The 144,179-nt window shown below is 34.1% G+C and overlaps 2 protein-coding genes across 6 annotated transcripts; both read right to left on the bottom strand.

Moving 5' to 3' along the window:
* Positions 1-8,111: 8,111 nt before the first annotated feature.
* phactr4a (phosphatase and actin regulator 4a) lies at positions 8,112-82,672 on the bottom strand. Of its 5 annotated transcripts, XM_056480495.1 has the most exons (15): positions 82,337-82,672; positions 66,432-66,479; positions 39,847-40,011; positions 39,589-39,669; positions 35,364-36,272; positions 31,673-32,236; positions 22,451-22,582; positions 20,157-20,667; positions 18,980-19,227; positions 16,665-16,821; positions 16,532-16,587; positions 16,352-16,413; positions 12,297-12,434; positions 11,916-11,992; positions 8,112-10,092 (listed from the first exon to the last, which is right to left on the bottom strand). In XM_056480495.1, the coding sequence occupies exons 2-15, from the start codon at positions 66,442-66,444 to the stop codon at positions 10,077-10,079; spliced, it is 3,129 nt and encodes a 1,042-aa protein (XP_056336470.1). In that variant the 5' UTR covers positions 66,445-66,479; positions 82,337-82,672; the 3' UTR covers positions 8,112-10,076. The 5 variants fall into 5 exon arrangements, with proteins under 5 accessions (XP_056336470.1, XP_056336469.1, XP_056336468.1 ...); XM_056480494.1 differs by lacking the exons at positions 66,432-66,479; positions 82,337-82,672 and adding an exon at positions 65,308-65,397; XM_056480493.1 differs by lacking the exons at positions 66,432-66,479; positions 82,337-82,672 and adding an exon at positions 53,011-53,481.
* A 43,395-nt stretch (positions 82,673-126,067) lies between these two features.
* On the bottom strand, positions 126,068-130,584 carry edn2 (endothelin 2). Its single transcript, XM_056480123.1, is given in 6 exon segments — positions 126,068-126,912; positions 127,835-127,927; positions 128,645-128,758; positions 129,206-129,338; positions 129,341-129,358; positions 130,455-130,584. Coding segments are annotated over 6 exon segments (492 nt in total). The 5' UTR covers positions 130,516-130,584; the 3' UTR covers positions 126,068-126,839.
* Between the last annotated feature and the right edge of the window lie 13,595 nt (positions 130,585-144,179).

Raw genomic sequence — 144,179 nt, forward strand, 5'->3', positions numbered from 1 at the left:
TGCAAACTCTAAATAGCAAAATCTTATTAGCAGCCAATGACTATCAAAGTACAACATTGTTCACAGTCAAATAAACAGTGTTAATGTTGTTTTTAAGTCACACTTGCAGGTTATTTCAGACCTAATATTCAAAGTGTCATGGTAAACAATATAGGGAGTGTGTCACAAGTTGTCACTGAATGAATGTGTGAATATAAAAACAAGTTTACCTTAATAACTTACACTTTCACGTTTCATTCTTAGCATTCAGTGTCGGCAGTTTAATTAACCATATGTAACTGTTTTTGCAGAAATCATTTCTGCAATCAAAAATGAGTAATGTGTATGATTCAGCATAGTGTGAACTTACCTGATATAACATGAGAACTGCAGAGTCCAGCATTTCTAATTATGTGGTCACTTCATTCAGCTCCCTTTTAGCCAAAGATGTCTACAGTTGGCATTAAAGCAGTGTGGTGTATGGTAAAAGTTCAGTTTTCTATTTTTGGACTTTCAAATCTGGCATCCTACCACACAACATGACATATTTACTATTGCAGCCTTTTTTTTTTTTGCAACAGGGGACCCGTGTGACGTAGGTTGGTAATTGGTCTATTTGTACAAGTCAGCATTCGGACTCGGGCTATTTGCAGCACAGTTACTGTGTGCACATGCACAGTTCACTAGGCTACAGTAGATAGAGATGTTTTTTCTGACCCCGTCAGTCAAAACCAGATTCGCCAGGTCTCGAGAAGCTTCTGAAATGCCTGATGCCTGACTGTAGTCACGTGACCTGGTGTTTCGAAACACTTTAGTCATGTGACATGGCTGTTTCGGATCATGCTTCGGTGCAGTGTTTTGAAACGCTTGCGCTTCGGGATCTCGACACTGTGTCAAAACTCAGTTTCACCTCAGCCATCCCTATCCAGAGGTACAATACATTTTAGGGGATATTTTTGAGCTTGAAGTTGACCTCATCTGCACTTTTATCAAGTTTTGCTTTGCCTGAGAAAACATGAAAAGTAGTTATTCCAGAGCATCATGTAATAATAGTGTTCAGACAGGGTGAATTTATCTGCATTTTACAAGCGGCTCATTGGATTTTGAGTCCATTTCCTTTTTGAAAGTATATAAATATTTATATAGACTTGCACAAAACTGATTGCAATTTTATCTTGAATAATAAGAAGAAACTTTTCCATTGTGTCTATAGTCAAATCAACTTCTGAATATTTATGGATGCTGCCAGACGGTTGGAAATGGAACCCAAAAAGGGGCCGCCCAATTCCACTGCTCAAATCAATCCAAAGACGCACTGATTTACTCACTCTCCTTCCACTTGCTCCCTTCTCCCATCTTGCATCACACACTGATTCTATAAATCCAATTCCCATGTTAGGAATGTCATATTCAAAGACAAAATTTTCTGTTTCCTACAATCCTCCATTTTATGCTTCATCTTTTCTATGTTCCTTTGCACTCCAACATCATCTCTGTATTTCACATAAGAATTGAATCAGATGGCAGTCAAGCTTCTCCTGGTACGGAGGTTACACTTAGTTTAATAGAGCACAGAAGAGGTTTTATCACTTTGAGGATTCTTTTAAAAGTCATCGCTCTTAATCAATCCTGTGTAAATAGCAGAGCTTGTGAAATCAGTACAGGAGCAAAGAAAGGTGAGGATATTTCGCCATTACAACTGTGATTACACAAATAACCTGTAAACCCCTTTACATTCATTCATTCATGGTGTACAAATATTTCCATGTTTCATTGGTCTTCACTGCTCTTTTTAAAGGTCAAGTTCACTCAAAAATGAACAATCTGTAATCATTTGCTCATCATCACGTTAGTTCAAACCTGCATGCATTTGTTTCTACTGAACACATGGAGACGATATTTTCAGGAATGTTGATAACTTTTGACCTATCGAATTAGTTCCTATTTTGTTGCTTATAGGTTACTGGCTAAAACTTAAATTTGATTATGAAATTTGGTTGTAGCATACTTTTATTTCAAACATCAAACATGTAACATTACAAGATCTGAAAATCATGATGCGTACAGTAAACATCAGTACAACTTGCTATTAAAATCAGTACCTCATGATCTAATAGAGAAGTTTAACAGCGAGAAGATACTGCAACACATCATCTAGCATCATCATAGATCAGATGCAGCCTCTCAGCCAATCATATCAGCCTTTGGTCTCCTTACTTGCAGATCAACAAATCCGCAGTATTAGCATTAGCTGTTATGCTTCCTTTTTTTGCTTTCCATCTCTAAAATCCAGTGGATCCATGTGGTAGGTTTTACACACTGTGGTGAAAGCTGTAAAATGCGTAGGAAAGCAAGTCTGTATACAAATTCTGCTCCACTTCGTGTCTCTTGAGATACCTTCTTTTGATTAAATTTCAAAGGCATCCTTCGCTATCTTTGATATGCTACAATCCTGTGAAATCCATTTCTGATAGTTGAGCTAAAAAAAAGCGTCTCAAAGCACTTTAAAGGGTCACGAAACACCAAAACATTTTTGAGATGTTGACAGTTATACACACCCATATATATATATATATATATATATATATATATATATATATATATATATATATATATATATATATATATATATATATATATATATATATATGTCCCACATTGCTAAAAACACTATTAGGACACATATATTTAGCTAACAAGTTGGTCATTTATTAAATTGGTTGTTTTTGCATTCTATAGAGCAAATTCGTTCTAGAGAAGAAATTTTGAAGCTACGTCACAGCAATGAGATCATTGTGTAAATTCTAGCGTTGAGATTTGCTGTCTGTACCGGCCAGTACAAAGTGACATCATTGAGTTTAAGCACATCTGTTTATGAATTAATAAGAAAGACTTATAAAGAACCAATCTGCGTACTCTATTGTGAACGAGATGCAACTCCATTAATGTTGTTCATGGCTTTTAATTTATTAAATTTTTTTTGACCAACAATATTCACTTTTGATGGCATAGCAATAAGTTAGTACTGTTGTAAACAAATATTCTCTTATTTATCAGCAAAGCTCTCTCTATTTTGTTGTACATAATTAAATCATTGTGTTGTCTTATAAGTCTATCTGAAATCTGCTTTTCAAGGTGTCTTCATGAGGTAATGCTGCCTCCTGAGTTACTGCCCAAGCTTTCTGACACAGTTGCTATTTCAAAACTCTCGTCTCTACTTCTAGGTTTCATGTTAAGTTGCATTCTTTGTGTATATCACCAACTCTTTTAGGATTAGGGAAAAGGGATGAGCACTTCTGAATGAAAGACAGCACAAAGGATCATGAGGCCACAAGTGTCTATTAGAGGTACTTTTTCGAAAACCTTCACTCCAAAAGGGCAGTTCGAAGTGGCCAGTTTTTAAGCACTTTGGTTTGTTTTGACACTTCATGCCATGCTTGTTTTCCTGCTTATATCCCATTGGGAATGCACCATTAAACTGGATCCCCTCTTTTAATTATTTTAGTATTCACCTCATTTTTATCTCATCCAGATGTCTTCCCTTCAAATCTAAATTCCATACTGTTAACCTATATTTCCACAAAAAAAGTGGATGAGAGAAAGGCTAAGTTTACAAGTACTCTATAGTTAAAGTCCACATGAACCAGAAACTGCGATTGTTATTTTTTTTTCATATTTTGACGCAGTTCCCAGAGAAATTGAATTTTAAATGACCAAACAGTGGGTGTGGCTATTTGATAATTTAACTAAAAACAAAAGATTCAGTTAAAGATTAGAAGGGCAAATCATTTTTTTTTAACACCACAAAACTGGCAATGTGAGCTAACAAAATCATATGGTTAGTTTTGATTTCTTGGGGACTTTAAACAGTTTTATCATATTTTAATCCATTCAGCCGATATCCAGTACTTTTATCTTAGATTTGCATTTATATTTAAATTGGATTAGACCATTAGCATCTCTCGCTCAAAAAATTGTTTCCATAATTTTACTATTTAGAGTTTGACTTTACCTTTGACCATGGCTGCAGTGATATTATGCATTTTAAAAAATAGTCCCCAGCTAGATACCTAATGGTACATTGCGCCTGTTACAGCCATGTTATGACAGCAATATCCACTTTTTAAGTGTGACGTCACGCAAAGCAGCTTCCGGGTCCAAGCACTCCATCAAACTGTATGGGGATACTTAACAAATGGTAATAATAAACGTTTACAAAGCGATGTAATACTTTCGAAAATCACAATCGCAATATATACTGTACACATCCAAGCGTAATATCCATTGGCCAGAAAGTGATTCATTTTTTTTTTTATAAATTGTTAAAATAGTAATGTCTGTGAGGTCCAGAGACTGTTTTGTGCACCATGATTTTATATAGTTTACTTTAATGTGTGATTTGACTAAAAAGTGGTCAAAAAGGATTTTTTTTTTAGTACAAATGAGTAGCGGCTTGGACCCAGAAACAGTACTCCATATGGCACGACCTAGCAAGCAAATTCCTTGATTATTACAACAGAATAAGGTATATGCAGATCTAGTGTTTCTTCCCATATTTAAATTGTATACACTTCCTTTTACAGCATCGATGTTGTAATGTAATTAAAATATAATTAGTTAAATAGACTTCAACATTCATTTAGTTGTTGAAGCGTAAAATGAGATGTAAAGCAGTTTACATGCTTGCGTCCATTAGGATCAGCAGGCGAGTGCAGAAACGCCATTGGAAACATTGGAGTAAAATAAATTGAAATGTTTTAAAGACATGGCCCGAAACAATGTCTTTTAATGCAGTGCTTCTTGTACATTTTGAGATCCACTTTATAGCGTATATCATTTAGGCAGGTAAGACAAATTAAAAGTTCTTCTGCATGCTTCTGCATATACCCTATAAGAGTGTAGAGCCATATCGTCCTAGAACAGGGGTTCCCAAACTTTTCAGCCCGCGACCCCCAAAATAACAATGCCAGTGACTAGCGACCCCCTATATCCTCTGAGGTGGTTATACATATAGAACCCTTGCATGTAATGGCGCACACACACAAATACAAGTCTAATCTTCGTTTAATTTGTTTAAATGCATGCGAGTGCTGTAAGTGTGCCAGAAAGTTTAACCTGCTGCTATAAAATCAATCTGCTGCATCTGACGCCATTGTTGTGTCTTTAATATAATGTAATCACCCCAAGGGTCACAATCCAATAGAAAATAAAATAAATAAATAAATAAAATACAAATCGAAAGGCTGTACCTATAAACCCCTATTTTTATCTTAAGTAGGTTATGGATAAAATATGGTAATTCTAAAGATTTAATAAAATTTATTTTATTTTTGGAAATCACCAAGCAACCCCCCTTCATTGTTCCATGACCCCCTCACCTCACCCCCACCCCCGGGGTGTGCTGACACCCACTTTGGAAACCACTGACCTACAATACCTAAATAACATTTCATTTTATGTTCGTCTTAGTAAACAATGTAACTACAATTGTTTTTTTAGATGCTAATGGTCTAATTCAATTCAATGATTTATGCTAAGCTAAAAGTGCTCCCACCAGCCCTATATATCAGCTAAAAGTATATATAAAAAAAAAAAAAAAAAAAAAAACTTGATAATTTTTTTCACATATTTTTTTTTTTTAAACAGTTAGTAACAAATACTAATTTGATCAATACTGAAGTAGTGGATCATGTTATCTTAAGGTTTGTTTTTAATGATCAAGTTGAATTAATCAATAATCACTTTGCTCACTTGAATTCTCACCTAAAATGTCTGTGCACGACCTTGATAAACGACCATTAAACCTTCTACCATTGGTGTGAAAGGGCCATAGCAGTGGGAACTGAGTGAAAAAGGCAGATAAAAGCTGAAAGAGACGCAGGCTGCAGTGCTGGAGGTGAAGAGGCTTGGAGAGCTGCGGAAAACCATGAAAAATTCATGAAACAGAAAAACTTCAAAATGTCATGATAGGTGGGCTGGTCATAAACATATCAATAAGACAGCCACAATGACATTTCCCCTCGCAAGCTTATTAATTAACATTTCAAAAGCTTTTGAGAGCTCATACTGTAAAAAAAAAGATAGATTTAACTCCACATGAAACCACAGCTGATATTTTATGATTTCAACACAAAATGCTACAAAAAACAGGGTAAAGAGAGTTGAGTGAACACAACTGGATGGCTAAAGCATACAAGTTTAAATGTCATAATTAATTATAAGCAAGTCTTGATTAAGTAAGGAAGGATAAAGAAAACAGAGGATGTATATATATTTTAAACAAGTCTATAGTGCCCTCTAAAGGCCTCAAGTAAATACTGCATAACTAACCCTATAGAATAGCGTAAAAATAAAGTGGCATATGCTGGGTGAGGTCTTAGATATAGCAATTCCATGCTGCATGATTTAAAACAGTATTTATCTCCATGACTAAAAATATTATTACAATTATTATTACTTAGACATGTTTCTTAATTGGCTCACAAATACACTACCGGTCAAAAGTTTGGGGTCAGTAGGATTTTTAAATGTTTTAAAATATGCTTATCCTGCTCACCAAAGCTGCATTTATTTCAATAAAAACACAGCATAAATTGTAAAATTGTGAAATGTTATTGCACTATACAATAATTGCTCAAAATATAAAAAACTGACCCCAAACATTTGACCAGTAGTGTAAATGTATACAGTATTGCAATTGAAAATTTATCAAAAATCTAATGACAACCGATTAGGAACAAGCATAAACAATGATTGTTCTGCCTGTAACTATTGCTGCCAGGAAGAACATTTTGATATCACGGATCAGTGATAAACCCCCTTCCATGAAAGGATGGCATTCAACTATTTGAGACTTCCAATGGAACATCTAACATGTCTTAGACCAGGGGTTGGGAACCTTTTTTCAACAAAGAGCCATTGGGATGTATATTATATCTTTTCTTCATTTATGTCCCTGCACAACTCAAAAATAAACAAATATAAAGCATCACGTTGAGCAAGTTCATAAAGGAAGAAAGGACAATTTATATCAGTTTTTTTTTTCTTTAATTTAATAATTTGAATTTAAGTGCATAAAAACATAAGTTGCTTGCCCTTTATTGGTGTCGTGATTCAAGTTTATCCATAGTGGTTAATTTTGCAGTAAAAATACATTAAAATGGGAATTACAATTGTATTTTCAACAGATAACTGATTTCTAGTGACAGTTATAGGTATTAAACTTTAAAATATTATAAGAGAGAGAGCTGATATTTTTGGTCAAAGAGCTACATACGGCTCCCGAGCCATAGGTTACCTACCCCTGTCTTAGACACTCCACAACTGATACATTTATTTGACCTTGGTCACCATATTTGGACAACATAAATCTTGCTTTATGTGACATTTTGAGATTCGGAATGATATAATGTAATTATGGACATTCATTCATGCGTGTTTGTTTTCACTAAACTTCTTACTGGCCCTGCCATATTGTGTGGTTTGTTGCACAATGGTTTAAGGCTTTTGCCATATGTATTATTTCTGTATATGCAGTTTTGTTTTGTGTTTGTTCACAAAGGAAAAAAAATAAATAAACAAAAACATTTATTTATTCATTTTCTTTTTGGCTTAGTCCCTTTATTCATAAGGGGTCGCCACAGCAGATTGAACCGGCAACTTATCCAGCATTTGTTTTACATAGCGGATGCCCTTCCAGCTGTAACCCAGTACTGGGAAACACCAATACACTCTCATCACAGACATACACTATGGACAATAAAGCTTACCCAATTCACCTATAGCGCACCTATAGTCTTTGGATGTGTGGGGGAAACTGGAGCACCTGATGGGGACAACATGCAAACTCCACACAGAACTGCCAACTACCATCTTGCTGTGAGGTGACAGCGCTACCCACTGCGCCACCACCTAAACAAAAACAAATTCTAAAAAAAAAAACCAAGTAAAAAAATCTAATGACATCAGCATTGCTCCTAAACATGGTGTTAATGAACACTTTAATTTGTTAAACATTATATGAGGCATCCATTAAATATTTCCATGCATAATACCACAGGCTGTCTGAAACATGTATATAAGGTAGGAGCAAACAATACTCACAGGTTTAAATTAATGGTCAAGTACATGTATTACTTGAAAGCCCTTTTTATTATATCTTTACATAAAAAAGTATCATCTATACAGCTGTTCTGTACCGAATCATTGTCTCATCTGTAGTCATACTGTTTGCATTTCATAAAACAGCATACATAGTGTACTATACTATAATACTATAATTACAATTAAAACCAATTTCTGGTGTCAGGAAGACAAGATATACAATATAATGAATCTACAGCATGTCTCTATACAGTGCACAGGCCCTCTTGTGGCCCACTAAATAAAGTGTACCATAAAACCAGCAGTGATGTGGAAATGAGTTTGTGGTTATAATACCACTTAAAAAAAATGCACCAAGATTTTTTTTTACAATGACTCCATGATGTAACATCAACCATTTTGTTTATGATCGTTCAATGTACAGTCGACTATATCACACAGAGCAGAATCTCATGAAGTATGTCATCATTTCCCTCCCTCCCTCTAAAATAAAAATTTTAAAAACGTATTTGTCTGAAGAAAATGAAGCATTCGGATCATTAAAAAAGTTTGGCATTGTGGAAAAAACAATATTAGAAATATGAAAAAAATAAGAATTCCAGTAATATGATAAAAAGTCACTTTATTTATGGTCATATGTGAAAACTATTTTTTTATTTTGCTTTTAATGCATGTTTATCTAGGAAAATGTTTCTATTACAGCATTTTTACTGTAATAAAGTAAATAAAATATATAGAAACAACTATTTAGAATGATTCACACTAAAGTTAAACATCCCACATTATAATAAGAACTAAGGGGGAATCACATTTTAATATTATGAATATATTGCCACAATGCTGAAAATAAATCTTAGTAGTTTAGAGCAGGGGTGTCCAAACTCAGTCCTGGAGGGCCAGTGTCCTGCAAAGTTTAGTTCCAACCCAAATTACGCCTACCTTTCTAGAATAAGTCTCAAACTCCGCCGCAGCTCTGCTCAGTTTAGTTCCAACCCCCTGCAACTCACACCTGCTTAATAGTCTCTAGTAGTCATGAACATCTTGATTAGTTGGATGAGCTGTGTTTGATTAGGGTTGGAGCAAAACTGTGCAGAGTTGTAGCCCTCCAGGAATTGAGTTTGAGACCTATGTTCTACAAACATCTATGCAGGTGTGTTGAAGTAAGTTGGAGCTAAAATCTGTAGGACACCGGCCCTCCAGGACTGAGTTTGGGCACCCCTGGGTTAGAGGCTTAATTTTCTTCATGCCAAACCCTTTTTCGTCTGCTTTTTTAAAATTATTATTTTTAATTTGCATAAAATATGTTGTGTTTTTGTAGGATTCACCTTGCAATATCTAATGTGAAGTGCTACGTTGTTAAAAAAATAGGAAATTATTTAAGAAGGTGATTAATCTATGTGAAACAGTAAAAATGACAGTCGTTTACAGTAAAATGCACATATAGAAAAAGTGACACCGTGTGCTGTCGTCCTGAGAATGTCAAAAGGTGTGCTTACAGAGTAACACACATTCAAAGTGAGAAACAGTGTTTTTATGCATCTTCTCTATTACTCTAAGGTCAAGGTAAAAAAAAAAAAAGTACCAGTGTTAAGGCATAAATGGACAGCACATCATTAAACACACATTATTATTATTATTTTAAAAAAATTATTGTTGGTACACAAGCCATTTCTTGATCACAGAAATGTGTGTACCATGAAGACTATTAAAACACCCCAATCCACAGTCTCGTGTCCCTCTTTCCCTGCAATACTCCACCAACAATGTGATCTGGCTGTGGGCATGATGGAAAGTAGCACTCCAAACCTGCTCCCCAAAAGTGTCTGAAGACTGAAGTGTGAAGTACCAGGATCCTTTACAAACCCTCATCATCACTTCTTCTTCCTTCTGCTCTTCAGTATTTGCTGGAGGATCATGAGAAACAGGATGCTTTTAGCTGCAGTTATAGGGGCAGTTTTTAAATCAGTCCAGAGCTTCCTCTTTGGAAATGATGGTTATGGCCGATGAAACCTGCAAGAGAAGTGAAAGATGATTTATTGTTATAAATATATAGATGAATCAAGTTAAAGTAAATGATCATGAACATTGTTTCATAAACTAACTAACTAACTAACTAAATAAATGAATGAATCTAATAAATGAATGAGGAATGAATTATTTAATGATTAACAGAATGAATGAATGAATGAATGAATGAATGAATGAATGAATGAAATAATAAATACAATTAAAAAACATTCTTCTGACTTGGTATTAAACGGCCACCTTTTAAACAAATACATGAATATTCAAGAAAATTATTACTTTTATTGAGCAAGGATGCATTAATTAATAAAATGTATTAAAAGAGATTAACATAAAATCAGCATATCAGAATTATTTCTGTAAGAATTTGTTCACTCTATTACATATTACATTTGTACTTAACCTATTAGTGAGCTCTTAATTATTAATATGTTTAAATCATCTGTTTAACACGACTAACTACTTTGGTTTCTTGAAAATGCTATTTCCAGTGTTCCGTTAAAAATTATGCAAAATAATTTGAGTCGTCAAAGTATTCATACAATTATGAAAACAAACTAAATATGTTTTTGACTTTGTTTTTAGCCAAGTGCATCTTGAATCTTCTGTTTACTGACACTCCTATGCAATTTGCACAGATCCCGTAGTACTACATTCTTGTTTCTATTTGTAGACTTGTTTATTCTGTTTATTAAATGTACAAATTGTTTCACTTCAATTTTTTATCTCTGTTTTATTAAAAACAATGTAAAAATGTCATTGCACGGAAATGTGCATACGATGGATGCTTTGTATTTGAACCAGCATTTTTAATTTCTGACAATTTAATTTCTGACATATATATATATATATATATATATATATATATATATATATATATATATATATATTTTTTTTTTTTTTTTTTTTTAATTATTATAATTATTTTTTTTTAATTTTTCACTTCAGCACATTTCATTAATAATAATAATAATAATAATAATAATAATAATAATAATAATAATAATGTGAATATAAAATAAAATAACATTAAAAAACAGAATGGAGTTACACTAGTCCGGCTGCACCTGTTTTTTTTGCCTTGATTTGCTTGCCAATGTCTTCTGCATTGTCCTTTATCCATTGAGTGACAATATTTATATTCAATTCAATTCATGTTTATTTCTATAGCACTTTTACAATGTAGATTGTGTCAAAGCAGCTTAACATAGAAGTTCTAGTAAAGTCCAGATTATATATATATATATATATATATATATATATATATATATATATATATATATATTAGGTCTTTTATACATTTATATACTATTATAAAATATCAGATTAATTTACAGCAGTTCATTTGAAACATTTATTTTCAGTTTGCTTTTTTTTGTAGCTCGGAAATAAAACAAACAAACAACAAAAATTATGTTAAATTTAAAAATTATGATCTTTGTTCAAGACATTTGCCCCAACCCTCCCTACTATTCCACTATTCTATAATGTGGGATGGTGGGCCAAATCAAAGGTTACCACGGGCCAACTTTGGCCCGTGGGCCCTAGTTTGGACATCTCTGCTGTAGATAATCCATATAAGGTGTAAAAGATCCAAAATTTTAATTAATACAGGCATATGTCTTCTTAGTCAGTTTATCAGATTAGTAATGGTTACATTTACTGGAGATTTGGTTTTGGCAACTGGATAAAGGAGTTTAGAAAATAATGATGACAAATCTGACAAGATTACAGTTAATAACTCAACATACTTATGAGTGTAAGAAAAGGGATTTATAATAATTAAGAAAGCTTTGAAAGTCTCAGACCTGGTGAATATCCTGCTTTCCTCGTGAACTTCCATTTCTGAGCTTTTGAACTCATTCAGCTCTTTTCTTATGGCCGCCTGGAGGAGAACAGAGAACAAAAGATGAAATATAAAGAATAACCCTGACATCTCAGAGCATCTGCTGGTGTTGAGTTCAACTGTACGATAATATCAAGTCTAATCAACAAATAAAACTTCAGAAACTCTCTTGTTAGCCTATTTAAATAAAATTTGCTTGGTCTTTTCTGTACTAAAGTACAGACATGTTCAATTACGTGCAAATATTTTTATGTAACTCTCTTCAGTTTACATAAGAGAGCATTTGAATGACAGTATATCGGTCACCACTAGGGGTCAGATGAGACCAGTGATTGGCTCACACCTTGTCAGCAGGTGTGAGTTTGGTCCAGGGTTTGTCTGCGCGCCGGTCATAGTCTTGAGCATGAGTGGACTCCACATATTCATGAAAACGCAGAATCTTTCTGGCCTCCAGGTCAGCTATTGTGGGCCTCTGGGACAACTGTGGACAAAAATACACAACAACAGCTTTCACGTTTTACAGGATTAAAACCACAAATTACACATTTTGAAGCTTGAATGCAGCGTGAATATCATGAGGCTTGGTGGGTTGTATTTGTTGGCCACTATTACATTGATAGTTCAGAAGTGAGCAAGCTACAAATGTCAATAATATGTTTAGATATTTCAGTTTGGATTAAATTTCAGATCTATAACTGAAGGATAATGGGATTTTTGGATGCATGTTTGGAAACAAACAAAATGATTTAAAGAGCCCATATTATGGGTTTTTGAAAATGCCCTTCCATGTAGTGTGTAACACAGCTCTAAGTGAAGTGAAATATCCAGCTAAGGCTTAAATCTGTAAGTGTACAGTGTTTAAAACTATTGATTCATCTATAAAAGAGTCGACTCATAGTGCTTCAAACGAGTCGCCTTGATAACGAGTCATTAGGTGTTTCGCGATGACGCAGCCACGAAACACAAGCCTCGCCAGTAGTTACGCGCGCAAACCAGGGAGATTTGAAACCTGCGGCCCCGCCCACTAACACAGAAAAAACACTAGACACACACACACACAGACGCCGCCGGTCCAATGAAGTCACGCTGTGCTCAGATGGATAATATTGACAGTCTCTACCCAAAGATGAGTTGTTAACCTGGTACAGTACACGCGGTTACTCTTTATATTGTCTTATCACATGTAAGCCACGTTAAAAACGCGACGCGTGCCGCTTTGTTTACGGATTTAACGTTAAAGGCTTTTGTGAGCTCGCGTTCCACTGCCGTTTGTCGTTGCTATGGCGATCGATCGTAAGCTAGGAGACAGGAGACTCGTGTCACGTTCCCTAGTTCTTCTGAGGAGCGTTGTGTGTGTGTGTGTGTGTGTGTGAGAGAGAGAGAGAGAGAGAGAGAGAGAGAGAGACTCGCGTCGCTTTCCCTAGTTCTTCTGAGGAGCGTTGTGTGTGTGTGTGAGAGAGAGAGAGAGACTCGCGTCGCTTTCCCTAGTTCTTCTGAGGAGCGTTGTGTGTGTGTGTGTGTGTGTGTGTGTGTGAGAGAGAGAGAGAGAGAGAGAGAGACTCGCGTCGCTTTCCCTAGTTCTTCTGAGGAGCGTTGTGTGTGTGTGTGTGAGAGAGAGAGAGAGACACTCGCGTCGCTTTCCCTAGTTTTTCTGAGGAGCGTTGTGTGTGTGTGTGTGTGTGAGTGAGAGAGAGAGAGAGAGAGAGAGAGACTCGCGTCGCTTTCCCTAGTTCTTCTGAGGAGCGTTGTGTGTGTGTGTGAGAGAGAGAGAGAGAGAGAGAGGGAGAGACTCGCGTCGCTTTCCCTAGTTCTTCTGAGGAGGGTTGTGTGTGTGTGTGAAAAAAGCCTTACACTATGAAGCGCGTGTGCACTGTGACTACTTTTATATAGTTGATTACCAGCTGGGCATTTCACTCTGTCTCGTGCTGAAGCCTGTCACTGTCGACCAATCGCAGCAGGCTGTCATCGGTCCACTCAGCGCAGATTAGCTTCGCGCTGAGGAGGGGGTTGGGAACAAATGAATCGCTGAACGATTCATATGGGAGTCGTTGGGATAATTAGGTAAAAATAAATGCAGATTATAAGACCATCAAAGTGTTTTATGACCTTGCATGTATATTAGACTGTTGTTGGAGACCCTTACAACCTAAATATGACCCTATTTCATGTATAATATGGGCTCTTTAACTTACTCAAGTTAAACTTATAGTTTTATGTTATGCCGATTACCAGTTCTGTTACCAAACATGGAAGATTTTTAAATTACCATTCAAATGATTGGGATTAGTATTATTTTTGTGTGGACCTAAGTAGAACTACTTGTCAAACATTCATTAATCATAGTTAAGTTAATATTAACATATACTGTACTGCTACTAAATGGATCTGTTTATTGTATAATGGCGTGTGAGCTTACATACAATGAACACTTGTATTTTTACTAACAACAAATACAAAAAAATAAAATGTATTGTTTGTACATTATTGTATACATTTGTATAGTTTGTTAATGCTAGTTCATACAATATCAAAAATGAAAAATAGAATCCTGTTGTAAAGTGTTCCCATCTTTGTTTTGAAAGAAACTGTCAGCGAGGACACAGTAACTAGTTGAAAAAAGAAAGTAAAGGCACTTAGTGTTTTGTATTCAAAGTAGAATTTGAAGTCAATTTTTTTAATCAATTTAAATTAATCACTCAGCTAAATTTTGAGTAACACATAAAGTGAATCTGACTTCAAGCAAGTTGTCATTTCACTGTCTCCCACTACCTTGTCACTGCTCAAGAAAATGGGTTTCTTATCCTTTCTAAATGTCTTACAGTATATTTCCTTGATTAAATTTGACACTGATTTAGGAGCAAGAATTATAATAATATTTGGAGAGAGTGCGAGTCAATTTCTGAAACTGTATTTAACCAGCTTTAGTTAGGCTGCAGGCAGGCATGGGTACCAAAACCGTAAACATATGCACTGTAAACATAAGCTCTGATGTTATTACTTCTGATTCTGTCCTGGAAAATTTCTCCCCTACAGATCTGCATGTGAAATTGTGGCAGTGCTTATATCAGTGGATTTTATATCATTGTTTATCAGTATTGTAAGTTCTGTGCTGGATCCTAATCAGTGTTTGAAGATTTTAGCTGTTTTGATTACACATACTGTAAGCCAAGCTCATTTCCATCAAGCGGCATGAAATTTGACAGTTGCAAAGTTAGGGACCAGAAACAGTTACAACATTGATATAAATGTAAAAGCTTAATGTCATTTTAAGGGTTTTGCTTCCAGTAAAAAAAAAAAAGTGTTAATTTATGTGTGTCAGCTATTATGCACTCATTTTAGTTTTTTATTGCTATTTATTAAATTCAACTATCAATATCAGTAAAAATGGCTAAAGTAAAAAAAGAAAAAAAAAATTATATAAAGTTGAATTCAGATTTATTAGCCCCCTGTTTATTTTTTTCCTCAATATCTGTTTAACAGAGAGAAGATTTTTTGCAACACATTTCTATACATAATAGTTTTAATAACTAATTTCTAATAACTGATTTATTTTATCTTTGCCATGATGACAGTAAGTAATATTTGACTAGACATTTTCCAAGACACTTCTATACAGCTTAAAATGACATTTAAAAGCTTAATTGGGTTGATAAGGTTAACTAGGAAAGTTAGACTATCAGAAAAAATATATAGCTTAATGGGGCTAATAATTTTGACCTTACAATGTTTTTTAAAAACTAAAAACTGCTTTTATTCTAGCCGAAATAAAACAAATAAGACTTTCTCCAGAAGAAAAAATATTATCAGACATACTATGAAAATTTCTTTGCTCTGTTAAACATAATTTAGGAAATATTTAAAAAGGAAATTCAAAGGGGGGCTAATAATTCTGACTTCAACTGTATATATTAATGCCATTAAATATATGCCATTTTTACCTGGCATTTAGAAATGATTAGTTATATTTAATAAATGTAAAAAATCTAAAAGTTTTTGACAGGCTGATTGGGCAGGCTTTTGTTTTTTCAATAAACGTTTAATGTAAGAAATGTTGTGTATCATGTTTAAATTAACTGTAAAATTTTATTTGATGAAGATAGAGAAAAGAATATCAGCTAAACATATTGTCCAAAAAAAATAAACCATCAAAATATCAACCATTGGCTGCCCTGAATTTTAAATATTGCCATCAGCCAAAAAAAAAAAACACCATTGGTCGATCTCTAATTTTAAGGCATGCTGTTTTTAACTTTCTATTAATCAAAAACACTTGCAATTTCTGCAACTCATTAGGTATAGTGACCAAGGAGTATCAAGAAATACAGCAAAAGCCAAAAACAAGTGCTCAATTTACTCATTACAGAAAAAAATAAAAGTGATGAATGTGTGCCTTCAAACCTTTCTGGTCAGCCTGCGCTTGATTTCGCTCCTTTCCGCCCGCCGGGCTTCTTCATTCTTAGCTAAAACCGAAGAACATTTAGAAAGATATTCAGCAATTTATTTATTTGGAAGCATCAGTAAATTGAGACCACACATATGTTGAGTGGAGAACTAGTGAAAAGGAATTGCAACACTGACCAAGTAGGATGTTTCTTTGCTCCAGTTCTTGAGCGGTGGGCCTCTGACTCAACCTCCTAAAAGAGCAAAACACAAGCAGTGTCAGTGCTGAAAGGACAAAGAACTCCTAAAAGCCCTCTGAACACACACAGACCTTGTGAGGGTGGTGCCGATCTTGTTTCTGACAGCTTCCCACTGCTCTTTGTTGTTCCAGGTGCTGCTGTCCTCCTCCTGTGATTTCTCTTTCTCCTGCTGACGCTCCAACTTCAGTGCCAGAGTGTCCTTCCGCTTCACACGACTCGCAAGACCACCTGACAAGACCCATTCAGAATTCTCATTTGATGTTTTTACAAACTTTCTATAGATTCTAGCACATGGAAGGTTTAAGTCTTGCACTAATATTCTGAAGTATATCTATGTGAAACAAATAAAAAAATATTGTAGATTTCATTCATTTATTCATTCATTTTCTTTTTGGCTTAGTCCCTTTATTTATCTGGGGGATTAATTAAACAGTGGAATGAACCGCCAACTAATACAGCATATGTTTTACGCAGCGGATGCCCTTCCAGCTGCAACCCATCACTGGGAAACATCCATACACACTCATTCACACACATACACTAAGGACAATTTTAGCTAACCTAATTCACCTGTACCACATGTCTTTGGACTTGTGGAGGAAACCGGAGCATTTAGAGGAAACCCAAGTGAACGCGGGGAGAACATGCAAACTCCACACAGAAATGCCACCTGAGGCCCGAATCAGCAACCATCTTGCTATCTAATGCGCCACCGCATTGCCTATGTAGATTTACATTTATCAAATTTGGTTGGTTAAAGGTACATTACTATTCTAAAGTTTGTGGACAGTAAAATTTGAAATTTGTAATGCTTTTTAAAGTATTTCTTTCATAAAACTGCATTTGATCAAAAACAGTATTGTTGTGAAATATGCAATAATATGCAATAATTCATATATAGTATATATATAGTCCCCGTTTATTTTTTCCCCAATTTCTGTTTAAAAGAGAGATGATTTTTTTCAACACATTTCTAAACATAATAGTTTAATAACTCATCTCTAATAACTGATTTATTCTATCTTTGCCATCATGACAGTAAATTTTCAAGACACTTCTATACAGCTTAAAGTGACATTTAAAGGCTTAACTAGGTTAATTAGGTTAACTAGGCAGGTTAGGGTTATTAGGCAAGTTATTGTATAACAGTGGTTTGCTCTGTAGACTATCAAAAAATTAGCTTAAAGGGGCTAATAATTTTGACCTTAAAATGTTTTTAAAAAATTAAAAACTGCTTTTATCCTAGCCGAAATTAAACGAATAAGACTTTCTCCAGAAGAAAAAATATTATCAGACATACTGTGAAAATTTCCTTGCTCTGTTAAACATCATTTAGGAAATATTTAAAAAAGGAAAAAAAGATTCAAAGGGGGCTAATAAATCTGACTTTATTAGCCCCCTTTGAATCTTTTTTAAATATTTCCTAAATGATGTTTAACAGAGCAAGGAAATTTTCACAGTATGTCTGATAATATTTTTTCTTCTAGAGAAAGTCTTATTCGTTTAATTTCGGCTAGGATAAAAGCAGTTTTTAATTTTTTAAAAACATTTTAAGGTCAAAATTATTAGCCCCTTTAAGCTAATTTATATATATATATATATATATATATATATATATATATATATATATATATATATATATATATATATATATATATATGAAAGTACATTTACGACTTTTAAATTCCTTTTTATGATGAAGAAAACCACATTCAGGAAATGAATTAAATAAACTAAAAGAAACTCAATATGTCAGCATTAATTGTACAAGTCTAGTGTGAAGATATGTTGCATTAAAAACACTACCAAATTTGGAAATTCAACATCCAATGCATGTACATTATATATGAATTAATAGATGAATGACTAAAAAAAAGAATTAACTAAATATTTCATAAATTATCTTCCTTAATTTTGACTAGTCTTTCAGTCTAAAGATTCCTAAATGAGTGTACATTAACTGATGACAAATAACAAAATGACAATGCATGTAAAACTGAATGACTATTTAAAAATAAATAAAAATATCTTGGAAAAAATCAACTTAATTTAAAGTGAAAATTGAAGTGAAGTGAAGTGAAGTGAAGATTTTCAGCTTCATTACTCCAGTCCTTCAGAAATCATTATAATATAAATTTTTATTATTGTTATTATTACTATTATTAATGATAATAGTAATAAAAGCATAATAAGTTTATTTGAAACTACATACAATTTTAATAAATATTTAACAATTTGGCTTTTTTTTTTTTTTTTACATTTAATAAATGCTGCCTTGATAAACGGAATCATTAAAAAAAAAAACTGACCCCAAACTTTTGACTGGTAGTGTGTGTGTGTGTATGTATATATACATAAACTGCTGTTCAGAGTTAAATCATCATACTTTTGGGAACATCCTCTTCATCATCATCTTCCTCATTGTCATCTCTATATTGGATAGATCCATCTGAATCACTCTCTTCCTCCTCTTCACTTGATCCAGATCCTGCATCCTCAGGAATGACAGTGACTCGTGGGTCTCCAATAAGGCCACGACGGCTGCGTGGTTCCAGCTCTGGCTTTTGTGTCGGGCGAGGGACTGCCCGCAGCTTCTGCAGCTCTTCTTCCATGTCAAAATCATCATCCTCAGGACTGAATAACATACAATTACAGTAAACATGTGAATGATATGGGGTTGTGTCTATAAAGCTTTACCACAACACATAGCAAGCATGAAACCTGATAGTGTTGTATATATGTAATTTAGGACAGTTGAAATCTGCTGTCAGTATTCTCAACCAAAAGCTATGTTTGAATGCACAGCAAAGCCTACAGCCAACAACCAACTAGTTCACTTGTATTAGTAAAATAATTTTCATTATCAACAGGTGGCGCTATGGTCTATCTACATCATCATAAAAGGGAAAACCTGAAACTAGAGATGCTTTCAGAAGAACTTAGCTCTTGGAAATTGAGACAGATTTCTTAAACAATCTACAACAAATTAGTTTTTGATAAATATGTGAATTTTTTTAAATGCCACAATAAAAAAATTCTTGTTAAATGACATCAGAAGTGGGGAAAAAGATGGTCAAACAAAACCCTTTACATACAAAATCACTTTGGCTGTTTTCAAAATCAACACCTACACCCTAATTCATGATCATTTACATTAGTTAACTATTATAGTCCACTTAAAGGAGTGAATAAAATCGAGTGAGTGAATTCGAGCAAGGAATGCCATTTTGTTTGTGATTTATTGGTTGATAAAAAAAAAAAAAAAAAAATATATATATATATATATATATATATATATATATATATATATATATATATATATATATATATATATATATATATATATATATATATATATATATATATATATATACATCAGGGGTAGACAAGTTTGATCTTGAAGGGCCACAGTGACTCTTCAGCACCAAACTAGGACACCTCAGCCTATATAAAAAGCTTAGCATAACATTAACTTACACTCTTTCCTGGGGTAGAAATCAGTTACAAGCAATAAAAGTTCAAGGGCAAAGGACATTTTAAGATAAACAAATATAAACACTCACAGTCGCAGAGGTTCGATAGTGACTGGAAGCGAGTATCTCCCTCCTCCTGGGGCCTCATTGAGAAAGTCTGGAGGTGTTTCAAAAAGAAGCGAGTGTGCTCGCTGGGAACCTTCCGGGTTGGGATGGACAGGGCCTGGACTGTTCAAAGCTCTCTGGATGCGTATATGTAAAGGTAGAGGTGGTGGCTGAGAAGGTGGTTCTGTGGTGGGACTGGGTGGGTCTACACGGACGACATCAGGGGGCTGGTGGGCACGAGGGGGGGATGGTGGGATATGGGGTGGTGGAGGAGAGAATCCTCCAGAGTTTGAGTTTTTGCTGTCATCTAATTGGGCAGAGGGTGGAGCAGATATTGGTGCAGCGGCTGGGATTGGAACAGAGGTGGGGGCAGGGGGCGGAGGCTCAGGCTGATTGGCTGAAGAGACGTCTGAGTTGCGTTTGGTCACAGGAGTATTCCTCTTTGGGGGAATGGGAGGAGACCGCTTGACTGGGACCGGGACTTGAGAGGGATCCACTGTGGGGAAAAAAGAGCAAAATCAGCTTTCCAGATAAAACGGTTCAAGCACACATGGCAATAACTATTTAATCTATATTAAGGCAACAAGCTATGATGTTATCAGCCAAGACATTGATTTGCATGCCATGAAATTAATCAAACTGGTATTAGTACATGATGGGATGGGATAATATATTAGGGATTGGGAGGGGAGATAAAAAGTTTCTACAATAATACAGTTGAAAACATGCCATTCTATGCAAGTTTATGACCACAAATGTTCCCAGCTAGAAAACTTTTTTAACAAGAAGTGATTCAGAACTCTTTCTGAATACTGCCACAGGGTTCTAGTTAGCGTCAAAGCAAAGGCCAATTCACACCAAATAAAAACTGTAATGACAGCTATGATTAGGTCTAATAATAAATAATCATTCACAAGAAAACAAAGAAATCCACAACACTGCCAGAAAGAATTGATCATTGGAATCCAGAATTTATTTCAAAAATTTTCAGCTAATAAACAATATATCAATGCCAATTAGAATCCACTGACTTTACAGAGCTCAACCATGTATAGTGAAAGATGAAAAACTGGAATACAAGATATAGTCTATTGGTGGTTGTACTAATCTAGTTATTCTTGGTGTAAACAGCTTTAAACATTCGACTTCAATGGTTTATTTTCTCTAACAGGACGACTACAGTCAATGATGGAGTAACAGCTTTGAAGAAAAGCTTTCTGTGCACATGAAATTTAAGCTGACCCTACTTAGCTTCTTACTGTTCATGTTCTTTGCTCATAACTAGGGCCAGACGGAATCTGCGGACATTTTTTGCTAGTTCTGCTGAGAATTTTGGTAAAAATCTGCGGATTTCTGTGGAATTATTTTGGGAGTATCATAACTAAAACCTTAATATATGAAAAAAAAAATCATATCTTTTTAACTTTTATTTAATGTGTAAAATGCAAATCCAATTAGATTCACTTTATTTGGTAAACAAAGCAAGTCTGTCATTTAATATCTCTACAAAAAGACAGAAAATGTTGCTTTACAAACTGCATTGTACATAAATCAGTCTTTACAAACTGCATTGTACATAAATCACATTTTTATATTAGTCAATAAAATTACTGTAATTAATTAAAAAAACTGAATAAATATAGATTTACACACATTATTCAAGTAAATAAATAGAATTAATGATGGGTTAAAAATCTGTGGAAATCTGCAGAATTCTGCGCGCGCAGATTCCATGTGGGCCTACTCATAACTCACCAACATACTGTAAAGGCTAATAGCAGAGACATGTGAAGAGAATAACCACCCTCTTCAGTTCCGAGACAGTTCTGTGCATTTTAACTATGCACTTCCTAGGCAGCTTGTCAACTTGCCTAAACTGTGTTTCTGGGCTAAATCTCAATTATCTTGACCTATTGTGGCTCAGTTTCATACTGAGTTCCAAAAACAACAAACACTTGACACTGCCACTCCCTCCAACCTCAGTATTCGCTGACGAGTGATCTTCATAGACATTTTACAAGAGGGTGAAACATTAGGATAAAAGTGCATATGCACCGTCTACCAGATTAATCCTGAACTAAATCTAAAAAAAACAACGACACATCTTTTGCACAGAATGAAGGGAATACAATTGATTTGTTCTCAGTAATCACAGTGATTTGGAGCAAAATTGCGGAGATATTGAATATGGGTGTGAAAACAAGCATGACTCTGTGAGGATATTAGAAAATTAGGACATGCATGCCAGCTGTTGATGGATTGGACGGCACCAGGGCTACCTGGGCGGAGCTGAGCGCCCCTTTGGCTGAGGTAGGTGGGCAGGGAGAGATAGACTCCAGACCCTGCCTGCTGTCTCCAGCTTGTCCAGTACTGGGGAGGTGGAGATTTGGGATATCTTTGCAACGTTGAAGCTTTGGAGTGGATGAAGGGAAATATGTCTTTAGCATCTCACACAACACTTACAAACACTTTTGGACTATGATTTAGCTCAACAGGTGATCCTCTGAGTGCTTAAAGAAATAGTTTTTTTTTTTCTCATCCAAAACATAAAACTTGTTGAAGACAAATGAATACACTTTTAATTGAGTCTTATATTCACATATTAACACTGTAAACACATACGCAAACATTAATAGTACTTTAAATATGGTAAGCATTTGCTCAAATTTGCGTATTAGTTGTTCAAAAAATACAAGTTTGCCAGGTTTAAATATTTTTTGTGGAACTGACTTCATATGATGGAGGTGGAGACAGTTTTAGGAATAAGATCAATAATATAGAACAGTATTAGTTTTTTTTGGCATGAGCCAAGCAAATGTGAGCAGCCCCACGTCAACCTGTGACTCAAACAATTGCAAAACAGGATTGTGTAAGATTGTTTGCATTTCTTTTCTTTTCAACTCTTCATTTTGTGTTACTAGTACTCCAGAAAGTCACACTTCAGATTTTAAGATGTTCGATATTGTGTAACTTTAAGTGTGTTTTCTGGCTTTCTGGAATGCTTGATTTTTATTGGCCAATCATGCCATTCAGTGGTTTGTATTCCATAGAAGCAACCAGTAAGTTCAAATGCTCATTCTGACCACTAAAGTCAGTGTAGTGTGCTTGCAAAGATCTTTATATTTTTTTATTTATTATTATTATCTTGTATTTTTTTTGTGAACTAATTAAAAACAAAACAATAGCGCTCAATTAAATAATGATATCATCGGGGCATTACAAACTCGCTAATTCCAGACAAATACAGCCACTTGCTTCTCGTTTATAGTTATTTATTACATGAAAAATAAAGTTGCATGTAATGTAATGATCTTTGTACACTGCAAAGGAATATCAGATCACAAACAGTTAAAGAAATGTAACCTCAAATCAATCTCTCTTGTACTCATACATATTTATCTGGTGAATGTAAGTATTCATCTGGGTTAAACTGCTAGAAACTGTTTTCATTGTATAAGCATTGTACTCAGTGAGCTTATAAAATATTTTTAACTGAAATTAATACTTTTCTACCAATTATTTACTTATGTGCAGGTTGACAAAACAAAATCATGGTATTTTCGGTGATAATAACAAATAAATAAATAAATGAGCAGAACTTCCAAAATGAAGCTACTAAAAACCAGTACATGATAAACATTCAGACAAGCTGGTTGTATGCTATAATACCTCAACCCAGATTAATAAATAATAGGGGTGTAACGGATCACAGTTGATCCGTACGCATCACAACCCACAGATTAATAACTTTTTTGAACTTGTAGGTTAATCCAACATTTATAACCACGGCAAAGAGATCGCCTCCAGTGTCTTTAAAATCACATGTATAAAAATCATTGTGGCTTCCCTGTAAAATATAATGATGACAGAAAAAGTTGTGGTGAGACCTACCTAAATGCTTTCTTGGGTTAGTGTTAGTGTCTTAGGTAGTGTTTTCTGTCACTGTTTGTTTAGCCTGCATTAATGCATTCAGTGTAAAGCTGCACAATTAAACATTAAAAGGTCGTGATCACAATTCAAACCAATAATAATGATTTGCAAATGTTTATTAATTTAAACTTATGATTTGCTTTCAAATCTATGTTTGATGGAGAGAGATTAAGTTTTTACACTTTCTCAGTTAGTTACAAACAATTAAATAACACATAAGAACTGGGAGAATAGTTTAAAGTTCAGATATAAACACTGATGTTTATGGTAAAGATTAAAATCACAGTTTAATGGAACTTGACGATGGTGAATGTTGTAGCAATTACATTGTGTAACCAATGGGTGGCGACAAACAACCATAAAAATGATGTCACTGAATAGGTTTGCAAAAATGATACACCTATAATCAAACATGAAGTTTTATGTGTGAATTGTTGAATCATTAATTGAAAAAATATGATGATCTGTTGTACAAGATGTTAGATTTCTATATTTAACATTATCAGCAACAGTAGCAAAGAGTCTAAGTTCTGTTTGTTAAAACCAATGGTTTTTGCAGCAATATTTTTGCAAATGGATAGCAAATGACATTTGTCTCCTACCTTTTTTGCTGATCTGATAAATGGTCCAATCCGTGACTCAAAAACCGCAGTGTGATCTGAACCGTGAGATTTGTGATCCAGTACCCCAGGGGTGTCCAAACTTGGTCCTGGAGGGCCGGTGCCCTCAGAGTTTAGCTCCAACTTGTCTCAACACATCTGCCAGGAAGTTTCTAGTATATCTATTTAGAACTTGATTAGCTGGTTCAGGTGTTTTTGATTAGGGTTGAAGCTAAACTCTCCATGACACCACCTCTCCAGGACCGAGTTTGGACACCCCTGCATTACACCACTAATAAATAACAAAATAAAAACTAAATAAATTAATTAATAATCCAATTCTAATTTAGATTTGACAAAAAAACCTGCATTACAGTAAATGGCTTCTACTAGTTTTAATAATTTCCATAGTCTCTCAATGGTTTCAAACTGAAATGGGATTGTCCTGGTACAGTACATGTATCTGGACTAGCAACATCTATAAATAAATCCTGCTGGACAGGGTTGGTGTGTGCTGTGTTCCTGACACTTGGGCAGCTGCTGCTGGCCTTTCATACCACTGGGCCATGACATGTCTAAAGTTATCTTTCCTCAGTGACACTCTTAGCCATCAGTAGTGTCTCTCTTCTTTTTTTAAAATTCAGCCTGCAAAATCTACTTAAATAAACTAAAGAAAATCTACTGCAAATGAATGAACAATTACAATAAATCAATGTAAGACTAGATTTTTTTTTCTGGTTGTGGAATTCAAAATGTTTCTTTTATATTGGTAGTCAACATAAAAAAAATAAATTAATAAAAGAAAATCTTATTTTGTTTTCTGCAGAAGAAATAAACTCATACGTGTTTAGAAAAAGTGTAGGGTGACTAGAAATTGACTAGCCGAAATTACACCACAAATTTAATTTATTTGTTCTAAAGAAGTTACATTTTATTTTTAACACAACAAACTGTTATTTTTTTAAGAATGTTGGAAATCTGTAAACGTTGACATCCATAGTATTTGTTTGACCTACTATGGAAGTCAATGGTTACAGGTTTCCAGCTTCAATATATCCTCTATTGTGTTCATCAGAACAAAAAAACAAAATCATTCTAACTGATATGAAGCAAGTAAAGGATGAGTATATGATGACAGGAAAGGACCTTTAACGGACAAAAGCTCTAATGTTGCAAGCCAAATTAACATGTGAATTATTTATTTATTTTTAATCACTCAAGTCTTCAAGCAATACGTGCTGTGGTGAACAACCACTGCCAATACACAAAATTCTGAATATTTTTAAAAGGCACTCTGAAAGTTTAAATAATAAATAACTGTTGAATATCAAGTGAAGGATTTTATGAAATGTCAATGGAGAAAATGCATTGGGACAATATATTTGGAACCAAGGTGGCTAAAAAAAGTAGTAGTCACCCACTGTTCTCTATTGTAGTGATAACAAAAAATGCAGAGGACAAAAGTACAGGGAGTTCTCTTGTCTGTGAGAGCAGACAGAGCATCAGCTGCCACAGAGAACAAACAGACACATTACACACACAAACACACTCACATACAGGCGCACACACACACACCATCGGTTTTTTTTTCTCCCAACCCCTGCTCAAGTTCAATAACTTGATTTATATGATTAGATGTGAAACGACACATTTAAAACCTGTCAGACAAGATTACCCGTGTTCCAGTGTAAGCTGTTTGAATTACCTTAGAATCCCTGTATAATTTTACAGACACGTGTTATTATGCGGAGCCAGACAGAATCTGTTGACGGTTTTTGCTATTTTTGTGCATAACTTTGAACAAAATCTGTGAATTTATCTGCATAATGATTTTGAGAGTAAAATAACTTAAAACTAAACACATGGAATATGTATATATACATATACTTTTGTTTAACTTAAGGTTTACAATGCAAATCCAAACAATGCAAATACAAATATAACAAATAATGTCTTATAAATTTTATCTACAAAAAGAAAATATTATTTTACAAACTGCATTGTACATAAATCATATAAACATTTGCATATTATTCAATATTACATTAAAGTATATAAATAAATACATAAATAGTAATTAATAGTAATTAAAAAACATTAATAAATAGTAATAAATAGTAATACAAAATAAAAAAAATGTATTAACCAATTAATTAATGGATTAATTATTTGCAGATTTCTGCCTGTGCAGAATCTGTGTGAGCCTATACGAAGCTGCTCAATGAAACGTGTAGAAGAGCAGCAGCACAAACAGCACAGAAACATGTCTATGCCTGCCAGTCTCGCTGGAACACTCATCTGTCTCTGTGCTTCAGAGATTTTTTACACACCTGATTCACTACACACATTTAGGCCTTTTCGCTTAATTCTGATCACTGGGCAGACAACAAATTGTCTTCTACTAGTTCCAATTTCTGTTTCATGCACTATACATTACACATACACGAAGTCCATAGATTACATACATATATATATATATATATATATATATATATATATATATATATATATATATATATATATATATATATATATATATATATATATATATATATATTTATTGTTTTAATTATATTATATATATATATAAATAAAAAAATGAACTAAAAAGTAATAAAAAAGATACAAAATGTAAGCAGTACCTACTATAAAGTAAATGACAAATATCGTGTGTTGATAGCTTTTGCCCGTTATGTTACCATAATGACACCTGTCAGTTCATGTTCTTTGAATTTATCTTTTTAACACCAGACAACACTTTTGTTACTGCCATGATACATATTATGCTAAGCTGCAGCCATTTTTAAACAGATAACCTACATAACAGCTTAATGTACATTATGGCATTACATTGTACATTATTGCCAACATTTAAAAACAAAAAACAAAAAGACATCAAATTAAATCAATCAATACTAAAGATTTTCTTTTTCTATTATCAAGAATAAAAAAAAAAAGAACAAAAGTACTGGTGGACTTATATTAACTAAAACAGCAACAGTTCACCAGATTTTCTACAGCTTAACAAGTTTAAGGATACGTGAAACTAAGATTTAAAGTAATTTATGGACATTAAATAAATAGCATCATGTCAACGTAATATACTATACAGTTGAAATCAGAATTATTAAAGCCTCTTTGAATTTTATTTTCATTTTTAAATATTTCCCAAATTATTTACTGTCATCATGGCAAAGAAAAAATAAATTAGTTTTTAGAAATCAGTTATTAAAACTATTATGTTTCGAAATGTGTTGAAAAAAATCTTCTCTCCATCAAACTAAGTGCAATTGAATTGAATTGTGTGTGTGTGTGTGTATATATATATATATATATATATATATATATATATATATATATATATATATACTGTATATATATATATATATATATATATATATATATATATATATATATATATATATATATATATATATATATATATATATATATATATATATATATATATATAAATTTGTTATAAAATTGGCCAACATGAACTACTAAACTACAATGTTTTTACAGTATGTGTATACACACATACACACACACATACATAAATACATACATTTTATATATTTCTATATATATATATATAATGTATGTATTTATGTATGTATGTGTGTATACAGTATGTGTTTATACAGTACATACACATATACAGTATACACATTGTAGTTTAGTAGTTCATGTTGCCCAATATCATGTTGCCCAATTTATAACAAATTTAACATTAAATGTAAAATGTTAGCAATATGCTTTTTTAAAAAAAGGAATCATGTATATAAGACCTATAACATGCAGGTCTTTGTCATGAAAATGATGCTCGTGTCAGTAGCAAAATAAAGCTCAGTTGATTGAAAATTAATTAAACATGAATCAGAAGTCTAAACAATACAACGCAGGGAACAATACAGTCAGTCAGGTGGAACATGGAAAACCACCTACAGAAAGTTCATCCATTTGGAATCTGATGTTTAAGTCAGGGACATGTATACTATATATGGTGATAGTTCAGGTGCAGATTCTGAAATGCTGCATGACTGAACAGAACAGACTAGTGGCCAAGTTCGTAAAAATGTACTGATGCATTATTAAAATCAAAAGTTGTACTTGTTACAATTAATGTACTGTGAGTTAACGTGAACTAACAACGAATAACTTTACTGTCATCAAACAACTATAACACAGATAAATAAATGCAACAGATATATTGTTCATGTTAGCAAATGCATCAGCATTAACTAATTAAACCTTATTGTTTTATCGGATAAATAACATTTTGGATATTTTTTAAACAGCTGACCTTTTAATTAAAAAAATCGGCAACAACTCTATAGATGTGACCTTGTTTTTAATTTTTATAATTACAACATATTATGTGGAAGCACCTATGAGAGCGCAGTCACTCTAGTAGCACTCACTCACACACAAATACAGGAAACATTTACTATAGAGAGTGCAAAAAGGACAGACAGCAAATGAGTGCAAAAAAACCCTTTTACATCCTGAGATAACAAAGCCTTTTTTTCTAAGTTTCTAAGAAGATATTTGAGAATATTGTTTTCTTTTTATTATTAAATAGTTCCACTTCATTTCCCAGTGATGGGTTGCAGCAGGAAGGGCAGCCGCAGTGTAAAACATATGATAGATAAGTTGGCGATTCATTCAGCTGTGGCGAAACCCGATTAATAAAGGGACTAAGATGAAAACAAAATGAATGAATGAATGAGTTCCACTTCAGCACTGTAGCATTCTTAAGAATTTAACTGTGCCTGAAAGCTATAATATCTTTAAGCTTTCCAGCTCTAGAAGCAAATGAATAAAACTGCATGCTTCTTTAGGAAAAATGTGGTAAACACAACTACTGCAACAAATAACAACTCCGCAACCAACCCTAAAGATCAAAAATAGTCAGCATGTAAATACTTGATAAAGGTGTATTAAGTGATTCAGGATAAACCATGGCATGGACGATGAATTTATGATATACACCCACACATTAAATAAAAAAAAAAGTAAACTTTAAACTTATTTAAAAGATTTTCATGAAATGAGCCCTAGATGCTCTAGACCAGTGATTCTCAACCACGTTCCTGGAGGACCACCAGCTCTGCACATTTTCCATGTCTCCTTAACCAACACCTGTTTCAGATCATCAGCTCATTAGCAGAGACTGAAAGACCTGAGCTGCGTCCCAAATGGCACACTATACACTATGCACTTATGCACTTACTCAACAGCATAGTATATATGTGTAGTGTCATCCCAAATGGAAAACTAACATTTTTTTTACTGAGCTGTAATTCAAACAGTTTCCCTGATGATGTATGATGGTTGCCAAACTAGTGAAACAAATGACCAAATGACCAATTATACCTGCCATGAGTATAACCGCATTCACCATCGGGAGGCGCTATAATCACTCTCGAAGTAGAAAACTGCTTTCACAATCCAAAATAAGTTAAGTAATCCAACATAAGCGCCTGAAAGCTCTGCCCTTTCTGCTACGTGAGCAAAGCTGCGGTTGTTGAGTGCGTGAAGTGTCCATCATTCCACACTTCATTTTACCGATTTAAAAAGTGCATCAACCGGGTATTTAAAGTGCACTTGTTATTTTTACACTATTTATCCTGTAAAATGTTATAGAATTGGCAATTTGGGATGCACCTCTGTAATGGGTGTGACAAAGATAAGAGACATCCAAAACATGTAGTCTTGGTGGTCCTCCAGGAACACGGTTGAGAAACACTGTTCTAGACAAGGTTTGCACACCTTCGAAAAATAATTATTTTCATGATGGGAATTGCCACACGAGAGTGCCCTCTGACCGTCGAAGGAGTTTTACAACTGAACACTCAACCGTGTTTTCCTGAGGAGAGGATTTTGACCTTTAATTGGGATAGGATAGTGGAGGACAGACAGGAAAGTATTGGGAGCAGAGAGAGGGGAAGGGTCGGCATAGGACCTCGAGCCGGGAATCAAACTCGGGTCGCCGTGAGCACCATGGTGCTATATGAAGGCGCACTTGACCACTAGGTTATTGGCGCCAACAATCCACCTATTTTATGCGTATTAAATTAAATTAAATACTTTTTTTTTATTCAGTTCATGGAAACGCCAAGATGTACATTAATTTATAAATGTATGCGCATAAGTGAGTCGGTTAAAGTTTTAATTCGATAAGAAAAGATGCGGATAAACTACGATGGAAACACTTTCACCGAACAAATTCCAGTATGTGCATTAAAAAAGGTCATGTGATTTTGTTATAAGAGATCATGTGATGACAAAAATGTGTATGAATAGACAAAGCAGCAGGCTGATTTCATTGTAAAACATCTGAAATGTTGTTTTGGTCATTTTAAAACACCTTAAACATTTCAGTAATAGTGTTATTATATTATTCATTAAGTCTAGAATTGTCAAGAGTGTCTGTACACCACCACGCTTTCATTGTGTGTCGACATTTGTCTTCAGAGGCGCAAGTCATTTATTAAATAAAGAAAAGATTCACGCAGCTTCTCCTAACGCAGCAAATTCCATTTTTACTGTTGATATTTGGCGCCAGTTATTCAGGAAGTGACGATTTTGTTCTCTTTGATTCGTTGGATGGAAACGCTGCTTTATACGCACGTCTTTTATTAGACATTTCAGTTTTGCGCATTAAGTTAAATTGCATTTTTGGATGGAAACACAGCTATTTGTTATGATCAATCTCATTTGTGGTTTAATTTAAATTAATCGCCTAGCCCTTCTAAATCATTATTTATTCTAAAACTATATAGTGCTGCCCTATTTGTTTTCTTTTTTCCCAATAAACATAAAAACTAAACATTTTACATGCGTTTATCATAGTTCACAACTGTTTACTCCAGCTAAAAGCAATGCAAATCCAAAAGCAGCATAAAGTTACACATACTTGCAGATGCAGCTTTGAAGCTTAAAGCAACAGGACAAATAATGACTCACCTTGCAGTGCTGTGTTGCTGTTGTGATGGACGGGTTTGGGAGGGGGCATTGGCGGCTGTTTCGGGGCAACAGGGGTGGAGAGGGTGGGGACGGTGTGTGGAGTGGAGTGAGGAAGAACAGCAGGTGGATTTGAGTGAGCAGGGGCAGTGGGTGGTGTCACGTGAGCTGGAGCAGTAGGTGGGGTCGTGTGGGCGGGAACAGTGGGTACGGTCTTGTGGGTGGGAACAGTGGCTTGGGTCGTGTGGGCGGGAACAGTTGGCGGCACCGCACGGTCACCTGCTATTAAGGAAGGAATGAGAATAGTGCGTGAGGAGTCATCTACATTCAAAGAAACAGTCCTAGGAGGAGGCTTAGCAATGGGTGGAGCAGAGGATGAGGATGACGATGAAGATGAGGATGATGATGAAGAGGAGAATGAGGGTGGGACTGGAGCAGGCTCAGTGGAGGAAGCAGCAGCCATCACCCATTTGGGAGGGAGAATGGCCTGTTTAGGCTGTGGCTGTGACTCTTTAGTGGAAGTACTTGCAGGTTTGGGCTCAGGAACAAACCGCACACCCACTGATCCTAAGGGTGAGCACAAGACACATGCACAAACACACATAAACACAAATAAAACACGCAAGTGCACAGAACAGTCACAATGACAAGCAAGAGTCAATGGAAAAGCATAGGGAAGCATGTGAATGGAGCAGCAATGAGGTGCAGAAGCGCTCTAAAGACCACATGAATTCAAAAATGAAGGTTTTGTGATGAGTCCAATTATTTGCTTTAAAGGCAATTGTTGAAAATTCTGAATCATTTTTACTTTGAAATGACTTTTAAAGATTATTTCGGCAAAATAATTAATATAGAGCCGTTTCATGGGGTCTTTAACATCACTGTTGCTTGCAAAACATATTTTACATACTGTATATAGCAAGCAGCTACAGATCTCCTATCATTCTTCAAGAATACCTCTGCCCTGTTCAACTTGAGCCTGGTGTAAAATGTAATGTAGGTGGCCAAAGGTTTTTCCAGTGTGAAAAGTCCTGGTCTTATGATTCTTATTGAATTAACTGATATTTACATTTAGAAATGTCATCATACCTTTTTAAAGGTACAAGATATCTGATTTAAGTGTCACCTGGACACATACGAGCAAAATACAAATCAGAACTAGACCAAATGTGACTGTTTGCTTGAGACCGTCTACATCAGTGCTGTCCTGTGCTTTTTCTAGTGGGCTACTTCCCAGCTATGAGTTTCACAACATCCCAAAGACTTGCTTTCATAGTTCATGTGTGTTTAAATAGTTTTAAAGTCCCTATGAACCAGAAGCTGTGACTGTTATTTTTTCGTATTGTGACGCAGTTCCTAGAGAAACAGAATATTAAATGACACAACAGTGGGCGTGGCTTGTTTTTTACTGCGAGCTTAATGGTTGAAGTGAAGTAGGCATTTCATTCAGAAAGATGGGGAAAAGGGTTTGGGAAGAGTAATTCCATGTAACATTGAACAGACTCCTCCTGTTTCTGTTTGTTGTCAAAACTGACAGTTGGAACAGCATGATTAAATATGTTAGCCATGCCCATTTGCTAAAATATACATAATCTGACAAATTAATTGACAAAAAAACAGGAAGTGCTTTTACAGATTTAAATGAAAGATTAGAAAGACAACTTTTTTTTTTTTCTTAATGACATGCACAGATGAATTGTTCACCACAAAACTAGCAATGTGAGCTAACTAAATCATATGGTTAGTTTTGATTTCTTGGGGACTTTAAAGCTGATGTACTACACGGCACCACTGACGTAAATGTTCACTTAGATTTTTTTTTTTTTGTGTAGAAATGCCTTCAGCAGCTCACTTTTATTGTTCATATTATGTACAGAGTACACTTTTACTTACTAGAGAAGCATGTTGATTATGTTGTATTTGAGATGTTTACAAAATTCTCAGTGCAACATGACATGCTAACTTATGCTTAAACATATTCTTGCATGGTAGTCCTATATTCTGTCTCATGGCCCATTTCCACTGAGTGATACGGTATGGTACAGTACAGTACGCTTTTATGGCCATTTCTACAATCAAAAGGTACCAAAAAGCGAACTGAACCATACCACTTTTTGGGTACCCTTTTGAAAGCATACCTAGCATGACAAAAGGGTAATAAAAGGCAGATGCGCAGCTGAAAGCTATTGGTTTACAGAGATATATCACTAGCTCATGCACGAGCAGGAGAATGAAAACAAAGTCACTACAATTTTTAAATACACAGCCGAGACATTATGCCGTAATAATACATAGATATAATAATGAGCCATAGTCCTGTTGTTGTTTTTCGAGGCCATCTAAAAACGCGAGAGGTTTCACTTTCTCCAAAGAGCTAGCGTTCGCCCACGTGCACCATCTATATTTGAAATAACAAACTTCTTGAGCTGATGTTAATAACGTGCATGTGATTATTGAAGTGCTTCTGACATCTGATCCTTTCCGAAATGGACAAATGTGAGAGTGAAGCACGAAAAAACTAAGAAGACGGGAAAAAAAAAAAAAAAAACAAAGCAAATGATTCTTTCAGCAACCTAAGACTTGAGCAAACTGCCATGTTTGATAATTACCTATGATAATCACCTTTTGAACTAACCCGGAGTGACAGAAAATACTTTCTAACAAGAGGTTATATGTGCAGCTGAAGATTCAAGACACGTATGAGAGGTTTGCACTGACTGTGGACTATATATTGCATGTTGTTTTTTAACCCAAATAAGGACTAAATGTATGCTGTGTGTAGTTTTTTGTATTTGGTAACATATTTGAGTGTAAGGGGACATATTGACTGTAATGGGCTGTATGTGTTCATATATGTTGTATTTAACTATTTATTTTATATAATTGCAGACAAAACAGTAGGCTATTTCGCATCATTGATCTGCAGTTATAATCAAATCATGTTCATAGAAAGGTTAGTAGTAAACATTTAAAGTATTTATGAGTATAAAGCATCTGTTTTGTAAGAAGTGCTTCTCATACGATATGTGAACGACCCCTATAGCTTTACTTTGAAATTTCCTCGAGTGAGAATATCGAAGACTAAAGGTTTTTGTCTTACACCACAGCCACCAATAGGGCACCATTGGTACCCTTTTGGTAGTGGAAATGCAAGTCTGATAAAGCCGTACCGTACCAATCATTGGAAACGAGCCATAATAGGGGATGCACTAAATGTTCAGTCATCAAAAATTATTGGCTGAAAATTTTTCAGCTAAAAGAAAAAAATGGCCAAAAACATGAGCTTTGTGGGCATAGTATATCTATGCTTGTACCACATATGCTCACCAGAAAAGAAAGTCTGCTAAAAAAAAGCATTTGCTATTGCTTGCAATGGTGCCACTGCCCTATCATGGCAATGCTGGTTAAATGACACCTCGACTCTAAAACTTTACTTTTAATGAATTCTTATTTTATTGACTTGACCTTAATTTAGGGTATTGACTTAAAAGGCTTACGAAATTACTTTAATTATTTAATAAAATAATAAATAATTACTACAAAATGGTTTCGTTTTGGTTTTCAGCCAAAAGCATCCAGAAATTTTGGTTTCAACCCAGCCCTACTTTTTAAGTTTCCCAGGTCTAAATTAATATTAAAATGATTCCTTAGTAAGCCCCACAGTTCTGCATTATGAAGAGAATGAATATTTTACCTGTTCGTGCTCTTGTTTCTCCCTCTTCAGATGTGAATCGTGGCAGTGTCCTGCTTTGGAGGGCCTCTGACATCGGCCGGACCTTCAGTCCAGTGTCAGACGTGCTCTTTTGAAGAACAGGCCTCATGTCCATTTCTGACTGCGGTCGTGTTAATTTCCCATCAGACACTTGTTTCACAGGTTCTAGTCTCCTGACATCCCTTCTTTCTCTTTCATCTTTTCTTTCTCTTTCCTCAGGTCTATCGCGATCCTCTCTTTTATCTCTCTCTTCCCTCCTTTCGATTTGTTCTTTTCGCTCTCGATCATCTACTCTCTCTGGCTCATCTCGCCTTTCGTGTTCTTCTTTCCGGTCTCGTGGCTGTTTCCTATCTCTGTTGTCTTTCCAATCTTTTTCCTCCCGCTTTTCTCTGTCATTCCTCCTTTCCTTCTCACGATCATCTCTTCCTTGCCAGTCTTCTTTATTTGGCCTCCTGTCGCGTTTGTCTCTGTCATCTCTGCGTTCTCCCCTTACTTCCCTGTCATCTTTTCTGTCCCGTCGTTCTCTGTCCCGATTCGCTTTCTCGTCTCTTTCCTCTCGCCGATATCGTCCATCCTCCTGTCCCTGTCTGTCTCTTGGTAATAAACCCGTTGGTCTCTCAACATCTGACTCTAGGCGGCTACGTCGATCCGTTTCAGGCAGCAACCGAGTTCGAGCATCCACATCCAGTGGTTGCCGGTTGCGACTAACCTCAGAGGGCACTCGACTGCGGCGCTCCGCTTCAGGTGCAAAGCTATTCCTCTGATCTTCTCCTTGTGGCCTTAAAGATGGAGCCTTGACTTCAGACCCTGAATCAGATTTGCGGTCACCAGGCACTGGACCAGTGTGGCCATTCTTTACTGGAGGAGCTTTGTGATTAACATCATTGCTCTCTGAAACAGATATGGGTAATGGAGTATGAGACGCAAGACAATAGAACACAGTAATGGATACCACAAGAGGTGCATTTACTGAAACAACTGAACAATGAAGTAATGAAGACTTGTGCGATACAATGCTCACATTTATAATGACTGGACATTTTCGGCAGTGGTGGAAAGAGCAATAACAAATCATGCCTAAGTACATGTATCTTTGTTGGAAAAAAAATGTAGTGCAAGAAGAGTAAAAGAATCGGTTTTAAATATGAATAAAAAGTACAATTTCTATTTTGTGCAGATATTTGAAAACGTAATATTCTGTAGTGCACTTGGTAATTGTTTAAGACCATTTTGTAATTTCAGTTGGCATACAGTAGGCATGCTTCAATGTAACAATCATGCATCTTCTTGGACACAATTTAATACTTCCTTTCTGGCCATGTTTCCTGCATTTATAAAGCATGCGTGTATTGTGGTTGGTCTGTCTGATTCAATTTTCAATGCAAGATTTGATTGGATGGGAATAACATGACAGTTTATTCTACTTAGCAAATCACAGTAGATAAAACATAAATAAATAAATAAATAAATAAATAAATAAATAAGATGACTGTGGGTTGAAGGAAAATAGGAAAGTAAAAGTACCAATACAGCTAGGGTTGGGTAACGAAACCCCATGTAACCAGACCGAATTAGCTTATGAGTTTCGGTGCCATTGGTGCTGCGACAAGGATGTTAGAAGCATTAAGGGGTACATCAAAGGCACACAGAAGTAAGTGTTGTGTCACTTCATCTCTAAACAGTTAATTTTAAACAACTTTGAGGGATACAGACACTGTCGCCGATGTTTTGCATTTGTTCATGTTGCTTAGATATAGAACGCAAAGCGTGCAGTACAGCGCATCCAGTGAGCGACTCCCTTCATCAATACGCATGATCGCGTTCATCAAATTTGCTTAAACTAAGTTTTCTGAAGTATTGCTTTATTTTAGAAGTAGGGATTCTGACACAGCAATGTGAAGCACATGCTTTACAAAAGTTGCGTGTAAGGGGAAAACTTGTCAAACTTAATGAAACATTTGAGGGCTCATGGAATCAACTTAAAGGCAGAGGAATGAACTGTCTTTGAACACTTGCGGCATAATCTGGCACTTTTACTAAGGCCCCGTTTACACTAATACGTTTTAGTTTAAAATGGATAAGTTTTGCTACGGTTATGCAATTCGTCCCCACTACGCCAGAGTTTTCGAACGCCGAAAAACTGAGCTTTTTGAAAACGCTGAAGAGGCCGTTTTCATTTATTAAATGCTGCTGCTGCGTCTCATTGTCGATGGGAGAAAATGGAGTCATCAGAAAAACTGAGGCGGTGCTGATTAGGGCATTTTCCTAAATATTAAGTAGCCTAAATAAAGTAGTTTTAGTTTTAAAACGCATACGTTTTGCTTTATACCGTCATTCGCATCCCACTGGCTATTTTGTTTCACTATCTTAACATTTTCATTTTGATATTAACAACTTAACAGACACCAAAAATGTTAAGGCAGCTTCATATTTAAATGCCCGTAATCTTCACTGTATGCATATTTATAACAAAACGGAGCCTATAACATAACTGCCTTCTTTCATTTTCTTCGAAAAATATAAAACACACCGTCTCTTTTGCTGAATATCAGTTTTAATAATCAATAATGGCCATTATAAAAGTATAACGTACAATAAGTTTATAGATTATAGGAAATAGATGCAAGCAATCAGTCAAATGTGCAGAATCGGTGTACGCAGTTACATTAATCTTTGCGCTCAGCCAAAACATTACCTGAGAACAAGTAATAGATTCAAAAGACCAAAGTCAGGGAATATGTCACCAGATATAGACAACAAGATGAATTAAATATCACAAATATAGTGAGATTAGATTCAGCGGTAGATCCTTGATTAACAGTCATACTACTCCTCTGAGTGGATGTGCTTAAAGCACTGCTGACTGCCTGGAGCTCACACGTGATGTGCGTTTTCAGCGGTATAGGGTGGACGGAGAGCTATTTAGAACCGCTAGGTTAAACGCCAGTGTGGACGCGGATCGTTTTCATTCTAAAACACCGTTTACAAACTAAAATGCATTAAATGGGGCCTGAGTATGTTTGCATGGGCACCAATACTCCGATTTAAATATGATTAAGACAATACTTGGATTAAAAGTCTACCATGTAAACAGCTATTTTTATTACCTTAAAGGACCACAGACACTCGCGTCACGAAATGCAGAGGTTTTATTTTTGCATTTGCCGTGCGGTATCAAATTCCATTAAAACAACACACTTTCACCAGTCCTTACTTCATATTCTCATCCAATACCTTAGTTTGTCACAGATGGCATGAATGAAATGTTCCTGAATGAAAGTGAAACTGCCAAACTGCAGTTAAAGTCAAAAAATTAAAAATGAATCACCCGAAATTACATGAAACTCTGGAGGCAATGTGGATAGCATGGTGACCGAATGACATTAATCAATCTATGTACTATAACATGCAAAATGGGATCATAAAATGAATATTTAAAAAGCAAACTCCTGCAAACACCTTAATCATATTATTGTTTTATTCAGATTAAGGCAAATAATTAGATTACTGATGTCCATGTAAAGATCAAGTCACAAGCCCCAACACTAGAAAAAAGATGTTCACTGATTTTAATGACAGCCTTTCCACAGATTAGTAGTAAGCTAAGGAAACTTAAATTGCATAATGCAAATCTTGTATTCATGCCAACAAACCAAGGATCAAAATAAATGTATGAATGCAATTCACTTCAAATATATAAAATAGGTATTGATGTATACTTTAAACTTTGATTATATTGTTTAATTAAAATATTTATTTTTTGTCACATAATTTTGTGGCTCAAAAGTATCAGTTAAGGCACCGCTTTGACACCGGTACCATTATAAAAGTATCGATTTAGCACCAGTATAGAAATAACCCTAAATGATAACCAACCCTAGATAAAGCACAAAAAAAATGTACTCAACTAACTTTGTAAAGTCCTGAGAAACAGTAATGAGTATTAGTAATTTATTCCACCGATTATGGACAATCAAATTTTGAAAAAAAAAATAAAAAGAAAAAAATACATTATATAAATATATTATAAAAATTTAAATTTACATGCGATTTACGCTGGATGTGATTTACGCTGGATGCGGTTCATTCCGCTGTGGTGACCACAGATTAATAAAGGAACTAAGCCGGAATGAAAATAAATGAATGAATGAATATGCTATTTACTCCCTTCAGTGTAACATGCACTGTGCTATGCAGGTGGACATACCATTCTCTGGGATGTCCTTCAGTAACCCTCTCTCTATCAGCTCCTCCCTGGGCTTCCTCACCGACATCTTTCTTTCCAAGACTAATCATTGAGAAAGATACCAGAGACAATGAATCTCTCAAACCACTGGTTTTGCAAATTAAGTTTGAAACAATCAAATAAAATATGAAAATTATTTAATATGTAATGCTGAAATTACATTGGTGATTACATCAATTAGTGTGGTTTAAATTGTCAGAAATAACAAGAAGAAAGCACCTTCTGATGTTTCCTTAAATTTGTCACTGGTTTTCTTCTTCCTCCACTTCCAGGGTTTGAAGATCTTACCCAGGCTGGGGAACTTGCCCTTGCCCTTTGCAGAAGGATTTCCTGCTCCTGGATTTGCTCCATCACTCTCTGGCATACCATGATCGACTTCATCATCTGAGAAGGACAATAAAAAAAGAAAGAAGTTGGTTCCAGATCCAGAAGTGGGTGTTCATTTTCACATTTTATTACACATTTTTATATCACATTATTTTCTTTTCTTTTTTTAAATCATGCATTTCTGACTGCTAATGCACAACAGAGCAGCAAGAAACAGCAGAACATGCTTGATAAGGAACTAATAATGCAAACTCATCACTAACAGGCAACATCTCATCCATAGTACTTTGTAATTCTACTTAGCCATAGTAATGACAGAGCAAAAAAAAAAAAAAAAAAGTCCATTCGTCTCTCAGAGAGTGCACAAGTTCATCTTTGCTGCTGTCAAATGCCATTTTGTCAGTAATCACATGAACGCTGACAACTACAGTATGATTAAAGAGAAAGTTTTCAGAAGATCAGATCAGAAAGAGCTTTATTGCCAGGTATGTTCACACATACAAGGAATTTGTTTTCGTGACAGAGCTTCTACAGTGCAACAGAATTACAGAGACAGGACAAAAAACAGATAATAAATATATTTTAAAAATAGAAGTAAGTAGTGAATGCAAATATACAAATTGACAAGTGTATGTACAGGTATATATATATATATACAATGTTAAATGTGCAGCTGTTATGTGCAAATTGGCATGTAAAGTGTGTTGTTAAATATGTGTATATGTGTATAAAAGTGTAAAGCAAATACACTTATGCAACCATTATCAGTGCATGTAGTCTTAAAGTGACTTATTTAATTACTTAAAGTTGCAATTCATACCCTATTAATGCCGACAGACAGAATTACTGAAAACCCCTGGTGTGTTTGAAGAACTTATACCTGATTTAAACATTCCAACTGTATTGTATAACGTGTTTATTTCTGACTACTCTGCTGTGGAGTTATTTGAAGTTTACCCAGCTCAGTCTGTTTAGATCTGCATTCACTAAACAGAAACATGTAAAATTAGTGTATAATAAATTATAAGTTAACAAAATGTACAAGTTAATAATGTTGTATTTTAATAACATTTAACTAATGCTGTTAAATCAAAAGTGTATCTTTTGTTCATAAAAAAATATATAATAATAATTGTATGGTTCCCTTTGGAATGCATGTGTATTGGTTCTGTTTATATATTGACAGGGACGTGAGTGCTGGGACTGGTACAGTATCTGACTGAAATGTGTATTTCCCACGTATTTCCCATGCTGGCTGCATCACTCTCTTGCATATGTCAGCGCCTCATTAGCTGCTCACTAAGCGCAGGTGCGTTCCAGCCACTTTAATCAGATTGTTGGTGTGTTACTATGGTGATTATGAACCACTGCATTCTATTCTGTCCATCACAGTTTAATGTTGTTAATTTACGCAAAGATTACAGTGGCTATTTCACAGTTAATGCTGCAAATTTGTAGGCTTCAGGTTTTATCATTTTAAAAATTGCAGTCAAGTCACAGCAGAAACTCAACACTCGCTCTTGTTCGCATTTCTCTCAGCTCACAAATGTAATTTCTTTTTATATACATGTTCGCATGGCAAAACATATAGGCTTGAGGCATGTAACACAGCATCAAAATAACTCCGTGAATAAAAATAAAGATTTTAGTTGTTAGAATTATCAGTATGTTAGTCTTAAAGGGGACCTACTATGCAAAAATCCCTTTTATGAGGGGTTGTGTGGCAACAGGGTATGAAAATAGCCAACCTCTAATGTTAAAAATTAATTATATTTTTTATTAATCACACTTCATAAAAACAGTCTGAGAAATACTTTGACATTCTCTCTTTGTACAGGTCATGGGCCCGCCAATTAGTGTAGAGAGCCCTGAGTGAGACGAATGAGTCTGGAGCCCTAAGCTAAAGCTACAACGAGGGCAATTATTAGACCCCCTAGATTATTAGCCCCTGTTTTTTTTTCCCCAATTTCTGTTTAACGGAGAGAAGATTTTGTTCAAAACATTTCTTAAACATAATAGTTTTATTAACTGATTTCTAATAACTGATTTATTTTATCTTTGCCATGAAGACAGTAAACAATATTTTACTAGATATTTTTCAAGGCACTTCCATACAGCTTAAAGTGACATTTAAAGGCTTAACTAGGTTAATTAGGTTAACTAGGCAAGTTATTATGTAAGGATGGTTTGTTCTGTAGACTATGAAATAAAATATATCGATAAAAAAGGGACTAATAATTTTGACCTTAAATTATTATTTTTTTAATTAAAACTGCTTTTTATTCTAGCCGAAATAAAACAAATAAGACTTTCTCCAGAAGAAAAATTATTATCAGACATACTGTGAAAATTTCTTTGTTCTGTTAAAAATATTTAAAAAAGAAAAAAAATTCTAAAGGGGCTAATAATTCTGACTTCAAGTCACACACACACACGCCTGGCTTATGACTCACAACAGAAACCCTGAGTAACATGACACCCATTGCACTGCTACACGTTCTCAGTTGAAAATAAAGTAAACCACTTTCCTGTGATAAGACTTGTATTTACTTACCACAGTACAGTAACTATAATTCCCCAAAAAATTATGTAATGACAGTGTCATATGTTGCCATGTATTAACTTAATTACAACCATTTCAAAAGCTAATGAGTCACTTGCAAGTTACAACAGTGGGTGGAGAATAATGACAGTTAAAGGGACACTGAAACTCTTACTCAAACAAGCAATGTACTATATGAGCTCACTGTACACATGCCATCATGCACTGTACAAAGATAAGATAAGTCCCAGTTTAACGTAATAACAGAACTAGACCTAATCAAGCCACCAATCCTGTTTGATGATATTTCAAAACATCCTACAGGAATTTCAACATGGGTATACAAGAATCAGAGAGCTAAATTCAATATGTTACTTTCTATACATAAGGACCTCTTTGCCAATTTCAACTGGTAACATTCATTCATTCATTCATTGTCTTTTCGGCTTAGTCCCTTTATTAATCCGGGGTCGCCACAGCGGAATGAACCGTCAACCCATCCAGAACATTTTTTTACGCAGCGGATGCCCTTCCAGCTGCAACCCATCTCCGGAAAACATCCACACACACTGCATGTCTTTGGACTGTGGGGGAAACCGGAGCACCCGGAGGAAACACACCCGGAGGAGAACATGCAAACTCCACACAGAAACCCCAACTGACCCAGCCGAGGCTCGAACCAGCAACCTTCTTGCTGTGAAGCGACAGCACTACCTACTGGGTCACTGCGTCGCCCAACTGGTGACATTGGCAACATTTTAACTTACAGTACATTTAAATACTGATATTACGAAAGCACAACTAAAGAGTCTTAGCTTGTGATAACTCCTTATAAATGCAGTAGAATTCAAAGGGTGGGAAAGAATAGCAAGATCATTTATTTACCCGAGGGCCCCTATTAAAAGATACAAAAAAAGATAAATACAAACAATAATTAGTCCAGTTAAAAAAAAAAAAAAAAAAAAAGTACAAAAAAAAAAAAACACTATGTAGGGATTTAGCAAACTATCTGACCTTCAAACCAATGAAACTCCCTATTAATTGAACACATTCATCTTGATCTTGATTTTCCAAGGTCAATTGAATTTTTTTTTTTGACTAGCAAATTGGCTGATTCTATATTTTAGAATTTTCAAAAACACTTTTTTATGAGTATGTGACTAATTTTATTTATTGATTTTTAATTCATTTTACTGCTCTAAGCAAGACAATGACTATGTTTACATAAGTCGTTTCCATGAGTTGCTTTTTAAATGTTTCTTTCATGATCAGGTTTTACATGTTATAGCACATAATTCGATTAACGTCATTGCGTCACCACGCTATCTGCATTTCCTCCGGAGGTTCATGTAATTTCACGTGTTTCATTTTTAATTTAGCATTTTCACTTTCACTCAACTATGAACTGCTGGAAGAGTGCCGTTTTAATAAAAGTTCATACCGCATGCTGAATGGAAGTAAAAAAAACCTCCGCATTTCACGATGCAGGTGTCTGTGGTTTGTGGACTCGGTAGGTGCAAAAAGTGTCAAACAACCATGTGTGTGGGTATGTATGTGTGGACTATCCTGTCGCAAAACACAGCGAAAAGTCCTACATAACGGTAACAGTTCGATTAATGTGTTTACATGTCTGTACTGCACTTCAATAAAGCGACTAAAATCGCCATACTCCACATGTTTTAATTCGAATTCTCTTTAGTTCGATTATGACCTTAAATCAAAAATCGCTGTTTACATGGTAGACTCTTAATCAGAGTATTGTCTTAAATCGCATTAGAGTCGAATTATTGGTGTCCATGTAAACATACTCAATGTGATGTCAATTAGGGGCCAAGCACCGAAAAAGTTTCATCGCAGTGCATCCTTTTGGTCAAACGTTGTAACAATACTTATAAAAATGTTAATAACTTTGACTAATTTTGCCTATTGTTATGAAACTTGTCTTGATACATTTCTTGGGTTGTCCTGAGAATATTGATACCAATTATGTCTTAATTAACTGAACTTACTGTCTGCCATCTAGCTTTAAGGCAAATACCTACTTTATCAAACTCCTACATCGTTTGGCTGATTTGCACCAAATTTGACTCAGATCGTCTTAACACCATGTAGACCAAAAGGTATGAAATTCATATCGATAGACAAAACTGTTGTCATTTAGCATATGTGCAAACTTGATGTAATGCTACTAAATGACATTGCAGGCTGAATTACCGCAATGGTTTGAAATATTGAAACCAAACTTAAAGTGTGTGATCTAGACCTGACATTGACCAAACTTCACCAGTTTAGGCCACCGTCTGGGTAAAATTTTGAATAATTTTGTCTATTGTCTAGAAGATTCCCTGTATCACACGGAGAACATTGATATAATTTATTCCCTAATTGACACGACTTCCTTTCCACAATCTTGAATTAGTTTGAAAATCTGTTGTTTTTAACTCTACATAGATCGTTAGCCCAATCCCACCAAATTTGGGTCAGACCATGCTGCCAAAAGGTTCTAAAATTTTCAAGTTGCTCTGTAGCTTGTTGCCTTGCTTGTTTATGATGTGGCCACTGCTGCTTGGCCTTGATAATTGCTGCTTGCAGCTATATTTTTTTTTATTGATTTCATAAACTACACAGCATCCCAACATTCACAGATTAAATTCGGGCCAACTTCAGCATACAACTATATTTTTTTAAATACAAAATGTAACAGCTTGTAAAATAGTATTTAAGACTTTGAGTGCATCCAATTTCTCTAAATTAATTCAACTTTTAATACTTTAAGACACCGCGGACACCCTGTTTAAAGGCACTGCCCATTTAACGTGAAATCAGAGTGTCTTCATGGGGTTACAATATAGAATTAACCAATATTGTAAAGTAAATAATAAGGTAAATTAAACATCTATTTTAACCTGCTGTTTAAATCACTTTTTGGTTAATAATATGGTGTGGTGTTACAGCAAAACAGACAGCTAGGAGTTTTCCAGGTTGGATTGTTTATTAATATAGCTATATGTTGCGAGGCAAAATAATGTTCCTTAGTCTCTACTCTCAGCTATGATCTACTATCATCTACTAGTGTGCAAAGAAATAAGTACGATTAAAAGTTTTAATAACAAATCCACAAAAATAGACTGCAGGAGTAGAAGACTGTAAGAATGAAAAGTAAGAATAGAAAACTGCATGAGTAAATAAAGCACACTGGACTCAAAATAAGACATTGGCTTGACTGCACGTATATAACTGGAGGAACATAATCCGGGAGAAACAGAACAGGTGTGTACTAATTAGCAGATAAGGAGACTAACTAGAGGCAGCACAACTAGAGCAAAGAAAACAATGAGGGACCAAGCAAAGGATTCAAGGAAAGCTAAACGTAAACAAAAACAGACATGCGACAATAAGTATAGGACATAAGGACATATGGTTTGGTTGTTAGAATTCCTGACACTAAGGGTAGATTCTTGTTAAGCAAAATAAAACAAAAATAAAATAAAATAAAATAAAATAAAATAAAATAAAATAAAATAAAATAAAATAAAATAAAATAAAATAAAATAAAATAAAATAAAATAAAATAAAATAAAATAAAAGTGTGGTAGCATGTTCGCCTCACAGCAAGAAGGTCACTGTTTCGAGCCTTGGCTGGGGCAGTTGGCGTTTCTGTGTGGAGTTGCATGTTCTCCCCGTGTTCGCGTGGGTTTTCTTCCGGGTGCTCCGATTTCCCCTACAAGTCCAAAGACATGCGCTATCTGTAAATTGGGTAAGCTAAATTGTCCGTAGTGTATGTGTGTGAATGAGTGTGTGTGGATGTTTCCCAGTGATATGTTGCGACCGGAAGGGCATCCGCTGCGTAAAACATGTGCTGGTCAAGTTGGCGGTTCATTCTGCTGTGGCGACCCCAGATTAATAAAGGGACCAAGTCGAAAATAAAATAAAATAAAATAAAATAAAATGACATAAAAAAAAATAATAATAAAATAGTTTATTCAGTTGTATTAATTCTGAGATATTATTAATTGTTCCTTTATTTGAGTAAATTGTGATATGGTGTTTTACAAATTTGACTACATATTTCTTAAGTTCCCCTAACACCCCCTGTAAATTAACACAACATACGGATTTAAATATGTATAATACTAATAAATAATAAAAAATACATTAGTTAATGCATAAGTTTAAAAAATTGCATGTAACTGAATTAATTTCTCTTCGGAGAGTAATCAAATTTAGTGCCATTTTTTTTATGGTTCATAATAACTTGCATGTACAAAATCATCAGTTTAAAAAAATGTTCAAATGTTGAAGCGTAGGGAAAAGGCTGTTATTATTCACTGTGCAAATTATGTGATAGCAAGAATAACAAATTATGGGAGAGAGTGAGAGAGACCGTTAAACAGGTCTGGAGAAACAAGACAAGGCAAGTTGTGTATGACACACGGGGAGCTCTGCAATGTTTATGGGTTTTGGCAGCTTCATTGGCCTAGATGCTCTTAACTGATTTGGCAAGTGTTTGACAGTACACAGATCTAGTTCACTTTGCTTAAATGGGATTTTCCAATGAAATCACTTTACACATGAAAGAAAAAAAATCTTTAAAAGAGCACAGTATATGCATATAATAACCGCACAAAGGTGTCAAAAAAACAAATAATACATTAATTATTAAAATAAAAGGCGTCTGATTTGGTGATAAAAACATTTTTACTTCAACAAAGTATGAACCATTTGCATTTAATTCTTTAGTACGAAACATAAATCTTTTATGGTTCTAAACAGAAATATTTTTGAAAACCCTAAATGTATTTACTGTCACTTTTCATCAGTTTAGCTCTTGCTGAATATAAAAGTATATTAATTTCAGGTACAGCTTTCCTTTTTCAGTGTACAGTACTCAGAATTGAGTAGTATTGAGTAGTACTAATTGCCAACATATTTGGTTAGGATTCGGAATAGGCTAGAAATAGGTTTGGTTTGGGGTTATTTCCATATAATTATACATAATGCACTGTTACAATACATACTAAAGACTGATTTATACTTCTGCATCGAGTGCATGTGGATTTTCCAGCATAGCCTTTGCACTGTCGCATACGGTTGTTGCTAGAAGGGATACAGCTGTAGCTGGAAGTTAATGAGAATTATTTATTAAATTATATATTAAATGTATTTTATTAACATCTACTGCTACCCTAACCCTAAACCCAACCATCAGAGTAATGTAAACAGTAATTATACAGAGTATTAGTCTTATTATTTATTAAATCATCACTTAAATTGTATTTTATTAATGTCCACCCCTACCTCAACAAAATTATCAATTATTGTTGATATCAATTACAGTGTCACAAAAAAGATGCTATATAGATGCAGGTATCCACAGCTGTATGCTATCTAGACTTTACCAAAGCATACCTTGATGCGCGCCATTCAATTAATGTAACTACGCATCGCAATAACATGTAGCACAAGCTATGTGATTGATCGGCTTAGTTGCCGTGTGTGGGTGGGCTACTGCATGGGAGGGGAGAGAGCACATTGGCATGAGTGTTTAAGAAGTGTTGAGTCCACTTGTATAATTCAGTCTTAGGGCATAACAAGGACAGTGTTAACAAAGTGTTCCATTCATAACTTAAAACCGACTACTTTTGAAAGGTATGAACAAATACTAGGACACTTTATTATATTACAATGAAAAGTGAGCTAAGTTTAGGGCTGGGCAATTAATATAAAAGTAATCAAAATCGACAATTGTTTCCAAAAGTGCAAGTTATTTTTTATTTTAAGTTTTTTAAAAGAAAAGAAGTTGGTTTTAGTTAGTTAGTAAATTGGTTAGTTAGTTAGTTAGTTACTTAGTTAGCTAGTAAAACTTTATTGTCCTTTACAAGAAATTTGTTATGGGCATTACCCAAGTGGCAACCTCCCGCTCTCCCTCGGGAGGCCAATACGGAAGTAACAGAAACTGCAATTCATCAAAATTCCGCTAGTCCTGGCTCCATAATAGAGCAAGTTGTAATTGAGCCCACTGTTAGAATGGCCAACTTTACAGCAGAAAAAAAGGTGTTTACAGCCTGGTACAAAGAACGATTTTGGTTCATATAGCTATTATTACCCTCCATGACAACTGTGAGGGGGGTGAATTTTTTTATAACTCATCCATTTCCTTTATATAAGGTTATATTAAGTTTGCATAATTAAGGGCGTGGCCACCTGAGTGACAGCTAGGTCTCGCTGGTCGCCGTCACTTCACCTCAGCTGAATCTGGCAGATTAGCCACTGATCTCGGCATATTTATCGTATTTTTGTTCTGTTTTATGTGGCTTTACACAGTCAGCTGCCTTTTGGACTTATTTCTTACAATTATCAGATGATATGGGATGCTGTGTGCACTTAATTGTGCTCACAAACCATTCACGTGGCCTCCGTTTCCCATGTGAGTAAAGTTATATACTTGTATACCATCTCTATAAATGTATTTGTTTTATTTAAGATCATTTATCATTAATATTTTTCTTTAGACCCGTAAAGCACTCCAGAATGTGACAGATTGATTAGCTGTAGGCTCTAGAACAGTCATCTGAAGCGTTGTCATACTGTGTTGTGCTGGATTTTATCAATAGTCTTGCATTTACTAACACACACACATATCTGAAGTGTTTGGAAGTAATTCGCGTTTTCCTCCTGTAGAAAAACGTCATAAGAGCAATGTTTAGTGGCTCAATGTATTACTACAGTGTTTTTGAAAGTCTAAACACTTTATTGACATAGTGTACAGCCAAGCACATGTGGTCAGAACACAAACGAGTCGCAGGTAATAAAGTATCAAGCGTTTCTCCCAAAGTAATGTCTGTCTGCCAGGTCTAAGCATAGGGTCTAAGCAAAGTGCCAGCAGGTGTCTGTAGCTCCGCCCACTCTCCGCCTCTTTGCCCTTGTTTGGTATCCCGCCGTGGGTGCGATGACGCGCGAACAAAATGGCGACGGTTGGCCGCGCCTACTTGTGGCTTCTTTTGTGCTCTTCAGAAACCTATGGGTGACGTCACGGATACTCCGTCCATATATTTTACAGTCTATGGCATTACCATATTGCTGCAGACATTCCATAAAAACAAACAATAAACATGATACAAAATACAGTAATGACAATAATTATAATGCTAATTAAGTTAAACTCTTGTTTAATAAACCCACTGAAACTGGTAAAAAGGATTTCTTATATCGGTTCAACCTAAAGGGACTCTATATCTCCTACCAGAGGGAAGCAATTCATAATGTGGAAATAAAAAAAAAAATGAGTTTGATCATTCAGAATCCTTTCCAACTGATTGAGGACACAATTCTAAAATAAAACTTGCGGATTAAAATTTTCATTATGCCCAACAATTTTCAATCCTGTCTTTTTAGGCAATGTGTGTATTAATTTCAGTTGTTTAACGTTGATGTTCAATAAATAATCATAGTTAATAGATAGTGTGTGTTTCCTTCTATTATTTTAAAATTAAGTAATGCACCCCTCATTCAAAAATCTCTCACTTATTTACTTTACAAAACCTGTTAAATAAATAAATAAAATAACTGTTAATTAATCATAATCGAGTTAAAATAACCTAAAATCAGTTATAATCAGACCAAATCACCTCAGTTTAGTTCCTTCTTGGTCGATTGTAGTTTTTTACTTTTGAACACTGCAATTTACAACATTCTATACATTGCATTAATTAACAATTTTGGTTTAATACTGAACAACACGCACGCACCATCCAAAACATTTATTTAATTTTTTTGCAGTTTTTCCAAAAACAAATCACTGAAAATATTCAGCAGTCCCTACATTCTCACTAGACGTGATAAGCTCTTTCTTTTTAGGAAGTTCATTTTAGAAATGTACTTGCATTATCAGAGCGAAACAGCTCCTAAGAGTATTTTTTTTTCAGTGCACTGGAAAATCACTGGCTTCGTGTTCTTTTGAATAAAAAGCCCACAGTGAGTTGTTATCATTGCAACACAACCTTGATAAAACAGAATACTAAAGTAATCAAAGTGCACATAATCAGAGCACAGGCCACAATATACACTCAACAACCCCAAGCACAGATTTTTTACCTGACACACAAACGCACACACATACACACTTCAATCAACATTTCTATAAAGCGCCGCCTCAGCCTCAATGAGCTCTTTGTTTCAGGAAGGCAGCAAATTCCTCTCATATCAGTGACAAACGTGAGAATCAGATCAGAGTCGACAGCCCTGAACTCACTGAGTGTATATACAGCTATGCTAATGCTGGAGGATGTCAAGGACACTGTGCAGTGTGTGTATATAGAAGGTCAATGGGAGAACTCAACAAGCCCACAGACTGATCAAAGATTAGTTTTGTACATGATGTTGTTTGACGGAACAAACAGAAGATTCGTGCCAACACCTTAAAACAACATGACGAGTAAACAGACGGTGCCTGAAACTCCATTTACAGAAATGTGTGTTTTTTGTTTAAAGGGATCATTTGACCAAAAAAATTAAACAAAAACTAGTTTCTAACTTTTGATTTTCTTTTTTGTGTTGAACACAAAATAAGATATTCTGAAGAAAGCTGAAAACCTGTAACCATTGACTTTCATAGGAGAAACCAATACTATGGCAAGTCAGCTCTTACAGGTTTTCAGCTTTCTTCAATATATAATCTATTGTTTTCAAGAAAAAGGTTTGATGGTGAGTAGATAGTCAGTATATCTTAATCTTGGGGAGAATTACCCCTTTAATAGCACAGTGCACCAAAAAAAAAAAAAAAAAAAAAACTATTAGCATATAAAATAGTAATAATAAAAATTGTAAGATTTTAGAATGAAGTCTCTTCTGCTCAACACAAGCACACTTATTCAATAAGACAGAAAAAACAAAATTTCACATAGTAGAATGCTACTTTCTCACACAAACTCAATACACACGTTTAACTGTTTTGGAGCAATCTTATCAACTTGGACATTTTGATCTCCTGTTTTTTATATCTCTTTAAAAATATTTCCAAAAATACTTTTTTCTCCCAAGGTGTGTTCTCCACTTCGTCTGTGAATTGGTGGAATTTTGGTTCCTTGCCACCGTTGCCTGTGGCTTGCTTGGTCAGAGCTGCTCTTCAGTGGAGCGTCATTTACAGTGAAATTTGCATGAAACTGAATTAAATCCATTTTAATTGAAATAGAACTAAACTAGAATCACCACAGCTTCCTGTCTGACTGCTGGAATTTTCCACAATCTAAAATATTATGGCTTTTTATTCACCTTTTCTTCATTTACGTTAAGCTGCACATTGTCTATCTAAATTGTAAAAGCACTAGAGTAATAGAAATATGACTATACTTAAGAAATTTTCCATATATGCATGCCATACGCCACATATACCCTATTCAGCAGCAGAAGAGAGTACCATTCTATTTAAACCACCTATCGGTTGGTTTAGGATTCTGATGGTATAAAACCTTGGATAAAAATATCACGGTTTCACGGCATCACAATATTGTGATTTCTGCTCTAAAATATATTCTTTGTAAATGTCTTAGTAAAAAACAAAAACTTTTTTCCCATTTGAACACAGTGTATTTTATTTTAAATAGACATTTAAAATATGTTGAAACAGTAAACATGTTAGGCTAAATAATTCAAATGAATCATTGACTCCTGCTGTCTTCATTTGTTTCAAAAACACAGATTTCTTTACAATTTAAAACAGCATCTTTAGATATCTATTCTGATGGAGATACTGCTGTCCCAAAATACTAATTAAAAAAATAATAATTAAAAAATCTTATATACAGTATACTGTAGGAACAGTAGGAACAGAAAATTTTAGAGGATTTAAAACCTTGACTTTTCCAAACCGCGGTATACCTTGCAAACGGTTCTCGTCCCATGCCTTATCAGTACACATCTCTGCAAAACATTCAGACATTTATTCTAAAACCAATGCATCCAGATCAATGAATTTATGCAAAAATAGCTTGAAGAATGAGTCCCTCAGCTTCCATTTGTTTATGCTCTCTTACAGCATGAAGTAAAAGGAAGGGCAAGGCTGCATGATGCTTACAAAACTGCAATTTTTATTTCTAGAAAACAATGTCAACAACAAAGCACTCGAGCCAGCTTCAATCAGCAAACAGCACAAACAGGTTTTCTCCTTTACATTATAGCTGCACCAAACAAATAATTGTACATCATTAAAGCAAGCAATATGGTAACATAATGCATATGGCAAAGGATGACCATGTTCTCATTTAAAGCCCTAAGATCTAGTCCGAGAGGAAGTGTGCTTGACAGAAACATGAGAATGTCTGATTGCACAATCGCCACATTCCATCAGCATACATTCACCTGTCCATGCCCGTTTCAAACTCCTTCCCTTATGAGAAAAAAATTGTACACCTGCCATCATTCAGACAAGTACAGTTGGCATCAGTGCAACAACATCCAATCACCTCCTGAATAAAAAGTAAACCTGTCCTGCATGGCTTAGAAACATAAAAACTCACCTGTAATATAGGCAAGGTTTGGGTTTAAAGTCTGAGTACTTGCTCCCTGTCCCATAATCTTGCCCCGCGTCCCGTGTGCCCCGTCCTCTGCCTGTCCCGGGGCCCGCGGCAGGGAGGGCAAAACACAGATCCACTATTTTCGGCGAGCAGGTACTCTCGCTCTGTAATCCTAGATGGTAGAGCTCGCGTTCACCCGTTCGTCCCTCCTTCTTACTTCACAACTTGTGTTTTGGTGGCTCAGCCGGTCTCAGTCAACAACTCGTGGAAGGTTCCTCCCTCTCCGCAGCCCTGACTTCATAAATAACATACGCTGAATGTCTGAAGCATGTCAGCTGGCTGGAATGCCAGTCATTCCCAATGGTGGAGTTTTTTTTTTTTTTCCCTGAGCTGAAGTTTAACTCTGATGAGGTGGGAGCTGGTCTCTAAGGACTTGACCTCTGTTGCTACACTCTGTCATTTCCCAAAATGGATTAGATGGTGCCGTGTAACCCAAGAGAGGCTGCAACATGAGTAGAGGCAAGGAGGAGTCCTTGACTGGCAGGAAGTGACATCACAGAGGTCTCCAATTGCAGGGATTGAGAGTGATAATGAGGTGGCGGCGCAGGCTGATTTTTTATGTGTGGGAGTGAAATGAAGACCGTTGACGATATTAATATACAGTAGATGCTAAACACCCAGGCGTAACCAAAATGGGAGGAAGGATTCCAGACAATTATGATGATGAGAGCTTAGATTAAGCAATGATGTGTTGCAGTGTGGTCATTATAGCTTTTCTTAGCTTTCGTTGCTTAGTAATGGGTGTAATGAGATTATGAAAACCTACACTTACAGTGACGTCAGTGATTTTAAGGTATACGTATCAAATAAGTTGATTATGAGGTTTATCACATTAACTGTATATTTGTGGTTCAATGCTTAATATGCATTTTTTCATCATTTTCTTGACAAAATAGTTGATCATAACTTTTTTACAGTTAAAAATAATAAAGATTTCTTTTAGGGATGCACCAAAAATATAACAGCCGAAAGAGAAAAATGGTAAAAAAAAAAAAAAGCCTGGTTTCACTCTCCCTAGGGCTGAACGATTAATCGAAAAAAAACATTGCAATCTCGATTCGACCCTACACACAATCTTAAATCAAATTTTCTATGAATCAGTCAACTACATTTTCAAGTTTAGGAGTAGGGCTGGGCGATATGGGCAAAACAAAATCATATCTCGATATTTTTAGGAGGAATGATAGTATACGATATATATCCGGTATTTTCCCATAAATGGTTACTTGAGAGTTAACGCTTTTATTAAAACTTTATTAAACAGTTTTTGAGCAAAATATAGTTCAAACACAGGGGTTTCCCTCCCTGTTATTATCATCATTTTAATTACCATTCTTTTATTGTTATTTGTTGAAAGAGTAGCGAACACTGAGATATTAAAATACATTTAATAATCTTAATAAAAGTTTTAATAATCGTTTAAACTGCCAACCGTTTGTACACTAGGCACACACACACAAATCAAATCACGACTTCCAGTTAGGGAGCTAAAATAAATAAACCAATTAAACAGAACAAATAAATAAATACAATGATTAGAATATAATCGGAATTGAAGTCAATATGTAATAACAGACCAGAACACAGAGATAAATGTGTTATAACGTAGATGTGAAGAAGAGACTATCGTGTAATAAATACTGAACTTGTAATCAGTGAATATGAGGTGGTTTCACATTCAAAATGCGGTATACATTAGTCCCGTTTTGGTGTTTTTAATTCTTGTGAACACATTCAGGTGCTGCTTGTCAAATTGACAAGGCTTATATGTTCGTTCTTGATGTCAATTGCGGAAGAAATGATCAATAAAAGGTTTCTGATAAACCACTGTGGCAGCTGCAGGCGCTGTGTGACGCACGTGCACGCGAGGGGAAGTCAGATTTGTCCAGGGAGTCGATTCGATACAACACTGGCACTCTATGTTCATCCATGTCGCGTGTGGTGATGGGTCGTTCTTGAACGATTTGTTCATTTTGAACAAATCTTTTGTATGACTAATGGAGTGAATCATTCATTTGCGCATGCGCTAAGTTGTGCAAGCCGAGCTTAGAGTGGTCTGTTTCATGTAGAATGTGCACGTGTGGCCTCAAACCATATCGATATGAAAGATATTGGATAATCCCGCATTGCATTGGAGAATCATATCGATGTTTCCCCAGAACTCGATATACCGCCCAACTCTAATCAAGAGAGAAGCATAAAAGTGGTTTAACAAGTCTTCACATTGTTTTATATATGTTGCTCAGCAACATGGACACTTCCAAATGGTATTAACGTGTCACATGTTGTATTTATAGGGTATAATTCACCCAAAAATGTCATCTCTGTCATAATATAATGATATATTCGCATCCGCGAAATCAAACCTGAGCTGACGCACTATTTGTTTACTATTGAGAGGACACGCGTGCCCATGAATGATGTCTACTTTAGTGAACAGAAGGCTGTGAATAACAGGTGTAAATAATGTTCAGTTTGTTGCACAGAGCGATCGCCTTAAAAGCTGCGCGGGAATTATGCTTTGCATGTATGTTTTTTTTTTCTCAAAGTGACGGCAGCCATGATTGACATGAGTGCACTTGGTAGCAAAAGTGCAACCTGAGAGCACGCATATCATTTAAATTATCATATCGTATTTTAGATTTATGATTAAGACAAGCATTTGACACGAGTGGTATGAGCAGTACGAGTGGTCTTTGATGAACCTAAAAAAGCACATGTCACTCTGCTACTCACCCGTTTGCACTGGCTGCCAGTTGCTGCTCGCATCAAATTCAAAGCTCTGATGTTTGCTTACAAAGCGACCTCTGGCTTTGCTCCTTCTTTTCTGCTCTCACTTCTGCAGATTTATGTGCCCTCCAGAAACTTGCGTTCTGTGAATAACCGTCGCCTCGTGGTTCCATGCCTAAGATGGAAGAAAACACTTTCCCGAACTCTCGCATTCAATCTGCCCAGTTGGTGGAATGAACTCCCTAACTGCATCAGAACGGCAGTCACTTGCTGTCTTCAAGAAACGACTAAAAACTCAACTATTTAGTCTCCACTTTCCTTCCTAATCTGCAACTGCCTCTCTGGCTATACCACTAACTGTACTCTCTCTCTCTCTCTCTCTCTCTCTCAAAAAAAAACAAACAACAAAAAAAAAAAAACTTACATTACTAATGCTTTGCTTCTTAGACTTTACACACCTGAAACTTGCCTATAGCACTTGTTCACTGTTGCTCTTATAGTTGTGTAAATTGCTTCCTTGTCCTCATTTGTAAGTTGCTTTGGATAAAAGCGTCTGCTAAATGACTAAATGTAAATGTGATGTCATCACTTTACGGTGAATTAACAACCAGAAGACTTACACATAGGCCTAATATTATTATTATTGTTATTATTATTGTTTTACCATTTGTTTGAGAAATAACAATAATAATAGTCTACTTACATTAACCTTTATTTTACATCTACAGAATCGTGAGAAAAACATGATCTTGATTTTAAACAAAAACAAATCAAGATTCCCATTTTAGTCAGAATCGTGCAACCCTAACTCTCCCTCTAGTTGAAACAATAAATGTAACAAATATTTTTTTGGTTTCGATTTTAAGTGTATCTAGAATTCAACCCAGAACTTTTTTATTATGGTTTGAAAAAATAGAAAAATAAAATGGGGCCTCCGTTTCAAATGATTAGTTGGTTGACAACCAACATTCCTTTTTTCTCATGTAATCTTTGTTCATTCATTAATTCTTTCATTCATTAATTCATTCATTCATTAAGCCATGTTTTTTGAGGTTCACTTAATAAGCTAGCAAGATTTAAAAAAGTAATCTCTTTGAAACACTGAATGTGTGTTTGTGTGAGTGTTTATGAGAGTATGTGTGGGTGTTTATGTTCGAGTGTGTGTGTGCAGGTGAATGTGTGCGTGTGAGTATGTGTGTGTGTTTAAGTGAGTGTATTTTTATATTTTTATAAGCATGGTAGTAAATGTTTTCAACATGTTTAAGTAAATGTCCCCTTCTATTATAGGGTAACAGCTTTCCATATTAATAATAGATGGTTGATAATAGATATAGATAAATAATAGATGAATAAATTTATATAGATAAATAATTGATAGTTGCTGATATGATGTAAAACTGTACAAAAGCACGCACATCCCTCTTAACTGGGTGCTCAGCCAAAAAATGCAAAAGGTTCAAATTATATATTCAATAAAGGCGGCAACACCAAAGCTCCAAAAATGCAAATTTGTTACATTAAAAGGCTGACACAAAGAGTGTAACGTTTCGAGGCATACAGCTCTTCATAAGACAGTGTTCATCACAATCAGGTGCTCCTTTTTGTACACTTCCGGATCACATGATATCCTATCGCTTAACAAGAAAAATTTAAAAATTTTCATATTTCAAGTGACAAACAGAAATAAACCATAATATTACATCACAAATTACAAAAAAAAAACAGAATGTTTACCAGGATACAACAAAATACACAACAAAATATAGCCAAAAAAGCTTTACCCAAACACCTAATTAAGCATTAAAGAATTATTAAAGAATTATTAAAGAAAAGGACGAATGTCAAACTCGTAGGATCTCGTTTAAACCTTGTTTTTTTATAATTTGTGATGTAATATGGGTTATTTCTGTATTGTCACTTGAAATATCTAAGTTGTATAATTTATAAATCTGTACATATTTATATATATATATATATTCACTTTTCTAGTTATGCGATAGGATATCATGTGATCCAGAAGTGTACAAAAAGACCACCTGATTGTGATGAACATTGTCTGATGAAGAGCCGAAGAGCTCGAAACGTTACACGCTTTGTGTCAACCTTTTTAATTTAATAAATTAGCATTTCTGGAGTTTTTGTGTTGCCGCCTTTGTTGAATATATAATTTTGCTGATATCATGTACAATGAAAACTATATGGACCATTTTTGTTTGTACTATAATAAACCTTCAGAACATATCAAACGATATGTAGAAGACAAAGCAATTCTGACACATGGAAAAACTCACTGTTATCTCAGATTCCACAAAACAATTTAGTGCAGAAAATATGCGTTTAACATTGATAATCATTTTCTCTTTAGCAGCAAACCAGCACATTAAAAAGATTTCTGAAGAACCACATGGCTCTGCTAATACAAGAAAAAAAAAACTTTTTAACACTGTAACTATATTTTCTACAATATTACTGTGAGTGTATTTTTAACAGCAGCCTTGGTGAGCAGCAATGGCTTCTTTCAACATCGTATCGACCTTAACCTTCTGAACGATAACGTATGAGGAGATCAAATGAAAAGTAGGTAAATCAAAAATAACTCTAAGTCAAGCAGCTCCATTAGGACTGAAAATCATGGAAATCCTTCTGAAAAAGGGAGTTCTCTACATAGGACATGATGTGGCTGATGTTATCGTTGTGTGTAGGAGTCTGGGATCAGACAGATGGAGAACTGAGACAGAGGAGGACAGAAAAGCAAAGCTGGCTGTGTTTAGTGCCAGTCTGAGCCAGGGGTTTCTTTCTTTTTTTTAATGTTCTCTCTTACTCTCACAGACACACACACACATACACACACACTTGCTTGGATAAACTCAGTTGAGCTGTCAGGAGACAAAAGCCAGACAAGCGTAGAATGAACCAAGATAGATAAAAACTGGTTCAGTAAATAGAATACGACAGATAATATTGGACATTAAATGCTCTTAGTTTATATAAACCATTTTAAAGTATCAATTAAAAGATTTTCCAAGTATCTAATGACTAATAATGGCAGAAATAAGAGGTCTGCACTTCAGATAACAGAGCAGGCGGCTTTATTCTGCCAGAAGTGTGTGTTAACAGCAACTTCAGACCAAGGCCAAATGCTAAACATTCTCATAACCTTCAAGAAAACTGCCTTTTTTTACATTTTTACAGGCCAGTCCAGTATTTATACTCTATCAGGAATGTATATTTAAAATAAAGATAAAAAAAGATCCAATAATAATAATAATAAAAAAAACTACAGACCTTTTTTTGACATTTAACCAAAAACCTATTAAAACAGGGTCTAACCCCTTTAGCAATCTGGGTTTCATGGGTCATGAGCTGGATTAATTAAAAAAGAAATCAAATCGGCCCTTCACAAATTATTGTTTCAGCTTTAATATTGCAATGTGTAAATATGCAATATTCATATCTGCAATGTCAAGTTGGTATTATAATTAACCACCACAGTTTTTTGTGGAGATTGTTGGAGTCATGTATAACTTATTTAAATGTGTTTTTAAGGCCTATGACTGTAAGATTTCAAATGATTTTAAATCATTTGGGCACAAGAAATGATTAAGTTTGCAACTTTAACAAAGATCAATGTTGTTCAATTATTAATACAATGAAGACTATAGAGCAGGGGTCGGGAACCTTTTTTCAGCAAAGAGCCATTTCTGATTTTTTTACAAACTATTTTTTTTAAAGAGCCATTGGGATGTATATTATATCTTTTCTTCATTTATGTCCCTGCACAACTCAAAAATAAACAAATATGAAGCATCACAAGTTGAGCAAGTCCATAAAGGAAGAAAGGACAATTTATAGAATTTTTTTTTTTCTTTTCTTTAATTTAATAATTTGAATTTAAGTGCATAAAAATATAAGTTGCTTGCCCTTTATTGGTGTCGTGATTCAAGTTTATCCATAGTGCCACACACGCACATTGGTTAAAACGTACTCCTATTTAAACTGAGTTCTTATTAATTTTGCTGTAAAAACACATTAAAAGGGGAATTACAATTGTATTTTCAACAGGTAACTGATTTCTAGTGACAGTTATAGGTATTTAAACTTTAAAATATTATTGAAGAGAGACAGCTGGAAAGCCACATATTTTTGGTCAAAGAGCCACGTACGGCTCCCGAGCCATAGGTTCCCTACCCCTGCAATAGAGTTTTATGCTACACTTTGTCATTCATGACCTGTTAGAATACACCGAAAATCATAAAGCACAGTTCATTTCATTTTTTTTTGTTCTGCTGTTTCATCTGTGCTTTAATTTTACTTAATACATTTTATGCAAATACAAAATCATCCCAATGTAAAATCATGAATTCTATCAAAAAAAAAGTTACCTTGTGAAATGATATTCAAATCACTATATAATATTTATAATTTAAATTAGGCTAATTTGACTGTTCTGGAACATCTACATTCACATACATGGGATCTCAGAAGTTCTCAGAAGAGTCATAGAGAGTAACTTAATACTTTAATACTTTAATAATTTCCTTTCCTATAAAAACAATGACGATGTACCAACACAAAGGACATGCGTTCTGTTCTTCCATTTTTAAGGGATGTAAAAAAAAAACAATGTTTTCAGCGTATTTCCTGTTTTACATTTCTATAGCTTCCGAGAATCCAAAAAGAACCACATATTGATAAATAATTTTATGATAGCTGTTTTAACATTAAGTTATGATCGAATTGCCTCTTGTTACAGGTATGAGATAGTCTGACAACAAGCAAGAAATGTTTATGGGCCAATGACATGACCACATCGAAACGGTCTATAAATTATTAGTGGAACAGCAACAGAAAGTGTAACTGTAAAGCAGATATAAACTGAGAACACGCAGCTTTCTTTGCATGATATTCTGCCAGCAGAAAACTAATGATTTACATCAGCGCCACCTAAAGGACATAATGTGTTATTAAAATTATTCAAGTCAAAAGGACAAATCTGCCTTGAGTCATTAAAATGTTTTATTGATTGTGCAAAAAACATAAATAAAAAAGAAATAAATCAAATGCCTTTTATTTGTAATCAATAATTTACTGGATTATTAAAAACAGGAATTATTGTATGGTTAAATTATAACATTACATACTCCATAATAAAAGCCTAAAACCCCTAATCTAAATGCTTTAAGATCAGAATGAAATGGAAAATACAGTTAAAATGAATACTCTGTGTGTGTGTCTATCTTTCTGTTTTTGTGTTTATACAGCCAGAATCTCCAAAACCATGGTAATACCAATACATTTAGATAAAAATAAAGACATGTTTTTGTTTTTATTCAGACAATTTTTACCTGGAATAAAATAAAAATAAAGTTTTATAATGCATCAAAGACAAGACTTATGTGTGTATCCAAAAAACAAGTACCAAAGCAGTTTACATTAGGGCCAATTCAGTATATAAATCAGAGTCATTGTGCATGCTGTAATATGTAAAATTTCAGTTTCTGAAAACAACTGACAATAAATATCACTATTCTTTAATTGGTTTTGTTTCAAATAATCTGCTTCTACAACCTATTAATATCAATTTATACAATGTGTTGAAACATATTCATTAGCGGCTTTTACAAGGACACAAGATATCAATTTAAATTTTAACTTAGCCATTCAAAAAAAAGTTATATTTAATCATGACCGTTGAAATTGTTTGGCTAGATCTGATAAAATTTTTAATTGGATAGACAGGGGTGGTTTAAATTATTCCTAATCTGATCGAGAGGACATGTACTGTAAAGTCTATCTGAATGAAAAGTGCAACTGGGAATTTTTGCACACGTGCAGTAGACATAACCTAATGATGTATAAAGATGTTTGACATCCCAAAAAAAGCTGCTGTTGGTGATCATAAATGTGCCAGAAATTACTGCTTTTCTTTTCTTTTCCATACAGAAGCATGGCAAAGGGCTGACCATCTGTTTCATTTACACTGTGAGCTGAAGGATGTTCAGCTTTAAATTAATCACAAATATGAGCTCCCCGCCCAATCACCGAGGACCAGAGGTGGGACAAATATCACAGACCGACTGTCACTAAACCTCACGCTCAGCTAATGGTAAATAGAGGATCAATTTATATTTAAGACAACTTTTAGGTATTTAAAAAAATGTCTAACAAAATATACTTGCTAAAATACAGACAATTAAGTGATTATGCTAAATTGTATTTCATTTTTAAATTATTAAAACTTATTGCTGACGATCCTACAAATTTAGTTTAAAAGCTACTGGTGGCAAAGTATAAGAAAATGCTAATTAATTGTATTTAAATTTAAACTGTATATTTATTTAATATATATTTAAAGATTGTCCTCTTTAGTGCTAAAAAATATAAATTTTATATTATTAAAAATTAAAGCTGTATTAATCTTATTTTTGACAAAAAAGCTCTACATTTTCACTCATTTACACAAATTATCGGAAGATAATGTTTCTAAAAGTAATTATTATTATTATTATTATTATTATTATTATTATTATTATTATGAGTTATAGTAGTAGTAGTAGTAGTAGTAGTATTGCTAATATTTTATTATTTTTAATAATAATAATAATAAACAATTAAATACACAAACAATCAATCAAATAAACAAACAAACAAACAAACAAATAAATAAATAATTAGAAAACTATGTGAACTTGTGAAGAATAAGTGAGAACTCTGACAAGCTACAGTCTTATCTACATAGCCATACTCTTGGCTATAGTGTCAGGAATAATATAATGACCTTTAGATCCTGATAAAGTGTCAGTGACGTGGTTTCATGCAGTGTGTTCCAGTTATTCACCCAAGATACAGTTGAGTGTATTAAACAAACATGACTACCAGTATGTGACTATCCCAGCATTAGACACAACACTGCATCTCTGTTCTTTCTCTATATCTGCTCTCTCTCTCGCTCTCTCAACCCAACACTGAGGACAAGTGTCACAGGAAGAAAACACTGAGGTGAGTAAATCCAATCAAGGAAATCTCTTGGACCTTTTCCAGATCACAGGAAAAACCCATGTAAATAAAGAGCAATTCCAGTTCCTGGCACAGTCCCTGAATATGGCTTCCAGGACTTTTACAAGAATGGTACTATAATGTTATGCATGTACTGTACATATGTGCAGTGCTCAGCATAATTGAGTACCTCATTTTAAAAATGAATATTTTTATTTATTTCTCTGTGAATATAAGCAATTTATTTTGGTGCATTAAAAAAAACAGCTTTATTAAATATACATTTATTACAATAATATTTTAGTCACCAAACAAATTTAAAAATTGAAAAATAATACAATTAAATTAGAGCAAAATATTGCAAAAAAAAAAATTACAACCTACAAAATGTTAACAATTTTTTTGCTTCTCCTGATTTTTCCTCTTTTTAAAATTTGTATTTTATATTTTTCTATAACATATACATTAGGGTATACTAGTTTTAGGACCGTTATTTATTTTGTTAGATAAGCTCCAGATTTGGCTTCAGTACTGACTAATCTAATGTATATGCACAAAAATAATATTGCATAGCTTCGTAATAATAAGATGAATTTTAAAGAGATTTGTGAGGGGTGTACTTATATACAGTATGCAAGCACTGTATGCGCGTACCTGTATGTATGCATTGTATACATTTATTTGTATGCAGTTTTGTTTTTAAATTGGAACATAACAGCAGATTATAAGACAGGAATACCATGGCATTTAGGACAAGAAATAACATGTTTTAGCTTTTTTTTCTTTTAGTTTTTCAAGCTGATTTTAAATGAATCTACTGAAAATAAAATCAAATACATATTTATACAGAGAAAAAACAGCATAACTAGTAATATGAAAGCATTAGTAACATGCCAACTACAGACATTTAACATTGAGCAATTCACATTTGAGAGCACGTGAACAGCCTAAACAGCATGGGTGTAGGATAAGAGTAATTATGAACCATCACCGATTAAAAATTTGGATTAGTTAAGGTTTGTTTGCGTTTTTAAAAAAAGTCTACAACACTCATGACAATATATTTATTTGATCAAAAATTATAATCATCACTTTTATTATCAACATTAAAAAACACTGTTTTTATTGACTATATATTTATTTATTTAGGGAAATCCGGTCTGAAAAAGCATTATTTGAACAAAAAAATTTATGTATGTATTATTTTTAGTGTTATCTATTTATTTTTCTTTTCATTTTATGACAAAAAGTACTTTTTTTCTTTTATTATTTAAACTAAAAAAAATCTTTACTAAAATATAAGGGCCTTCACTTATAGTTTATTTATAAACTCAGGTTAGATTAACTTCCCTTGTGAATATGAATGTTTAATGTTGAATCTTAAAAGTTTAAAAAGATGTAAATCAGCATTTCAGTGGGAAAAAAAAATCTGAAAAAAAGTTTTATTTTGTGCTGTTGTGTAATAATTACATACATAAAAAATATATACAGTTGAAGTCAGAATTATTAGCCCTGCTGAATCATTAACCCTCCTGTTTAATTTTTTCTCCCCAATTTGTTTAACGGAGAGAAGATTTTTAACACATTTCTAAACATAATAGTTTTAATAACTGATTTTGGTAACACTTTACAATAAGGTTCATTAGTTTATGCACTTACTAACATGAACTAATCATGAACAAAACTTGTACAGCATTTATTAAAGATAATTGAACAATTACTAATGCATTACTAACATCCAAGTCCATGCTTGTTAACATTAGTTAATGCACCGTGAGTTAACATGAACTAACAATGGACAACTGTATTTTCATTAACTAACGTTAACTAACATGAACAAATACTGTAGTAAATGTATTGTTCATTGTTTGTTCATGTTACTAAATGCATTAATTAACATAAACTAATGAACCTTATTGTAAAGTGTGACCCTGATTCTTAATAACTGATTTGTTTTATCTTTGCCATGATGACAGTAAATAATATGTTACTAGATATTTTTCAAGACACTTCTATACAGCTTAAAGTGACATTTAAAGGTTAGGCAAGTTATTGTATAATGATGGTTTGTTCTGTAGACAGTCGAAAAAAAATTTGCTTAAAGGGGCTAATAATTTTGACCTTAAAATGGTTTATAAAAAATTTAAAACTGCTTTTATTCTAGCCAAAATAAAACAAGCAAGACTTTCTCCAGAAGAAAAAAATATTATCAGACATACTGTGAAAATTTCCTTGCTGTTAAACATAGTTTGGGAAATAATTAAAAAAGAAAAAAAAATTCAAAGGGGGGCTAATAATTCTGACTTACACTGTATATATCTTGCTCTTAAAATAATAACCTAATATCTCAAGGACAAACAGCGACTACCAACAAACCATAATGGCTGCTTCTATTTTCAAATACATTACTCGTTATCAGAGAAAGGCTCTTGACCTTCAACTGTAGACAACAAATAATTCACTTCTTCTCAACTGGCAAACATTAAAATGTATCAAACTGAAAGGATTTCCTACCTGATGACACAGTCTCCTCTTCAATAGAGTTACTCTGTTTTTCCATAAACGTACAATTCCTCACAGAAAAGCACAGCTACAGCGTGGCTAGTAAAACGCTCTGAGTTTCACCTGTGGGTGTGTCGAGCAACTAAAGCGTGATCGGATATCTGAATCCAGAGCCAACACACCTATGAGTCACATGACCAACAATCTCCGACATTCCTTATGAGCTCACCACTATATAAGACATGAATGCTGATATCACTATTTACGTCCAGTCAAGAGCAAACCAGAACAGTGTTGACAAAGATATCGATATTCTGATACTTCTTTAGAATCATCTAAAGAAGACAGGTATTAAATTGATAGTAATTAAAAAGGATAATTCACCCAAAATTCTGTTTGATTATTATTCACGCTTAATCCCCGATTTTTTCAGAGGGGAGCACCGCATGTGTTAGAGTGAAAAGCGAAGTTCATTCAAAACCTATTTTAGTTTCTTTCTTGTTGAAAACAACTGAAAATATTTTAAGGAATGCTGGTAGCTAGAACTCATCAATACCCAGAGTTTTAAGTATAAATATTCATAGCGTTTTTTTTTTTCCTACTATGGAAGTTGATTGGTGCCAGCAACCAGCACTCTTTAAACTATCACCGTTTGTGTTCCACAGAAGAACGAAATTCATGATTTAAAACCACATGAGAGAAAATAAATCATGAGGTTATTTTCATTTTTGGGTGAACTATCTCTTTAACAATCATCAATAACAAAAAAGACTAAACAAAAGCATTGTTAGACCTACCTGAGAAACTGCTTTTAGCTGTATAGTTGTTATTTTGTAATAATTTATGTATAAAAAATAAATGAATACATACATAAATTAATAAAGTTTTTGGTTGTATTTTGTTTATTTGTTTAATATTATTTGTTCACTTTTACCATAATGTTTACACTTTACACAAGTCAGATTGGTAGTTAATTCTCTAACACTAGAATTAAGAAATGAGAAATTTATTAGAACATTACTTGACATGACTTAAAAAGATTTATAAAATTTAATAAAAAAAAAACATGTTAGCTACAGTCCTGAAACAATTCTATCCACATGACTTTTTAAAGAACAATTCATTCATTCTCTTACCTCGGTTTTCCATTCCCAAGTCAAGAACAAAGCAGCAGGTAGAAGTTCCTGTGGAAATAAGAGAAAGATGAAGATGAGACAGTTTTCACCAAAATGAAAACAGGTAATTTGTTTGCTTGTACTTTTTTTTTCTCACAGTGATGGCAGACATGACATGAGCACACTTGGTAGTGATAATGAAACCAAAACCGTGCACATTATTTAAATGATGTGATGTTTAAATGAATGAATTATTGTAATGAAATTTATATTTTATTACAATAATTATGAGCCCACTCGTATTAACCTTTATGTTACTTCTACAGAATGGTGAGAAAAATTGCGATCTTTATTTTATGCCGAAACAATTGTGATTCCCATTTTAGCCAGAATCATGCAGCCCTGGCCTTCTCTGAAAACAAACAGCAAAAGCAGAAAGCAAAGCCCTGCAGGGCTTTATTTTGTGAGGATCTGATGACAACACTAATGTACACATTACATGGCAATTAACCAAATAAATAAATAAGACATTAAAAATTTAAATGATTTGTATTTTGTTTGAATATGTAAAAAGGCAGTGTAGAGTGATTTGAATGATGACGACAGATGTGATGATGTGTTGTCTGTAAATACAGTACATGAAATCTGATTAAATTTAAAGACACATACTGTATCATGAGTTATTAATGCCAACACATGGAAGAAAACAAACTGTAAACAAAGGCCCTCTCCTGACACTTACTACAGATTAAAATAAAATGTTGTGAGTAATCACTAAATCACAGTTAAGTCATTAAAACCATTTATATAATGATGATTAACATAGGACATCCTTAGGGTCAGAAGAAAGAAAGAAAGAAAGAAAGAAAGAAAGAAAGAAAGAAAGAAAGAAAGAAAGAAAGAAAGAAAGAAAGAAAGAAAGAAAGAAAGAAAGAAAGAAAGAAAGAGAGAAAGAAAGAAAGAAAGAAAGAAAGAAAAAAGAAAGAAAGAAGAAAGAAAGAAAGAGAGAAAGAAAGAAAAAAAGAAAGAAAGAGAGAAAGACAGAAAGGAAAGAGAGAAAGACAGAAAGAAAGAGAAAAAGAAAGAAAGACAGAAAGAAAGAAAGAAAAAGAAAGAAAAAGAAAGAAAGAAAGAAAGAAAGAAAGAAAGAAAGAAAGAAAGAAAGAAAGAACGAAAGAAAGGAAAGAAAGTAAAAAGAAAGAAAGAAAGAAAGGAAAGAAAGAAAGAAAGAAAGAAAGAAGAAAGAAAGAAAGAAAGAAAGAAAGAAAGAAAGAAAGAAAGAAAGAAAAGAAAGAAAGAAAGAAAGAAAGAAAGAAAAAGAAAGAAAGAAAGAAAAAGAAAGAAAAAGAAAGAAAGAAAGAAAGAAAGAAAGAAAGAAAGAGAGAAAGAAAAAGAAAGAGAAAGAAGAAAGAAAGAAAGAAAGAAAGAAAAGAAAGAAAAAAAGAAAGAAAGAAAGAAAGAATGAAAGAAAGAAAGAATGAAAGAAAGAAAGAGAAAGAAAGAAAAGTTTTTTTTGGTACTCATTGGTTATCATGTTGTTTATTACTAGTTATCTGAAACCATTTGTATTGTGTAATATGTCATATAAATAACTCAGTTGACATAACCGCATACTCTGCACTGCACAAAATACCTTTTAACAGACTAAGTGAGTTACATAATTGTGGAGTTTTTCAAAGCATGGCTGCTTCCTTAACTGCCTTCATACAATACTCATACAAGTATTAATCATACCATACTTAATCATCATCCAATACATAGTGGATGTGCATGTGTGAGCGGTTGTTAGTAGAATTCAGATTTATTTATTTGTATTATTAAATTACCCATTACATTGTGTGTTATTAACATCTACACCTACCCCAACCTTAAACCTAACACAGTAGCATGGGTGTTACCATAGTGGGCTTACAATGACCACTATGTATTGGATCTGATCCAGTACGTCATCGTGCTACAGATTTCAGTGAGGACATATTGCTAGAATCAGAAGGTTTATACTGACCATAGTTGGAATGGTTGTGAAAATAAATGAGCTGTGCACTGACATGCAGGCTGCTCTCTCTCTCTCTCTCTCTCTCTCTCTCTCTCTAATATAAACTTAGATGAACTTGTCATTGTTGTCTCACAGAAACGTTGTGGCTTATCAAACGCAGACTGAGACGTGTATATTAATGAAATGCGCAACAGTCTGCTTTGTGTTCTGATAGGCCTATTTTCCCAGGGGTTTTACACATGCAGAATTTACATGACAACAGGGAAATAGGACTGACAGTATATATCGTTACCGCGGAATGAAATGTGTACTGAAAAACATTTTTTATACAGTGGTCCCTCATTATTCATAGAGTCATGTTCTAAAAATAACCCGCAATAGGCAAAATCTGTGAAGTAGTCAGGTTTTTATTTACATTTATTATAGATGCTTTAAGGCTGTAAAACCTCTCACGGCACACTTTATACATTTTTCTCAGACAGGCATGAACCAATGATCAAAACCTGTTCAGGTGCAAACATTCATCGCTGTCAGCAAAAGGAGCGAGTAAAGCGAGTGCGAGTAATTAAAACTATGAAAAGCAGAGAACTGTACTCAATTTGTTTGCTGGGACAGTCTTTTACTGACAATGAAGTTTTGTTTGGCACAAAAAGAGTGTTTTCTTTGAGCAGGTAAAATTAAGGTAGAGTTCACAGATCTGACTGCTTTTATTAAAAAAAGACAAGTTTGTATTCTTGTGTTGTGAAGTCAAAAATAAAATTGTGTATGGAAAGCATTGTCAACTGACCATTCGGTAAGCCCCACCCTCCTTAGTTTCTGTTGTTACGCCTGTCAAGCTTTCATGCCTGGCACATCTATTACAATATGTATGCGCCAGTGTCAGACATTGCCAGGGATATAATTAGTCATTTTTGGCGAACAGGTGAGATATGCGAGAAAGCCAGGCAAAAAAGGACTGCAGTATGCATTACAGGGGGATGTTCATGACATAATAGGCAACCGATTAGAAAATAATTTAATCAAAACTGAAGCTAGGTTAGCCTAGCCACCTCATACGCTGACCATTCAACAGTTTAGTTCATGCACAGCAGGATAGGTGAAATTGAAAAATTATCTAATATTAACAAATTAAACCGTGATTTCCCTTTTTTTAGCCAAAAAGCCTGATTGATTAGTTGCAATGGAATATAACGTTACTGACCGACAAGGAAACACGCATGGACAGTGTTTCTACATAATTCATTCATAAAAAGAACAGCAAGAAAGGGGAAATTGATGGATTTGTGCTGAATATTAGGATCATTGACCAATAACAATGTACGGTACATACTGTCAGTTTGTTTGTGTGTTTTTTATACCGTTTCTATTCTAATTTGCAGTAAAGTGGAAAAAATAAATAAACTGAAATGCAAATCAAAGTATAAATAGCAGAAGTGAATAGATTTTCTTTACCAGCAAATATTAATCCGACACCTAATATAAAAGCAGACACTAACCCCGTATAACGGCGTCACCAATGACTAAATCTCTAAAAGACAGATGAAAACATCAGTGAATTGTAACTCTGACATGGACATGGGGGTTACAAATTACTGAAAAACAGCTGCGGGTGTAGGCATCGGCCGGTATAATATTCTGACGGTATGATAACCTTGGATAAAAATATCACGGTTTTACGGTATTGTAAATACTGCTCTAAAACATTTTCTTTTTACATTTTCTGGGAAAAAAACAACACAATATATTTGAACAAAATTTAACACAATATATTTTATTTTTTGAAAGATTTAAAATATTTTGGAACGGTAAACACGTCAGGCTAAATAATGAAAATGAATCAGTGACTTCTGCCCTCCTCATTAGGTTCAAAAACAGATTTCTTTAATTTACAACGGCATCTTTGGATATCTTTTCTGCTGAAAATACTGTTGTCCTAAAAAACAAAACAAAAAAAGTAAATAAAAATATCGTACACATACCTTAGGAACGGTATTACTGAAAAATTTTGCGGTTTACAAAACCTTGACTTTTCCTAACCGCAGTATACCTTGAAAACGGGTGAACTATATTGATTGCATGTGCTCAGATTGTGATCACATCTCGGTTTTGTTGTGTTCATATGTAATTTTTCAAATATTCGTGGCTTGAAACAGATGGAAATATGATTGCTATTAGTATGAATATTGAGAGGGCTTAAACAGAGCAGTGCTCATAATACAGAGCGGGAAAAATAAAGACCACTGGGAAACATAACCTGCTTTGTATTTTTGCAGGAAACACAGTTTAGATCTTTTTAGGGTAAAAGGTTTGTGAGTTATTGCCGTCTATCGCTGAATGTGTCAGGAATATCAAAAACAAAATAACTTAGCCACGTTTTTTTAGCGCCCCTCACAGAGCTTGATCTACGCTGGCATTTCTCCCCTTGGGTTTTAGGTTTTGAAAAGGGAAAAAAAATTCCACCCCCATGTCCAAACTTTTAGGATACTGGGTCTCAGATTTGCACTATCCATATAATAATAATAAATAAATAGGTCTGTATCGGAAAAATAAAACAATTTTAAAACTTTTCAAATATTATTGAAATGACGGAGACAAAATTTAGGGACAACTTATAGAAATTAAGGTGCAAAAATAAAATATAGCATTCTATTCAAGTACATTTAACAGTAAGAGCTAAAAGTCTTTGCTTGGCTTACTTGCATTTTTTTTTTTTTTTTTTTTTCATAATACTTTAGGTAGAAGCTGGTATCTCTGAGTATTCACACAATATCCCCTGCTGTAGAAATAATACATTTATGGACAGTGGTTGCTGGAATTTTGATAGTTGCCTTGACATAAGAGACAAGAAATGGGTACGTTTGAGTGTTTTGTAGAAATGTAACATACAGTTGAATTTGATGTTCATCTAAATTCAAATTTTGTTTACTATATTTATAAGGTTTAAAATAAAACACAAAACAATCCTTTTCTTTTCCTAAATATTCAAGCTTATTTGTTTTATAAAGCCCTTTTGTAGATTTTCTGGAATAAATACCTTTATAAAAAACTACATTGTGAAAGACATTGTTAATGTGAAATTAACTTCCTCATACCATGAAATAAAAGGAAACAATGGTGTCTGAGGCTCACGGTATGCCCATTTCAATATACTTATCTCTTATTAGACTGTGCCTAGGTATAGCCAGATAGAATTATTAGCCCCCTGTAAATTTTTTTTCCCCACTTTCTGTTTAACGGAGATAAGATTTTCCCAACACATTTCTAAACATAATAGTTTTAATAACTCATTGCAAATAATTGCTTTATTTCATCTTTACCATGATGGCAATACATAATATTTGACTAGATAATTTTCAAGACACTTCTATACAGCTTAGTGACATTTAAAGGCTTAACTAGGTTAATTAGGTTAACTAGACAGGTTATGGTAATAAAACAAATAAGACCGTCTCCAGAAGAAAAAAATATTATCAGACATACTGTGAAGATTTCCTTGCTCTGTTAAAAATCATTTGGGAAATATTCACAAAAGAAAAAAATTCAAAGGGGGTGTAAAAATTCTGATTTCAACTGTAGGTGTGAACGCTGAACATATCAACTTGAAATGCTTAAAAAAATGTGTTCACAAAAAGTTCTATTTCCAGCTGATACTTTGAAGCAAAACAATACAAAGTTCAAACTCCATTGCTGGCACAAATCCAGTGATAATATATGATTGTAAATAATTAGCTGAGATGGAACAATCAGCACTTTTACTAAAGCAGCAGGGAAAAGTCGCTTACGGTTGCTCTTATTATAGACCATTATGATACTTCTGCTTTTTCCTCTTCAAACGAAAGTGGAACAAATGCCAGTTTTGGCTTTCCAGTAATCTTGCTAAATTTATTCAGACATTTTTTTTTCTTATCTTTTCTGAAACGATGTCATTTTGAATCAGCACTGAACTCATTATGTGGACAGTTCGTTTCAATGGTTCGCTGTTAGGCTTCCACTAATAAGCTTCTTTAAACAGAATGTCATCTCAGTTCTCTTCCCTATACTGCTGGAGCAGCTTTACACACCAGCTCTAATGTGCACTATGAACTCTGGGACAGCAGATGTGAAATGTCCACTTGCACCCAGAGCAGGATAAAGGATAACATCTAATCTAGATCCCTCAACTGCACAAGCTGATTGAAGTGTCACACTGTTGCTATAGGACAGCTCTGATACTGGGTCACATATGATAAGGCCAGGTAGCAGTTTCACTTTAATGGTTCAGGGCTAAAATTGCGAACGTTTAGGTTGCACATGCGCCTGAAATTTTATCTAAGCGACCTGAAAATATATTTGGGAGCATTTTGTGCGAGTGCATAAAATTGTTGCATGCGACTGGTTTTTACTGCAAAATGTTCACCGCATGCGCGGATTTAGGACACATTCACGCAGAATAGTTTAAGCATGAGAGGTTCTGTTTCATTCTTCATTTATAATCATTTTGAATAATTGTGATATATATATATATATATATATGTATATTTATATATGTATCATACATACATACATACATACATACATACATACATCTGTTAGATAAAATTGTTTAAAACATCTTGAATGGTAGCCATTCCATGCGAGGAGGCTGCGCAGCAGCTGGATCTGATCTGTCTGATGAAAGAGACGGTGCCCACGGCTCAGGTGCTGATAAGACTGCGGTCTCCACTCCATGTGGGGGATCAGTATTTGTCTCATTAGTTTTAGGCCTTTTGGAAAATGTCTCAATTAAGTTTCTGTTTTAAAGTTTTAAAGTTACTCATTTTGAACCTTGTTTTAAGCAATAGCAATCTGAATGGTAATTTTTAGGTGCGGAAAAAACGCCAGCAAAACTAAAGACAATAGATTTCTTTACCCATCTCCCACCATGCAACATACACACTTTAAAGCACACAAACGCACACCTTTATTTGTTGTCATTCTTTCTTGCTTTGTCAATATATCATATAATAAATAAATTAAAAAGCTGCATTAATTTGCGCCCTCTCATGGAAGCGCAAAGCTCTGTGATTGGTCGGCTTGGTAGCGCTGACGAGTGTGGGCGGGGGTGAGAGCCGCACAAACCCGATGGAGCAAGTGTTTACAAGTGTCAAGTTCTGTGAAAGAGCTCCAGATGGAAACTTTTGTTTTGTGTTTACCTTATGATTTAAGTTGTTGCATGTCTGCTGGTTCCCGTCTCAAAATGAGTGAGTTGGAGCCACTTGTACATTAAGGTAGCATTCAGAAAAAACAAAACACCAGCAAAGAAACTCGACACAGAGGAACATAAACACCTACTGCGAGCTAGCTTTTGGGAAGTGTTATTGCAGAGCACCAGAAACAGCTTGCAGAAGTATAAATGCATGGCTACGCGCATTGCATGCGCCATGGGTTATGCTGATTACTCGATGTAGAAGTATAAACCAGGAACCAGGCTTTAGAAGGAATGCCAATAAGCTTAGGGTGTAAGCGACTTGTGCGCGCAAATAGGGAGTAATATGCACATGGTTTCCAAGCTTTTTTCAGGCGCACCTGGTTAAAAATTTTTTTATTTTCCAGAATTCTGCATGCACACTGCAATTCATGTAACTAACAAATCTGTTTCACACTTTATATAGAATATACACATTTTCGTAATAACGGCAGACTGATTACCTCAGACAAACACAGAGCACCCAAACACTACAGTGCTTTTTAATTCTCTCCAGAAATAAAACATGTGTCGGAACCGCAGCGATTGTCCGTTTGTCATCCTCTGAGCAATAGGTTGATGGTCTCCTAGTTATGAGAGATGCCAGAGAGACGAGATATAGATATAATAATACATGATATATTTATTAGGGGTGTCAAAATTAATTATTTCTTCGGTGCACCGCGATGCAGATGGGGACATTTCGGTATCATTTCAGTAATAGACCATAACCGGTGATTATGTGCTGGCGTCATTCATCTCATATGCGCAATATTGTGGTAGCTTACTATGGCAAGGGAGGCGAGCACGAGTAATTATTAAAACGCTTCAACTTAAAAATGAGAAACTGTGCACAATTCACTGTGTGTGCGTTTGCTGGACAGTCTTTCACTGACACTGAAGTAAATACAGAAGCCCCTATTTCACTATATGGAGAAACTGAAAGCAAACTCCATTTGACTCTTTTTCTCTCTCTCTCTCTCACTGTGGACCTTTGACCTGTTGGCGTGAAGTAACTTTACCTGTCCTCACAGCTGTTACAGTGATACTTGTGAATCCAGACATTTGTCTGCATAGCGAGTTTTCTCCATGATAGACACCATGGATTAGCTGTGATTGCTGATGCCGTTTATCAGTGTCACTCTCACGGGTGAACAGCCAATCGCAACCCTTTATGTTGAGCGCGTGACAACTCATAGGGGTGTAAGAACTCGCACGACAAGGCTCAGAAAGCAAGGGGGGTACTTACATTTGTTTATTTGCAATAAATGCTTGTGTTGTTCTGTGCAGGTACTTGAGTTTTTAAAGGTGCAGTTCATATATCTGACTGTATTAAAGGACAAATTGTATTAAAAGTAATATATAAATATAAATGCATTTATAAATGTAAATACAAGAATTGTTGTGCTGTGAAGTAAAATATAAAACTGTGTATGGAAAGCATCTGCAATGCACCGTGATGCAGAGATATCGAATTAATCCGAATTGATGGCATGATAAATGTAACGTAGCGTAACCGAACTGTGAGACCAGTGTAGATTCACACCTCTAATATTTATATATTAGTTTTTGACAATTAAAACTATTTGTTGTGTAACTGTAATGTTGCTAAATATAATGAAGTGGTTAAATAATAAAAAAATATATATATACTAATATTCCTAAACGGATTGTTAAAAAAATAAAAAAATCAATACCTAATGATACACTCAAAAATAAAGGTACAGGAGCTGTAACTGGGCAGTATCTTTTTAAAAAGTACATATTTTGTACCTGAAGGGTCCAAAATGGTACTTCAAAGGTACATTGAAGTAGTAATATGCACCTTTTAGGTACCACTGTGGACTCTTTGGGTACAAATATGTATTTTTTGAAAAGGTACTGCCCCAGTGACAGATCCTGTACCTTTATTGCTGAGAGTGTATCATTTGGTGTAGATTTTTTTTTTTAACAATCCGTTTAGGAATATTAGTATTATTAAAAAAAAATTTATTACAGTGACAGCTCATGTACCTTTATTTCTGAGAGTGTATGAAGCATTACATTTCAATAATCGTTTTTGCTGTGTTTTTTTTTTTTTTTTTGCTTCTTTGGAAGAATAATTAAAAAATATATATAATAATAATAAATAAATAAATAAATAAATAAATAAAAAAAAAAATATATATATATATATATATATATATATATATATATATATATATATATATATATATATATATATATATATATATATATATATATATATATATATATATATATATTTATTTAGAGAACACTGTTCTTCTGCTTGATCAGTGAAACATGAAATAGTGAGATGTCAGAAGGGCTCATATTTGCATGGATGATTTGAGGATCAGTCATGAGTGAAGAAAAGGATGTGTCAGCCATGCATGACAATATTATTGAAACCATACCCTGCTAATAGCAAAACAAACAGATGCTATCAGCTATCAGTTGTTGTTTGTTATTTTTTACTCTGCCACTTGCCATATGGACTACAGTGCTGTAAAGAATGTCAAATGAATGACTGCCATAAATTACAATTAAAAGTTACAGATTTCTTTAGATAATAGGCCATTTGCAACACAACAATGTGACGTCATAATTTGAAATATTTGGAATATTTCAGTGCACTGCAGATGAGAAAACATTATGTGTAAACGTTGACATCATCCTGATGTCAAACGCATACAGAATGATGTTATTTATGTTAACAAATGCCATTTTGTATTTTTAATCTGTCAGTGGTCTAATGTGTTTGTGCTTTTTCCTGATATGTCAATGTAATCTTATGGACTCAAAACAGTTATATTTTATTATTCTAAATTAAATGCAACATCTAACAAAATTAACTAATATGCAGCACAGAATATGAAGAATATGAAAATCTTTTGGAGTCAGCAGTCCACATTAAAACACACTCAGAAACAGTGAAGACTCTATTATTATTATTATTATTATATTCTATATTATATTATAATACTTCAATTCTAATTTTCTTAAAGTATATCATAATCATTGACTAAATATGAGACAATGCAAAAGATTTTTTTCCCAATAGCAAAAAAACCCCAGAAACTTTAGTCAGGTTAGACAACATAAAGAATTAAATTATACTGTGAGGTATGCAAATAAATGACAGACATTTGTATATAACATTTTACTACATACGCCTTGTTACACACCAGAACACAAAATGAATGTAGCAATGTTGGGTAAAACTTACATTTCCTCGTTTCATATTTTCCACATACTCACTAAGTAATTGTTCAGAATTATACGCATCTAACTAACCCTAAATGTAAGCCGCATTCTAACCCTAACCATATAGCAAGTGCATGTACTAACATTACTGAGGAGTTAAATGCATAGCTACACAACCCCTTTATTTGTTTATATATTTCTTGGGACGATAACCGTTTTCAAAGTTTACCGTGGTTTGGAAAAGTCAAGATTTTAAAACCTTGAAAATATTCTTTTATACTGTTTCTAAGGTACATGCAAGTTTGTTTCTTTTTTTACAATTATTTTATTTAGTTTTTTAGAACAACAGTATCTCCAACAGAAAAGGACCCTCAACATCAGATTCAGCATACATTGAGAAGCAAATCGCTTATAAACCAACATCAGTAGTACAACAGTAATCACAATACCGTCATACCGTGAAACTGTGATATTTTTTTTATCCAAGTTTTCTACCATCAGAATCTTATACCAGGCCAATGCCTATATATACTGTACCAATAAACATTTACACAGACTGTTTTCACGTATTTGTATGCAGGCTTTTTTATCTTTTTATTTTAGGCTTTCTATTATTGATTTATGTTTAACGAGTCATTTTTCATTTACAGGAATAGTATTTACAGGAATCAGAGAGTGAAATTCAACACCTTTTAAGACCTTTAAGTCTCTTTCCATACATTTTAAGACCTTATAACCACTTTAGGTTTCAACCGGTAATACTGGCAAGATTTAACTTCCAATATATTTACTAAATATTAATGTAAGAAACAAATCAAAAACTAAACCATTATTCATATACTGAATAATTTATAGGGCGATGCAGTGGCGCAGTAGGTAGTGCTGTCGCCTCACAGCAAGAAGGTCGCTGGGTCGAGTCTGGGCTCAGTTGACGTTTCTGTGTAGAGTTTGCATGTTCTCCCTGCGTTCGTGTGGGTTTCCTCCGGCTTCCCCCACAGTCCAAAAACATGCAGTACAGGTGAATTGGGTTGGCTAAATTGTCCGTAGTGTATGAGTGTATGTGGATGTTTCCCAGAGATGGGTTGCGGCTGGAAGGGCATCCGTTGCATAAAAACATGCTGGATAAGTTGGCAATTCATTCTGCTGTGGCGACCCCGGGTTAATAAAGGGATTAAGCCAAAAAGAAAATGAATGAATAAACAATCTATTAAATCTAGCTAATTCAGCAGGTTGGAGCCTATAGAGCTGCAGAAATAATGATGTTGCCTTGGTTACTGCAGTAAACAGAGCAGCGTGATGTCAAATCTAGTAGGATTTCATTGATTTCATAAACTACACAGCATCCTGATATTCACAGATTTAATTCAGGCAAACTTTAGCATACAACTACACATTGCATATTCAAAAATATAAAATTTAATACCTTGCAAAATAGAATTTAAGACTTGTTAAAGGCCTTAAATTTCTCTACATTGATTTATCAACTTTTAATACTTTTTAAGACCCCGCAGGCACCCTGTATTTAATCATAGTTATCAGTGCTTTGGAAATATTTTTTTTCTCCTCACAAAACAAAAAAACAACAACTCTATTTTCATTAACCTGTACTTTTTAAGTGCATAAAAATGTGTTGTAAATATTAACAAACTAAATTTTACCAGAGTACTATTAGGGTATTACTATTAGGACAAATTATAATGCACACAATCCAACCTGTTTCATCAAACTGGTCAAACAACTCCTGAACACTGTACGCCAACAAGAAAAAATGCAGCACAGCAGTTAGCTTGAATACATGCTCACAGAGGACATGTCAAGACAAATGACCTCTAAGGAAAAACCGACTTACAGAGTTGTGTTTTGACAATTCTCTGGCAGCCCAGCCCATAGTCAAATAAAAGCTTTAATCTATATTCAAATTTGCAGCAAATATTGCACTATTTTAAATACATTTCTAAATAGAAACTCTCATTAATCCCTTAGTTAACATGCAATTCACTTTACTATGCAGTAACTTTTACAATATTATTCTAATAAGTAAAATGCAACAAAATAATCAGCACCTGCATTACGTAAAAATAGACTGACACTCCTGGACTTTTATAACGCCTCCTTCTAGAGCAGGAAACAAAAGCAAAGAACATATTAGGCCGCCATTTTACTGGCATTATTCAAAATGCAAGAGCAGTCACATGACATACGGTGTTGTGAGGTGGACAGGACAATTGTGGAGCGCAGGACTAATATCAAATATAGCTAACTACATAAATGAAAGAAATGTCCCTGTAGTGGAGAAACTCCAGTGTGCTGAAACAAAAAAAAAAAAAAAGACAGAACCGGACTGACTGGTTGTGTAAAGCAACCTGGTGTCACTTAGGTATTTACATAGCTGTGAGAGTTTAAAGTACAAACTGGATTTTTAGCTCAAGCCTCAGCCTGATGCTTGCAAACACATGGTCCAAATTAGCAATTCCAGTGTTATGGATGTAACATTTGCAGTAAAATCTTAAAGCATAACACTATATTGAAACATCTGTTTTTTTTTTTTGTTTGTTTTTTTTAAACAACTCACCACAGAGTTACGGGAGCAGAAAAATATCAATCTGTAAACATTATTTTGATAAACATGCGTTATGGATGTGATGAATAACGTTAGCGAGTTTACAGTATACAACATACTTTGTAGAATTATGTAAATTCAACTGCACAACTCAAAGTAAATAATGCTCATCAAATGGATAAGAGTTGGCTCACTATAGAACAAAAACGATTGATTTTATTTTATTTGACATTTTTTGCATTTATGAGGAAAAAGCTTCGTTATGGATGTGACGCCTCTCCGTTATGTATGTGACAGATGTGAAATTGGCACTTGTGTGATTTTGTTAAATCAAAAATAATAGTTTGAAAACATTAATAGAGACATTGTTTAGTATTTTTAAGGCACTGTAAAATACTTGCTTACACACAAAAAAATGCAGAAACGGTTTCAATATTTTGGTAACAACTAGTTTTTTTCATGGCTAGGTTGACATTACCGTGGAATTGCTCAAATAAAAAATACTGAACTGTCATGCAAAAAAACTCACATTCTGATGCAGTATCAAATACATTTTGAGGAAAAAACACTTCTTCAAATGAGAAAGGTAATGAAGGTAAAGTGTATAGGGAGTCATTTTGTGAAAGAGAAAAGAGGTTGTCAACTTAAACATAATGATTTTATAAAATATTTAATATGGCTAAATTACAGGAAGGAAGGAAGGTAGGAAAAGAATGAATGAATGAATGAATGAATGAATGCCATAGCTGATTGCTGAGCTTGAGAGTCCCATAATCATCTATAAAATGATTCAGATTCATGATCCAATCTAAAGTATTGTAGTGATATATAGGATTTAAAAGTTTGGTGTCAATAACATTCAGCAAAGCTCATTTTCAGCATCATTATGCCAGTCTTTGGTGTCAAATGATCCTTCAGAAATCGTTCTAATATGCTGTTTTAGTGAGTTTTTCCAATGTTGAAAACAGATGGTAATAATATAGATGATATTATCAGATGAACAGATGATTACATTTAGTCTTGGTCATTTATGGTGAATCCATGAATGAACGAACAAATGAATGAAATAAATAAATCAAATATTACTTAATATCTTTTGAATGGTAAATGAAAAGCCTACATTCTTTTTTTTCTTCTGCAAAATATCAATGAAGTGAATGCATTATTATTAGTAATAGTAGTAATACTAATAAAAAATTAGAGAGAGAACAGAACAAATGCTTTTGTGAGTAAAAATCACATAAACCCAGTCTGAATCCTCTCATTAGCCATTAAACCTTCTCAAGTTAACCATCAACTCAGCCTAATGATGTATAAACATATTCAAAGGAACCTTAAAGAGTAGGTCACTGTCACATGGGTTTTCAAATAATATCTTACTTGCACTTTGTAACGTAGCTGTCCTTTAATAAAACAATCTGCAACATGTTTCTTAAAGCCATCGTTAGCCAACTAAAATTGCATAGTCTGAAGTTACGAACAGTTCAGTGATTCTGTGCATCTATAATTCCATCAAATATTCGCAAACAGCGTCGCAAACTTGTGTGGAAGGAACAACACTGCTAGATTTGTAGTTAGAAGTGCATATCTTGGCTGTGTTCTATTCTGAGTTATCTCATCTATGCTATTGCTTTCTCATGAACGCCTGTCCTGAACTGACACTGAAGAAAATAAACTTTATTAAAAAACAAATTCTCATATCTTCATAACAGTACCATTGAACCATCATGACACATGGACTTTTTTGACAATGTTCTTTATTGGCTTCTGAAATTGTACTATTATTAAACTGGAATTAGTTTTTATTTTTAAATTTATGCTTTCCACTTTTATTTTGCTAAACTTTTTTTTCTTAATTTCATTTCTGCTTTAGTGGTTTTAGTACATCAACAGAAATATTCTTATTGGCAAATTAGCAGATTGTTACATGTTCTAGTTGTTTTTATGTTAACTAGTTTGATTTTCAGCTAATAGCTCTGGTTCAGCTAAATGATTTCAGGATGCTCACAGTGCACTTCATCACCCAAAAGAGCATCAAAAGCTCTAGCATGAACTAAACAACCCCTCATTGTTTGACAGTCATTGTTAAATGCACTAACAAGATGAATAGAGTTTAAATGGGACACGGTCAAGCCTTAACTAGGCCATTTACTGTACAAAATCACTGCAGCGTTTGCACAGGACACATAGCTACATTTTCATTTATGATTTACCCAAAAGTCCACAAAAACCAGGCCAAGTGTCTTCGTTTGTCCAGAAAACATAAATTTAAATAAAATGACTAGCAACAACAAATTCAGTTTCACGGTAATTTGCATGAACGCAGTGCAACTTCTATATTCCCAGAAATTCGACCAGATACAACAGTGATAACAGAACCATGCTATAGAATATTAAAGTTAATTCCTGCTTTTGAGGGTTCAGAGTAGCAGAAAATTAACCCTGCGGTTGTTCTTTCTGTGTCTATCTGAATCCACCTGTGCCTGCTGAAACTTGCCCAGGACAACAGAAACCATGTGGGGAATGCAATGAATTTATGGTCGACTGCTAGTCGGGAAAGTTAATCTCAAACTGACTCTTATACAGGTTAAAAGACTGAAACTTAGGTTATTTATAGAACATAAATCAGTGATAACCACATGATGAAAAGGTGAATCATTTAACGGATGTTAGCCAGATTCAAAACTCACGGCAATAAGGTTATTTAATTAACGAAACTATAGGAAGACTAGACTTACACGATTAACCACTATCAAGCAGTTTGTGTTGAAAAACGTTGATGTTTACATTCTTTCAAGTTGTTTATTGTTACGATTTCCTGGTTCTCTCATGATGTTTTGAAACAGCAACAGGTTGTTGAGCTATTAGCAGTTAGCTGCTAATCGTTAACTCCAAGTGTAAACATTAAACAACTTATTCTCTTATAAACGCCGACATTTGCGAAGCTTAAAATGCTTTACCTGTGTGGACGTATCAATAAAATCCCTCCATAAAACTTTTCTGAAGCAGTGCGGAGTTTTAAACGCAGGTCCCTCAGGTTAACCTCGCGGCTGTCAGTCAGTCAGTCGAACTCTGTCAGATCCACGAACTCTCGAAAATGAGACGATAAGTGATAAATAAATATCCAAAATGTTCTTGGATTAATATGTCCTAATCCAGAGTCCTCTCATGGCGCAGTTGTGCGTTGATTCAATTTAGTTAAATTAACCCGATGTCAACTTGTGTTTATCGACCGCAGCAGTTGGTTCACACTGTAAAAGCTTCTCCGATCAAGACAGAGATCACGGGTTGCCAGGTGTCTCACCTGGAATTCCTCCTCTGCCAGCCTGTGCCGTTCAGTCATCCCCTGGCTGAAAGCCTGGCGGCTCACATGACAAGGAAACGATCAAACCTCTCTGCGAGATCATAAGGTTGCCAGATTGCCACCATAAATCCCTTTTCGAAGGTTATTTATTTATTTATTTACTTACTTACTTACTTACTTACTTACTTACTTACTTACTTACTTACTTACTTACTTACTTACTTACTTATTTGTTCCTTTATTTGTTTGTTGTGTGTTGATTGTATTGTAAATATCAACACTGCATAAGCAAATTGATCAAAATGTATTTTATTTATCTTTATCAGTAAAAATATATAAATGTCTCACAAATAGCTTAACTTTTGTCTGTTGCAAATATTTGGAATTTCAACATTATTTTAGTTAGACTGTGTGTTATTATTTATTTATTTACTTACCTACTCACTTATTCGTTTGTTTGTTTGTTTGTTTGTTTGTTTGTTTGTTTGTTTGTTTGTTTGTTTGTTGTTTTGTAAATATCAACACTGCATAAGTAAATTCATTTTATGTCTCTTTATCAGTAAAAAATATATAAATGTCTCACAAATAATAGCCTAATTTTTATTTGATGCGGAAATTTGAAATTCCAACATTATTTTAGCCAAACTGTGTGATATTTTGTGGATTTGTTTGTTTGTTTGTTTGCCTTTTGATGAGTGAGACTTTTCTCGTTAATCACGCATGACATCTAGTGGTTGAATGTAACATTGCAAACCAACCATATCCAATTTTTTTTCCCCCATCGTTGTAGTTTTTTCTGGTACTGTTAATATAGTCTATATCAGGGCTAGAGAACCTATTGCTCGGGAGCCACATGTGGCTCTTTGACCAAAAATATGTGGCCCTCCAGCTGTCTCTCTTCAATAATATTATAAAGTTTAAAAAAATCTAACTGTCAGAAATCAGTTTTCTATTGAAAATACAATTACAATTCCGTTTGTATTGTATTTTTACAGCAAAATGAATAAGACCTCAGTTTACAATAAAAAGACATATCAACCAATGCACATGTGTAGCGCTGTGGTTTAACTTGAATCGTGACACAAATAAAGGGCAAGCGATTTACATTTCTATGGTAACCTCACGCATGTAAATTCAAACAACATATATGGCGATGGCAAAAAAAAAAAATCTATAAATTGTCCTTTCTTAATTTATTGTGATGCGTCCTATTTGCTTATTATTAAGTTGTGCATGGACATAAATAAAGGTTTTGTTTATAAATAAATAAAGGTTTTGTTATATACACACACCACAAAGGATCTTTAAAAAATGCATTTGATAAAAAAAAAATCTGAAATGGCTCTTTGCTGAAAAAAGGTTCCCGACCCCTGGTCTATATTATAGTTTACTGACACTTTATATGCATAATAAACATATTTTGGTCTCAATTTTTCAAACATTTTGTGATTTATATTTTATATATCTATGAGCCACAGCCATGTCACCCTGCAGCCCAAGACCAGTTGGAAGCTAAGCAAGGCTGAGCCTGGTCAGTACCTGGATGGGAGATCACATGGGAAAACTAGGTTGCTATTGGAAGGGGTGTTAAAGAGGCCAGAAGGGGACGCTAAACCTGTGGTCTGTGTGAGTACTAACGCCCCAGTAAAAAGTGAAGGGGACACTACACTATCAGTGGGCGCTGTCTTTCGGATGAGACGTTAAACCGAGGTCCTGACTCACTGTGGTCCATCAAAATCCCATGGCACTTCTCGTAAAGAGTAGAGGTGGAACACCGGTGTCCTGGCCAAAGTCCCTCAATCGGTCCTTACGATCATGGCCTCCCAATCATCCCCATCCACCAAATTGGATCTATCATTGTTTCTCTATTTCACCAATAGCTGGCGTGTTGTGAGCACACTGGCACTGTTGTCCTGTGGCTGCCGTTGCATCATCCAAGTGGATGCTGCACACTGGTGGTGGTGTGGAGAGACCCCCCTTATGATTGTGAAGCGCTTTAAGTGTATGGCCATAAATGATAAATGCACTATATAAATACACATTACATTACAATACATTACATTACATATTAATATCCTCATGTTTGTGTGTCCATGTGTTTTATTACATTGCAAAATGTTATTATGATAAATGCATTATTTTCGAATTTTTTATTCGATTCAATCATGTGATTGTTCAGTTGTTCATGCACGATGTGTACTTCACTTGTTCACTTCTACACTTCTATTATATATTCAGATAAGGCCCATTAAAATAGGAAATCATTGTGTAGTATAAACCAAATGTCTTGCGTTGTCTTGTAAATCTCTTTATTTATTTTAGTAAAGTGCAGTTTATTTCTGTCTAGTTTTTCAACTAAGATTTTATCTCACAATAATTAAGGTTTGACATTCCAAATGGTTATTTTTAACCAAATATAATAACCAAATGGTTATTTTTTCTTTTATAAATACTTACTGTAAGAGTAATACTATATTAATAATTAATAATTAATACTGTGCAATAAATAGATGTGAGCTTTATAAATTCAACTAAAAAGTACAAACTATATTGAACCATATGTATCCATTTAAAATATAATAATAAAATTAACTGTCAGTCCAATTCAATAATACTTATTTAAATGATCAATCGGCTGGGTCAGTTGGCATTTCTGTGTGGAGTTTGCATGTTCTCCCCATGTTGGTGTGGGTTTCCTCCGGGTGCTCCGGTTTCCCCCACAAGTCCAAAAACATGTGATATAGGCAAATTGGGTAAGCTGAAATTGTCCATAGTGTGTGTGAATGAGTGTGTATGGAAGTTTCCCAGTGATGGATTGCAGTTGGAAGGGCATCCGCTGTGTAAAACACATGCTGGAAAAGTTGGTGGTTCATTCCGCTGTGGCAACCCTAGATTAATAAAGGGACTAAGCTGAAAAGAAAATTAATGAATAAATAAATGATTAATATGCTGTATCCGATGGCAAATTTCAATATTAAATTATTTATTCAGAATATTTCTGAACATTCATATCTGAACATTCATATATGGACCCTAATGATATTAGAAAAAGTTTTTTTTTTTTATTGTGTATAGTTAAGCTGCTGAAATGTATATTTCACATTTGGATATATATATATATATATATATATATATATATATATATATATATATATATATATATATATATATATATATATATATATATATAAATATATATATATATATATATAGAGAGAGAGAGAGAGAGAGAGAGAGAGAGAGAGAGAGAGAGAGAGAGAGAGAGAGAAAGAGAGAGAGAGAGAGAGAGAGAGAGAGAGAGAGAGAGAGAGAATGAGAGAGAGAGAGAGAGAGAGAGAGAGAGAGAGATTTTTTTTTTATTGTTTAACAAATGTCAGTGCAATAATATAGCAACATTAAGAATCTCCACTCAAACAGGATAAAGCATGTTGATTTATTTTCCAGAATGCTGTATGTGAACTGAAAAGTATGCTCTCAAATATTGTTCTGTCAAAGTTCTTCAAAAAAATAATTTATGCATTTTTACATTTACATTTTTTACTCTGGTGTATGCTAAAGTTTATGTAACTAAGAGAAAACATTAAAACAATAAACATTTTAGAGAATATTCAGACTTAATAAAACAGACTGTATGTTAAACAAATGAAGTTTGCTTTACTTTATGTACAGCTTTATATGTACAATAAAAAGTCCAAAATATCTCTATTATGCATTCCAGTCTTATCAGACGTGAAGGAAGTGTTTCTTCAGACATGAAGGAAGTCTTTTATTAAAAAATGGGTCAGAGACAAGAAGCTCAAAAAAAAAAACTTTTTTTTTTTCCTGTTCCTCATGAGATGCAAATATGATTTGAAAAGAAAAGAAAAATGTGATATAATTTGTGTGAGACAAATGACAGGAAACACCACCAATCATTGCTCTGTAAATTGTAAATTTAGAGAATCATGTTACAGTAATTGGTAAGGTTACTTTTGAGTATATTGTTATAGCATTTTGTATCATTGGTTAAACAATAATCAGTGTAATTAAACTGATTATCTGCTGAAAAAGTAAGTTAAGAAATTACTTTTCATGTTCTATGTAGTTTAGCTAGTTATCTTATAATATACTTGCTTTAAATATTGTATTTAAATTTGTTTTGTACAAATGAATTCAGAGAAGCAGAGTATTTTATTTATACAAATACGTTTATTTCTTTAATAAATTTTTTTTACAAGAAGGTTTACATTTATCAACGCTGATTGCACATGATTAAGAAGCAATGAAATGACAATCTATGGAATAAAATCATCAATAAAAGATAGTATTTGAATATATATATATATATATATATATATATATATATTGGATTTTATTTATAATATGTACATATATGATAACTTTTTTCAACTAACGAGGGTTACATTTGGTTGACAATTGCACATACATAAGAAAATTATTTTATTAATGGTATAAATATGGTGTCAATACTTTGAAATGGTTAGTGTTCTGATACATACATTTTTTATCCTTTATGACACAATTATTGTTTAATTCAATTATTTTTCAGACAAAGTAGTTTCAGTTTAATTGTGATTGTGTGATTTGTCATTTACTACTTTTTCAAAGTAACCCAACTTTAAATACAATATAAAATACTACATATATTTCAAATTTCTTTTATAAGCTCTTTATCTTTTTATTGCAAAAACTTATTCTCATTACTTGTTTATCCCCTTAGGATATCTATTCATTTCTTTTATTCAAGTAAAAAAAAAAAAACGTTTAACCTTACACACCCATCCTTATCTGTGAAATCTAGAACCGAAAGTCTCTATGTTTAGAAACATTTAGAGATAAAAGATTAAGACAAAGCAGTCTGCTTTATTTTTGCAAAACCAAATGTATTTTAAGAATCAGTAGACAAATAAAGGAAAATGAAGCCAATGAAGTGCAATGAGTGCTATTATAAATACAGCAGCTTCTGACAGCTCTCAAAATATGCACAATGCCTGCTGTTTTCAACAGTTGATCCCACCAGTATTTGATTCTCTAAATGTTCTCCTTATATGTTTAGACAAACTAAATATAACTAAGTTTGGCGTGTAGTAATGTCAGTTTGAAAATCAGTGTTCTTCTGAGTTCTTAATACTGTAATAGTAAAATAACCCTTTCAAAAAGTGTATTCAGCCTATTTTTTTAAAGTTAGACATCACTTTTCTAATATAACAAGAGAATATATACAATTATTAAATAATGTCTGTTTTCTAATTAATATTTGATCATATTTAAGCTGATATAAAGCTCATGGTATGTAAAAGTGTAAGTACATATACACACACAACCCCAAATCAGCTGGGACAGTATGGAAAATGCAAATAAATAAAAAAAGTAGTGATTTACAATTTTACTTTGACTTGTATTTCATTGTACTTCATTTCATTTGTAAATATACATCCTTTCCTGTTTTTCAGACCTGTAACAGATTACAAAAAAGTTGTGACAGGAGGAATTTAGGGTTTATCAGATAAATTGTTTAATTATGATGTAATTTGAAACAGGTGATGTTAACAGGTGATTGTAATTATGATTTAAAAGGCAACATCCAATAAAGGTCTAGTGCTTTAGGAGCAAAGATAGGATATTAGCAGTAACAGTCACAATCTGAATTGATTGTGCAATCTTACAACTTTGTTGGTCATAATAAGCTGATAATAACACTCATATTCATGCTTCCATTTTAATGACACACTGTAAGTTATTAAAACTTAATATAAACTGGTATATTTCTATAGTGTAGTAATATGCCACCAAATGGTTTACCTGAGTTTTGAATTTGTTGTACTATACAAAGCCAAGATTCAGTTGGGTTTCATCTGGGTGCTCCAGTTTCCCCCACAGTCCAAAGACATGTGCTGTACAGTAGGTGAATTGGATGGACTAAATTGGCCATAGTATGTGAATGTGAGAGTGTGTGGGTGTTTCGCAGAATAGTTGGTGGTGCATTCTGAGGTGATGACCAATAGGAAAATGAATGAATGAATGAATTGTGTATGACTCCTATGAGCTTCGACAACTGCATCCATACATCTGTGCAAAATAATTTACTATTGGCATTTGAAATGGCATCTGCGTTCTTGTAGGACTCCCAGAGTTCATCTAGATTCTTTGAATTCATCTACAATGCCTCCTCCCTTATCTTACCGCGGGCATGCTTAATAATGTTCATGTCTGGTGATTGAGCTGGCCAATCCTGGAGCACCTTGAGCTTCTTTGCTTTCAGGGACTTTGATGTGGAGGCTGAAGTATGAGAATAAGTGCTATCCTGCTGAAGAATTTGCACTTACATGCGGTTTGTAATGTAATGGAGAGCACAAATGTCTTGATACCTCAGGCTGTTGAAGTTGCCATCCACTCTGCAGATCTCTCGCACGCCCCCATACTGAATGTAACTCCAAACCATGATTTTTCCTTTACCAAACTTGACTCATTTCTATGAGAATCTTGGGCCCATGCGGGTCCAATAGGCCTTCTGCAGTATTTGTGAGGATTGGGATGCAGTTCAGCAGATGACTCATCGTAAAAATCTACCTTCTACCACTTTTCCAAATGATCAACTAGATATTGCAAGAGTGTTATTATTTGTTGCTCATACAACTGGGATCAACAACAAGACTTTTGTCAGGTAGTGTACAGTATACTTATTTAGTATACATGTTATGTTTTTACACTTTAATTTTAAAAACAAAAAAAGTTCTAGTTTAAATAAGCATTTGCTCAAGCTATCTACTTTATTTAGATGCATGTGGATCACATTTACTGTGCAGTAATTGCCTCTAATTTCATTGACAATAGATTTACTATAGTACAGTCTGTGAAAAAGCAAATAAACACCAGTATAGATCATGTAGGCATTCATTAATTTTCCTTCAGCTTAGTCCCTTATCAGGGGTCGCCACAGCGGAATGAACCCCTCGCTATTCCAGCCGCCAAGTAGTCCCTTCCAGCTGCAACCCAGTACTGGGTAACACCCATACACTCTTGCACACATGCTCTCATACACTATGGCCAATTTAGTTCATTCAATTCACTTATAGCGCATGTCTTTGGACTGTGCGGGAAGTCGGACCACCCGGAGGAAACCCACGTGAACATGGGGAGAACATGCAAACTCCACATAGAAATGTCAACTGACCCAGATTGGACTCAAAAATCTCTTTTAATATATGTTGCATATGCTTGACTTCAGAAAGACTGTCAGATAGTTCACTGTAAAAAAAAAATGCTGGATTCCACACCAGAATTTCTTTATGAACATGAATTCATGAAAATGAATTCCTTCATGTTGTCCCAACACAAATTCATTAAATGAACTCAATTGTTTTTACAAAAGTGGACTGAACATAAAACAAAATATGTTGTCGCAAACAAAATTAAGATTGTGTTGTTTCAACTCATTTTAAATATCATTTGTAACTCATTTGCTGAAGGAAGCATTTTGATGCCAAAATATACTACACCTATCAGGTTGTACTACCAGTGTAAATTTAGATTGTCTTATGTGGTGTGATATGAGGCTGTAATATCACCCTAACCAACCCCAATCCCTAACCCCAATCGCAGAACCATTCAAATACATTGTTGGCATAATCTGTTGGTGGGTAGGATAAAATGTCAGCACACCGGCAATTTACTGGACCAGAGTTTTTCTAGATGTTATCCATGTTTTACAGTAACATGAAAGCAATATTGGGCACAAATGACATCACTGTGCCCTTTCTTATACACAGACACAAATGAAACACTTTCTTACTGTCATATATTATTACATAAATGCTATGATATATTTTTCTCGCAGCAAAATTTGTTTGTTACCGTTTTCAGTGGATAAACATCAGGAAGAATTTCTATTATATGTTAGTTAAAATTAGCTTAATCTAGCTTTGTAATAATAACAAAAAAAAAAAAGAGAAAATAAAACTAAATCATCTTTTTAAGAGTCGTTTAATCATATATATTTTATTTTAGCAACAATCCTATTTTGTTTCTTAACCAACAGGTAAAAATTCTTTTGATGCATTTCAAGCTTCTATTTAACTTGACTTTACTATAAACACTAACTGCATTTTTCAGCTCTGGTGACAAATCTCTTTGCATCATCTCTTATTTGTAGACCTCAGGAAGTGTTTCTAAAGGAAAACTCATGAAGGGGTCTATAACATTCCAACCTTATCAGGTCAGACACTTAAAAGTAAACAATGCATTCCTCTGAGACTGACAGAAATCTAAAACCATTTTTACATTTTTTGATGGATTTTATGTAAAGTAAATTACCCGTTTACATTCTTATTTAGCTTTGAGGTTACTGTATATTATTAATGTATTTGTATTTTTTAAATATTCACTGCTTTGCTGAGGAAGGGTGAGTCTAGACTCTTATGAAGCATTGTCCAAAACTGCAGTAGCTAGACATTTGGATGAGATTTACTGTTAACAATGCTGTTTAATCCAGGAATAGTCATAATTTATGTCTAAACCGACTGAGACTTTGTGACTCATTCATCTAACGCCACTGGCTGTGCATAGTTGGGGACAATGTGGAATAATCTCCAGTGAAATATTTTTATCTTACAGTCACCGCTCTGAAAAACAAGAGGACACGGCATGAGGAATGAGGAAAGTAAATTTTAACTGCATTAATTGCTTTTGAATAATATTATTTAAATCAACCACAATTACATAAAGTATAGTTTAGTTTACGATAAATTGATTTACTGTTAATGGTCAATACATACACTAATTCCCTTTAAACAGCATTTTGAAAACAATAAAATTGTGAAACAACATACAGTATTAGGAAATGCAAAACTTTAGCTATAAAAAAGTAGCATACATCAGAAACTGACATTAAATTAAAAGTTATTTATTATATTTTGTTAAAATCTGCAAATTCAACTAATGTTGTTTCATTTCAATATAAAAAGTAATTTAATTAAATCATGCATCAGAAAAAAAAATCTATTAAGTTTGCAAATACCGTACGTAAACACTTTTATTATAATTTCAGTTTTTGGTATGGTGTTTATATATGTATATATATATATATATATATATATATATATATATATATATATATATATATATATATAGTTCAGTTCTGACATAACATTTAATTAATCAACAGATGCAATGCAATTAAAATAATAACAAAAACAGACAGGTGCAAAAATTTGGGTACCCCAACAGAATAATGACATCAGTCTTTTAAACAACCTTTTTTTGCTCAAATAACAGCCTGTAGACACTTCTTATAGGGTAAGTCCCTGAATTCTTTCTGAAGCCATTTTGAGCCATTCTTCCTAGCAAAATTTCTCCAGTTCAGTGAGGTTTGATGGGTGCCGAGCATGAACGACACTTTACAAATCATTCCATAGATTTTCAATGATGTTCAAGTCAAGTTCAAGTAGATTTGGAACTGTGTTTTGGGTCATTGTCCTGCTGAAACATCCAACCCTGCCATAACTTTAGCCTCTTGACTGATTCCTAAACATTGTTCTTCAGAATCTGCTGATACTGGTGATGCTGATGCAACGTTTAATTCTGACAAGGTTTGCATTTCTGCCATGCAAAGCGCCTATGGTTGTGGCATCTGTTCAGTATTTTTTCCAAAATGATTCAGGCTTGTCCAGATGAGCCTTTGCATACCTCAAACGACTCTTCTTGTTGTGTGTGTTTTCTACACTGTCTGAAAAACATGAAATTATCTAGCTTTCACAAGAAACTGAATGGCATATCACTGTGATCTTTCTTATAAATTCTTATATTCTTTCCAGCATGCACTGAGGCATGACAAATTCAATAAGTTGCAAGATTCACCATCATATCACAGAAAAAAAACATGCAGCCATTGCTCTCTACATCACTGATAAAAAGCAGAGGATTTCCCCCACGAGTCTTCTTTAGAAAAATAGAAAAAAAGAGAGGCGCAGGACAGGTGATAACCTCCAGTCTGCATCAACAGAACAATAATAGCTTGACAACCACTACGTCTGCTCAGATAAACTGTGATTCTTTAGCCAAAAAATACAAACAGAAAATAGGCTAAATTTGGAATGGAAAACTTGACAGTGATGAATCCCTGAAGTGTGGGCTGCAAATACCGATAGACCCACCGCTATGAGACCATCTCACAGGGAAAAATAAATACACGTGTGTGTGTCTGACAGTGCTGTAACATCTGATAATGTACAGCAGATTCCACATTAATTCCCACTGAAAGTACCTGTCTTTGTTACATAGAGAAACAGATTAAAGTGATATGAAGTACAATGGAAACTAGAGGCATTGATTTTCATAACAATCCATATCTCGAACTGTAAATCACAATTTTGGTTTCACAAACAGTTTAAGGCTTTGTGGTTCTGTTCGTTATATTTTTGGTTTGGCCACATAAGCAACAGGATACACTCTATTTATCTGATGCAGTTTGTCATAATGGTTGCCTTCATTCTTCTTATTTGATTCCAATCAGCTTTCGCTGTCGCCATTTGGTGTGTTGTGCAGACATACTGATCATTGCATATTGTACACATCATATTATGCTACTTTTTACATTTGTATTTTACATTTAGTCATTTTGTAGATGCTTTCATCCATACAAGTGAACAAAAAATAAGCACTTTAAATCATTAGAGCATCAAAACTTTTTTCACCAAGTAACACCTCAGAAAAAAATTGTCTCCCCAAGTACCACCATAATGACCAGTATTAAAATACAGTAGTGAAGCAGGTCTAATTAAGCAGCGTATTAAAATCCTATTATTAAGAATATTTATTACGGTCAGCCACTTTAAACATTATAAATAGTTTGAATATTAACTGTGCTTACAGGTAAAAAAAAATAATGCTTAAATAAATGTGCTTTTAAAAGTTAATTAAAAATGGTACTGTTCTTAAAAAAGTAAAAAGAAAACTGCTGTACTTAAATTTTAAGTATTAACATATAGTAGCCTGTTCATCAAAACCTGCAAATGTTCCTTGGACCTCATAAATGTATGTCATCATATTCATATTAAAACTATTTTTGATATATATATTTTTAATAAATGTTGCATGTATATATGACTAATTTGTATATCTTTGAAATCTAAACATTAACTTGTATTTTAAATATATGATTTGGATTTACATATTTAAATTAGAAATTAGAACTGCTTACTGCGCATTTGAGTAGGCTTTGTGAGTCAGAAAAGCAAGTCATTAAACTATACCTGTCAACATTGGGTTATAAAAATATGGGATCCGCTCCCAACAACCATTACAAATATGGGAAGGAGATCAGCTTCAAATGATAGAATACATAACAAACATTAGAAAATTGAAAATAAAATAAAAGATTTAGCCTATTAAAATTAATTTACTGATCAGTGTTATCGTATGAGTCAAAGTGTTAAAAGTGTGTTCTTTTTTAACTTTAATTATTCACAGATTCCTTCGCGTACCACTAGAAGGAAGCCTGTGTACCACTAGTGGTATACCTACCACAGCTTGAGAACCACTGCATTAGAGAGTAGCAGTATATACAGTAGATGCGATTGACTCACTAAATGTAAAAGTTTTATTTATTTATTTATTTATTTGTTTTTATTTTTACTTATTTTAACTTATTTTATTTATTTAATTCCTTCCTTCGTCATTCATTCATTCATTCACTCATTAATTTATTCATTTATTCATTCGCTCATTCATTCATTTGCTCATTCATTTATTTATTTAATAATTATTTATTTATTTATTTATTTATTTATTTATTTTATTGTATTTTATTTATTTATTTATTTATTTATTTATTTATTTATTTATTTATTTATTTATTTACTGCCCATATACACCATAAAGATTTATTAAGTGATAACTGAGTTCAACACTGAATTTAATACCGGAAATGTTTTGTGTGTATTAAATGAGAGTGCAACAGTCAATTTCTGGATGAAAAAAATATATATATTTTTATATGAATTAATTAATTAATTTGTTTACTTTTTACTTGTTTAGCAATTCAGATTTTGAACAATAACTGATAATCAATCTCTGATGTTGGTAAATGACTGCATGCACAGTGTGCATTTGATGAACTCATCTGTATGCATTAATCCAACTTAATAAAAACGTCATTCTTTTGTGTCAGACACTATTAATAGAACCACACCAAATCTCGGAGATATGAACAAAGTCAACTCTTATTAATTCTTCATGGCATTTTAAGCAATGACGTGTGATTGTGGGCTTTAATCAGATCAGGTGACAGGAGGACGTGTGTTCAGAACTGTTGTCAGGATTACAACCAAACCACTAGATGCAGGTTCTGATTGAATCCTCTGATAAACAAGCTTACGTGGGGTCTGATGGAGAACATAATGTCTGAAGAGACACTGCAGTAGGTGGCATGTAGCAAAAATGGACAAGGGCACGTAGTCAATGTTATCACCATGGATCACTTTAAATTGTATGATACCTGAAATGTACATAATTTATACATATGGGCTATTCTACTGAAATATCAACTAGACTGTGCGGACAATTCATGCTTTGAGAAAGTAACAAAAGGCTTTTTAAATTGTTTGATATCTTATAATCTACCACACAAAACTATAAAACATTTTCAACCAGCCATGCTCTGATTTAAAAGTGATAAAATACCTTGTTTTTACTTTACCTGTTATTTTCACTTTGCCTATTTTTTATACCAATTTTTCTCTAAAAGACAAATAGATAGAGTACATGTTCATGACACTGGCTTTTCTTTATTAAAAGATAGATAACACTTTTAAATGATGGTCAATTAGTTAATGTTAGTTAATGTATTTATTAACATTGCAAATTTGAGTGTCACATCCCCGGCTCATTCCTGCTGTTCCAATCATCGTTCTCCGTCTCCATCCACCTCTCACCACACCCGTAATCAATCACCAGAGTACTGATTCCTCACACCTGCGACTGCAATTACCACACACTATAAAGACTCACTTTCTTCACTCACTCTTCGGCTGGAATCAAAGTTGGATGACTTACCTCACCTTCACTCCTTCTCCCTTTTGCCTTCTTTCATGGATGTCTCTCTTCACCTGTGGATGCATATGCAACATCTAAGGGAAGTGACTAAGCTATTCTGGTGGTTCAATTTAATTAAATTCAATTCATCTTTATTTCTATTGCGCTTTTACAATGTAGACTGTGTCTAAGCAGCTTCACATAAAATATTGTAGAGAATTGAAACAGTGTCAGTTCAGTTTTAGTGTTGAAGTTAAATTCAGTTCAGTGTGGTTTAATTTCCACTGCTGAGAGTTCAAACACTGAAGATCAAATCCATCGATGTGCATGGTGGTTGATTGAAGATCTGATGTTTACCTTGTGAACTGCTTGCAAGATCGCTCTTACTCTGCACCACCACTTACCTGCTTCATCTCTCTGCATTGCTTTGAATGAATAACCTTAAAAGATAACCATCTTTGTCTTCCTTGTGTGACCGTGACAATGAGCAATCATGTATAGCATTTATTAATAGTCATACTGTAGTTAACATTAACTAATGCATTATTAAAATCCAAAATTGTGCTTGTTAACTTGTTAATGCACTGTGAATTAACAAGAACTACAATATTTTCATTAACTGACATTGACCAATATGAAAATACTGTAACAAATGTATTGCTTGTTCATGTTAGTAAATACATTAACTAATGTAAAGTGTTTTTTAAACTGTACTACATTACAGGCCTGTAGCCAGGGTGCTGAAATGGGTGTTTTTTTTTTTTTTTTTTTTTGTGATTATTTTAAGAACTATTTTTAGTTGGATTAGCTTGTCAGATGCTAACCACACTTTTTGCTGAACGAAAAACATTTCCTAAATATTTAGAATAAAGAAATAAACATGACAAATATTTATTTTTAAAATATCATATACCATTAGAAAAGTTTTAAATGGAAAAACTGTAGCCTATTTATATGATCTCATGAATAGGACGAATTCTGGACCTGGACCCAAATTCTGTCTTTTGAACCACCCGGTTTCTTCCACAAGTATAAAAACATGTGTAGGTGAATTGGGTAAGCTAAATTGTCCCTAGTGCATGTGTGTGAATGAGTGTGTTTGGATGTTTCTCAGTGATGGGTTGCAGCTGAAAGGGCATCCGCTGCATAAAACATATACTGGATAAGTTGGCAGTTCAACCGCTGTGGCGCAGATTAATAAAGGGACTAAGCTGAAAATAAAATGAATGAATGAATGAAATTGTTTTTGAAGTTAAGTATTAGATTGCCCTTAAATAACCAAATATTCACACAAATGAATCACAGATCCGTTGTATTACAATGTATGTATTGCAATGATATCAGAGCAAACCGTAATCCAATATAACAAACACAAAATAATAGAGTGCCAAAATAGTGAAATACATTTTAGAAAAAAATGTATAAATTAATTATAATGGCAAATGCATCATTTTTAATTAAAAATATTTAATGCATTAAATGTACTCTTTACCTCAACTTTTTTGCTGTTCATTTTCGTGGTTGTAAATTTGTCAAGTTCTTCATGCTATTTGTGTGCCAGACTTTACAGTAATTAAATCACATATAAATCTACCTATATGTACTGTATTATATACACATCATGTCCCTATTTAAATACATTTTTGCATGAATGACAATTATTAACACTATTGTATTTAATGTTATAAACGAATAAGATTTTGTTTTATTTTGATACACTTCTATAAAAAATAAGTTATGACTTTTCAGCTCAATTACGAGGCCTAAAGGTTGGGGTTCATGTAAACATATAGTTTGAGTATAAAGGTTCATTTGTCCATGTAAACAGCTATTATTAGTGGTAAACAGTACTAATTGGCTATGTAAACAGGGCTGGTATGTGTAAACTGTTGGCTCATTGAAAAACATACCTCTATAGGTCTGACTGCATTTTTTCAAACTCCAAAACAACATACTTACGGACTCGACATTCATCCTTGACATGTGCTTGTTAATGAGCCATTCACTTCAAGCAAAAAGGTTATATGTTTGGAACGATTTACAAAAATAATAAATCTAAAGTAATATTGAAATGGTGTTCTTTAATTTCTTCTTTAACTTCCAGGTCATTTTTTTACAACCTCATATTTTATTAAAAATCTAAAATAAACTCAACAGTGTATGGCTGTTACCAATAAAATTTAAATTAATAACAAAATCCACTGTAAAATAAACACAGAAGCTGACTCCATAGTGGCATCTAAGAGCATTTACACAGTTTGCTCATGCTCAGAGGTGGCATCAATGCATTTACATTGAAATACTACTGCATCATTCGTTTTATAACATTATATTATTTATTTATTTATTTGTGTATATATATATATATATATATATATATATATATATATATATATATATATATATATATATATATATATATATATATATATATATATATATATATATATATATATATATATATATATATATATATAACCAGTAGGTGGTGACAAGAGACTGTATTATCTAGTGAGTCAATAAAGGGATAGTTCACCCTAAAGATAAAATGACCTCATTATTTACTCTCCCTCATATGGTTTCAAATATTTATGAGTTTCTTTCTTCCATTGAGCACAAAACAAGATATAAGCAAACTGACCATGTCAGAAAAGTTGTCCATATGGAGATAGGTCAGGCAATTATGTTCAATTTCAAATCTGTTAAGTTATTTTTTTTGGTATTTATTTGGTGTTGTGTAAAGAAAAAAGTAATCCTTTATTCATTGATAATATGTCACTTTGTATATCATTAGTTTGAAAAGGAACAAACAAAACTGACATCATACAACCATGTTCATTTTACTGCGGTTAAGCATTATGTTTAAGTATGTTTTCTTTGGGGTTTCACAAAAATGTAGCCAGAAGCACATATTTTAAGTGAGCTTATGTTGAATTTTTTTTTTCAATGAAACTGGATTTCAAACATCAGCTTTAAAAAGGTATTTATGTTCAGTGATCATACTATGTATCTGTTTCTAATGTGTATATACTGCACCTGTCTGTGTCTTTCCATTTATGTGTGTATTGAAGACACGTTTACAGTCTATGACAAACTGACAAGAGAACTGAAAAGAGAACAAGAGTTGCAATATACAGTTGAAGTCAGAATTATTAACCCCCCTGAATTATTAGCACCCCACTCCCCTGTTTATTTTTTCCCCATTTTCTGTTTAACTGAGAGATTTTTTTCAACACATTTCTAAATATAATAGTTTTAATAACTCATGTCTAATAACTGATTTATTTTATCTTTGCCATTACAGTAAATAATATTTTACTTGACATTTTTCAAGACACTTCAATACAGTTTAAACTTACATTTAAAGGCTTAACTAGGTTAATTAGGTTAACTTGGCAGGTTAGGGAAATTAGGCATGTTATTGTATAATGATTGTTTGTTCTGTAGACTATCGAAAAAATGTATTATAGTTTAAAGGGGCTAATAATTTAGACCTTAAAATGGTTTTTAAAGAAGTTAAATACTGCTTTTATTCTAGCCGAAATAAAACAAATAAGATTTACTCAGACATACTGTGAAAATGTCCTTGCTCTCTCCAACACAATCTCACGGCAATTCGTAACTTTTTGATGTAGTGGCTAATTCGTATTAATTCGTACGATCTAATTCGTACGATTTAGTACAATTTGCTCATCCCGCAATGACGGTTGGGTTTAGGGGTGGGGTAAGGTGCCACGCCTCCTTTTTAAAATCGTACAATTTCGTACGACTGAACTTGTACGAATTAGCCACTAAACTGACAAAACGTAAAATACTTACGTTTTCTCATGAGATCAGGCTGGAAACTCCCATACACGCCTACATTCACACACATACACTACGGACAATTTAGCTCACCCAATTCACCTATAGTGAATGTCTTTGGACTGTTGGGAAAAACAGAGCACTTGAAGGCAACCCACACAAACTTGGGGAGAACATGCAAACTCCAACAGAAATGCTACTGGCTCAGCAAGGGTTCAAACCAGAAACCTCCTTGCTGTGAGGCAATCATGCTACCCACTGCGCCACTTACCTTGCATCTTTGGAAATGAAAATCGTGTTGATGTCAGAACCCAATGTCAGGCAGACATTAATGTCCAACCTCCAACATAACATCAACCAAATATAAATGTCTAATGATGTTACAGCTTGATGTCACTATCAGATGTTGGAATTTGGTTGCCATACCTGACAAATAAATGTCAGTATTTGACATCAATATGATGTTGGTTTAAGATGTTGGCTTGACGTTGGATTTTGGTCACTTTTCTACACAACCTAAAATCAACCAAATATCAATGTCGTTTGATATGTCGTCTGTATTGGATGTCAAAATAACATTGTTCTCAGATGCTTTCTAGACATTGAATTTTGGTCACTTGACGTCACAACTTAAATCTAACCTAATATAAACAACTTATGGTGCTGTGTGCGTGCTGGGAGATTTCAGAAAAAAAATCAGCACATGAAAAAACAATTGCCTACAGCTATTACTGAATCAAGTTTATTCAAGTCTCTTTGAAAAGAATTAGCCTACAAACATATAAGAGTACATGCCTTGTTGCATCTCTTCTCTCGGATCATGTACTACAGTAGCTATGTTTCCATCCACCTATATTTTTATGTCTATTTTGGAATGTTGCATAAAAAAATGTAATAGAAACAGCAAAATAAAGGCATTTTTAAGATGTGCACTAAAAAAAATAAATAAATAAATAAAAAACTTGTGCACAACCAAGTAGGTTAAACTTGTATTCAGTAAGAAAACAATCACCTAAACTACAATTGAAACACATTTACAGAGTACATTTCAGCATGTGCACTAAAAAAGAGCCATGTGATTTTGAATTAACAGGTCATGTGATAACAAAAATGGGGCAATGGGAAGGCATTATTGCACAAACCTGTGCACTGACCACTTTAATGAAATATCCGAAATGTTGTTTTGGTCATTATAAAATCCCTCAGCCAAAGTCTGTCATCAAAGTGGTTTTGTGTTTCCAAAAGCCACCATGTGTTCAATGTGTTTTGTCATTGTCTTTTGAGCCATAAGGGATATAAGAAAAAAGACCCACTATGCCGCTTCTCCTACCACAGAGAGTTCCAGTTTCTTTTTGATATTTTGAGCCAATTTAGCAGGAAATAAGGGTTTTGGATCGAAATAGTGCTTTATATACAAACGCTTTATATGATGAACTAGTTTTGCTTGCGCATAAATCTAACATGACATCACAGTTCTTGTTACTGTGTTAAACAGAACAGAGACAGACAGAGATGTTGTTTCTAATGACGCACTGTTACCTGCTGCAGGTACTGTATGTGTAATACTGTCAAGTATTTGCAGTTTTTGAACTTCACCCATGCAGGAATCAGATAAGATGTGACTGTGTCTCAACACTGAAGGCTTTGTGAAACACTGAACAAACTCAACAAATCTTGCGGGTAGGTGAACAGTACGGTGCTCAGGTGCTAAATGTCTGACAAACACACATTTATTACGAATCTACATTGTTCAGCTTCTGGTAAGGTGATAAACAGGCGTCTAGTCAGATATAATTGAGTGTCAGCTCTATTAGGTCTTATCAGGTTGTAAGTCAGACAGGTCAGAAGTGACAGATCATTTAGCTATATGTTTATTTAGGTCACAAGCAGAAGCTACAGTGGGTGTCTAGCAATTATTAACCTTTTTGTAGTGGCTAAGGAGTATAGACAAAGTTCTGGATTTGTTTATAGGGCAGTAAATTGGAAGTTGGTTTCTGAGGCTTAAATCTATATGGTTTTATTAAAGCCCTGAAGGATATTTTAGCATCATATCCTTTTCAAGTTGCAATGCAAAGTCAGTTGCTTAAACCAAATGAATCTCTTATTGCACTTGTGCTTTATACGATCCTGGACCACAAAACTTTATGGCCTTTTTTTGCATGAGTATATTTTTGACAATAGCAAAACATACACTATACGAGTCAAAATTCAGGGCAATATATTTTCTAAATTTCCTACTGTAAATGTCAAAAAGTAATTCTGAGTAATGGAATGGAATGTGTAATGTTACAGTAGTTCATCAATCCATTTAGACTACTTTAAAACCTGTTAGCCAGCATTCATTTTGGTGGATTTACACCTAAATTTAAATAGTAATAGTCCCTGACCCCACTGAGCAATAAACATAAATAATGTATCGTTGGAAAGAAGATACTTTGAGCTTTACTATGGTCTATCTAGAAATTCCATCCAAAAAATAAGAAATGTGTTATAGTTTGAAGTCCTAAGAAAGAAAAATATGAAAAGTTTTTCATTATGAAGTCATGAGAAAGAAACACTGTATGGTGTTTAATATTTGTTTTTTCTTATACAAACACAGTAAAACATTAATGTAATAACCTAGACAAAATATGCCTTTAAAGCCAAGTATCTCATAAGTTTATATTTCAAATTTGAAGATAGCATGTGTAACCCCACTGGTCCTACACCACTCAACCTTTTCCGAGCTGGGATCGAACTGGCAACTTTCCGCATTGGAGTTGGTTGCTCTACCACGGAGGCTAAAGACCATGGTCTCAAGCATCTGTCGCTAGAGCACCTTTAGAGGTCAGAGAAGTGAGGTTTACCTGCACAGCACTTACTAGCTGGCCTCCGTTACACACAGGGGCGTAGCAACCGGGGGGAACGGGAGGGATACGTCCCCCTCACTTTTAGAGACAGACAGTTTAGAAACAGGTGATTAATAATTATATGAATGTATGATCTCATACATCTCATATGTCGGTGTCCTTCTTTCCCTAACCAGAGGCATTTTCTCAAAAATGACCTCCCTAAACTTAAAGACTAACAGTTGCTGAATAATTTGGTCAACATTCACAGTTCATGTATCTTTGGAAAGAAGACACTTTAGGCTTTACTATTTATCATTTAGAGTTTATCATGTTCAAAACAAAAAAGTTATAGATGCTTAAATGCAATAAAATTTGACTTTGGAATCATTTTATGTAAGTCACACTCATTTGTGATTGCATATTGTACATTTTAAATCCTCTGTAATGAGAACTTAGATGCAAAAAGCACATTTTTGCAACATATTTAAAAAAAATTGTATGATATTATTTCCCCCCTAAAACTACAATACTTTGATGAATAATTATTTTTTTCCCATTGACAATGGTTGTGTGAATGTAGCAAAGGAACCAGTGTGGATTAATCAGCTTTATAATCTTTTCATCATGTTATTATTATTTTTTTTCAAATAATAAAGCGTTCGATTTTTAATTAAGATGGAATTTTAAGATGCAAATTCCAGGTAGAACAGGACTTGTCATTTACGACAGTTAGATTTTTTTTCCCCCACAGTCCAAAGACATGCGGTACAGGTGAATTGGGTAAGCTAAATTGTCCGTAGTGTATGTGTGTGTGAATTACTGTGTATGTGTTTCCCAGTGGAAGGGCATCCGCTGCATAAAACATTTGCTGGATAAGTTGGCGGTTCATTCCACTGTGGCGACCCCAGATCAATAAAGGGACTAAGACAAAAAGAAAACGAAGGAACGAATGATGAATATCTATAGGTTCACCTGTCCAACTGCTCGTTAACACAAATTTCTAAATAGTCAATCACATGGGAGCAACTCAATGCATTTAGGCATGTAGACATGGTCAAGACAACCTGCTGCAGATTAAACCAAGCATCAGAATGGGGAAGAAAGGTGATTTAAGTGACTTTGAACGTGGCAGACGGGCTGATCTGATTATTTAAGAAACTGCTGATCTACTGGCATTTTCATGCACAACCATTTCTGGGGTTTACAGAGAATGGTCTGAAAAAGAAAAAATATGCAGTGAGCGGCAGTTCTGTGGAAGCAAATGTCTTGTTGATGCCAGAGGTCAGAGGAGAATGGCCAGACTGGTTAGAGCTGATAGAAAAGCAACACTAACTCAAATGACCACTTGTTAGAACCGAGGTATGCAGAAGAGCATCTCTGAATGCACAACACGTCCAACCTTGATGGGCTACAGCAGCAGAAGACCACACCAGGTCCACTCCTGTCAGCTAAGAACAGGACACAGGCTACAATTCACACTGGCTCACCAAAATAGAACAATAGAAGATTGGAAAAACATTGCCTGGACGATTTTTGCTGCAACATTCAGATGGTAGGGTCAGAATTTGGCATCAAGAACATGAAAGTATGGATCCATCCTGCCTTGTATCAACAGTTCAGGCTGCTGATGGTGGTGTAATGGTGTGGGGGATATTTTCTTGGCACACTGTGGGCCCATTAGTTCCAATTGAGCATTGTGTCAACGCCGCTGCCTACCTGAGTATTGTTGCTGACCATGTCCATCCCTTTATGACCAAAGTGTACCCATCTTCTGATGGCTGCTTCTAGCAGGATAACGTGCCATGTCATAAAACGTGAATCATCTCAGACTGGTTTCTTGAACATGACAATGAGTTCACTGTATTTAAATGGCCTCCACAGTCACCAGAACTCAATCCAATAGAGCACCTTTGTGATGTGGTGGAACACAAGATCCGCATCATGGGTGTGCAGCTGACAAATCTCCAGCAACTGTGCAAGAGTTGCAAGAGTTTTGCTGTTTCAAATCTATTTATGTGGTAAATGAAAGGAAGCTTTGTGTGATTTTTGCCTGGAGTGAGGAAAGGTTTATTTGAAAGAAGACTGTCTGTGTGTTCTCTGAATCTGAAATCATTAGGTTCAGACTTGAATTGGAGCATTTACAACGCTCATTAGACAAGAATGGGAAATGGCTGTCTTTACAGGTATGTTGATTCTTACCCAATGATATTTCTAAACAAGTCCTATGGAGATTCCAGGCCATGCAGTATTCCATGTAACACATGCTTTAAATGGTTCCAACAGAGATAAGTGCATTGCAACAAACAGCCCTTCTTTCTAAATAAAGCAAAGCCATGTTTTTTTTGTTTTGTTACTGTGAGTCATTTGGCTTCTTGTTGCTGGTACATGTCAAACCAGGCCAGTTCACGGCCTTCCAAACCAGTGCCCTCTGATATACAACTGTGACCTCTCTGTACTACATGCTAATTCTGTCAACTTTCCTAGCCTACAAGAAGGGTGTCTGCATCCCTTGATGTCTGTCACATCATGGAAAATGATAACATGTTGTTTGAGGGTAAAGATTGTTTTTTGAGCAGTGGAAAACAGGACCAAATTTAGCCGATCTGAAGTCTGGAGATTGTCATATAGTCACACAGGAAAATGGAACAATGGCTTCAAGCTACAGAGGAATCTGGGTGTACCCAATGCAAGTGCAGACTGCCAAAGCACCACACTTGATCTGGGGGTCATTTCAGGATGAAAGTTTAGTAGAATGGAAACTCCAGCTCATCGGCATCAGAGAAAATGGCTTTCAGATGCATTGTAGCGTGTTTACCTATTACATAAAAGGGGGTCAAGAGCGGACAACAATGAAAAATAACTAGATCACAACTCCACATCAGGAATCAGGGCAGAAGATGTAAACACCATTGTGTACAGTGAAAGCATGAACTCTGTAATATCATAATGACATAATAATTTGAAATATTTAGTCAAATATGATGCCTGCAAGATTCTGTATGTCAGAGTAACTGGGGAATTATTGTGGCATGTTGGATCTTTAATAAAAAATATTATAGTTTCCTTCTAAACTAGAGCTATTTAAGAAATGTAATAAAATAAATTTCACTATGGGTTTATGAACATTGGGATTAATAATAGTTTAGTAAGGACGAACAACAGGTGAAATGTCTTTCTCATTAAATAGATGAACCCTAGCGGGAAAAAAAAAATACAAAATTCATCATAATGAGAAAAGAATATAATATAGAAATTATATGCTTCAAAGTTTTTAACAAGGCACCCTAAGCAAGATCAAGTTGTTTCCAAGTCAACTTGTGAGTTGTTTGTATTATGGTATGTTAAGAATTTGTTAATACATTGTTAAGAATTTGGAGAAAGAATCACTTTATTTTTAATTTGTTTACAATATTTTAGGGTTCTGAGTACTTCATGTTGACTCAACAGGAAGTGATGTGCCATCAAAATCAGTTTGTCATAATTTTATTATTTTAATCATTTTCCAATGAGATGACTCTTCATTATTTATGACAGCATAGGGTGCTTCATGAATTAATTTAGTGGGACGGTATCACAAGAGTTATACTCTGGGTGAGTTTATACTTAAGAAATAGTGAGCAATTAGCAATTTGTGGAAATAAATAAGAAAGTACATAAATGTACATACATACTGTCACATCCCCGGCTCGTTTCTGCAGCTCCAATCACCAGTCTCCCTCACCAGCTCGGTCTCTCAGCTCCAATAATCGGTCCCCTTCTCCTGCCACCTCTCATTACACCAGAGCACTCTCACCTGATTACTAATAGAATACACCTGCACCAGCAATCACCGTCATCCATATAACCCAGCGATTCCAGTCAGTCAGCGGCTGGAATTGAAGTCTGATGGTTCACCTAACCTGCTCCCTATCATTAAGAAAAGTGACTGCTTGAAGCTATCTGTTTACATTATAAACAACTATTCATCAGCTCCATTGCAAAGACTCTCACTTACCTGGTTCTCCTGTTTATTAATACACTACTTGTTTGAATAAACTGATGAAAAGAGAACCCTCATTGCGTGACTGTGACATGCGTGTATATCTGTATATAAATATTGGTGTACCACAGGACATGCTCTTCGTTTCAAAACAATTTATAATGTATATTAAAGACATTGCAGAGTACTAAAAATACTTTACTGATGTCACAAATATTTTGTTTCAGAGACAATTTAAAGCAACCCTTTGGCGTGATTAATTTAAAAAAATCATTGAATTAAAACAGTGGTTTGATGGGAAGAAATTGACATTTTGAAAAATACAAAGCAATCAAAAGTTATGCAGCAGATGCCATTGCAGCCATAACTCAGTACTGCGAAACACCTACTGTATACACACTCTCATTGAATGCTTTGGCAATGTTTCTGGTTCCTTTTCTGGACTTTGAAAATCTAAGGACTTTTGCTGATTATAGAGAATGAGTGTGTTCTCGGATTTCATCCAAAGTATTTTGATTTGTGTTCCTAAGAAGAATAAAAGTCTCAGGGGATTGGAAAGACAAGAGGGCGAGTAACATATTTTGGGTAAACTAATAATGTAAAGTTCATCTTTGGTGTTTCCAGAAGTTGTCTGTGAAATTGCAACTCAAAATACCCATCAGATCGTTTATTACACCCTGTTGAAAATGTCACCTATTCTTGCAGTGCTTACATTCCATTATTCCACATCATGTCATAGTTCACTTACAGGCAACTATGGCAAGCATGGAAAACCCCACAATACTTCCTGAGAAGAATAGCTATCTGTGATCACCTAAAGATTTGTGACCGATTTAGAAACTTGTGCTACCTGTAACAGAAGACATTACAAGAAATCAGTTAACATTTTCTTCTGGTAAAGCATTACCTTTTTAGGAAGCAATTAATGAATAACTTGTTGATGTTAACATGAAAATTATGCCACCGTGTAGCTTTTTGAATAATGATGTCACGGTAAGGTCAAGTCCTAGCTGAGCCACAAGGACTTCCACTTTGGAGTTGATTTTCTCTCCAGAGTAGTATGAGTTTTCTCCTACTGTAGATTTCTGGTTTCCTACTAAATTCAAAATATTGGGGTAAAAATGTAAATGGTGCAGAGAGCAATGAAGTTCGTCAGTTCCCAATGACCAGGTGGCCATCTAACTTAATTACAGTGGTGCCAAAACCCGGCAGAAGGAGGGATATTGTTGTCCAGATCCATCGCTGCTGAGAAGGAAAGCGAGTGTTTGGGAGTTAACCCGAGTGGGGACGAAGCCTTTTTGTCTGCCGCAGGGTGCTAGGATGGCTAGAGGCTGGCTAAGGAGCAGTCTGCCTGCTGCAAGTCTCCCTGCATGGGGAGGAGCAGGGGACGCAAGTGGGGAAAGAGCCATGAGCCTTTCCAGCAAAAGCTGGGGAAGTCGCCACCATCTATCATGAAGCTGAAGCCATCCAGGAGTGAAGCAGGAGACAAGTGCATTCTGCCAGCTGGAGGAGCCATGCTGGACACTAGAAGACGAACGGGAAGATAGATTCCTCTTTAGGGCTTCCAGCACATCGTCATCAGATCTCTCAGCTGGTTGAGGATCAAGTGGCAACAAGTTTGGAGAATCGAAACCCAATTTTGTTTTTCTTTTCCTAGGTCTTGCAGGTGTTGTGGCATTCCTGATGTGATCTTTAATATAGTGTGTACTGTAATTGTGAATGTTAAAGTTCATCTAAGCTTTGAAGATCAAAATACATGATAAAGGGAGTTGTCTTGAGAAATGAAAGAAAAAAATGATCACTGCACTGCCTAAAAAAGTGAGCAGTAATTCCATCATACTTCATGCCCATATCTACAAAGGTCTAAACTCTTAGCTAAACATGAACAGTTAGATGTGCTTGTAAATTTGTGCGTATACTCAACGGAGCCATTATAAACATTGTCTGGATTCGAAAATAACCCAATATTTACCATTTTTAAGTATATTTTTATAGTTCACTTTGCTGAGGTCCACTGATTCCTTCGTTGTTCGTTGGAATACAAATTAAGATATTTTAGGTAAGAGAAAATATAGCTCCCTCATCCTCCATAGACAGGGGGTGTGTTCAAGTGGAATATTTCACCCTGCAAAAGGCACTATAGAGTGAAAAAGTCATGGCTGCTATATTGAAATGTTGTTCCAAACCAGAGTGCTCAAATATGGCCACTTCAAAGGGCCCTTTGAAAAGAAGGATTGTGAAAAAAATGCAGCGGTTGGACACTTTGGGCCATTATTCTTTGAGCAAGTAAGTTGTTGTAAGTAAGTTTGATGTTACACACTTTACTCTATTCGGAAGGGGTCATTCCTATACTCTAATTCCTTCAGAGGTACCCTGTCTTTGATCAGGGTTGAAGCTAAACTCTGCAGGACACCGGGCCTCCAGGATAGAATTTGCCTATCCCTAGATTAGGCCATAGGGATGAGCCCTTCCGAATGGAACCCAGTGAGTGTCATAGTCCAGGTGTGTAGGTGAAACAAAAGGGAGGATCCAACTGCAGTTAAAAGGGGTTTTAATAAAAGAGTCCAAGTGCATAATCAGAAGAAAAGAAAACAAAGCACACTCAGATATCACAGGGGTAACAACAGGAACACAAACACATGAAATTAAACATAACAGTGAAACAAGACTGAGTCATCAATCAATGATGTAAGTGGAAGTGGTGTTTATATAGCGTGTGTAATATCCTGCAGTCCAGATGGATAATCTGTCAGGTGTGTATGTGCAAAGCATTATGGTCAGTGTAGTTCAGGTGTGTGGCAGAGGTTGTGTGTGGAGTGCCCTCTAATGTGGCTGTGGGCACTCCAGCTGATTAATCATGACAGACAGCAAGGATCCCAACTCATTTAAAGTCTAGAAAAGTACCAAAACATTGTACAGAATACTGTCAAGCTATGAGAGACAAGAAAAGTGACAACTTTTTTGTTATGTCAGCAGCGCGACATGTTCTTGTAAACATGCACAATATACTGACACTGAGGAGAAGAAACTGTCAAATCAATTGTTATTTTTGTTTTATATTTAACCTAAAACATCTTAAATTGTGTTTCAAAGACTAACAAAGGTTTCAGGGGTTTGAAACGACATGAGGGTAAGTAATTTTTATTTCTTTTTTTTTCATTTTTGGGTGAACTAACACTTCAACATGTCCTCCTAACACTTTCAAGCAAAAATAATCAATCAATATATATATATATATATATATATATATATATATATATACATTTACATATACAGTTGAAGTCAGAATTATTAGCCCCCCTTTTTTCATTTTTTCCCCAATTTCTGTTTAACGGAGAGAAGATTTTTTTTCAACACATTTCTAAACATAATAATTTTTATAACTAATTTATAATAACTAATTTATTTTATCTTTGTCATGATGACAGTAAATAATATTCGACTAGATATTTTCAAGACACTTCTATACAGCTTAAAGTGACATTTAAAGGCTTAACTAGGTTAATTAAATTAACTTGGCAAGTTATTGTTACCGATGGTTTGTTCTGTAGATTGTCAAAAAAAAAAAAATAGCTTAAATGAGCTAATAATTTTGACCTAAAAATGGTTTTAAAAAATTTAAAACTGCTTTTATTCTAGCCGAAAAAAAGACTTTCTCCAGAAGAAAAAATATTATCAGACATACTGCGAAAATTTCCTTGCCCAGTTAAACATAATTCAATAATTATTTAAAAAAGAAAAAAATGTGTGTATGTATGTGTGTGTGTGTATATATATATATATATATATATATATATATATATATATATATATATTAGTGGTGGGCCATTATCGGCGTTACCGTGTTGCGTTAACACGAGACTTATTGCGCGCTAAAAAAATTATGGCCGTTAATCTTATCTCAAAGTTGGGTTGGGAGGTGGGTCTATTCTACGCAAGCTATGATGACTTTCACCCTAATATTTTAGCGCGGATGTGGGAAAAAAATTGGTGGAAGAAAAAAAAATTGGTGGAAGAAAAAATAAAACTGGGTGGGAGAAAAAAAATGAAAAAAAGTGATAGGAAAACATATTTTTAAGTTTTTTTGCGTTCCCTCGCAAAGATGTTTTGCATTCCCTCGCAAAACTTTCTCCACAAACACTTCCTGTTCACTTCATTCATGTAAACCCTCCCGTTTTTGTCGAAATTCTCCCGTATATTACCATTCTATCCCACTATCATCCTATCATTAAGTATTTTCCCATATTTCTGATATATTTTTAATATTGAAAGCACGCTGCTTTCACTTTCTTTCCATTAAAGCTGTGCGTCGATCGTCGCATTTCATATGCAGCCTCTTAACCAGTGAATGCATGTATAAGTGTTGACAGACGTGCTCCATACAATAAACTGATCCCAGATCAGCTTCTGTACACGCCATTTACAGAGGAGCAAAAGTGCAGGACACTTTTGGATTCAGGTGTATGTTTAAACAGACAAATACACTGAATAATATGTAAACATCTCCATCCTGGATGTTTTATTTTAAACAGCTAATTTTCTCTTAAATGAGCACAAACAGTTTCTAAAGTAATGAAGTGCTTTCATTATAGATCTGTGCATTCTTACAGAGACACCTCTGTTATCAAACAAACAAAACGAGAGATTCATTTGCTGCTCACTTGTTTGATAACAGAGGTGTCACTTTAAATGGCGTGTACAGAAGCTGATCTGGGATCAGTTTATTGTACGATGCACGTCTGTCAGTCAGCGCTTATACATGCATTCACTGGTTCAGAGGCTGCATATGAAAGGCAACAGTCAACGCACAGCTTTAATGTAAAGAAAGTGGGATAGAATGGTATAACCCGGGAGAATTTTGGCAAAAACGGGTGGGTTTACGTGAATGAAGTGAACAGGAAGTGTTTGTGGAGAAACAGTTTTGCGAGGGAACGCAAAACATCTTTGCGAGATAACGCAAAATCTTTGTGAGGGAACGCAAAAACCTTAAAAATATGTTTTCCTATCACTCTTTTTTTTTTTCTCCCACCAATTTTTATTCACCACCATCACGTCTCTTCTGGGTCTCCGTATATACCTGACTGGTGAGCCGTCTGACAAAACAGTGCCCTTCTGGATATTTAACTTGCTTCGAAGACACTATTGACTACACTTATATGGACATCTGTAATCTAGTTATTTTCCTTAAAAGACAATAATATAATTAAGGTGTTTACATGAAGTGCTTTCATGTAAGAGTTTACTGTCATTTTGGCTGACTTTAACTGTTTCACATTGACTCATGAACATTTCATTCATGCCCCATGACAAACTGGGGTATTAGATGCAAATAAGGAGTAAGGACTGGTTGAAGAGTGTTATGGAATTTAATAATGCACGCCAAATGTAAAGAAAAAAAACTTCAGCATTTCGCAATGTGTGTGTGTGCGGTCCTTTACTGACAGCCACGTGTGTGGATCTTGTCGGAAAATATGGCTTAAAGTAATACTTGATGGTAATACTTTGATTGCGGTGTTTACTTCAATAATGCCACTAATATATGTATGCTCCACATCCTAATTCCATTTGCGTTTAGTTCTGTTAAGGTATCAAAAATCACTGTTTTGAGCTTATGTAGGACTACAGTTTAAAATTAATGTTTAACTGAATAAACTGTTAGAAAATACAAGTACATGTTGTTGAACATAATTAATTTTATCACCAATTATCATAGTAGAACAGTTTCTCAAGCATTTTGTGATGCATTTTGGAAACAGGAGATGAGCCCCTGGTCTAATGCGCCACCTGGCTTAAGAAACCCGTTCTCAAAGACTTACTTTTAGTAATATTTGGGCAGCACACATACTCTGAATGCCTTCGGCAGAATTCAAATGAGCCATTTTGATCTAGATTAATTTCAAGATTACAGTGAGATTAATCTAGATTAAAAAAAAAAAAACTTATCTATGCCCACTTATAATATATATATATATATATATATATATATATATATATATATATATATATATATATATATATATATATATATATGTATATATATATAATGTACTTCATCATTTTATTGAAGTATAATGGGACACTTTAATAATAATAAAAATAATATTGTTAAACAATTAGTTTTCGTTCCATATACATAAAGGTGTTTATTGGAAGCACAGATCCCAGTAAATATCCTTTATTTTGATGAGTGTAGGTGTGGGTGTGACTGATGGATTGAATTCGCCCCAGGGTGTTTCTCTGCCTACACTGGGATAGGCCCCAACATCCTTGTAACATTATGAGACAAGTAATTAGACAAATAATGGATGATATTAGTTTGTTGCTGTTTTTGTTGAATATAAAATCATTTTGTGATTTAATTTTTTTTTCTTATTTATGCATTTGCCTCCTATTTTAACCTCCCTTGGTTGGTTTATGTATAACATCTGAAAGGAGATGTACAGAGACAGACGTAAGCACAAAAATATGTAGGCCTGGATGTACATGAGATATTAGAGAGTATTTTAAGAGTAATTTATTTAAGCCATTTTCAATATGGCATTTAAGTCTCACTGTCTGAGTACATGAACATGTCTATTAATCTCCAGAACTGCTTTGCAAGTGACTTTAACACAGATCGTACCATTGAGGTTTAATTTACAGTACCACTAATAAAATATGTTAGGGTCACACTTTATTTTGATGGTTCATTTATTGAATGTAAATTACATTGCATCTACATGCCAACTAATTCTGATTAGGTTATAAGTAGACTGTTAGGTTGGGGTTAGGGTTAGTGTAAGTTGACATGTACTTACTAAGTCAGTTAAATGTCTTTTGAAGGAGCAGCATCAACAGATATTAAGCAGAGAGTCTACTAATACTCCAATAGGCCATCAAAATAAAGTGTTACCAATGTTAAATTAAATAATTTAGAGATGTCTTTTGAATCAAATATTAATTTCAGTCCAAATTAGTTGATTAATTATTAACTTACAATCTAGAAAAAAAAAAGATAAAGGAAATCATTTTAAATAATTAAAAAAATATTTAAAAAACAACAACATAATTTTTGGGGATAAAATTAAATAAATTTTTAACTGTTCCATACGGCAAATAATGTGGAATATATTTTAGGCTATATATAAACCAATGTCTTTGACTTTTTAACAATCTGAATGCAACTGAGTTAACTGTAATAAGCCATTGAGTGTTTTTTAAAATTGATTTAAGAAGTCTTTGTTTGATTTATGTTCGGCTTGCGTCTGTTGTGAGACATGGCTCAAAATCCATTGGATTTAGTGCCAAATTTAGCTTTATCACTTTTTGTGTCACCACTTCTTCAAAGAGTAAAATAGAAAGTATGACATTGTTTATATGGAAAGAGAGCAACACCATCTGATATAACTAAGTTACATGAAAGCTGTTATATGAGCTTTTACATTAGTTTATGATGCTTTATTTATAGAAAGGTGTTATCTCTGATCTTTGTGTGACTTGAGTCACTTGTATTTTAAACACCTGCTTCTGTAGAATTCTTCAGTCACTCATTTATGGTGAAATCTTCTTTATTACTACCACTTTGTTATCTGTCCTAACTTTCTTTGATAAGCATATTCTGAGTTCATGTCATGAAAAGCATGTTTGTGCTCCAGAACAACGCCCTTAAATGGTTCTGCTTACGTTTTTCTCCATTGAATTATGACTATAGCTATAGAGGAAACATCAGTCCAGCTCTGTCCACCCATCGAGTGAGTGTTTAGGTGTGTATTTATTTGATATTCATCTCCTTGGCAACTAAACATTTCCTAAATATCTCAACAGAAATGCCAACGCTCCAGAAGTTCATGGAACGAACCAGTGACCTGAAATAATAGAGCCAAAGTACACAACACCCACACCCCAACAGCACAACACCAGTCAATCAGTCTCAATTATATTATATAATAGTGACTTAATTTATATCTATACATCATATATTTGTACACTGCTTTTGTGAAAAAGAGGTGTGCTTAATTGAACTGAATGTGCAGTTGTATTGTTCTTAAAATCTTAGTAAATGTTTCTAAACATCTATTTATGTAGGTAATCTATTATTATCATTTATTTCAAATGATGTGTACTTAAAGGCATAGTTCACCTAAATATCAGAATTCTGTCATCATTTACTCACCCTCAACTTATTACAAACCGGTTTGAGTTTCTTTCTTCCGTTGAACAGAAATGGAGATATACGAAAACTGTTGGAAACCAGCACCCATTAACTTCCAAAGTATTTTTGTTCCTACTTTTGTTCCTACTACTTGTTTTGCGTTCAACAGAAGAAAAGAAATGCAAATGCTTAAAAACCGCTTGAGTGTCATTCATTTATTTTATTTTCAGCTTAGTCCCTTTATTAATCCGGGGTCGCCACAGCGGAATGAACTGCCAACTTATCCAGCACATGTTTTTTTTTTATGCCCTTCCAGCTGCAACCCACCTCTGGGAAACATCCATACACACTCATTCACACTCACACACTAGGGACAATTTAGCCTATGTCTTTGGACTGTGGGGGATTCCAGAGCAAACCCACGCAAATGCAGGGAGAACATGCAAACTCCACACAGAAACGCCAAGTGACCCAGCCGAGGCTCGAACCAGCAACCACCTTCTTGCTGTGAGGCGACAGCACTACCTAATTGTGCCACTCCATCGCACCGCTTGAGTGTGAGTTATTGAAACATTTGGATGAATTGTCCTTTTTAAAATATGAATTTTCATTCTCAACCACATGTACAGGACATACAGAGAATGGAAATTGCATTTTTTCAGACCCTAGGTGTCTAACATATAATATTAATACAAAAGTAGAATTTTGAAAAAAAATTACAATAAATTCAGTTACACATATAGGAGCCTTTGAATTTTTTTTTTAAATGAGAGCCTTAATTGTGCCGTGATCTCGCAGTGCCCTTCGAATGCACCTTTTGGAGAATGCAGCCTCTGAAATAAGACACAGCTACTGACATTGATGCTGAATAGAACATACTTTTCTAATGGCCAGAAGTTTACATTTAAATACAGTCTACTGAGTAGGTGATTTCGGATGCTGCCCAATTGTTTGGCAGGGGTAAGAAACTCAGTTCTTGGAAAAACTCAATTAGTTTGATCAGGTGGGTTTAGGGCAGAGCTGCGGCCCTCCAGGAACACCTTTGTTTGAAACTCTTTGTTTTAGAGATGCCAATTTATTTAGGTGGGAAATTTTTACATTATACTTTTTTTTTTTAAACATTTTTACAGTATACTGTATTTTTTGCATTATATACTGTTTTAAAAATCAATTGCACCCCTTGCCATATGCCCTTAAGTGTAATTGTATTGTTTACAAATTAAATTTTTTTACTTTTATTTTTAGGTTATATTTTATGTGTAACTGAATTTATTGTAATTTCTTTTTAAAATTCTACTTTTGTATTAATATTATATGTTAGACACCTAGGGTCTGAAAATAATGCAATTTCCATTCTCTGTATGTCCTGTACATGTGGTTGAATTGACAATAAAGCTAACTTTGACTTTGTAATGACTAAGGATTATAACGACAACAGTCAAACTACTTACTCAACAAACAATTGAGTTTATTACAATGCATCAAAATATCATAATAAGATAAAAGTTTACAACATCAAGCAGCATAATGAGTTTATTGAGGCTAAACCTAATGGAAGTGAATGAGGCTGGAAGTCTTGAGCCAATAATGTTCCAATGCCTGTGCCTGCTTTCATGTGAAAGAATGACGTCAATATTGTGTATGTAGACCTAAATACTTTGCTTTGACACGCTTAACACTTTATTTTATTTTCTATTCAAATCTCTTTAGAAAATACTTGCTCTGTGCAATGCATTAAACAACTTGGCATTGCACCTATTGTGTTTTTGTTCTTAGTTGATTTGATTGCTTCTATTGTCTGAGTTGTAATTCTGCTAAAGATCTTTTTTGTCAGCCTTCTAACACTAACTATCCATTTTCTATTCTTCTTCAAGGTTAATATTTTTGCCATCCAATGCTCAATTCTATGTGTCAACCAGCATCTAAAAATAATCTACTGTTATACCATCTGGTGTGTTTTGAAAGCAACTATGCTTTTGTAGCTGAACACCTATGAAAAAAAGTGTGTTTGGCTTTGTGATGTGGGGAAGGAGATGTATTTAGAAACACCAAGAAGGCAGAAACCTCTTATCCTTCTACAAAACACATAATATTTCCCTGAGGAAACACTCTCTTACGTGAATCCCTTGTAGAATTCCCCCATTCCTGATTCAAACAGACAATTGCCATAGCAATCCTTCTTTTCCCGACCTGCAGTGTAACGACTTCCCTGAAAAACATGTTTGCTTCAGCCTAGTGTTTACCTGCTCTAGGAAGCAACTGTATCTGCTGTCAACAGCTGTATCTTCATGCACCTGCTCGCAGAAGACGTGACTCCCTGCATTCGCTTAATCCAGGCAGATTCCTCCGTCTCGCACCAGGGGTCACTGGGTTTCCCATGATTCTCTGGTATGCGGATCAGGGTCAACCAGAGATGGTTATCACTGTCAGCTTTGAATGAGAAATTAAGATAGTGATCCTCGCAATTAAAGTGACAGATTTGACTGTTTACAGAGCTTGCTGAAGGTTGTTTATAAAGCAGGTCTGAGCTTCTGCAGGGTCGGGAGTTTGTCTATCACTTTAGGCTATCTGTTGTACGTGTGCCACAACACAGGACTCACTGCGATCTGCATCTCCAGGTCTAATTCTCAAAAATGCCTCAAGTCCAGACATGATACCATCTGGGAACAGCAGACTTGTTTTGGGGTTCTAAGAAAGCAGACGGCTGGAGGTTGGCTAGCTGTTCTGAAACCCTGGAGGCCCTGATGCACTCAGTGCAAGTTCATTAGTCGACTTTCACCTTTTTTAAGGTAAAAATAAGTTAACTGAAACAACTTTTAGTGTTATTCTTTTAGTGAGCACCTCGGTCCCACTTTATATTAAGTGTCCTTAACTACTATGTAATTTCATCAAAGAATAAATACAATGTACTTACTGTGTTCATAATGTATTTGAGAACACTTGTGGTGCTCTTGGGTTGGGATAGGGGTAGGGTTATGGACTGGTTTGGTGGTATGGGTAAGTTTAAGGGTGAGTTAAGCTGTAAGGAATGGTCAACAGTGTATTTACAAATGTAGTTACAAAAATTAATTACAGATGTATTTACATACAGGTATTTAATCAAGCATAAGTACACAGTAAATACATGTATTCACACAGTAAGTACATTGTAACGAATTATTAATTTTGGTGTAAGTACATATTAGTTAAGGCCATTTAACATAAAGCTGGACCAACACCTCAATCATACCAAAAGCTACATGTAAATATGTTTCTGTAAAACCACATGTACTGCACAGGTTTCACTGCAGTTTCTAGATGTAAACACCAGGAGACCAATGACTTTATTCTTTCTATCACAAAGTATGATCCCAGAGCAGATTATTAATGAATAAGCATTACTATTGTCCAGTTTTTGCACAATATAGACCTCAATGTTGATGGTATGTTTCCCCATATGCACTACCTACTTTTCTGACCAGTCTGTTCACTCACATTCATTCTTATTTAAATGGTTTTATGGTTTTATTTATTATCATTTTTTTTTTTTTTGGTAGTAGAAGTAATAATGGGACAGTTGGTATTACCAACTATATTATAAGACATGTATCCGCCAGTTTCACCGACAAGACTTAACCCTCCTGTTGACTTTCAGGTCATAATGACGCCGGCACTGTTTTAACAGTATAAAAAAAAACTCCATAAATGACCCCAACATTAAAAAAAATATATACATTTTCTATATTTATGGATGTATACATTTAGGGTAAATCAGAAGTTCTGATGGGTCATTTTGATGGGTCAGCTATAAAGCCATTTTTAGACCATGACAACTACTGGCACCATTTACTTAATATCCCTTTACTTTTGGTCAAAAAGTAGTGTTGCCTATTAATTAAACCTTGATGAAACACTGCACACTGATGAGGGAAAACCTTGACAAAGTTTGTGACGAAGATGAGGTTGTTTCTTTATACAAAACAAATCTAAGAATCAAAATTAAATTTAGCCCTTTTGTTTTAGAGATTTAGTGAGGCGGGTCTTTTTTGAACCAAAGGTTGAATGCTCTAAATTAAATTCTAAGACAACAGAAGAATTAAGGCTAGTCTTGGAATAAAGGGTAAGCCCACACGGAATCTGCGCGCGCAGAAATCCGCAGATTTTAGCCGATCATTGAGTCTAAGTATTTACTTGTCTAAATGTATGTAAATTTATATTTATGCAGTTTTTAAATAATTTTCACTAATATTATTGTGATTATAATAATAGAATATTAAAATGTTCATATGATTAATTTACAAAACAGTTTGTAAAGTAACATTTTCTGTCTTTAGAGATATTAATGTGAGAGACTTGCTTTGTTTACCAATAAGTGGATCTCATTGGATTTGCATTGTAAACATTAAATAAAGTTAAAAAGGTATTTATTTTTATTTCATATATTATGGTTTTAGTTGCGATACTCCTAAAATTATTCTGCATAATCCGCAGATTGTTTGCAAATTCTCAGCAGAAAACAGCAAAAAATATCCTTACCTTCTGTCTGGCCTTAGTAAAGGGCATGCTTGAGCTGTCTTAACCAATAATATCTTGCACAGACAAATCTTAAAATATGCCAGTGTTTCACCTCAAGATGTACACAGAATTAAACTCTCCTAAGGCATTTAAAAAACAACATAAAATTCCTAAATTAAGTTGGCCTAGTTCTTGCTAGAAATAAGCCCTGTTTGTGAAATTGGTTCTAAATATCAATCATGCAACTATAGGAAATTATATATATGAGATTATGTGATATATCTTGTACTGTTTTCTTCAAAATACCTTCTAATATTCATTCATGGTTTTTATCTTACTATTCGCTTTTTTCACTGTGAATTATGGGAGTGACCTCTACCGGTGCACTATGTGTTAAAGCACCAAAACTGCAAGAACAAAAACAACAAAGACTAGAACAACAACAACAACAAAAGCCTAACCTTTAGTGGGACCACACCCCTTTCTGATATTTCAACACACTTCAAATTGTTTTGGGTCTCGGCTGACACCGTTGTCAGAAGCTTTTTTTTTTTTTTTTTCAAAGATTGCTTAGTGCACCATTAAACTGTAAACAATCAGTGATTAACATGTTTGGGCATGCAAACCATTTGACTGAGCTTTATTCACCATTGCAATCTCCAAACAAACTTTATTTTGGCCTGACTTTCTTTTAAAACTGTCAAGTATGTCCTTCAATTCCACTTGAACTATATCAGGGAATTTCAACAGATTTTTTTTCTAAGATGCTTACATTTCTTTTAACTAGAAAGGCACAAGCTGACATATTTGACTTTTTCAGTTTGTAGGAAACCAACTGTGAAAAGAGAACATTTTTTTCAAAATTTCTTTCACACTTGTTATTGTGGATTGATTCATAATTAAACTGCATGTTTATTTTGTTTGTTTGTGTTTTGTTTTACCCGAGAATAATGGAAATACACTGCATACACTGCCTGACAAAAGCCGTGTTGCCTATCCAGGTTTTAAAAAATAATAACTTGACTTCTTGTTGATCATTTGGCATCAGAAGTGGCTTATTTGAAAAGCAAAGGCCTCTAGATTATGCTTATTTTACCTAAATAAAATATCATCATGCCTTGATTTTTAATTATTTAATTAGAACAGTAAGGTCTGACTTTGCTTAGACAAAAGGCTTGTCACTCGACAGGAATAATGTGCAGTATAGAATATAAAGTCATGATGCAGTAGAAAAAGAATTATATTGTGTATGACTCTCATGAGCTTGGAGGACTGCATCCATACATCTCTGCAATGACTCAAATAACTTATTAATAAAGTCATCTGGAGTGGCAAAGAAAGCATCTTCTTGCAGGACTCCAATTCAGATTTCATCAAGATTCTTTGGATTCATCTTCAATGCTTTCATCCTTCATCTTACTCCTTACTCCTGTGGAGGCTGAAGTATGAGAAAGGAGTACTATCCTGCTGAAGAATTTGCCCTCTCCTGTGTTTGTAATGTAATGGGCAACACAAACGTCTTGATACCTCAGGCTGTTGATGTTGCCATCCACTTTGCAGATTTCTCACAAACACCCATACTGAATGTAACCCCCAAACCATGATTTTTCCACCCGGTTCCTAATAGGCCTTCTGCAGTATTTGTGATGACTGGGATGCAGTTTCAACAGATTGATTCATTGGAAAAATCTACCTTCTGCCCACTTTTCCAATATCAACTAAGTCAAGTTATTATTTGCTGCTCTTACAATTGAATTGGACGACAAGACTTTTGTCAGGATTGTAACATGGGCCATACAACAGCTATATTGAGAGCAGCTATATTAATAAATAATTATAATATAATAATTAATTTTAATATCATTTAATGTGTCTAACATGAACAGTTACAATAAATATTTTATTTTAGATAAGGATTATTATATCCTGACAAATTAACAGTAAAGTGAAGTTTTCAGTCTCCTGTAAATGAATGCATGCAGATCTGTAGATACACCTGCAGCCACTGCTAATTGGCCTGAACAAAAACAGAAATGCTTAAAGGGCACAAAGGAAAGATTAAAACAAAGCACACAGTGTTATGACAACCACAACAATTTAGTCAGTAATCAGTTCCGCTGTAGCCGCACCAGTTCCTCTAGCTGAGTGTTTTTCCATTTCTTTCCTAGTAGTTTGTCACTGTGTCTGAAGGAATGCGGCGGGAATGTGCAGACGACATCCTGTTTTTTCTTACACTTAGTCAGCTGTTACTCTCAAAGAGCTGTGGTGAGCACAAGGTGCTTTCATCTCTGCTAAAGAAAGAAAAAGAGACGGAGGGGAGAAAATATACGCTGCACAAGTATTTCTGACCTAGTTGCACATATGGTAAATTAATTATATTCCACTTAAATGTGCTGTCTTGCTTGGATCCTGAATGTGACATAAGAGAAAATATATATACAATATATCACATAAATTAAGAATGTTTCCACAACTTTTTCACACTGTGGCCATAGTATAGTATCGTGTGCATGATTTACTTAAATGTACTAAGTTGTGGCCTTATATACACTCTTTTCTGTGTGGGCTCTGTAGTACTGAAATATCATTAAGTCAATCAAGTCATTTCAACATATACAGTGCAGTACACAGTGAAACGAAAGGACCAAGGTGCTACATCAAACAACATAAACTGACAACATAACACAGACTATGCACTATTTAAAATTAAAAAGGATGAAATAAATAAGATAACTTAAATAAAAATAAAATAAGAGCGCGAAGTGTGGTGGAAATCTTTCAAAAAGTCAGGTAGTAAAAGACATTATAGTATTACAGGTCTAATTTATGGCTGTTATTGGAATGTTAATTTAGTGCCGTTTTAAACACTTTGCTGTGTTTCATTAATTATTGTAGTTAGTAGCACTGACAATCAATGAACAATATATTTATTACAGTATTTATTCATATTCATCATTCTTTAACTCACGGTGCATTAACTAATGTTAACAAGCACAAATTTAAATAATTTGTTAGTAAATTTTGAAATATGATTAATAAATGCTATATAAGTATTGCAAAAATGCTGGGTTCCACACAATTGATTTGTGTTGGGACAACATGAAGGAATTAAGTTAACTTATTAGTTTTTACAAATTTAAGTGGATTGAACGTAAAACATTTAAGTTGTCTCACAACAAAAACACTCAAGATTTGTGTTGTTTCAGCTCATTTTAAGTTGTTTGAACAAACAGCAAACAATTTTTTTTTAAGTATAGTTCATCTTACACAATTAATGGACATAAACATTTAAACCTTATTTAAACCTTGATTCTTCATATTCTTTCGGCTTAGTCCCTTTATTTTATACCTTACTTTTAAAATTATAATTGTACACAGGGTTAACTAAACTTGTCTGTAAAAAAAAACTGTAAAAACTAAAACTGTAAACTAATACCTACCTTTTACAGATAACATACATGAATATTATGTAAACTGTGTTTGTAAACATGTGTTTTTTAATTGTATTGTTGTTTTTGATTTTTGTCATTATCTATTTTTCGAAGTTTCTATTTATTTATTTATTAGTTTTGTCATTTGAATATGTATATGTGTGTATGTGCAGTATATGTGTATAAACATAAAAAAGGGTGTGGATGTGTGCTGTTTTGTAAGCTGCATTGTTATTGTATGCCTATTGATGGAGGGGAAAAAGGAAAAAAATATATTTTATATATATACATTTATACAAAATATATTATATATTTACATAAATATATATATAAATACATATTTGGGGAAAAAAGATGGTATACAGATTTCTTTAACAACTGATTTGACTATTAAACTTTATGTATTCATATTGAAATAGTATTGAATTGAAGTTGTAAATAAAACAATCGTTACTAAAGATCGGTAGCACTTTATTGTGATGGGGCATTTGAGTATTGGTAGACTGTCTGCTTAATATGTGTTGATACTGCTCCTTTAACAGACATTTTACTTACTATAAGAACTTAGCAGAATTAGTTTGCATGTAGATGCAATGTACTGTAGCTTAAACTCAACAAGCGGACAATCAAAATAAGTGTGACCTTTTCATTTAATTGATTGATTTTGCTCATTAGTAAAATTAAAGGGATAATTTACCAAAAAATGTACTCACTATTTATTCAACCTCAAGTGGTTCCAAACCTTTGTGAGTTTTCTTTTTCTGTTAAACACACACAAAAAAATAAAATATCTTGAAGAATGTTAGAAACCAGAAACCATTGACATCCACAGTACTGTAAGAAAAATATACTAGTGGTCAATGGCTACCGGTTAAAATATATTAAAATATCTTCGTTCAACAGTTTTGTGATAAGCGAAGGATGAGAAAATTATGGTTATATTTATATATATATATGTATATGTATATATATATATATATATATATATATATATATATATATATATATATATATATATATATATATATAATTTTCTGTTTTTATTGAACCTAACAAACAATTTCTGAGTGAAACTATAGTTACAGTTATCAGTGTAGTTGCATTACTCACCCAGTTATGTAAAAAATTGCAAACACTTTACATAAGAAATTTGATACAAGCCAAATTCTATAGATCAGCCCGCATAATGCGACTTTGCTCTGCATTACGGATACATTGAATGTTCCTTGGAATTTCAAACCGCACGTATTGAGTAAACATTTGGGCAGCTTGAATAGGGTGGCAGACAAAGAGACTGCACATCTTCACAAGATAAAATACCATCCCGGACAACTGTCAAACAATGCTTAAAAAAGAACCAACACAAATGTTTTTAGTCTCACTCATACATCCAACTATTAAGACTAATAAGAAAAGTATGTTGTGCACTTGTTTAAATGCACATGTGAAATACTGAGTTTGTATGAATTAACCATTTTTATTAAGACAATAAAGAGTAATAATCACCATAATAATTTTTTTTTATAAATATAAACTTGTATGACAAATATAGCATAATTTATACTTTTATTTATTGGCACATATATTACTGTATATTAATTTTTCCATATGGTTTAACAGACAGTAAAATTGGCATACAACACACCTCAGAAAACATAAATTAAACCTCAGAAAACATAAGTATTTGCAACTGAAAGTGTATTGCTCATAATTTCACAACCAACAAGTGAACAGAACAAATAATGCATGAATGCATCTTTCATTATAAAAGTGTATTACAATATTTTTATGATAGATTCACATTGTGTAGGAATGACATTTTACTCTGGATTTATAGTATTGGATGTGATCCAATACTATAAAAAGCGATTAGTTACTTTACTTGAAAAAACGAGTAATTGCCTTAAAAGCACAAATTGACTTTGCATAAAAATAGAGAGATTAAACCTGTTGTCCTAAAACTTGTAACTGATAAATTGATTTAATTTATGCACAAACACTGAAAAAAACATCTGAAAATGAACAGTTACTGTTAATGTTATTAACTGCATTGTTGGAAGTTGATCTCTGTCAACTTTTGATGTTGAAAATTCTATTCTGTGGTTTAACAAAATGACTTTTATTGACCTTTAAGAAGTTTTTAACAATAGATTGTATAAGAAAGAATATATGATAGTGTGAAAAAGTGTTTCCCCCTTACTGATTTCTTTATTTTTCTTGCGTTTTTATCACACGTTAATGTTTCAGATCATTAAACAAATGTAAATATTAGTCAATGATAACACAAGTAAACACATTTTAGCTTTTTATTATCAAAAGAAAACAAAATACAAAACTATAGCCATGTTAGAAAAAGCCTTTGCTCCCTAAACCTAATAACTGGTTTGGCCACCCTTAGCAGCAGCAACTGCATTCAAGCATTTTCGAGAACATGCAATGAGTCTATTACAGTGCTATGGAGGAATTTTGGCCCACTCATATTTTGCAGAATTGTTATAATTCCAGCCTGATCTCACAAGGAAACATAACTATTTTACGTTTTATAATTTTAGTCTAATTCATACGATATAGCAACTAGATCAAAAATTTATGAATTGCCATGGTATCGTGTTGGTAATTCAGCCACATTGGAGGGTTTTCAAGTATAAACCACCTTTTTAAGGTCATGCCATAGAATCTCAATTGAATTCAGGTCAGGACTTTGACTAGGCCACTCCAAAGACTTAATTTTGTTTTTCCTCAGCCATTCAGAAGTGGACTTGCTTTAGTGCTTTAGATCATTGTACTGCTGCAGAACCCAAGTTTGACTTGAGATCACTAACAAATGACTGGAAATTCTCCTTCAGGATATTTTGGTACACAGCAGAATTCATGGTTCCATTTATCACACCAATTCTTCCTTCACCCCACCAGCACATCATTGTATAATGTATATAGTATTTAAAAAGTTACATAACGGAAAATGTACTGGTAAGTTATTACCAGGGTTTTGTTCCGTAAATAACAAAACCAATCCAGACAGTATACCACTTCAAACTATTAAAAATGTCATTAATTGACTACCATTTACCATCAAAAAGAATTGGAGGAAAAAGTAAAGATCCCATAATGCAATAAGAAACACCCCAGAACACAGGAAACAGTTAATTTATGGATATGATTTATAGTGTAGTTCATTTATTTATTAATGTTAAGACAATGAGTTTAGTCACTTTTTAATTAGTCTGCTAATAGTTTTAAAAAGTCTACATGTTTTTTTTTTTTTCTGTGAGAAGTCAACTATTGCTATTTACAGTGAATGCAATTCAACAAAACAGAAAACAGACTAATCTGTTATTTGAAAGTATATGTTTGTTTATTAAAAGATACAGCAATACAAAAATAGACTTCATTAAATAAAATAAATAGACAACAACAAAATGGATTTGAATATTTGAACATTCAAGTATCTGTGAAGTTTTTTTCTTCTTCTTCTAGAAAATATGAACATGTGCAGAATAATGACACATTTTGCAGTAGTCAAAACATAGTAGTCATTAGTATGTAAAACAAGCATACATTTAAATATATTCCATATAATATGGAATAGGAATTCAGTAGTACTACAGTCTTTTACATAATGAATGACCAGACAGTAACAGCCAGTTTGTACTTTTGGAAAAAACAATAACAACAGTTTTTTGGCAAGCTTTGTGCTATTGAAACTTGCTGGAATCTGAACAATTAAAAAAAGCCTATTGGAAGTATGCAATAAATACTTCCGCCTTCACTCAAGGGAAAATGAGGGGAAAACATGGAGGGAAGAAGGAGTCATAAAAAAGAAAACACATAAACATTCCTCATGGCATTTTCTCATTTTGTAAAAATACAAAACAGATCAAAGAAATGATAAAACTAAACTCCAAATTAAAATAAAATAAATAAATACATATATTAATAAATAATTAATAAATAAACAAATAAATAATAGTATTTATCTCTGATACAGAGGGAAACTTTAATAATGAGTGTTAAGAAACAGTGTGTACTGGGTTATGGCTTCATTTGAGGTTATTTCATCTAATTATGCATAGCTAATGTGTAACAAGCACACAAAAATAATGTTTTACTGAACATTTAGTGTCAAAAAATTAGATTAGGCTTTCAGAAAGCCTTTCTGAGCTAAATGTTTACTCCCTCATGTGGCATATGCCACCAGTTCACTGGTGTAAAAGTGGAAATGTCCTTCTATTCACCATATAAATCATCTTTGCACTTTAGCGAACAGTGGTTTCGGCTCCAGCTCAACTGAAGTATCTGAAGGTTTGTGCCTCAGTGGTTCAGTTCATCTGGAATTCTGAGAATCCGCCATGCTTTTGTCCTCCTCTCAAGAAGCAGATCCTCTTCATCCAGGAATGATTTTGTTCAGAAGCTCACTTCTACAGTCATTTCTCTTCTTTCTGCAGTATCTCACTCTCTGTCTAGCTGATCCTGGATTTCTTCTTGGGTGAAGCAAATCGTGTAGCTGTCATGAGGTTGTCTTTTACCACCCTCCTGCAAACGAAAAATGACACAATATTTACTCCCAAAGCTAGACAAAATCATCATGTGATGGACATTAAAGGGATACATGTAGTTCACCTAAAATTCAAATTTATCCTAATTAAATAATAAATATTATAGTATTTTTAGGAGATACTAAATTTTGCACTTATTATTGTACTTATTTTGTAATTATGCTAAATTGTAATAATGCAGTAGTTATAATACAATTACTACTACTTAACCACTTTTGATTGTTGGGCTGACAATTTTTTTTTTCAATTAATGAAATGAAATAGTAAAGTGCATAGTAATTTATTGTTATGAAAACATCCACAAAAATAGAACTTTCAAGTTTAATACCCTGTAAAAAATGCTGGGTTCCACACAATTGGTTTGTGTTGAGACAACTTGAAGGAATTACACTAACTTATTAGTTTTTACAAATTTAAGTGGATTGAAAATAAGCTGACCCCCAAAAAACTTCAAGAATTGTGTATATTTAGCTTAGTTTAAATGAGCAGTTTAAACAAACAGCAAATGTCATTTGTATAAAAGCAAGTATTTGTATAAAAAATGTTTACTTTGGAAGATTAGCTTTTAGGAAGATGTAACTTTCATGTTGTAGTAATAAACAATATAAAAAATATTTGAAACAACACAACTGTTGAGTTTTCTTAGGGGGACAGCGTAATTATTTTATGTTCAATCCACTTAAAATTGTAAAAAAAAAACATTGTCAACTTAATTAACTTGTAGGGATTCTGTGCATTTTTTACAGTGTTTCAATTAGACAAAACATATATTTAAAAAAAAAAAAAAACTTATTTGTTCTCATTAACAATTTTATAAAACACATTCCAAAGTTGTGTTTCAGATTTGAGACTGATATCTCAAAAAAAAAAAAAAAGATCAAGTTTTCAGTGAGATTTACCTGAGCGACAACAGCAGATGATCACTAGTTTTGTCCACGTGATTTGACTGGTTATCAAGTTGAGTCACAAACTCCATATCTGGATCTTCAGAACTGCAAACAAAATTTGAGAATACATTTACATACAAAATTCACCAGTAATAATCTGCTCATTCAAATGTGTCTAAATAGTAACACTTTATTTTGATGGTCCATTTAAGTATTAGTAGGCTGTCTGCTTAATATCTGTTGATACTGCTCCTTCAACAGACATTTAACTGACTATAAGAAACTTTGCAAGTACATGTCAACTTACACTAACCCTAACCCCAACTTAACAGTGTATTTATAATCTAATGAGAATTAGTTGCAATATAACTAAAATTCAACAAACGAACCATCAAAATAAAGTGTGACTGTCTAAACGTTTACCAATGATTGCAGATAAAAATAAATATATTTCTTTCATATAATCTCAATAACTTGCTCTTGCAAACTCAAAAGAAAAAAAAAATCCATATCACTTCCACACAAGACAGACACAAGCTAATGTCTTCCTTGAACTACCACAGGAATGCAACCATAACCAAAAATAGCTGTACTTTGATTTCATGACCTGCATGGCTTAAAACTACTTTAGCCATTAGACAGTTTCTTGTTCTCTTTTTCCACTTTCATCTCAGAGATGAGGATGCTTGGTAAAACCCCCCATACAAGCTGCCCGGATCTCCACACGTCATACATGAATGCTTATGGAATTTGCAACAGACAAAATGAGACGTTTCACTCTGATTTGATCTTCAGGGTGGAGCGGGAAGAGTCTGAGCTCACCTGGTGTGACAGAAGCTGGAGCAGGTACGGTCGGTGGGATTCGCACATTCACATCTACTAGTTGAACGCCGGCGACGAGATAGAGGACTTCCAAGACCAAACGGAGTAATCTTACTGTTGTACAAAGGGAAAAACAGAGATGTGTAAGTGGCAAAATCCAAACAACACAAGAAATGCATAGTTCACCCAAAAATGAGAAATGTCCACATTACTTGCTCACCCTCAGGTGGTTATAAACTTTTATGAGTTTCTTTCTTCTTTTATTCTTTCTTTTTTTGAAGAAAGCTGAAAACCTGTAATTATTGACTTCTGTAGTATTTGTAATTGGAAGTCAATGGTTGTAGGTTTTCAGCTTTCAACTGAATAAATAAATTCAAACAGGTTTGGAACAAGTGAAAGGAGAGTAAATGATGTCAGAAATTTCAGTTTTGGATGAACTTTGGATGTACCATTTCCAAATGGAACTTTTCAAACTTGCACCACTTACCAATAAGTTTAAAATATAGGTGAGTGTAAATTATAGTTTCTTTTAAAATCAACTATATTTTAGGGAACACTTACTTTGGTGTGTTGACCCAGATGATGTCCAAATGGCAGAAATAGATGCACTCATTGTCTAACCAGCTACTACAGGAACAGCGTTTGGTACGGACTCTTTTGATAGCAGGTGGATTGCTAGATGCTTCAGGTTGTTAGATAGTGGATATCCAAACCCTAGGAAAAACACAGAATCCATGATGAAACATGTTCACGCAATGATTTTTGCCAACCTAAACTATACTTCTTGTGCTGGAATCTACGTTTGCCAGCTTTATTGACATTTAACGTAAACAAATCAATTTGTATACAATCTGTGATTAAAACCATCTGTTATTTTTTACAAGTGAGACCTTCTGCTACTTGTTTTGCATCTTTGAGTTTCACATTTGTACAATTTATTTTTTTAAATTTCATTTTACTTATGCTGGATTTTAAATATTTAATTTTAAATAAATATATCTATACACAATGTATATATACACTCAATATAGAGTGATGTATAATATTAATATTGTTTGTCATTTTACGGTAATATGTTTGTTATTTTTATGTATATACAGTACTACATTGTAGAGTGACTTATCTATTCTATATTAAGTCTTTTGATTTTATTTCCTCTTAATCTAATAAAAACACAAATACTACAGTTACAAATACAATATAAACATCACTCTATATAGATATGAGGCTGAGTAATAACCGTCACACTTATCTTTAAAGGTGATATGCCATAAGTGATTGTTTTGTGGTTTAAGTTTTGGCAGAGGTCCTCTAGTGGGGTCATGTAGTTCAAGATAAAGCAATTATTTGCAGATTGATCAATGAGACATAAAGATACATGCCTTTTCCCATAAAAAAAATATATTTGGGGACTTATGGAGTTGCGCTTAGATGGATTTGCTTTTCAGTGTTTTTGGAATTTCAGCAGTGAAATTTAAACGACACTGAACGTCAACTCTGAGAACTGGACTTTTATGTTCAGCTGCTTTGATAAAATCTACATTGTAAAAGCTCTCTAGAAATAAACATGAATTAAATTAAATTTGAATAATCTGAAGAATTCTTTAAACTGTCATTTAATTTTGCGAAATGGAAAGCTTTCGTTAACAATAAGTGTAAAACTGAAAATCTAAAATGCATAATTACACCCCACAACATAAAACACACATTCTATGGAAACTGAAAGCAGTTCATACATTTGTGAGCCACACTAGAGAACAGAACACAGAATTTTCTTTCAATTAAATAAATAAATAAGCAGGTGTCTTACCTTGCTGCAGGACACATAGTGTAGCTATGACCAAAAAGGCAGTCTGAAGTGTAAAAGCCATTGTGGAGTTTCACACGGCTGTTAAATCCAGTTGAGTGATGCCTGTACAGTTAATGTCTACAGTGAGAGACTGACAGGTGCTTGTGTTCAACTCAACCTGCCCGCCTTCCATTTATCCTCTCATAAGCTCCGCCCATTGTGCCTATTACACAACAGTGACTCCCACAGCGAGTCCAGACATTCCAGTCTCCGGATTGGTTCCAGGGATGAGGAATGAAAGAAAGGTAAATGGAACAGACAGTGATGTCATCAACTCCCACTGGATAAATCAGTCACAGAAACAGGAAAGTGTTTTTTTTTTTTTTCTCAATCAGGGACATCCACGCGCTGTCATCATCAAAGCAGATAACGTTTAATGCATGTTTTGCATGTGTCCAGCGATACATTCCATTAACCACAAACCTTCTGCAGGAAAAAGCAGGACTGATAGAGAGGATCCAGGATATCCACTTAAGGCCAGGACTACAGATTATGGATACTGCATGGGTCAAGAGATAGAAAGGATTTCTGAACTGATATATTTTATTTTGATTATGAATTTACATAAAACTGAAATTTTCAATATTTTTTTCTTGATATTTAATAAATCACATTTGCATGCAACATACAGTAATGGCATTTTTGTGACTGCCTTCTGTTATGATACAGTACACAAGTCCCCCATATAAAACAAGCATTATTTAAGGATCACAATAAAGCTTCAAAAATATATTTTTTTATATTTTAATTTGAAGACTGAAATTTTCTTCTAAAATTAGCCAATATTTTTGTTCCATTATTTCACTTTAGAGGCAATGCAAATAACCTTTCGCCATAAAAGTAAGATTTACTGAACATACACACATGGAGCTTGCGAAAAATGCTCATTTAGGAGGAACATTTCGGATTGCATTTAGAGGTTTTTGCATTTGAACTCTTCAATTGTATATTTTTGCCAGTATCCTATAATCCACATGGTCCATTTGAAAAGTTATTTTAAAATAACTGCCTTTTTTACATATTATTTATGTAAGTTTAACAGTTACATGTACAGTATACAGCAGAATAAGTGAATTTTAATTCACTTTAAAATTAGATTTTTATAAAGGTGATTTATTTGACTCTCCAATGATGCATTTAATCAAAAGACAAAAAAATGCTGATATATATTATTTAAAAAATGTTAATAGTATATTTCATCAAATGATTGTGTTGAAAATGTTTTAAATATCAATATTTATTACTGATGCAAAAGCTGGATTTGCAGCATCATTACTGCAGTCTTCAGTGTCACATGATCCTTCAAAATTAATATTCTGATTATATCATTGCTCACTCAATATTTATTCATATTTTCAATGTTCAGAACAATATTGCTACAGTAATAATTAATTTCTATCTATTTGTCTATCTATCTATCTATCTATCTATCTATCTATCTATCTATCTATCTATCTATCTATCTATCTATCTATCTATCTATCTATCTATCTATCTATCTATCTATCTATCTATCTACTATATTATTATATATTATTTAATTTTTTATTATATATAAACATATATCTTATTTTATTATTTTCATGAATCATGTTATTTTTCAATTGTGCTCTTCAATGCACAACATAAAAACATGCTGTCTGAAAATGACTAAAAATTGAGTTTTTGTAAATAAGCTCTTCATTAATACATCATACAATGTGACTTGTTTGACATTTGCTTATCCGTAGGCATGAAGGCTATCCTATTTACCCTTGAGAAAAATGAAATAACATTCACTAAACATGCAAATGACACATTAAACCCCATCAGCCGAGGTAATGACAGGATCATTTGTCTGTCCTTAATCCTATCAGCACCATAACAAATGTCACTGATTCTAATATGCAAAATCTTGTAACTGGAGAAAGACAGTTTATCACGCACTGGAAATGTACACAAAGTTTGTTAAAGGAAATAACCACTTGAACCATTAACTGCAGTTCTAAGTGATCTTTCAGACATTTCTCACATTCATTAATTCATTTTCTTTTCGGCTTAAGCTCCTTTATTAATCAGGGGTCGCCACAGCAGAATGACTTATCCAGCATTTGTTTTACAGAGCGGAATACCCTTGCAGCTGCAACCCAACACTGGGAAACATTTCTCATATTATGACTTAAAAAATATATGGTTACAGAAGATATATTGTAAGAAATCATTATTCTACCAGAATACACTCAAAGACATATATCCATGTACTTAGATGTATTTGCATTCAAAACGTAAAACCAAGACAATGCACATATTGTCAAAATGCACTGACATACATTATATCTATTATAGTAGTTGTGATTTTTTTTAAGCTGGTATTGGTCTGATACTCTTAAATAAATCTCATGAAGGATTTTCTTGCTTGGCCGTAGTGTATGTGTGTGAATGTATGAGCTTTGTCCAGTACTGATTTGTGGCTGGAAAGGCATCCGATACATAAAACATATACTAGATAAGTTGGCGGTTCATCCCACTGTGGTAACCCTGATAAATAAAAGGACTAAGACGATGGAAATTTAATGAATATATGATTTTCTTGGCCAAATCATAAGAAATGAAGCAAAATTTATTAAGATTTCACTTTTTTCACCCTATGAACTGGAAAAAATATTAAACCCAAGAAGTCACTGTAGGGGGCAGGAAATGCCAGAGTGATGTCACAGTCCACTAAACATGGCACCATATACAGAGTATTTGTCCTGTTGGAAATATGGGGCTCAAAACCATAAAACAATAACTAAAGCAAATGTTTGTTGAGTCTCTCTTCACAGAGCGATAACCAATAGCATCAGTTTTTCAATCTTTATTGATTCTGCCCATCCTGTTTCGTTGCACCATTCAATTTTACTCATGTTTAAATATGATATATATGAACTTTAAAAAAATGCAACCAGTGAAAATAAAAATGCAACCAACTGAACATCACAACATTTCTAAAAATCATTTGTCCTAAAACAGGTTGTTGTGCTTCACAATAGTTAATGATTGCACAGTACAGTTGTAAACACTTCAGTCTCTCTTTCTCCTTCTGTCTGTTTTTCTGTCTCAGTCAGTCTCTATAGTCACAATCTAACAATGTCGCCTTATCCATTTCCTCTTACACTCATGGTGGTGGCTTGTTGAAAGAATGTGGCAACTGACAAACACAAAACAACTGAAAGCGTCTGTGGAATTACAGCGGAAGCTCTCAGGAATGTACTGCTCTACCTGCACTTTCACACCTTATATGTGCGGCCATAAGACTTTCCTGACCAAAACTGGTCACTGTGTATGAGAGAGAGAGAGGAGAGAGAGAGAGATAGAGAGAGAGAGAGAGAGAGAGAGAGAGAGTGAGAGAATAACAAAGATGACATGCAAAATGTGCTCAACGGAAATAATGATGTCATTGTTGAAACTGCTTTCTGGTTTAATGATTCTCTTTTTTTGTCTATTTACCAACTAATACTGAATAAAATAAAAGAAATAAAAATGTGAATAATAAAAATTGAATATGTTCAAAGAATAAAAGTACTGTAAATGTATTTATAATAATTTCAGATTTAATTTAAATAACCTGTTTGTGTATGTCAGGCCCGTAGGCAATGGGGGTTTGGGTGGTTCGAAATACCAACGCCCTCAATGAAAAAGGTCTAGAATTAGTCCCATACATGAGTTCAATTTTCCATTTTGACAAGCTTGCCATAATAAATTGTGAAAAAAAAGACAGCGAAGACAGGCTTTGGGCTGTTGCTTCAGTGTGACTGAGGAAATTGAATTGCTGGCCAGTTGGTTATATAAATTAATTATATTTAGATGACAATATGCTAGTTTTTAAACTTAAAACTTTAACAGATTCCTTTTATTTTATGATATTGTGGTATTGTTCTTATATTTCTTCATCTAAATATTTAGGAAATGTTTTTGGTACATCAAAAGGCTTGGTTCTGATGACCATCCCCAGCTCGTCCAGCAAAAACAAAACAAAAATAAATGTGCTTAAATGTCACCAAAATGCCATCTATTAAAACTTCTTAATTAAATAGAAACCTCAAATAGGTCTACCAGGCTGGCTACAGTGGCTACAGGCTTGTATATGTGTGTCACCATCTTAACCTAAATTAACAGTTTATATTTTGTCATGCTTTAAATAATAACAGTTTTGATGAAAATTTCCAACACATTTAAAGACATAAATGATAAAACTAGATATTTTCAAGGGGGGGTCACGCAGTAGCTCAGTGGTTAGCATTGTCGCCTCACAGCAAGAAGGTTGCTGGTTGGAGTCCCAGCTGGGTCAGTAGGCATTGCTGTGTGGAGTTTGCATGTTCTCCTGTGTTAGTGTAGGTTTCCTAAGCTGAAGGTTAATGAGTGATATTTTTAAAACGTAGAGTGTTATTCAGAATTACCTTTAATGTTTTTGATGTTTTATCTACTGTTTTGTAGTGTCATCCTTACATAGTTGTGCAAGTCATTCATAAATGGATCAAAAAGAATCTTATTCAGATAACAAAAGCACATTATACATTTAAACTACTCAACATAAAATAAATAAAATGTCTGAAAACACTGAAACCTGAAAACATTCAGTTTAAACCTTTCATTTTAACATGTTGCCAAAGGTTTAGACACCGGTCAAAAGGTTGGGGCTCAGTAGGATTTTTAAATGCTTTAAAATAGGTTTCTTTTGCTCACCAAAAACTGTATTTATTTAATCAAAAATACTGTACAATTGTAAAATTGTGAAATATTATTGCACTATAAAATAACTGTTTAAAAGTAGTTTATAAATTAATTAAATTATTTATTCCAGTAATTTTAATGATGAATTTTCAGCTTCATTACTACAGTCTTCAGTCACATTATCCTTCAGAAATCACTTTAATATTAATTATCATTGTTGTTGTTGTTGTTGTGGTTATTATTATTATTATTATTATCATTATTATTATATTATTATTATTATTAATGATAATAGTAATAAAAGCAAGAATGACTGTAGTAATAATTTCATTTGAAAACTACACACAATAAGTAATAAACAAATATTTAATAAAGTATTTAACAACCATTTTTTACATTTGATAAAGGCTGCCTTGATGAACAAAATCATTTTATTTAAAATATTAAATAAAATTAATAATAATAAAAAAAAACTGACCCCAAACTTTTGACGGTAGTGTAATCTTACACAGTAGACAGTTGTTGAGTGTAACATGGAGGATACGCAAAGTTTATGTTCTGCTATGGTAAAATCACTAACAATCTTTATATTGAGTAATAGAGATGATTATCCAATGATTATGCATCAATCTAGCGTCAGACATGACACTGGTTTAGGTTGTTTTAGAAAACATGGCAGATTACCACTCCCTCAAAATTGCGAAATCCATCCTTATCACACGTTCCTGCAGGTAAATCGCTTAGATGTTTATGCCCCCCTGTACTGAGGTGTTTGAGGAATTCCAAACAATGATAAACAGATTCACTTTATTGGAATGTGACATGAGATGATTTTTTTTCTGGCTGGCCACAAAGCTGACTCGTTGACATATTACCTTCAATTTTCACCCCTCAATGATTAGAAGGAATGGCCTGATTCAAGGCTTGTCACAAACTTGTATGTCCAAAAATATCCTTGATCACATGATGTCATTAGATTTTTTCACTGCTCTAACAGGCAATAGCCAATGTGTCTTGTTTAGAATCTTACTCTTTCTGCACAAACACAGTTCAGTTAAAAAGTTTACCATTCACAATATCTGGTTATAACATGTGTTCTGTTTTGGGGTCAGTTATTCATTATATACTCACTGGTCAATTTATCAGGTACACTTTACTAGTACCGGGGTTGGACCCCTTTTGCCTTCAGAACTGCCTTAATCATTTGTGGCATAGATTCAACAAGGTACTGAAAAAAATTCCTTTGAATTTTGGTTCATATTGACATGACAGCATCATGCAGTTGCTGCAGATTTGTCGGCTGCATATCCGAGATGCAAATCTCCATTCCATCTCATGCCAAAGGTTCTCTATTGGATTGAGATATGGTGACTGTGGAGGGCCATTGAGTACAGTGAACTCATTGTCATGTCAAGAAACCAGTCTAAGATGATTCACACTTTATGACATGGTGCGTTATCCTGCTGGAAGTAGCCATCAGAAGATGGGTACACTGTGGTCATAAAGGGATGGACATGGTCAGGAACAATACTTAGGTAGGCTGTGGCATTGACCAATGCTCAATTGGTACTAATGTGCCTACAGTGTGCCAAGAAAATATCCCCCACACCAATTACACCACCATCAACAGCCTGAACTGTTGATACAAGGCAGGGCGGATGCATGCTTTCATGTTGTTGATGTCAAATTCTGACCCTATCATCCAAATGTTGCAGCAGAAATCGAGACTCATTAGACCAGGCAACATTTTTCCAATCTTCCATTGTCCAATTTTGGTGAGCCTGTGTGAATTGTAGCCTCAGTTTCCATTTTTTAGTTGACAGGGAGTGACACCCGGTGTGATCTTCTGCTGCTGTAGCCCTCACCTCAAGGTTGGACGTGTTGTGCATTCAGAGATGCTCTTCTGCCTACCTCCTTGGAACAAGTGGTCTTTGAGTAATACTGTCTTTTTTGGACATTCTCTGTTACCCTAGAGATGGTTGTACATAAAATCCCAGAAGATCAGCAGCTTCTGAAACATTCTGATCAGCCTGTCTGGCATGAACACACCATGCCAGTTCAAAGTTCCCTTAAATCAGCCCTTCTTCGCCATTCTGATTCTCAGTTTGAACTGCATCATGCATTGAACTGCATCTTGACCAAGTAATTCTGCTGTAATCTCTCGGCTGTGCGTGTATTTTATTAGGGCGTTTTTTTTGTTTTCATTCTGGCTTGTTGCGTAAGCAAATGACGTAATCTCTGTAAACAATAGTTTCAGCTGCGCGTCTCTAGCTCCGCCTTTTGGTATCTTCTTTCTCGTGTTTGGTACCCTTCGAAAGGGTGCCGAAAAAGTGGTACGGTACGGTTCGGTTCGGTACGCTTTTGACAGTGGAAACGGCTTACAAAGGAATTTACCAAACCAAAACCGAACCTTACCGTACCACTCATTGGAACGGGCCTTCAAAATTCGGATTCCAAAATAATCAAAGTTACCACTAGTGTTCCCCTGGGTTCCATTTTGCCCTATTCATTATCTATTAACTCTCTCTTAGTTATATCTGTAGGAAATATGGTACACAGGTTCATTTCTACATTAATGACAACCCAACTTTATATGTCTTCCATCCCTTGAGAACACCTTTTAATAATTATTTCCTGCTATTTAACTGAAATTAAAGCATTTTTTCTAAACTCGGTAGTGGCCATTCTTTATAGGGAACTAAATTCATTCTCACAAAATACTGCATCTCTTTGACTTGTGAGTGAAACTGGAGCACCCGAAAGAAAAAAAAACATGCGAACACAGGGAGAACATGCACACTCCACACAGAAATGCCAAACTGGCCCAGCGACCTTCTTGCTGAGAGGTGACAGTGCTTAACCACTAAGCCACCATGCCACCCATTATTATTATATTATTAATTATGAATTAGTTCTGGGGTTAATAATCTGTGACGATTTGATACATCATTTAACGTGTCCCAGGGGCAAGACCATATACAGTAGAGTCATGGACACACACTTCCATTTCCACTTCCTGTGCATTCCTCTGGTGTGAGTTAGGCTATAACCCTGTATCACTAAGAACATAAACAACATTTCTGGATCAGCGTCTGACTCAGGCAACATGAGGGCATGACTGATAAACCCTCATTGTATTATCAAAACCACCTGCATATTTTAAGCATATACAAACATATTCAGAGCTGATAGCTTATAACAAAACCAGTAACCAACATTTGCTATGAACCGGTTAATCATTTGGCCCCAAGTTGAAATGAAATAGGGTTGGGATTATGCATTTACTGTTCTTTTTGTTCTTTATGAATTATTTTGAGCTACTCTGTCCTGTTGTACTGTTCAGAGGACACCCCTGGGCTTTCTAGTGATATGTCATTTGATTGGCTGGCATGCTAGGAACCACTTCTTACATTGCATCCTAATGGCTGACATACAAAAAAGCACATTTTAAGGGAAGGAGAGAGGCATGTAAAAATTTTGCTTTTTAAATGTCTTTTTTACTATTATTATTACACCTATATATTTGTTTATTTAAGTGTCAGGAACAATCAATTTAGCTTTCAAAGCTGTTAACTTGTTTGTGTTTCAAAATATCATCCTTTTTAAAAAACGGACCATCTTATGTAATTAATGACTGCATGTTGTAGGGGGCAGAAACTGAAGGCAGAGATGATTCTTCTGATTTGGAGTCTGACAATTAGAGAATTAGAGACAATTAGAGAATGACAATCAGTTTTAAATCACTTTTAGTTAATTTGTTTTGGATTAACATCCCTTCTTTTTTTTCTTTTCTTTTTTTTTTTGAGTTCGGCTCTCTTTCAGACTAAACTGTTTCAGGAATTTCAATACAAAAGGAAAAAATGGCTTTTGTTTTGTTTTGTTACATTAATATTGTATTATTATCTCTTTACAGCCATATCCTGTACAGTTTTGTTTTCTGAGTGGCGGTCCGTTTTGAACTAAAATGGTCCTGTGGTCCACTACAGTGACATGCTGTAAATTAAAAATACAAACAAAATGTAAAAACTCTAAATTGTACAAATTTATTTAACCCAAAGGATGTAGGAAATCACAGGAAAAAAAAAAAAATATTCGGGTCTCAGGAGGATATTATTTTTAATCAAAAAATGCCATCAGAAATGTAATTTCGGTAGAGACTCTCTTAAAGGTGTGATAAATGTATTTATACTATTGATTACAATTTTATTTACATGTTGTAGCCTTTAACAAAATGAGCCTCAGTTAACTAACATGTTAGATAGAGATACATTTACAGACAAAAGTGTGTTACATTATAATACAATTTTTATATGAATTAGATAAGATGGTTTACTTAGCTTATCTGGACCTTAAAGCAGAGTCTTTACTAAAGGATCTTTTATTGATAACTTTGACTCACGGCAAATTGTGTTTCCTCTATTTCAGTGCATTCAACAGCGACATCTAGTGACATAATTATTAATCACATTAATATTCACAGTGCCTAAAATGTTAATTCAAGAAACGCGTATAAGTAAAGCAGGCAAATTATGGGCCATTACCTACCTTTTATCGTCAATAAAACTTTTCATGCTTTTTTTTTTTTTTTTCAAATTCCCCAACAAAACATAACCTTGCAAGCACATTACAGTCAGTTAAGAGTGCCTTTACTGTGTTATTTTACAGATACAAAAAATGTAATTGCAATATGATTTATAGTTTAGAAGTAAATAATAATAGGAATAACAATAAATAAATAAATAATTAACTTAATTAATTAATTAAAACAAACAACTTGTTGACTCTGATTTCCCCCACAGTCCAAACACATGCGGTACAGGTGAAATTAAATAACTTGCCGATTCCCAGTGATGGTTGCGGCTGGAGGGCATCCCGCTGCATAAAACATGCTGGATAGTTGGCGGTTCATTCGTTGTGGCGACCCCGGAATTAATAAGGGACTAGCTGAAAATGAATGACTGATTGAATGAATGAATAAATGACTGGGTGACACGGTGGCTCCCATCTGGGTCAGTTGGCATTTCTGTGTGTAGTTTGAATGTTCTCCCCGTGTTGGCGTGGGTTTCGGGTGCTTCGGTTTCCCCCACAGTCCAAATACATGCGCTATAGGTGAATTGAATAAACTAAATTGGCTGTAGTCTATGTAAATTGAATGTGTATGGAGTGTTGGGAAAGTACTGGGTTGCAGCTGGAGGCTATCCGCTGTGGCGACCCCCTGACGAATAAAGGGACTAAGAGGAAGGAAAATGAATGATGAATGAATGAATGAATAAATAACAATTCTAATGTAAGTTTGATTTTTTATTTTATTGTTATTTACCTGTCACGTGCCACTAGAGGGCGTTGTTTATCACCAAACTGCTGCTTAGACATTCTCTGAACATATTCTTAGGTCACACACTAACATGGCTTTCAGTTGGGGTCAATGTATTCTAATCACAAGGCTAAAGTGCACATAATTTTGCTAGTTAGGACGACCCCTTTAGCTTTCTGCTGGAGTTGATAGTGCTGGGACAATATCCTTTGACCTTTGCAGACTCATTCCACTGGCTGATACTGCCTTTCAGAGACAGCCAAAGAAAAAAGTGTATGCCAATATGCTCAAAAGAAATATCGACACCGCTAAAATAATATTTAAATATGCGCAAGCATTTGACCCATTTATAATTATACAATGTTTATTAGGGTAACAATTTATTAAGTTAAGTAAGCTATTAAGTAATAATAACACACGATACATACAAAATATCTAACATTCCATTGAAACTTTTCCATTCGAATTATTACTAAGCACTTAGTACAGTATGTTAAAAACAAAAGTCATTAATATTAACTCTTATGTGACCATTTACATACAATAGTGATCAAAACTATTAGAAAACCTGACAAGTCTTAAATTATTGACATTTTTTTGCCTACAAAACATGATTTTATCTCACTATTTTCAACATTTAGATAGTTGCTCTGAGCACGACCTCAATCAGATTGTGTTTTCTGTCTAGTTTTAATCTTTCAGCTTAATCCCTGTATATCAATAAATGAACCGCCAATTACCCTGGCATATGTTTTAAGCAGAGAATGCCTTTCCAGCTGCAACCAGCACTGAGGAACACCCATACTCAAACATTCACACACTCACATACACACACATGCACGCACGCACGCACGCACGCACGCACGCACGCACACACACACACACACACACACACACACACACACACACACACCCACACAACACACACACACCACACACACACACACACACACTGACCAATTGTTGTTGTTTTTCAATTCGATTCAAATAATATTGGTTAATGTTATATTATTAATATTAATATCTTTATATGAAAATAACCTAAATCTGATTGCATTGTCTCTATGGTTTAATCATGCCATTCATTTTATGAGTATTGTTACATCCAGTTCAACAACTGAAACCTCTCCTAAACATGTTAAATGTTCTATAAATTTTGGCCATCAAAGTACAGTAACCATAAATTTATCTATCTAATCTGATACACAACTTTAAGCAAACCTCTTTCTTCATAAAGGTAAAAATTATTTATTGAAATCATAAAAGCTAAAACGCATAAATATGAATGTAAATGTGAATTATATTTGTAATTGCTATAATCCATACAGTGGAATAACAACATTGCTGCATATAATATGAAATGGAATCAAGACAGAACACTTCAGGATTTTGTGCATAGTTTATCGAATAAAACAAACACAGCCAAAGAAACAGAAACCATGTTTTAATGCAAATTCTTGTTACTCGTATATTTCTGATCATTTTTCCTGTCTGAAGATTACACAAGAGATCTCTGTCTACCTGAATACATCACGACGGGAGGAACACCATACTGACATCTTCCCACATCTAAATAATCAACACCACGAGAACATCTGAACCATCAAGCAGAGCTGTTCATCTTCTGAGTTTGTCCACATTCTATAGACTAGTTACTGGAAATGCATGAGTGCTTCGATTTTTGGTCAAAATATTCAACTGACCGTCACGTACAACAAAGAAAAACACACATACACCGCAATGCTATAGAATATAGTATAAATGCATATAAAAACATACATTTGTACAGTGGGATTTCTATTAAGATTTACAGTAGGATATAGATTTTTATTATTAATGTAATATCCATGATGAGTGGAAAATTCCTTAAATGGTTCCATGCTGTAACACAATAAAACGTGAAAATGTGAATTTCATTGGCACCTTATATATAGTTTAATTAAATATGCAATAAAGTGTATTAATTTTACGCCACATATCTCACACACGCATGTACAGTACATGCGTGCTTGGTGTGTGTAAAAGGCAGACAGCAATCAAGAAAATATAGAAGTCGGGAACATAATGTATCTACACATCAAGGTTTAACCAAGCCAAAAATTACTCAGATTGTTTAACAAAGTCCAAATGACTTCAACCGTAGTCACATTTCTCTGGTATACCCAAAATCTGAAGGACAGTTTATTCAAAAATATAAATTCTGTCATCATGTATGCATCTTCAAATCCATACCATCATGTTAGGCAAAACTTACAGGCTCAAATAAATACATTTCTAACATAGTCTAAAAGTGGACTATACAACCCATGCCTTGAGTGTAAATCTTCTGAAACCATGCTATAGTCATGAACCACATATATGTGTTGTGTTTTATATTCGCTGACGTACATGTGTAATTTAAGTAGGGTGATTACATCAATAACTGACATAATTAAGATTTGTTGTTTAAAGTGTCTCCTGTAAACATCCACTATCATTAGGACAAAACTTAAAAAAAAATTGCTTTACTTACAGCTGGCGAGAATAAATAATTGTGATGACAGTATTACATGTGGATCTAGTTCTATGAGTAAAAGGGTGAAACATTAAACACTGTAGCCAATCACAGTCATATCTGGTTAACAAATATTTCAGTCATTTCGATTTCTGCAGTCGTAGCACACTGTGAATAGTGCAAACTTGATGTAAATAAATTATTGAGCGGTGTAGCAATTATATTAATTATATCTGGATTTGATGAGAGAGTGCAGAACTTGTACTTAATTGAAGTGATTGCAGAACTCTTTGTTCTCTTATAATTCTCTTATTTATTATAGACTACTTAACTAATTTTTGAGAGCTAAATTGGGAAAGTGGGAACAATTTGTAAGGTTGTGGACCTGCCAGTTATGTGACAACATCTCTGCAGGCACCTTGATGTCAAAAGGATATCAAAAAACACATTAAAAACGCAAATCGATTTGATGTCAAACCCTTGAGGTCAATTTAACATCCACACATTGATGCCATTTTGATCTTTAAAATAATGATTTAAGAAGTATTTTTATGTAAGAAAGGTTTTATTAATCTGAAGGCTTTGATTCCAATTTGCAAATTTACACTGGAGTTTGTATCCTTATGATAAATGTAAACTATTTTGATCTCATTGGCGTCAAAAAAAGGTCAAAAATCTATTTCTGGACAGGGCTGTAATTGATTTTTTATAATTTTTTTTTTGTATGCCAATGTTAGATGTTCACTTGATGTTGTTTTGACATCAACATAGTCAACTGACATTAAATGTTCAAGAAACCCTTGAGTATTTTTGTGATTTTAACATATTTTTGTGTGTTGAGCATCAGTTAAGACGTTGTTAACACCTGTCAGCTTTAATTGTGGGGAAAACTGGATAATTTGGAGCTTTTGTCAGATAATTTCATCTTCTGGTTTTAAAATCATTTTTGGAGCGGGATCAAAATCTTTGAAATATCGCGAATCTGCCTGTCCAGTGATGACGCGTCGGTTTCTCATTATTATTCATAGCTTAGTTTTCTTATCCTATTAGAAGACACTGCTTCTTAATTATTCTTGAGAGCACATACTTTTCGAATGCAAGGCAGAACTGCCAAGCTGTGAGACCGCGGCTGTGCACGGCACGCAGTATTTAGCCGTATATGAAGAATTTGTTTGTTTCCCCATGA

Source organism: Danio aesculapii, chromosome 19, assembly GCF_903798145.1.
Source record: "Danio aesculapii chromosome 19, fDanAes4.1, whole genome shotgun sequence".
Classification (NCBI taxonomy): Eukaryota; Metazoa; Chordata; class Actinopteri; order Cypriniformes; family Danionidae; genus Danio; species Danio aesculapii.

Excerpts from the sequence above, each read along its gene's own strand:
- phactr4a (XM_056480493.1), bottom strand. The coding sequence starts at position 53,065 with ATGGGACAGGGAGCAAGTACTCAGACTTTAAACCCAAACCTTGCCTAT. Across the intron at positions 40,012-53,010 it reads AAACCTTGCCTATATTACAG|ATGATGAAGTCGATCATGGT; the intron begins GTGAGTTTTTAT and ends TGTCCTTCTCAG. Across the intron at positions 16,414-16,531 it reads GCAAAGAAACATCCTACTTG|CTAAGAATGAAGAAGCCCGG; the intron begins GTCAGTGTTGCA and ends CTTCGGTTTTAG.